Source organism: Ylistrum balloti, unplaced genomic scaffold (genome assembly GCF_031769215.1).
Source record: "Ylistrum balloti isolate Yb309-2 unplaced genomic scaffold, AGI_CSIRO_Ybal_v1 Utg370140, whole genome shotgun sequence".
In the NCBI taxonomy this organism is placed as follows: domain Eukaryota; kingdom Metazoa; phylum Mollusca; class Bivalvia; order Pectinida; family Pectinidae; genus Ylistrum; species Ylistrum balloti.
Genome location: NW_026782147.1, coordinates 522,253 through 666,431, shown reverse-complemented (window position 1 = coordinate 666,431; position 144,179 = coordinate 522,253). Strand labels below are relative to the sequence as shown.

Below are 144,179 nucleotides of genomic sequence, written 5' to 3'. Positions count from 1 at the left end.
AAAGAATGACTTTACCTATAATCTAGGTGATAATTGCCACTGTTTAGAGCTGAGTAATTGAAGCTGTTTGTTATGGAAATTGGTTAAAATTGATTGGATGTGCCCACTTTAAATGCCAATGGTGTACATTTCAGTATATTTATGATATTAACACTGATCTATATTTGGTGAATATTGAATACCAGGTGAGCGATACAGACCAATGGGGCCACTTGTTAAGCTTTAGAGTCATTTAGGTAAGACAAATAATTCTGTGAAATTTTTGTGTCGTAGGTGATTGTGTCAGCAGAAAGGAAGGTGGAAAACCAGCCTGATCGGCCAGAGGGAGTCCAACTGCAAGTGTCCAAACTCTGTGTCACTAATACCCACGTGGAGGAACAGACAGGGCGGGCAGACTTGGCAGAGGTGTTACGCCACTATACAGAAGGGCATCTGTTTACTTCCTCACAATACCCAAACAACAATAACCCTCTTACAAGCCTTCCCCCTCACTTCAGTACCTTTGCTAGTGGACGAGACAATGCTTATATGCAACGCTATGCCAAAGAGTTAGTAGCTGGTCAATTACCACAGGGCATGGAATCACAGGTAGGGCCAGAGGTTATTGCCAAACTCCTGAAAACCAACACACTGAAGCGTAATGCTAGCTTTGATGTGTGGAGTGTGTGTGCAGATCAGGCTTGGCTGGAGTTCGTGGGAGTGCCAGTCTCTAAGTCTCGTCCGATACCTTTCGTTGAATCTGTACCAGTGACTCTCTGGTTCTGTATGCCGTTAGTGATGGATGAAGCAGAAACAAAACTTAAGCAAAATAATCAACTTGATGTTTTGGGAATCAGTGGAAATAGCAGAAGAGGGAGTAGCAATGCCGACTCCAATTCCCTGACCTTTGACACGGACCAAGGTAGCCCCGCATCACCACACAGAGATAGACCCTCACGAAGGCTACTCAAAGAATATTATTCAACAGACAGTGAGTCCTATGACACCAGTCCCGAGGAATTACCTTCCTCATGTGATAAAACAATGAAATCTTCAAAAAGTGAAGATAAAGGCCAGAGTTTACAGCTGGCCACTTACAACCTTGTGGCAAAGGTTGGTGGTCCAGTGAAGGCCCAAATGAGTCATTCCCAGTTTCTTTTTCTTATGAGACTTTTAGAATCTTTTACAGACTTCCAAACTCAACTGACAGCAGATATAGAATATTTTCTGGGGACATCTACTGTACCCACCACGTTTTCTGTGCCACTTGTAGTTCCAGACATTGAGTTTGTTATGGTGTGCCCCTATGTGGCTGAGTTGCTTCCCTTTACACACAACATACCAACTAGTCCTTCAGGGGCTAGTCTACGGGATGGAGATCTGATCGAGGAGGAAGGTTTAAAAGAAGAAATTTCTCCACAAATTGACATTGACATTGGCCATGTAACAGAAGGTATGTAAAAGTGTTTGAGCTGTAATTAGAGGGCAATTAATCTTTCTTGTACACGAGACAGGGAAATCTCACATGTCACTCAGTGCTTGATTTTTCTTATTAATCTGATCTGTCTGGTACCCTTACCCAATAATTTTTTTTTTCTTTTTCCTTTTGGTTTTAAGTGATGTCATTATCGAAATGATGCCAAATTCAATTGAATCTCTTCCGAAGAATTGTAAAGGGAGGTAATCTAATCAAATTGACAAATTAGAAAACAAACTAAATGAGAGGGTTTTTGATGCAATTTAGACAAAATTTTGTATGAGGAATAGAATTTGTTATTTGTATATGTTTGAGTCCTATTTGTCTCAATTTTAAGACGACGTTAACATAATATCTCACTGTTCACTCGGCCTCGATTTTGTTATAGAACATCAGCCTTTGACAGAGATAAGTCAAGCTGTAAGACATACAAGAAAGGGTTCTATTAGTGTTGCTGATGAATATTAAGTATGGGGGAGATATCTATGATAGTATAAATATATTATAGGTATTGTATTAAAATCTGTAAGACATTGAAAATTCATGCATACATCTGTAGCATAAACAAAATTTACGGGGACAATCTATGAATCTTCTAGGAAATGGATCAACCAGAATGATCGTGCTGTTATATTTATGGATTTAGGTCTGCAGAGTATATATGGAATTGGTCTTTAGTTTTTATCATCAGCATGTAACTTTTTAAATTTTGGTCAACTAGTAAAATCATACATGTGTTACCCTAGTTAAATTATATATGTGTCACCTTGGTAAAATTATGTATTTGTTACCTTGGTAAAATTATATATGTGTCACCTTGGTAAGATTATGTATTTGTCACCTTGGTAAAATTATATATGTGTCACCTTGGTAAAATTATGTATTTGTCACCCTGGTAAAATTATCTATGTGTTACCCTGGTTAAATCATATATGTGTTGTCCAGATAAAGTAATTTATTTGCCACTCTGATAGAATTATGTGTCACCCTGGTTAGATTATGTATTGTCCTGGCAAAATTTTATACGTGTTACCCTGGTAAAATTATATTTGTGTCACTCTGGTAGAATTATATATGGGTTGTCCAGATTAAGTTATATATGTGTCACCCTAGTAAAATGATGCATGTGTTACCCTGGTAAAATTGTATTTGAGTTAACCTGATGAAATATTAGTTACAAAATATCTTTTGTAATAGTAGGTTTCCTTCTACATGGTCTGTTGAAAGTAAGCTGAGTAAACAAGAGATCACGGGTTTAAATCCTAGCTTAGGCGTTGAAATTAATAATGACCTATGTTACTTATGGTTCAATATACATTGTTTAGCATCTAATTGAGTGTAACATAATGTAAAGTGCAAAAGGGTAATTTCATTGATATATCATGTGTTATATAAATGTTGTGTATGATCATTATTTATTATTGATATTTAAGATGAGGATAGCAGAATCAACGATAATAATGTGGATTCCGGGTCACAGTGTTCCTCCCACACAGCCATCTCGAAGTCCCTCAGTGATTCCAGGATCCAGTGCCACGCGGGAGGGTCAGGAGAGGAAGATCTCTCAAACCCTGGAATGTTTGTATCCGCGCCCATATCTCACTCCAGTCAAGGGCTCGCCAACCCACACCACGATTCTTCATCTGGCTATGACTCCAGTCTTGGATCTCGTGGGTCAGGCTCGCAGCAAATGAAGAAATCCGCAAACAAGGCAGCCGATCAAGTAAAGAAGTCATTTTCGTCTGCACTGTCTGGTATTACAGGTCTCACTGACAAAATTAAGGCAAAAATGGACTCCAACGAAGAAATGGAGGATATTGATTCCATGAGTATTAAAACTGACTTGTCTGATGATGACTTGGACTTTGAAATGTTAAATTTAGAGGAAGCTGAGATGCCTGCGTTTCATCACCCCAATATAGGAGTATCAGAGACAGGCTCATCCACTGATACAGATCTACTGGACGATGTGTCCAGTCTTTATGCTGAGAGTTCAGCCGCAACCAAAGGCAGAGAATTGGTAAGTGAAGGAATGAATCATGATCATGATCATCATCATCATCATCATCATCATCATCATCATCATCATCATCATCATCATCATCATCATCATCATCAATTAATTCTCTTGAAGTTGATAGCCAGGAAGTCCCAAAAATAAACGTACAGCTACAAAATATCATTACATTCCATCAGAAATCATGTTTATTTATCATATTGATGAACTGAAAATTAACTGAAAGCAATTTTTCAGGTTTCAGTGATCGCATTTCGTATCCATGGTTCTGAGATACTGATGCAAAATGATGGCAGCGATACGGCCATTCGTATCCAGGCACGTCACCTCAGCACCAACCAACCTGGTAACATGTATTACGAGGACTTCTACAACAAATTTACCTCACCACAAGGTCAGTACAATTATTAATCTCCGTCTCACCTGAACATCAGGTCAGTACAACTGTTTATCTCCCTAACACCAGGTCAGTACAACTGTTTATCTCCCTAACACCAGGTCAGTACAACTGTTTATCTCCCTTACACCAGGCCAGTACAACTGTTTATCTCCCTAACACCAGGTCAGTACAACTGTTTATCTCCCTAACACCAGGTCAGTACAACTGTTTATCTCCCTTACACCAGGCCAGTACAACTGTTTATCTCCCTAACACCAGGCCAGTACAACTGTTTCTCTCCCTAACACCAGGTCAGTACAACTGTTTCTCTCCCTAACACCAGGCCAGTACAACTGTTTCTCTCCCTAACACCAGGTCAGTACAACTGTTTATCTCCCAAACACCAGGTCAGTACAACTGTTTCTCTCCCTAACACCATGCCAGTACAACTGTTTATCTCCCTAACACTCTCACCTCCATCGTGCTTGGTCCATCATCATTGTCAGCCGTGCACTGTCCACCATCCACCATTCACCCCTCACTTTGACATTTCAAACTTCTTCTCAAGTTCCAACAGCGGGATTGAGCTCAAACTTGCATGAAATAATCCTGAGAAGGTCCTGACCAAGTGTTGTTATTTTTCTGGTATGTCTGAAATACAAGATGGCCATCATGGCCGCCATCTTGAAAAACATATTTTAAGGTTCTTCTCCAGTTATACTGCTGCCAATGAGCTAAGAATTGGTGCAAATGTTATGGAAAGGTAGCAATAAAGTGTTGTTATATTTAGATCTTGTCAAAACTTTGATATGACAGCCAGGGAGGCCTTTTTGTAATGTGATTGCACAATCATGGTTTTCCTGTACAGCACCTATTTCAAACTTCTCAAGTTTCACCAGTTCGATTGAGTTCAAACTTTACTGCCAAAAAATAGGTAACAATTGTTACAGTTACCTTCTCCTCACCAAAACTACCATCTGCATCATGGAAAACAGCTTCTTAGTAAGATTTCATTCAAAGTAGAAAAAATAACCCTTCTTCCTGCTGAAAGTCTTTTTAGTCAGGGCCTCTTGTTTCTTTTAGATGACTATTTTTGTTTATCATGGTCATTAAAAAAATGTCAGTTTATAATGTTTTCTTGTCATTTACAGGTATCTTTGGCCACAATGATACTGCTCCAGAAGATCTGAAATCCTTTGCTATCAAACTGAAGATTGTGTCTGGACCTGGAGCTGATGCCGAGTTGCCAATTTCATCAAAGACAGATTCACCGGGTTACTTGAGTGTCATGGCGGAGAAGTGTGGACTTGCCTTCAACACCTCGAGTCTAGCCAATATTGCTAAGTTTGTTGAGGATGAGTCCACTGGGCAGGCCCTGCCAATGCATGTGACAGTCAGTGACTTCCATTTGTCATTGAAGGTCAGGACCTGAAACTGTTTTTATGCTCCACATGCTCCTGCAATGTTACAGGGAGGGGAGGGGCATATTTGTCATCTCTTGAAAACCATTCCACAGATTAAGTTACATATTTACCCCATAGCATTGTGAAAATTAAGTTTTACATGTTATTGTATCAAGGGATCAAAGTTCAAGGGTCAAAGGTCACATTATGCTTGGGAATGGGGACATTTTTACAGACATTTTGTAGTGGAGAGTACAATCTTCTGGATGTGATGATGAATTGTTCAACTCACCTTTAATCCTTGGTCAGTTAAAAATTTTGTATTTAGATTCCCTTTCTTTCTATTTGTGATTGGGGTTTTTTTTTTTTGTTTTTTTTTTTGAGAATATCTTTATATTTCAAAACAAAATGTCATGTGTCAGCCTTCTAGGATTGCTGTTGCTTTTTCAGAGAAAGTACTTTTGGGATCTTAATAAAATTTCTGACTCATGTCCACAAATTTTTATACTGTACTGAAAATCTTGATGACTGACAGGTGTTTTAACCCATACCGATTGTTATTATTATTTCTTGAAAATGACCGAAGGGATTGCTGTCATGTTTTGTATAAAGGGTATTAAATTCTTTTAGTAGGGATACAAGTTTCATTTTTAAACCTGTAAAGCAGCATGGTTAATAGGCATTTGTCTTTGCTTTTCTGGGAAGTTATTTGTTGATGTTTTTAATTGTAACCTCCAGAGGTTCTTTCTGTTTAGTCCTGGAAATGAAGTTAGAACTTTGTGCATCATTGCTTAAGTGTTGTTTTATTTATTTATTTTTTCTAGGACGATGCTCCTAAGCCCAACGTACCACCAGCTCCCCCTGTAGAATGTATGGTCCATAAACTGGCCATATCTCGTGGCTACGATGGCATTTTCCATTTAACAGGTAAATTTTTTTGCTTTTTCTCTCTGTGTGATCTAAACATTGATGGGTCAAAAGTCAAGGTCAAAGTTTAATCTTTTTTAAGGTAAAGATTTTTTATGACATTATGAAGCAAAATTTGATAAAAATGAAAGTGCATGGTCAAAGGTCAAGGCTGACATCAATTTTCCTTCTATTTCTTAATTGGTAAATGATTTTACATGATAGGATGATTGAAATTTACATGAGTCTCACAACCATAGGTGAGGTTATGGGTCAAAGGTCAAGTCTTAAACCTTATCCTTTGTAGATATTTGTTGCTAATAACAAATATGTTCTTGGCTATCAGAGGAAAGACATATGTTTTAACTTAAAAAATCAAAGTTCTCCTATCAAATATGTACAAATGAATACCCAGTATAGTTTGTTAGGGAAACTTTGAAAAAAAAATTAGAAATAAAAAGGTTGTTTCAGTACATTCAATGATCACAGATTTTCATAAAACATATAAAAAAAGGGGGGAACCTCGTACACATTGATAGAACAGTTCATTTGACATAAACTGGTAGCAGTAGGTGGTGCCACTTGAGGGTCATTGACAACACCGTGACAACAAACTAGTTTCAAGAGGAAATTAGTGAATTTAATGTTATCATTTGGTATTTGCAAGAACATAGATATGATGTAACATATTATATCTGGATTTTCATTAAATTAATAAATACTTATAATGTTCTAGGTAAGCTCCATCTGCAGACTAATTCAACTGTAAATATTCTCATTTGTTTCACAAGATCTTGACATCCATAAATAAATGCAATACTACTTTGTACTGATTATATTCTGTACCTTAAATGTTTTTAAATAGAAGTAATAGAATTTTAATGTTTGTATAAAAGGTTTTGTTTGATAATAAATGCTTGGATTTGTAAATGTCATTGATGCAGTTTATGAGAGCAAATGATTCGGTGTTAAATAAATAATTCCTGTTTCAGCTGAGTCAGTCTTGTCAGATAGCTCCAAATTACCAGGACAAGAGAAGGTGGAGGAGAAGAAAGAAGAAATGTCGGAAGAGGAGAAACAAGAACCGCTTTCACATGAGGCCCTTCTCCTGGAGAATCAACAACTTAAGAAATCATTAGAGGAAATGTCAAGTCTTTTACAAAGTCAAAAACAATTAAATAGAAAAATCCAACACGATATGGAATGTATACAAAAAGAAAAAGAAAACTTACAAAGTAAACTTAACAAGACCATGTTACCAAACAACGGAACAAACGACAGCGAGATTCACGCCAACACAGTGATAACAGAGAACCTGAAACTCCAGCATAAGATGGTTTGTCAGGAGGATGAGATCCATACTCTAACCAAGGAGAAGAACTCTTTACTGGACACATTGAAACTTCTACAAGATGAACTGTTGGAGTCGGAATCACGACGACGACGAATTGATCATCATAGTTAGCATCAATATAGGTTAATGCTGATTGTGTTAGCTATGATCACAACCCAAGAATTAATTAGAGGAAGAATGTTGTTGACGGTTATATATGTGTGAGTGAGGTCATGGTAATTGTGATTAAATCAAGGGATAGTTGCCATGACAACCAATTATCAAATAAATGAGAGGAATTGTTTTAAATATGAAAGTAAGATGTAACAGTAATTACTGGTTTGGACAAATTATCTGGTTGTTAGTGATGTTTTTGTTATACAGAAATCTGTCTATTATATAGCCATGAATGCTTATTATTCATATTAATAAATCAGACCTTGTAAGATGAGTAATTTTTGCTTTTAAATCATATATAGGTAGCATTGTATTTACTCCAACTTAACTTGTTGTAACCATGGATACTCCAACTTAACTTGTTGTAACCATGGATACTCCAACTTAACTTGTTGTAACCATGGATACTCCAACTTAACTTGTTGTAACCATGGATACTCCAACTTAACTTGTTGTAACCATGGATACTCCAAGTTAACTTGTTGAAATCATAGATACTCCAACTTAATTTGTTGTTACCATGAATACTCCAACTTAACTTGTTGTAATCACGGATACTCCAATTTAACTTGTTGAAACCATGGACACTACTCCAACTTAATTTGTTGTAACCATGGATACATATCCAACTTTGTTGTAACCTTGGATATAAATCCGACTTTGTTGTTACTATGGATACAGCTACTTTGTTGTAACCATGGATACCTAGTGTAGCAAATGCTTTATGTATCAGTTCATTGTGCCACAAAAATTTGTTTAAACTATATTTATTGATAAGAAAGGCTTAATGTATGTGTGGACTAGAAATGCTTATATGGGCTAGAGTTTTATCTTGTTAATGCTTTGATTAGCAAGAATTTACTCAAACAACATGGATGCTAGTATGAAAGTAGTGTTGTGGTTGAAACTTAAATGCTTTAAAAGTTTTGTTGACAGTGTCATTAACAAAAACTGTTTTGACATTCTATGTTTTGATAATTGTATATTTATGATGTGTACTACATATATGTGAACATGACGCTGTGTTGTAGATCGTCATTTGTGATATCTGACATCATTTTTGTTATCCCAATTACAGACTAAGGTTGCATAATATTGAATGTGTCAGTCAGTGCTTATCATAGCTGATTAAAAAAGTTTTCTGTGTTAGATTTGTTTTCGAGTAATTTTATTAATGCTTGTCAATGTTAATTAAATGCTTTCTTTGTAAAATTTATTTTCTTGTAATAATAATTGTGCATGTCTTTGTCGATGTTGATTTAAAAACCCTCTCTGTGTTAAGTTTATTTTTCTGCCATGATAATTTTGCTTGTAGTTACCAATGAATTAATTAAGATTGACGTGGGCAAGGAATATGTGCCCAAAATAATTATAAAGTTAGTGCCATTCTTCGTGGTCTCTGTAGAATACAGTGGAGGCCTGAATTAAAATACATATTTTGTTGAACAGACCAAAACCCATGAAGAAAGACATTTTATCAAAAATTGTTTCTGTTTGAAAAACTTAACTAAAATGTAGATTATTTGCATCTGTGTATATATAGTGTTGCAAGCTAAATAATTAATTCTGAGCGTAAAAAGTAAATGTGAACATTTTTTTTGATTCCGTTTAGGAATATGGAATATAAAAGAGTATTTTAACTCTGACCTTGCATTAATTAGTATGTTTTATTGTTTTGTTTACCGTTATTAGAGTAAAACACTATATTATCTCATTGTTTTCTGTTTGTTTGTCTTTGAATAATCTATACTGTGATTATATAACCGGAAATTGTACACTGTATATGTATTTGATTTAGCACTTTGAGGGGGTTAGCTCAATCTTAATTCAAGCGAAGATAACGAAAATCCACTGTAAGTCTTGGCAGGATGTGTTACAGACCTATTCATAGACTGTCATGACTTTTTGCTTCTTAATTACAAGGACTGTTTACCAGTCTAATGTAGTTCCAAACTTAGTTTTATTTTCATAACAATGTGAAGATCAATCCAAATGATTTAAAAGCTTGTATGTGTTTGTATTCAGATGGCCTAGATTCAAACACTCCAGCGATCTACACCTGATCGTAACAGGGATGCATCACAAACATAAGCTCATAGGTATAAGGATTTACTTTGCCTAGCTGGGTTTGTTCTGTGATTAAATTTACAATGAAAGTTAATTAATAATTTTAGAAATTTTAGCGCTGCACTTGAATTAGCACAATGAACGCAAAAGGTGCTGATATTAGAATATTGCTAAAATAAGTACACATACAGTAGATTGTGGAGCATAAATGGATGAAAACCAGACATGATATCCAGACCGCAGTGGCTATGTGATAATATGTTTACAGGTACAGGAAATTCAACATTTTCACATCGACACAAAGGACAGTGAATATCTTGTCCAATATAATATACATGGAGACTTATTAACGTCCTCAAACAGGACAAATTCTGTGTATAACATTTATGATGAAAAAAGTCGATAAGAATTTATAATTATGTTAATTTCATGTAACAAGTTTTATTAATCATTTATGCATAATTTTACTTGTGATCAATAATTGTTGTAAGATGTCCAGGCTTTGATAATGTTTTGTTTATTTATTTTGTAATTTGTTGTTTATTTCATTATTAGCTTTGTTTTAAATATATATGTACGATACTACAACACACTGACTGCCAGATCTTTTGTCTTCTTTGGCTTCATCAGACAGACTGATGTTTTTAAGTCACCGCTAGTAAACAATAGGACTACAAGATTGATAATCTAACTTTCTGCTTTCTTGGGCTTTGTCAGACAGACCGTTGTTTATACATCGCCTCTAGTAAGCAACAGAAAACCAGGATCAATTGTCCGACCTTTCTGCCTTTTTTGGGCTTTGTCAGACAGACCGATGTTTGTAAATCACCCTTGGTAAACAACAGGAAAAAGGACTGACTGCCTTTCTTCATTCTTGATGCTAGTTTGTTACACCATAACTGATGTTGTCACAGGATTGTTGTATGTCACAACATCACAGTTGCTACTATGTAAAATATCTCAACATCAGAATAAAATTTATTGCTGTATTGTGTAAATGCATTATTTTAGAAACTTTTGCCATTTTGCCTAGATTTTTTCAACATATTTTTTCTGCATTAAACCCCTGCCTGATAATTCACAGCTATTGCGTGCCAAAACGTGTTGTTTCCCTATGTTGAAACAAGTCCATCTTTTTTTTTTTTGATTTTATGTTACCGTAAGTGTTACCCAAGGGACTATAAGTGCATATTATATGGAGTCGGGTTTAACAGGGAGACAATCTGAAGTGAAATCCCATATTTCTGGGTACTATGTATGATAATCCTTGTAGTAATTCCAGTAGTTATACTTACACGGAAATATTTCTATTCCCGATTTTTATTGTTTTATAATGTTTTATTTTTCCGTATTTACATAACTTTAATTTATAGCATTTTCCTTGAGCTATTTGTGCTTCAACAGCATGTTCAATTAAATGTCGGCTATTTTTGTTTGTCTTCAGCAATGCTTTGTAGCTTTATATCGGTCAGAGTCTGGCTTATCACTCATTTTAGTTCTGTAAAGTATTTCTGTTAGTCCCATTTTGTTTATCTAACTTAACAATGTCTGTAAACAAATATGCTATGTATTAAGTTGTAAAACGACTCTACAACTTATCTAGTGACACCTCACACCAATGTTTGACTTCCCTATTACTTTGTATCTGAATACCATATAGCTGGTAATTAAAGTTTACTTTTACAACAACCGAATAATATTTTAACGAATTACATTTCAAGATTTAGATGTTAAAGGATACCTAACACACTCTCGTTATTTTACTGAATAAATTCTCACAATAACATTAATGTACTGCAAAATAATAAAAAGTACTATCCCCAACGAAAATAACCAACTATATGGTATCAATGGAGTGAAGATGTACTGGTCACTTTTGCCCAGCTATCAATGGACAGTTCATGTACTGGTCACTTTTGCCTGGCTATCAATGGACAGTTCATGTACTGGTCACTTTGGCCAGACTATCAATGGACAGTTCATGTACTGGTCACTTTTGCCCAGCTATCAACGTACAGTTCATGTACTGGTCACTTTGGCCAGGCTATCAATGGACAGTTCATGTACTGGTCACTTTTGCCCAGCTATCAATGTACAGTTCATGTACTGGTCACTTTGGCCAGGCTATCAATGGACAGTTCATGTACTGGTCACTTTGGCCAGGCTATCAATGGACAGTTCATGTACTGGTCACTTTGGCCCAGCTATCAATGGACAGTTCATGTACTGGTCACTTTGGCCCAGCTATCAATGGACAGTTCATGTACTGGTCACTTTGGCCAGGCTGTCAATGGACTTCAGGTATAATGGTCACTCTGGTCAGGCTTTCTAGTGACTAGATGTAGCAGTCATTCCCCATCCATCCATCTCTTAGTCCATTCATCTGTTGGTTTATCGGTCTGTCCATCTGTTGGTTTATCGGTCTGTCCATCTGTCCATCTGTTGGTTTATCGGTCTGTCCATCTGTCCATCTTTTCACTTCATTTTAGTTTGATGATTTATTGTAATTTTTCATATTTGTAGATTTTGTCCTTTTTTTAATACTGTGTAGGTAGACCTTGTGACTTAATACTTTGTAGGTAGACCTTGTGACACAATACTGTGTAGATGACCTGTGTAGGTAGACCTTGTGACTTAATACTGTGTAGGTAGACCTTGTGGTTTAATACTTTGTAGGTAGACCTTGTGACTTAACACTGTGTAGGTAGACCTTGTGACTTAATACTTTGTAGGTAGACCTTGTGGTTTAATACTTTGTAGGTAGACCTTGTGACTTAATACTGTGTAGGTAGACCTTGTGGTTTAATGCTGTGTAGGTAGACCTTGTGACTTAATACTGTGTAGGTAGACCTTGTGGTTTAATGCATTGTAGGTAGACCTTGTGACTTAATACTGTGTAGGTAGACCTTGTGGTTTAATGCTGTGTAGGTAGACCTTGTGACTTAATACTGTGTAGGTAGACCTTGTGGTTTAATGCTTTGTAGGTAGACCTTGTGACTTAATACTGTGTAGGTAGACCTTGTGGTTTAATGCTGTGTAGGTAGACCTTGTGACTTAATACTGTGTAGGTAGACCTTGTGGTTTAATACTTTGTAGGTAGACCTTGTGACTTAATACTGTGTAGGTAGACCTTGTGGTTTAATACTTTGTAGGTAGACCTTGTGACTTAATACTGTGTAGGTAGACCTTGTGGTTTAATGCTGTGTAGGTAGACCTTGTGACTTAATACTGTGTAGGTAGACCTTGTGGTTTAATACTTTGTAGGTAGACCTTGTGACTTAATACTGTGTAGGTAGACCTTATGACTTAATACTGTGTAGGTAGACCTTGTGGTTTAATACTTTGTAGGTAGACCTTGTGGTTTAATGCTGTGTAGGTAGACCTTGTGGTTTAATACTGTGTAGGTAGACCTTGTGACACAATACTGTGTAGATGACCTGTGTAGGTAGACCTTGTGACTTAATACTGTGTAGGTTGACCTTGTGACTTAATACTGTGTAGGTAGACCTTGTGGTTTAATACTGTGTAGGTAGACCTTGTGACATAATACTGTGTAGGTAGACCTTGTGACTTAATACTGTGTAGGTAGACCTTGTGGTTTAATGCTGTGTAGGTAGACCTTGTGACTTAATACTGTGTAGGTAGACCTTGTGGTTTAATACTTTGTAGGTAGACCTTGTGACTTAATACTGTGTAGGTAGACCTTGTGGTTTAATGCTGTGTAGGTAGACCTTGTGACTTAATACTGTGTAGGTAGACCTTGTGGTTTAATACTTTGTAGGTAGACCTTGTGACTTAATACTGTGTAGGTAGACCTTATGACTTAATACTGTGTAGGTAGACCTTGTGGTTTAATACTTTGTAGGTAGACCTTGTGGTTTAATGCTGTGTAGGTAGACCTTGTGGTTTAATACTGTGTAGGTAGACCTTGTGACACAATACTGTGTAGATGACCTGTGTAGGTAGACCTTGTGACTTAATACTGTGTAGGTTGACCTTGTGACATAATACTGTGTAGGTAGACCTTGTGGTTTAATACTGTGTAGGTAGACCTTGTGACATAATACTGTGTAGATAGACCTTGTGACATAATACTGTGTAGGTGACCTGTGTAGGTAGACCTTGTGACTTAATACTGTGTAGGTAGACCTTGTGACATAATACTGTGTAGATAGACCTTGTGACTTAATACTGTGTAGGTAGACCTTGTGACATAATACTGTGTAGATAGACCTTGTGACTTAATACTGTGTAGGTAGACCTTGTGACTTAATACTGTGTAGATAGACCTTGTGACTTAATACTGTCACCTTTAATTTTACTTTTGATCTGATCAGATTGTTAATGTCATACCTGGGTGGTTGACCTCTGTGACACAAATGATACATAACCAGTCTCCTTAAGTAGATATGTCTATCACATAACTACACTCTTATCAGTGTAATAATACCCTTTACATGAATTTATGTTATGATGTATATCTTATATGACCTAGCAGGGCTTTGATTGGCTGAAGGATTACATTATGACATTATGTACATTGTCATATTACCAAAGAAGGAAATTTAAATTGAGAAATCACCTAATTTGTATCAGGTTAATTGATTATGATTGACAGAATCATGCGTTCATTTCCATGTCATATCAGGTTTGTGACATTGTACATTTTACTTAGTAAGCTGAGGAGCTGTTCATGAAAAATGTCTTGGACATTAATTTCATATGAAATGGAAACAAATTTAAGATTCTCTTTAATTATATCATATTTGGTGAGTTTTTATAGTAAGTCAACTAGAAACCTACAAACACAAAATGTCTTTCCTCTACATTCTCTTTTTCCTTAAAATCTCCATATTTTGTGTTTGTTTACCGGATTAATTTCTGTGTGTCATGTTTTGTTGTAGCTGATGTATTTGTCACTTGTATATAGAAATCTATCACTGCAGATGTTTTCTGCTGACAATTTGTTATCTGGAAATTTTGACAGTAAATTTATATGTGATGAGATCACTAAAAACCCGATCAGCCAAACTTAAACGTCAGTTTCCAGGTCTGTTTCATCCCAGACTCTACAACACTGGTCCAGAGTTGGCTTAGCTGTGACATATGTCTGTGACCTTTTTCTATGGCCAGGATAGTTTTGTCTGTGACCTTGATGTTTTTTCTTGGATCTCTGTGACATTTTTCTAATTCAAATATGGTACTTACATTAGTGATTGAAGGAGAGAAGGAGGAAGGGAAAGAGAGAGGATCATTTAACACAATTTAGCACCTTCTGCTTTTTTGCTTACAAGCTATGCAATTTTGTTTACTTTTATTTATTTCATTTATTTTTGAAAAGCAATACTTCTCTCCATTTAATCTCAACTGTCAGAATATATCAGTACTACTATAGTTTAATGACAATTAACTTTGATGTGACAACAGTTTAAACACCAGTTGTCTTTGTGTCAAAAGGCATTGTATCTCAAAAGTCGCTCTCTTTATATGGTAGTGGTCACTATTGATTCTTGTCCAGTGATGGTCATTTGCCTAGAAAACCTCACAACACTGGCTAAATAGAACCATTAACAGTGGCATCCAGAAGATCATGATGTGCACTGTACTTGTTGCTGAAACAAAAACATCACTTACAAATGTTTGTTTAGGAATTAAAGGGGTCACATTGCAAAGCATAGAGTAAGAGAGATGTATTTTGTTTTGAGAGGAACCAAATGTTTATGATTAAAGAGGTGACAGGAGAAGAGCCTAATAAGTCATGTGTATTTTTTGTGAGAATTTCTCACCCACTTTATTTAATGAGCTCACATGTTGATTTGTTTTTAGTTGTTGATATACCTGAACCAATCTGTACCAAAGGACTTTTTTTGTTTGTTTGTTTGTTTGTTTGTGTATTTGTGTGTTTGTTTGCTTGGTTTATTGCCATATAAACAGTCAGGGTCATTTGAGCTGGGGTCTCCTTGTGGTAACTGGTGACTACCACACTGAACAACATGCAGGAGGCCCATTATATGCCATTCAGAGTAATAGTGATTACATGTCTTGCCCAAGGATGAAATCACAACCAAAGGAAAATTTCTTCGAGAAGATATAGAGAAAAAAAAATAAAAATAAAGTCAGAGTTTGCACATACATTTTACAATGTACATATCGTATTTAAGTAAAATGATGTAAAAATAACTCAGATTTTTGAAAAAATTTTTTACAATCTCAATTCTGTCCTGTATAAGAATCATAGGTATTTAGTAAAATGTGGATTCTGGTGTTCATGCCATGCACATATAGTCACCATATTCTTTTATTTAATATATCACAAAATAGAAAAACAAAAAAATAAAACGGTATGACTGAAAAATTTTCCTGGATAATTAAATCTTATATTAGGAAATTGTAACTTTTGGGGAAAGAATTGCTTATTTTGATGATTTTGCACAAATTTGGTTGGAAGCAACCATGGGTTATTGGGCCAGCTCTCTGGGACAGGAGAGACAGTGCCAAAAAAGGGCAAATATATCTAAAGATTCTTCTTCTGTAGAAATATCAAGATTCTGTTCTGATTTGTTCTGAAGCATCCATGGCTATAAAGTGGAATCTCTTTTTGGTAAAAAGTTGTCCTCTGTTGCTTAGGGTAGGAGTGGCATGGACCGATATGGGTAATAGAGCAAATTTTTTTTTTTAAATGTTTTTCTTCAGTAGAAATGTGTGGATGTCTCATTTTGGTCTAAAACATACTTGATAACTGAAATCAGCTGTTTAAATAGCAGTTCTTAGCCTCTTGGGGTGAGAGGGGTGGGGCCCAATAGGGGAAAAAAGAGAAAATTTCTTCTTTTGTGGAAATGCCTTGTATCAACCAGGAGTCTGACATTAAAGATGTGGGACCCAACAAAGGAAATGTAAATTCTTAGAAATCCTTCCATTCAAAGGTATTGTCCAAGTTTGGTCTCGAGCTATTTTATGACTGGTGAATCTCGACAGCGACCCAATATGGAAATTATTTCAGAAGTTATTTGTCATATTTGAAATTCTTTTTCAAAAGTCTGAAAATTTACGATAATTAGCCAAGTGAGTTATACAGGCCCCTTGGACCTATTCTTAAGGTAAGGATTTTTTGATGGATTTAGAATACTGGTAATAGTGCATAAAATTGACCCTTAATATTTGACATTTTCACAGTTTCTATGGCAACCTTCAGAGTTTTCCCGAGGCATCAATTCGGGGCATTTTCATTGTCATATATGCAATAGTGTATACAGGAGTCAAAGAATTAGAATACTGAATATTGAGATCTGTGAGGTAAGTAATCTTTCATCAGGATTTAATTCAACACACAGTTTTCAGCTCTCTTAGTGAAAATGGTGAGTTTAGCTTACATGGACAGGAGCACGTACTGGATGAATACGGCCTAAAAAAGACAGATCATGTTCCCATGTATAATTTCATTTTTTACTTTGACAGGAAAATTAAGTTGCCATGTGGTGTTATCAGTATCATATCAAAGTGTGTACTACTTGTTATCCGACTTGCAACGCATTCAAAGCTTTTTTTAAAAATTTTGTTTTAATTTTAGATTTTTGTTACAATTTCTGGAAAGATTATAGTATTTTCAATTTTGAATACTGCATTTTGCTTGTGTTGATGTAGGATCATAGACTTTTATTGTCAGTAATCTTAGAAGGATGTTAGTGTAATATACCAATGATGTCATTGATAATTATGTGATGTCAATGTGACATCAGAGTGTTGTCATTGTGATATTTTTTTTCATTGTAAAAGCCTATATTTGACATCAAGGAAATTAACATTACAATCCTGTCAAACGATTTCATATTTATTTTTCTGTTTGTATCAAACTATGAAATTGAATACATTAGTTTTTTATTTTTTTATCTTTTTCAAATTTCATATGTAGGTTCCCGTTGATCCTTCATTTTGTTTGTTATCTTGGGACCGATTAGGAAAACAAAATCTCTAACAGGCCGCCATTTTGAATTTGGCAATTGAAAATTTTTGTCATTATTTTGTTAGAGGAATTTTACAATTCACATAATTAAGAGCAAAAACAGAAGGTGAGAAAAGTCGAAAAAGGGTCCATCTTTGTCAAGAACTTAATATAAATCAAATGACAGTTGGTGCCACGGTCCTTTGGGATCTCTCCTTATTTTTCAAGTCATAAATGAAATTTCGTAACTCTTAATCCAAGTGTAATGTTTACAGATTTGCTTCATTAGATCTTTGATTTCTGTGATTTTGACCTATTAAACTTTGTCCATTTATGATTAGGTGATTAATCTTGAATCTGGTTGAATTCATTCAAGATGTTTTAATTTTTAAAATTCAATGAATATTCTGTCATCATTCCATGCGGTGTTATGGTTTTGTCTCACTAGTCATTCTGCGCTTACATGTTTGTATTGTTTATAGGTATCAAACAATTCATTTCATTCGGGTCCACACTGATGTGGAATGTAAAGACAATATTGTACAATAATTAATTTTTGTAGGAGTCAATTTAAAAAAAAAAAAAATTTGTAAACATTTAATTTCAAGAATAAATATATAGCTCACTGATTGCCAACTAATTTTAACAGTTTGTGGAAATTTTAATTTGCATGTACATTAAGTGTACCTTTGAAATTAATGAAAATCCTATGAAAAATAATGATTTTATAGAAACGTGTTATAGACTGCAGATTAATGTGATCTATTTACTTCAACCAGCTATATCTAGTCGTGTGTGACCTTGTATTGTGTGACCTTTCAGAACTACGAAACAAGACTACAGCCAGCTTAACCTTGTTAGGTGTGACCTTATGATGTGTAACCATATAAATGGAACAAGGATTTGGCCAGCTATACCTGGCCATATGTGACCTTGTGAAAGTATGGAACAAGGCTATGGCTGGCTATACCTGGTCTTATGTGACCTTGTGAAAGTATGGAACAAAGCTATGGCTGGCTATACCTGGCCATATGTGACCTTGTGAAAGTATGGAACAAAGCTATGGCTGGCTATACCTGGCCATATGTGACTTTGTGAAAGTATGGAACAAAGCTATGGCTGGCTATACCTGGCCATATGTGACTTTGTGAAAGTATGGAACAAAGCTATGGCTGGCTATACCTGGCCATATGTGACTTTGTGAAAGTATGGCACAAAGCTAATGCTGGCTATACCTTGCCATATGTGACTTTGTGAAAGTATGGAACAAAGCTATGGCTGGCTATACCTGGTCTTATGTGACCTTGTGAAAGTATGAAACAAGGCTGTTGCTGGCTATACCTAACCCTGTGACTTTGTGAAAGTATGAAACAAGGCAATGGCTGGCTATACCTGGTCAATTTTCTGTATTGATAATTTGTCTAATGACATTTCAAATTATGATGTTGATGATAACATTTCCTTATGTTGTTAATGTCATGTATATAAGAGATAGAGGTATCACTGTGCATGGTCATGTATTTTTTTTTTTTTTGAAAAATCATGTGACATGCTCATTTCACATACGGTGTCACTAGTTATTTGTAAATATTGGGAGAAATTAATCTTATTTTTGTTGACATATCACATGATGATAGCTATATGTTTTACATGGTACATGATTTCATGTCATTATGAAGATCTGCCGAGAGTGATGTACCAATTTAAGGTAAACAGTCCCTGGAACAGTTGTGTCGAACTTGACGATGTACATTGTCTGCCAAGATGGCACGTTTTCAATAATTCTGATTTTTGCAGTTTTTCCAATCGCTAGAAACAAAATTAGGAATGATTTTTTGCACATGGTGAAACAGATATCGGTTTTCCCTGTAAGTTTCATTTTTTTGCAGTATCATCGTATCACGATTGTATTCAATATAAAATAAAAAAAAGCAAATAAAACAACCTCCAAAAGATGGCTACCTTCATCAAACAACTTGTGTTGTACTGTAAGTATCTGATGTCTCTGTAGTTACATAATAGCTATGATAGGAAATGTAATGACTGTATTTTCATGTAAAGAGAACAATTATTTGATAATGACAATTCTTATTGATGAATTTTTTAGGAAAAAAATGTTTTTTGATATATTCATGAAACGGAAGCTTGTCGTATGAGTATGTAATAGGAACAGCTAAATATTGTTGTTATGTAATGAATTTCTTGTGGGGATATATCAATATATGTGGGATTGGAAGAAATGTGTGTTTGTGGGAAGGGTCAGGGGAGAGGGGAGGGATATGCATATTTGGTGATGACAGCACCTACATACCATATAAAGTCACACACTCATTTTTAAAGTAGTACTTGTATATATGAGACTAGTAGTATATAATTGAGTGTTAATGTGCTTGATTTACTTCCAATAAATTTTTTTCCATAAGTTCTGAAATTCTTCTCAGTCATGGAAAGGAGAAATATTCCTTTATTCATGTAAGTAGATGGCTCCTCATACCATGTGGGGATTCCCCTCACTCCAATAAAGAAAACATTGGTTTCCACTGGGTGAGTACTATAGTCTTCCTTACCCTGGATTCTCTCCATCCTCCTACGCAAGCAGAATACTTGTGTATAGTATGATTATTCAGCCCTGAAGTATATGTTAACTTGAGATATTTCCTGTACTCATGTTTGATATGTAAGTCAATAAAGTGACTGTGATATGAAAATAAATTGTTTTTTTTCATTTTTGTTTTTTTTTTAGTAAAGGCCCACAGACATGAAAATTCTCTTAATGCTACAACTTTGTTAGGTAGAAAGAAAGGGGACGAAAAGCACTAGATTGAATTATTACTTCTGATTATTTTAGTCAATGCATCTTTAAAGGTTGATGATAATCATGGGGAAGTTTTAAGGTCATCATAATGACCATATTGGGAAATATTCTATATTCATGTACAACATGCATTCTTGGCCTCCATTGTCTAGCAAGCTTATCACTATACTGAACGTGAAACAAAGGGCAGTAACTCTTGGAAATCAGAATGGTAGTATTAAGGTGGATGTGTTTGGTGCTCAATAATTATATAAGATGCCGGAGGGTTCTGATGGTTCCGTTGTTGCTTGGGAACGTTACATCAAGCAGAAGAGCTTACATTTTAGGAACGCCTGGTCTTATTCTCCTTGTACTTACTCTCCGTTTCTCAGTGATTCACTCATAAATTTACCATGTAAGAAAGGCCAATAATAACATTTTTGCCCTGCAATTAATCTTCACGACACCAAATATTATCTTTTATAATTCAATTTACCAAGTTTAAAGCCTCTATTCCTTTGTTAGTTAAAATTTTACAGACACAGAAATAACAGTCAGTGCGCCAGCCTAAAAACTACTACCATGGAACAGCTTAATGTGTCGGTCTTTCTGATACCACAGCAACAGAAACAACTTTTTTTTTTCAATTTCAGATATATTCATTATTTTTATGCTAAATACAAAATTTCGATGTTCATTATTTTGAGATTCTCAAATCTCAAAAGTTTGGTCAAATCTTCATAAGAGCCATATTTCTAACAGACTTTATTTCGCGAAGGCATCCTAAAACGCGCGAAATTCAAGTGATATAGTATAACGTTTTGCTGGCGTCTCCATTCATAATTACTGCCATTATGTTCTTTTCAAACTCTTTACTAGGAGTTCGTCCGCCTCGCTACTAAAATGCACACAAGTTATTTCATTATAAGTACGTTTAATGGCGTCAAATTTTAAAGCTCCCGTCTCGGGCAAGATCCACTGAAAGTGTGTCTTTCATCTCACAAAATTATTTGTAGGCATGTCGTGTATTCAGAACATTAGATACCTAGATTTAATGGTTACTGGAAAAGACAATCAAAACAAAGGAATGTCCATTTGATTACATGGGTGTGTGGATGGGAAGTCTTGTCTGACCGAAGGCTGACTGGGCGAACACAGGCACTGTCTAATGTCTACCTATCTCACACACAGGCACTCGAGGCCAGGATATTATTTTTTAAACATAATAACAAAATATTTTTAATGACCGTGGACCTCGGATTTGTCAACCGGCACATAAACTTTAATTCTGCTGATATTTCGTTTAAATAACGTCAGTCATGAGTGCTAAAACAAAAATCAATGTTTAAAAAATAATATCCTGGCTTCGAGTGCCTGTGATCTCACATGCGTAAGTAAAGGCACGCTCGAAACATGCGGCGGACTTTTTCACTCTGCTACGTAACAACAAGGACGTATATAACAGTATTATATGTCCCTTGTAACAGTGAAATGTATATATATATATCGGTATGGCATGATAATAAACGTTGCAAAAGTTACAGAGTCAATAGTACCAGTAATTGTATACTTAACATGGCACCGATAGGAGAGTGACACCACAGTACAATGTCTGCGAGTTATTTCCGGGAGTCCGTCTGTTATGTTATGCAAATGGATTAAGCGCTTAATCATATCCCCTTTCCACGAATTTGCTAGGTATGGTCAAAAGTGACTTCATACAAAAACTATATCGTAACATTTCCGCGTGAACACCATCTACACCAAAAGCCTATCGTAGTTTCAAGTGTTGAATTAGTAGCATTTCCGAAGATGGTCGGAAATTACTCCGAGATGTTGTGGCGATGTATAGTATAACAATTATGTTGACATCTTGTGATAACATTTACTGAACATGTGTAGAGTCAAAACAAAAATCTGAAACAGTACACATTTCTATGTGTTTGAATGGATAAGAAAATATAAATGACCTGTTGTCGGAATAAATGTGACTGCTCTGTCCATTAGAGAATGGCTAGACTAGTGTAAGTTATTATATTAAAAAAAACTCACAAACATACGTATCTCGTGAAGATATAACAAAAATACATTACTGAGTTATAATGTGACAAGGTTACCGCCAATCCAGATTTTGATATTTCTTTCGAGACCTCAGCATCACTGACGAATTATATTTGGCTGTATTCTAATCTTATGTTAAAATTGTATTCAAAATTGCTATTCACTTGTGAGTCATAATTCTTAATTTTTGCTTTTCCTCAAATGAAATGTCCAAATAAAAATTTCCTTAAATGATACACACAGGAAGTACTTGACCAACTAAGGAGTGAAAATGTCCATTGAATAAAACTTGTTACACATGTTATATCCGGCATCGTTAAGTATTTCACACAGAATATACATCTTCTCCTTTCAATTATCCAATAGGATAATAATATTGACCATTAACTGTATTTTCACAGCGACAGAAGGTACCGCAGGATTTATTGCCACACCATTTAATATTTAACAGAAACATGTATAGTTCATAAGCACGCGCAACTTGCTTACATTTGAAAACAACTTCAATTATTAAATACTGGTTTGAATTGAATAGCAAACGAAATTATCAAAATTAATTTCAATTGATTAATATTATTAAAATTCTTCCAACAAAACTTAATAAGCTTACAGGAAAAAATCCTTACACCTACGAAAAACAAAAAAATGCGTGTGTACCGCGCTACCCGAGTCGCCTGAACGACGGACCCGGGTACCAGGACACATGTATGAGCACGACCCGCACGTGCTAATACCCAACACGCTACCTATTGGAAAAACATACCACATTCTCCAATCAAACGGATAAAATTATATTTACTGTTGTTTCTCACTTTTTTTTTAATTCCAAATCTAAATCCCGCCACCCCCCCCCCCCCCCCCCCACCCCCCACCCCACCCCCATTCCGATCACTATCTGACACTGAAGATTGAGTTGACCAATTAACTAAACTTCATGATTTCGAATTCTCCTTGTCATCTCGGCATATTTTGTGTTGAAAGATCCATAATATTCTATTCATTTCGTATGTTATTTAGTTGAAATTTACACCAAAAATTCACAAATTACATTTGCACAAAACTTAATTCCTTGCGTCCGTTATAAAACTGGATGATGGCCAAACGTTTATCAATACAAATCAAACTAAAACATTCAAGAAGGTGGTCGGGTGGCGCAGCGGTAACGCACCCGCCTTTCACCTGGTCACCTTTCACTGGGTTTGATTCCCGGAACGCACGTGCCCGGTATGATCAAACGATAAGTTAATTAATAACCTAATCATAAATAAGTGTTTTCAATATTGGCCTCAGGCCAATAAGGCAGACGGCGACCTAGTAACTAGGTTCATGTTCAAAAACGTTATGTCAAAAAGTAACTTTTTCGAGAACGCTTTATTCCGTTGATAAATATAGCCAAATAAATCTGCTGATATAAATCTAAAAGAAATTTAGATTCCAATGTAAAATGTACATGTTTGGAAACATTATGATATAAGTAGAGTGTGCAACCTTTGCTCCTCCATGATGTCCGCAGGCCTGTGACACTCGACCAGTGTGTACTTTCTTATTTCTTTCACATTTCACATTTCTTCTGGAACATTAATAAATTACACTAAACAATGTTTAATATGTATTTAGATTTCGTTAATGAAAAAAATGCTATTCTATGTATAAAACTTTCTATGATAACCGATACTAGTTTTGATACGTCACAAAGTCACTGGTGAAATGCAAAAATAAGGTTTCCTTTGAATATATATAGCCATATATAATTACAAATCCGATATTACTGCAAGTCATGTTTTTCGGTGACTCAAAACTTTCGCGGTTGCATGAAGTAACAAGGGCTATTGATTCAATTGTCATTAACCAGAGATTCTCTCTATTGATTTTCTTTTCTATTTTTCGCAATGTCTTTCAATCCTCGATAAAAGAAAACTTGAAATCCCTTGAAAACAACACTCTTTACATCTATTCGGTAGCTGAATTCCCGAAATACTTGTTCATACACAAGTATCGATGGAATTGATATGCTGACTTTGGTGATCCTGGAGATACCATCCTTGTCGTCAACCACTAGAAACAAGTCTTTTATCGCCTTTCGGATCTGACTGTTCAGAACAGCGTACAAAAACGGGTTTACCAAACAATGTGCCCAAGCAACGTAAAGAAATGCGATGCGCATTCCGGGGTCAACCGCTGACGTTTTTATATCAATGATGGATAGCACAATAAAGGGTAAATACATTAGGCAAAATGTTGTTAGTAAAACCAGAACTAAAGACACAAGACGAACGTCACGTCTTCGTAGCTTGTCCGTGTGGTTTTTAGTGGTCACAGACTTGCTCCGGGTTATATTCACTTGTTGATTCGTTTTAAACACTTTTGGTAGAATACTCGTATATCCAAAGATCAGTAAAGGAACTGAAGTTATCACAGCGAATCCGGAGAGAAATATTCCGAAGCTGTCCTTAGCTTTGAATGGATTGCAAAAAAATCTGTTCCGGTCATACATAAAACTTCCCCAAACTTCGGTCGCCGGAAACAGCAGTATTATCGGGTACACTATCCAGGACAAGCATATCATGATCGCTATGTTTTTCTTGTCGTTGTAGATGTTTAAGTATGTGCTGTATCTGACTATAAGGAAATATCTGTTTATGGCTACGAGATCAAGTCCCAATAACTCGGAAGCTGTTATGGAATATGTGATATACCCCATAGCTTTACAAATGGTCAGGTTCACATCATCAGTGTAGTTAAAAGACATGGCGGCGATATATGGCAGTGAGATCGCACAAACAAGCGCGTTGTTTATCACCAAATTGAGAACAAACAAAATCACATTTTGTCGATATAGTTTCGCCTTCAAGATTGCGATCAGAATCATCATATTTGCAAGGAAACCCAAAGACCCTATCAATGTGGCGCCTACCTGGTGCAGTGTTCGTGTGGGTACGTCCTCGTGTGATGTTAGGTTGTCCTGGATGTCTAAAAGTGTCGTCTGCTCCATTTCGGCAACCTCATTCAAAATAAATCCCTCGTATTTGCGCTACATTGAAAGTTATGTACAAAACAACAGTAAATCACGTGATTCTGAGTAGTGACCGCTCAGTAAGGAAGACGGTATCATTTCCGTGTATCACCTGAATGATGTTCATACGTGTAACATGGTGAATTGTACATCATTTGTGTTTCCTTGTTGATATTCGTTCCCTTATGTTTTATCAATACAATGCTATATAGAAATTGTCTATGTCACATGACAGTCACGTGATACAAATGTACAATGTAGGTTAACACTACATGTATTTCAATGATATTAATTATTATTGTTATAATCAAATTATATTCTACGGATAGGTTCAGTATACGTAACAACGAGTACGTAATTTATATAAAAGAAATAAAACGAACTGTGTCGACCAATCAAATTTCAGCGATTAGTTCAACACTTCTCTTCCAACAGGTTACTATACTGTGGGTACTACAAACTCCCATACTTGCCAACTTTTTGAAATTCTCATGGGGGAGAAAAGTACGTGAACGACATTTTCAACTCGGTCGCTCAGTTTCGCGTTATCAGGAATAACCACATGATCATGAATTTGCATAATCCAGTACTGTTTTATCCTGCAATAAGCCCATGCCATATAATAAGCCCATCCATGTCTTTTTCAGAGATTTCAAAATTCACTGCCCTACATAAACTATCCCTGCATTCTGCAACAAGCTCACCCCCACATATTGTTCAATATCACTAAACACTGGCTTCCTGGGCTTATTGCAGGGTAAATACAGTAAACGTTCCAATCAAAGCATTTGAGATCACTCTAGTATAGACCTACAGAAATAACAACATTTGATGTTTTAGCTATTTGTTTCATTTAACAAATTTGATCAATTCTTCTACAACAGAATTGAGAAATTAATGTGATTTATTTGCATCAAATGTTGTTTCTTTCTGATGGAAAATTTAAAATAACCAGACAAGTGCAATTGGTTTTTAAGTTTTTAATAATCAAATCTTGCATTGATATTGGATGCTTTTTTATAGAAATAAATTATATCAAAATAGAGATCTCACTCTGACTCTGAACACAATTCCATAAAGAAAAAAACCCAATTACAACAACCACACAATATAATCTTGCATCCAAACCATTAGAAACATGTCACTAATTTAGATAATTTAATTTTATCGCATAGAAACTCGGTCTAATCTCTGAAGATAGAGGGGGAACATGACAGTTCCTTATTGTAGCTAACACATGCAGACTTCGCGGTCGCTAAAGTCGTTGTCGATGGCTTATAATTGTAGCAGTCCTCATCCCTGTTCAGCTTGCAGGTCAGTAAAGCTGACAAAGTTGACTGGTCTAAAAGTGATCTTTGGTCCGTTTGTACCTTCCGTAGCACTGAAAACACTCGTTCACAGTCAGCGTTGCTGTTCGGCAGGGTACACAATGATGTGGCCAGTTTGTACAAAATGGGGAATCGCATGGACCTGGTTACTGCAGTCTTACAGCTGGCAATCCCTCCCCAGAAACTGTCTACAGGTGTTTTCCCATCCTCCCACTTTGGCAAGTCAGCATCCGGGCATAACAGAAATTCTCTATATTCCTCCTCAAGTGTGCCAAGTTGACCATCCTGAATGACAGAAGGAAATCTCTTCCCTATCTCCACAACATTTGCTGGATTTACATGATCCTGTGAGGAAGGCACAAGAAACTGAAGTTTGTTGATGACTGGGTCATGAAATGGGAATTTCTTCACCATCTTGTCCACAGCTGCTATGTAAAATCTCCTCACACTGCTGAAGAACCTTGCTGTGACTCCTTGAGTGTCTTCATCATGCTCACTTAGGTAAGCCCGAGTGCAAAGTCCAACAGCTAGGTATGGATCTTTCAGATGAACAGTGGTGTCTCTGTAAGGTACGGCTGTCACATCCTCTGCTTCCCTTATCGTCTTCGCCAAGACAAACTTTCCAAGCAGCTTCCTCAAGAGTTGTTGCATCTCCTTCCCCAGGTATGGAAGACGAGTGTCATCTGCCTGGAACATGGTGTTGAATTTCACAAGGAAGGGGAGAAGAAATTGCAGGAAATGGAAGTAGAGCAACATCTCAGGGTTAGACAACAGGTCAGCACATCTCTTGACACGTCCAGGCTTCTCTACATCTTCGTGAGATAAGAAGTACGACTTCAGGGCTGGCCAATGATGGAGAGTTCGCTCAACTGCTCTGGCACGGTGATAATTTAGTGGTCACTGGTTGGCTACACCACATCATCCCTAACCTTATTAGCATACATACACATCAACATGCAGGACTACTCACTATGACCGACAGGAAGAACAAACTTGTACTATATAAACTATAATTTAATATAAATATCAAATTACCATTTTATATACAACAACAATCCGCAAGAACAGTTGATCTGTTTATTACGTTACTACAACGTATGATATATGGTTTGGCGTTCCAGGGGCTACTCACTCTATTTAACAAGATATAATTTACTAGCATAATTCTATATATACCAAAGAAATGGACTCCGAAGTTACTCAGAGTAGCCAGATTAGCAGCATTGAAGAGAGACAGAGAAGCAGCTAGACCCTGAACGATTTCAGAGAAGCTACTGGACTCTGCAACGCAGACAAAATAGAATATTCAACGAAATAGCTAGACCCTCAAAGATATGAGAGAAGCTGAATATGTAAGCTAAACCCTCAATTACATGAGAGAAGCTGAATATGTAAGCTAGACCCTCATCGACATGAAAGAAGCTGAATATGTAAGCTAGACGCTCAACAACATGAAAGAAGCTGAAACATATGATCGTATAAGAATATTCTATTATTATGAGATTGGGGGTAAAGTTCCCCTGAGAATTAAACGACAAAAAAAAAAGAACGTAAATGTTGTAAACATAGAGTGAGAGCCCCCAAATGATATGGTAATATAACAAAATGATATAATATAGAACCAGAGAGAACAGCATATATATGTACTTTTTAAAAGAAACACAAGGTAAAATATAGAAGACTTAACTTCTAACTTCATCACATGTCTGTCAAACAAATAATAGTTGCATTTCCATATCGGAGGGAAAGTTTTTACAAGCACCCTCATGATCAATAGGATATATCAGTTTGCGCACGGCGCAGAGTACCTGGATCTATGTAAATCTAGCGAATAAAACCATCTGATGTCCATCTACCAAGTGTCTGAATCATATGATCTTCCACCCCTGCTGGAGCAGCAGAAGTTCTGGCACCAATTCGAAAGGAATGACCGTTGTAGGACTGATTGTCTACACCTATCCTTGTTAGGATCTCTTTCAAGTAAAAGTATGGCGCATTAAAGGTCGAGATAAATGAGCATGATCTACAAATAGAGGAGCTGAAGGAGAAGCACCTGATGCTACTCTACGATTGACATACTTATTCGTAGTGGAGACTGGTGACAAAAACTCGTTCTTAAAACATTTATAGCTACACCTTTGCCGAAAGGACCTCGCTTGGAATGACGCAAAGTAAGCGTAAAACATGACAAATCTGGTAAAACACTGATGTCACCGATACATATAAAATTGCTGTCGCTAAAAGTTTTACAGTTGAACTCGCCGCATCTCAAAAAAACATAAAAAGCGGTTTTCAAAATACATAACATTAAATCGACAAAAGGGTTATAGAAACCACACTTCGCAATAGCTGCACACATGCTTTTCAATTAAGAACAAATAATAGGCAAACGTCTTACAGAAATATTCAATTGAGTTCTCTTAGTAGCTCTTAGGATATACGACAACCTAAGTGTATTGGCAGTAGGATCACCGAGCTTATTCTTGATATAATGGAATCTGACGCCAGATACGTAAAGTTTGATAGTGTCAAATTTTAACTGTAAAGCCTTTTGGCAATATGTTACAAATCTAATCAGCAAGTCCTCGTCGACCAGTTCATCATCACTGAAGCCATAGGTAGACATGGTACACATGTTAAGATCTGAACGACACTCTTCAGTGATTTTAACATAGAAATGAAGTTCGCGCACAGTTGTTGAAAGCGAAATAAGGCGCGATACAAAAGATCTCCCAGGTCTAATACATCTACTGGCAAAGTTCACATGACCTAATAAACTCAGAAGCTCTCTCTTAGTGCACGATTTCCTGTGAGCAAAGGACTCGAGAACTGAGATAATGCGATATGTTGTTTAAAGGTAAACTCTATTCCATACGACTGGAATCTAAAAACACACCAAGTACTCCAACATGGTGGCAGGTCCAACAGTTTTATGTGCACCGATTGGGATGTCAAGATCTCTAAACACATTCTGGAAATTGATCATAGTCTCAGACGCGTTAGCATGAACAGGTTCTATGACAAGAAAATCATCCAACAGATGCAGGATGTGTTTGCTGTTATATTTATTCTCTGCAATCCAGCACACGAGATAGATGGTCAAATATTTTAGGGCTAGAACGACTGCCGAAAACTAGTCTAGTGGAAAAAAAATAATAATGTCCATCCCATTTGATCCCATGATACGGCCACAATTCTGGCTTAATAGGCAGTAGCTTAAACGCATCTGTAATGTCCGTTTTCATTAACCATGCATTTTTCCTAACCCCTTGATAAGCGCAATAGCATCGGCTATAGTAGTGTACTCCAGTGAACACGTAATTTTATCAATGAGGCTATTCAAGCTAGGGTTGTTCAGGTCTTGATGAGGTGCTGACATATCCACTATGAGGTACTTTTTCTTGGAGCACTTATGCTTCGCGAGACCGACGAAAGGTCGCAAACCACAACAGATTATTCCCACTTCTAGACGAAAGGTCGCAAACCACAACAGATTGTTCCCACTTCCAGACGAAAGGTCGCAAACCACCAGACGGAAGGTCGCAAACCATAACAGATTGTTCCCACTTCCAGACGAAAGGTCGCAAACCACAACAGATTGTTCCCACTTCTTCTTGTATCCACAAAATTTGAGAAGTTGAGTACAAGAACGGGTTTACAGTAAAAAGGTATGACGGAGAAAAGGAAAAATAAATTGACCACAGCAACACTTCTCTTCCAACAGGGCACTATACTGTACTGTATGGTGTATATAAACTATAATTTAATATAAATATCAAATTACCATTATAATCATATTATATTCTACGGATAGGTTCAGCATATGTAACAACGAGTACGTAATTTATATAAAAGATTTAAAGTTTATTCACGTAATAAAACGAACTGCGTCGACCAATCGAATTTCAGCGATCAGTTCAAAATTATTTCTTTTTGGTCGATCTGGAAGTTTGATATCCGACAGCAGACGGTTAGTACCTGTTTTCAAACGTCTGAGTTAGCAATTTGATTTCTAAGTTATATATCTGTTTGTGATTTACTATAACTATACTATAAGTATAACTGGAATATGGAAAGTACGTGTTAACACACCTTAATGTATTTGTGATCGTTGCTGTTGGTTTATAGTTTACCTGTATCTACATATATGTAATTACATCGTAAGTGTCAATTAGTGTATTCGCTTCATTACTATTTGATAGCGATAGTGTAATGGATAAGGTCGTGGTGCTGTAATTTGAGATGACTTTTAATTCTCGTAGTCGAGGTTTGAATCTCTTAATTTACTGAATTTTTATTATTGTATTTTTCATATAGCGTAAATTTCTTTTGAAAAAGATTGTTGTCTATTCAGGTGTTCATCTCAGCGAGATGTATTGTGAAGCGAAGAAGGATTATCATATCTCGTCTACCTTTGTTAGGGTGAGTTTTGTTAACACTGTTCTCATTACTGTTGACATAGGTCATGTTAATACACCCTGTATCTCGGTGTAACTTATGACAAAGGTGTATGTAATAATATGTGAGACGTGACCATCAATGTAATTGTATGATGATGGTCAAAATGTCAATAAGTCTCATTCTTTTATTTCAATTTGTTAAAGGTGCGTTATTATCTGTGTTTTTATTGAATGCTATGTTTTTAATATATTGCAAACGAATGCCTTTCGTCTGTAGTTACATTAAATAAGAATCGAACTGAAGCAGAGACTCTGGTTGCATTTATGGCGTCGTGGACAGGATTCTTCAACAGACAGGCAATTGAGATGGGATATCATGACTTCCGCTACCAAGATACGTCCTGAACCCTTGATACTGCTAATCTGAGATGGTATACCATGACCTCCGGTTGCAGGTACTTCCGGTGCAATGGACATTGCTGATTGTGCTAGTGAATATTGTCATGTAGTTGGTGTTTATATTTTTTCATTATTTGTTCTTACTTTCGTATTGCAATTTTTTCCCTGTATTTCTATATTTTGTTATTTTTCCTGTAGTGTGATATTAATTAGGGAAATTTTTAATCAGGCCTAAAGTGGATCTGACACAGCGTAGTTTTGCTATTGTTTTGAGCCACAGTATGGCGTCATATATAAAGGATCACTAAGAAGACCGAAACATCCAAATATTGTGGTGGTTTAAACGCAGAGCCAAAACCTCAAGTCAATTTCAGTACTTCATACAACAATTACCATTTTTTTAATACGTACAACCAAGTTACACATTGAAAAAAAGAAAAATGTCACAGTTTACTTGTTCGCATATACATAGACTGTTTCTGATAACATTTTTACGTATACGTATGATACCAGAGGTGTTGTATCAGATGTTATGTGGGATGTTTCTCGCTACTTCCGGTGCATTACTTCTGAACCTCGTATAATACGTTAACATTACCTAGACGAAAGATTCGAGTATTGCGAAATAACTGAAACAATATAGCAGAAATGAAGGAATTAAAGCCAGAATAGGATAACTTAAGACGAGACGTTCAACGAATAGACAGCGAGACTGTGCGTGCAGACAGATTAGAGAAGGAACTGTTAAGAACCAAACATTAGCTGGAATCGTATGCAGTTTCTCCGAAAACTGTTTATATTGACAAAAACAGGAAATTGGAGACATTCTCAAGAAGACCTGTGAAAGACACAGACCCTACAGCTGAGGAGTGGATAGAGGATGCAATAATCACTTGAAAACTATCAACAAAAGTGATGCTCAACTGGAGTTTTTTATATGCTCACTTAAAATGACAAGCGAAAGACAAAATTCGCGTAAGGCCAGAAATACAAAAATCTAAAATTTTCGATATAATCGGGACAACATTTCAGGAAGCTGAAACTGTTGGACAGTTACAACAAAGGTTTAACCAACGAAATCAAAATAAATCGGAGACTTTACAGGAATATTCTTTGGGTTTATTGAAATAAATGGATAGAATTGTGAAGAAAGACAGACTGATAGTTGGTGATAAAGATCTGATGTTGAAAGAGAGGTTCACTGATGGAGTAATTGACACAGCTGCGACGCGAAATGAGAAGATACATGTTTGAGCATAGGGATGTATCACTTACGGACTTCAGACACCTAGTACGTCGTTGGACGGAGGACGAAACAATACAAAGTCGCGTCAAAAACGTGTCAGTGCTGGAACAGGAGGTTTGTGTCACAAATGATGAACTCAAAACAAAGGACGCCTTTATTCTGTCGTCAGTAAGTACTTGAATAACAAAGGAGTGAAAATGTCCATTGAATAGAAATTGTTACACATGTCATATCCGGCATCGTTAAGTATTTCACTCAGAATATACATCTTACTGTTGCTTCTCACTTTTCTTTTAATTCCAGATCTGAAACCCCCACCCCCTGTACCCACTGCGTAATTCTGATCACTATCTGACACTGAAGACTGAGTTGACCAATTAACTAAACTTTATGATTTCGAATTCTCCTTGTCATCTCGGCATATTTTGTGTTGAAAGATCCATAATATTCTATTCATTTCGTATGTTATCAATCTGAAATTTACGCCAAAAACCACCAATCACATCTAATTCTTCAACTTAATTCCTTGCGTCCGTTATAAAACTGGATGATGACCAAACGTTTATCAATACAAATCAAACTAAAACATTCAAGAAGGTGGTCGGGTGGCGCAGCGGTAACGCACCCGCCTTTCACCTGGTCACCTTTCACGGGGTTTACTTCCCGGAACACACGTGTCCGGTATGATAAAACGATAAGTTAATTAATGACATAATCATAAATGAGTGTTTTCAATATTGGCCTCAGGCCAATAAGGCAGACGACCACACAACACACACGCACAAAAATCACATGACTTTCAATTCAAGCAATGAGCAATGTGCGCATATGAGCAAATGGACTTGTGATATATATGGAGCATCTTGTCCAATTGTTTCTCGATCTCATAGTTATTATACAAAATGTAACGATACCACACTTAACATTCGCTTTGATATAGTATTTATTATAAATGATTAACATTGTTATGCATCATTACCATGGCGAACTTGTTAGACTTGTTCATTCAACAGAAAACAACCAACTCTATATATGAATTGAAAATGGCCGTATACATTACGATGTACATACACAACAAAATTCAATAAATGTGCATATACAAAACTTTCGTGTAAATATCTTTTTGAGAAACAGTCACAGATGGGGTATGAAAAACTCCATACAACAATAACGTTACATACAAAACATTGTTGTAAATATTGTTGAAACACAATAAATATGACCTAATGGCGGTTCAAATTATCCACTAATTAAGCTTATACCTTGTAAAAGGTGGGCTGTAGGCGAGGTCGTGGAAAAAGAAATTTAGATTCCAATGTAAAATGTACATTATGATATAAGTAGAGTGTGCAACCTTTGTTCCTCCATGATGTCCGCAGGCCTGTGACACTCGACCAGTGTGTACTTTCTTATTTCTTTCACATTTCACATTTCTTCTGGAACATTAATAAATTACATTAAACAAAGTTTAATATGTATTTACATTTCTGTAGTGAAATAAAGGATTTACTGTGAAAATATCAGATTACAAGTTTTGATATTTTCACGTATTTTGACCAATCAGATTACAGCGTTTGCAGTGAAAATGCCGATTTCCACAGAATGCATTGCGGACTTTGGACTTCCGGAACGACAATTCAGGTAGAAATAGGAACAGACGGGATTTTTTCTCCTTTAGAGTGCGCTCATTGTATTTTTCGAATCTGCGTAATCTGGCGGAGATTGCAAAAACTACGACAAGCAATCCAGTCGAACCCAAGAAAAGCTTGGAAACTCTCGCTTTAAAATTCTCGCGATTTTAATCTTGGTCAATCTGAATTTGAATAACGTCACACTAACAACAGAAGGCAAGATACATGAATGTGTTTTTGCTGATCTTTGCAACCGAAATTCTTTAATGAAAAAATAATGTTCTATGTATAAAACTTTCTATGATAACCGATACTAGTTTTGATACGTCACAAAGTCACTGGTGAAATGCAAAAATAAGGTTTCCTTTGAATATATATAGCCATATATAATTACAAATCCGATATTACTGCAAGTCATGTTTTTCGGTGACTCAAAACTTTCGCGGTTGCATAAAGTAACAAGGGCTATTGATTCAATTGTCATTAACCAGAGATTCTCTCTATTGATTTTCTTTTCTATTTTTCGCAATGTCTTTCAATCCTCGATAAAAGAACACCTTAAATCCCTTGAAAACAACACTCTTTACATCTATTCGGTAGCTGAATTCCCGAAATACTTGTTCATACACAAGTATCGATGGAATTCAGTCCAGTCCTTGATATGCTGACTGTGGTGATCCCGGAGATACCATCCTTGTCGTCAACCACTATAAACAAGTCCTTTATCGCCTTTCGGATCTGACTGTTCAGAACAGCGTACAAAACCGGGTTTACCAAACAATGTGCCCAAGCAACGTAAAGAAATGCGATGTGCATCCTGGGGTTAACCGCTGACGTTGTCGGGTCAATGATGGACAGCACAGCAAAGGGTAAATACATTAGGCAAAATGTTGTTAGTAAAACCAGAACTAAAGACACAAGACGAACGTCACGTCTTCGTAGCTTGTCCGTGTGGTTTTTAGTGGTCACAGACTTGCTCCGGGTTAAATTCACTTGTTGATTCGTTTTAAACACTTTTGGTAGAATACTCGTATATCCAAAGATCAGTAAAGGAACTGAAGTTATCACAGCGAATCCGGAGAAAAATTTTCCGAAGCTGTCCTTAGCTTTGAATGGATTGCAAAAAAATCTGTTCCGGTCATACGTAAAACTTCCCCAAACTTCGGTCGCCGGAAACAGCAGCATTATCGGGTACACTATCCAGGACAAGCATATCATGATCGCTATGTTTTTCTTGTCGTTGTAGATGTTTAAGTATGTGCTGTATTTGACTATAAGGAAATATCGGTTGATTGCTACGAGATCAAGTCCCAATAACTCGGAAGCTGTTATGGAATATGTGATATACCCCATAGCTTTACAAATGGTCAGGTTCACGTCATCAGTGTAGTTAAAAGACATGGCGGCGATATATGGCAGTGAGATCGCACAAACAAGCGCGTTGTTTATCACCAAATTGAGAACAAACAAAATCACATTTTGTCGATATAGTTTCGCCTTCAAGATTGCGATCAGAATCATCATATTTGCAAGGAAACCCAAAGACCCAATCAATGTGGCGCCTACCTGGTGCAGTGTTCGTGTGGGTACGTCCTCGTGTGATGTTAGGTTGTCCTGGATGCCTAAAATTGTCGTCTGCTCCATTTCGGCAACCTCATTCAAAATAAATCACTCGTATTTGCGCTACATTGAAAGTTATGTACAAAACAATAGTAAATCACGTGATTCTGAGTAGTGACCGCTCAATAAGAAAGACGGTATCATTTCCGTGTATGTATCGCCTGAATGATGTTTTAATGATTTTTGTAAGTATCAGATCCTTTACAAATAAATATTATACGGATACCGCTACTTAAAAACATGTATGGCCTTGTGTATAACATTAAGTTATTTTAGTTTTCTAGCTCCACTCTGACAGTAGGTTATAATATAGAGTTTAAGGCATAAAGTTAATGTTTTTTTTTTTTTTTTTACATGTATAAGATTTTCTAGATATCGGGCATAAGGTATAGGGTTTTACAGGTAAAGAGCAAAAGGAATAAGGTTTAATAGGTATAGGACTAATGATATGAGGTTTTATGAGTATAGGAAATAAGGTATATGGTTTTAATGGTGGAGGAAATAAGGTATAGGGTTTTATAGGTATAGAAAATAAGGTATATGGTTTTAAAGGTGTCGGAAATAAGGTATAGGGTTTTATAGGTATAGGAAATAAGGTATATGGTTTTAAAGGTGTAGGAAATAAGGTATATGGTTTTAAAGGTGCCGGAAATAAGGTATATGGTTTTAAAGGTGTAGGAAATAAGGTATAGGGTTTTAAAGATGTAGGAAATTAGGTATATGGTTTAAAAGGTGCCGGAAATAATGTATAATGTTTTAAAAGTGTAGGAAATAATGTATAGGTTTTAAAGGTATAGGAAATAAGGTATGGGGTTTTAAAGGTATAGGAAATAAGGTATGGGGTTTTAAAGGTATGGTATATACAGGCATAGGGAATATAGGTATAGGTATAAGGTATGGAGTATTACAGGTGTGGGGTATAACGTATAGAGGCTACCGACTTTATTATACGTTTTTAACTTTTCAGTGCTATTGCCTAAAGCTATATAGTACTAACGAGCATGTATGAATGAAGAAAAAAATGCCTTAAGAAGAAATAAGGTTAAATATTAAAACGGTTTACCAATCTAACTTTATACATCCAATTATTATTAGTAGTTTTCTTAAAATAATGTAAACCTTAATTATAGAAATGTCAAAAATAGCTTTGCTGTGTTGTTCTATATTTCGATGTTCATAGGATGTCTTAATCTTTTTTTTTTTTTCACACACGTATTTCTTAACTCCAACAATATATTAAAAGCTGTACAAATCGAGTTTTAAACTACATGCGTAATATATGTTACATCGATCTAACATCTAGTGCTGAATACAAAAATTTCACAACAAGAATACCCACCCTATTTTTATCATATTAGGAGTTGTAACATCCATACTCATCAGGGTCCGATAAAAGTACCGCGTCACTAAATTACTAAACAAACCCACTCCGTATACGTCCTAATGAACTTATCGTGAAAGAAAACATATGGAAAGATGAACGTTCTGTCAACCCCTGTGATTTTTAGTGTCAGGATATTACAATTCTATTACTATCATACTTGGAACATTGTTGCCTTTTTAACTAGTACAAAAAATGGTGGTTTACAAATTTCATGGGAGATAAGTATTTTACTGGTGACGAATGACTATATTATGATTGGTATTTCGTGGCGAGAATTGTGTAGTTTGATTAGTTTTTTTTTTTTTATTTTACAGAATAATTTATTTTTTAAATAATCATATACTTTTACTTAATTTTCTTGTAAACCAGACACGGATCTTTGGTGCGGGTTCGGATCCGGAAGTGGCGTGCGCACAAGTCTTCACTTGAAAGGAGAAAGTTGAAGATGTCGCGGGGCCAGCTATTTGTAGGAAGATTGAATAAAAGAACAACTGTTCGTGACCTAGAAGATGTTTTTGAAGCGTATGGTCGTTTGGCGAGATGTGAAGTGAAATATGGTAGGTAATTTAGACTCAAATTATGTGAAAACGATGGTCTGCAGAGCACGACAATGCAAACAGACAAAGGCCACTGTAAGCGTAATTCCGTCATTATTATACAATCGAAATTCGTAATTTAAGTAATGTGTCGTTGTTATTCGTCAGAACACAATCGTGTATTTGTGCGTTGCATTTATACGTTGTGATCACTAATTTAGGCCAAGCAACAATTATCATTAATTGTGTAATATGTGATACGCAAATTGTTACATAAGGGAAATAACCTCGGACTTCCTGTGGTAATACGTATACACAACGATAGAGATCAGAAACTGTATAGTGTCAATGTCGCATTTTAAAGCTACAACAAATAAATTCAAGCAACTGGTCTTGCTGCGTGTATAAACCAATTTTCTCCGAAAGTACATAATATTTTTAATGAACATTAGTAGAAAACTGAGTTATTTTCAAATTGAACATGCTTACTTAAATGACATAAAATTTCTAACGTTTGCTTTATATATTAATGTGTTTAAGTAATCTATATTTTTGTTTTATAAAAACTGATCATGCCATCTTCAGAATTTCAAAGTCGCAGGTCTTTACTCTAGGAATGTCTGCTGGTTGAAAGTTCAGACAGTGTATTTAAATGCTCCCGACTGTCAGCTGTTTCAGGTTATATATCTCTTGAATGTTGCTGGTTTAGACTGTGCATCCTCGTGTGTCAGTCTTCTTATTGTCACTGGTTCAGTCTGTGGTACTGAGCTTTCTGGTACAGCTGGTTCAGAGTGCTTGTCTCATTTATCTTGATGATTAGCATTTTCAGGTCTAAAGTGCCCTGCTTGTTATTTCTGGCTATGTACTCAGAGTTTTCTGACTGTCACCTGATTCAGACTGTGGGTTCCAGCTGAATGAGTTAACATATATCATTAGTCCTACCTACAGGTCATCTGTTTAAAACTATATCTGGTATAAAAAAACATATTACTGACTGTAGGATTATTAATGACATTTTGTTTTTTAAATTCTAATTCAAGCATTTTGTTTTCTGTTTTACAGGTGCTGAAATGGGTAAGACAGCTTATATGTAATCTGTATAAGGAACAGTGATATACCAGTTTATGCCATAATTACTTAACCTACTAAACCTAAAAACCTAAATCGTTCATTTTATTTATTATCAGTCTTGATCTTCTCATAAAACAACAATTATTTCCTTGTAAATCTTTGATACAATAAACATGTAAAATTTTCCAAATTTTGCCCATTGGATTTTCACAAAATACCAAGGAATAACGCTGGATGTGCATGTTACATTTTATCATTGATGATTATTTGTTTAACCTCTTTTTCAGCTTATGCCTTTGTTGATTTCGAGGATAGAAGGGATGCAGAGGTACGTTAAATTAGCTCAGATAGATAAATACAGAAAACATATCTTTGTAATATTTTAACTTTTTCTACACCTGGTGAAATGGTTGTTTTTAAAATTAAATTGATTTCAATCTTCCTTGATAATTTATTTGGTACTTGTAATTAACTTGTATATGAATGAATATGTTTTCAGTTGAATTACATCTTCATATTCAGAGTTGGTGATTGCATAAGAATTAAAAATTACATTAGTAAATAAATAGAGAAAAACCTATTTAAACATCAAATGCAAAGACTTTAAATATGAAGATGAAAGAAAAAATATTGACTTAATGTAATTAATATAAATTGTTTTATGTTTAACTACAGGCAAAAGACCTTAATATACAATTTTACATTATAAAAATTAAATTAATGCATAATTTAGGGTAAAATGCTAGCAAGAGAGCGAGTCCTGCCATGCCTAGCCTGACCACCAGTACAGAGTGTCACATCCAAGTGCCAACACACATAATCAGAAAAACCTTAGTCCAAAAACCATGTTCCATACCAGTGTCCTCCTGTCGGAGCCGGTCAGCCTATCAGGCAGTCAATTCAGTCGCAAATCCTCGTTTCACCGACTGACCAGTGTGTCCAGTTATATCTTGTGTCCAATCAGTCTGTCTGCCCCGGCTCCTCCTCCGTTATTCCATCCCAAGGTGTAACAAGAGTATGTCACTGCCAGCATTTTTGTGTTCTAGTCTCTTGTGGTTTGGCAATGGTAATGTAGATATTAATGTATTGTTGACAAGTTGTTGTCTGGTCTCTTGTAAACAAATATGAACAGGAACTGAAGATTTGCTATTCATCATGATGATTGTCATAAACCTTTTATCTTGGAATATGCAAATTTTAATGGTATGTAGTAACTGGTTTGATTTTTGAAATGTAACTTGGAATATATGTTGCATTAATTAAGAAAAATACCATAGGATGCTTTCAAAATAAGTGTTTAAGTTATGTTGATATTTAGATTTTCCTCTGTCTCTGTTATTTCAGGATGCGATTAAGTATGAAAATGGTCGGGAGATCTTGGGCTCCAGTATTATTGTTGAACAGGCAAAGGGAAGTTCCAGAAGACCAATGATGAACAGGGTGAGTGCTGTAGACTGTTGATGTTAATACCTGGGTAAAAGAAATCTTTAACTTAAACAGAAAACTTAACAAACAAATGAAATATGAAACAAAATACAACAAGGATTTTGACCAGAGTGTCTCGCAGTATGTCTGCTTGAAGGCTTAATCAAAGGGTTGACTTCAGTAATTTACACAAAGGGTTAGTCGTTTGATCTTTAATTTTGTCCAGGTCATCCTGCCAATCCCTGAGACAAGTAACTTTTGTGTCATGGCTTTTGGTTTCTGAATTAAAACTCACATATTCAATATATCTTCAAAACATGAAATATTTCATGTCAATGATTTTTGTGTTGTAGGGTTATGATGAATGTTATCGCTGTCATCGTTCGGGACATTGGGCCAGGGACTGCCCAGATGACCGGTATAATGGTGGTTTCCGGCGAGGAGGGAGGGGAGGGTCTGGAAGGTACAGATCACCTTCTCCAAGGAGAAGACGAAGGTAAATAATATGAAATAACAGAAATCTCTATTGTTGACGTGCTCGACTACTTTGGTCACGCATTTAGCTCTTGGGTTCATCAACAGCATTGAAATATGTAGATTGGGTTCGTAAACAACATTGAAATCTGTAGAATATTGTGGAAGGATTTATCACATAGCCACTTTATCAACATAATTCAACTTGTCTGAGATCATGAAAAAAATATTGCAGAAGACCACAATCTTAAGTAAAGACTGCTGGAGAAAGCATAACCTTCCTGTTGACTGAATATGTATTTTTATGTGATAATTGATAGAAATATGAAATCCATGAAGAAAATATTGTGAACTGGTGAACTGTCAAGTACAGTAAAAGGTCCAATCCATGTGTCTCTAAAAAGTGAAGTCAACTTGAATAAATATCTGGATACATATTATGATGGACTGGGGGGCGGGGTTGATTCCTTAAGAAGTAGACATACTTCATGTATAACACGGACAGCTGTCAACTTATCAGGCATTAAGTACTAAGTATCAGTAGCAGAGAAAAATATGTAAGCAACAGGTACAGCTATGCTGAGGACAACTTTTGTTTAAAAATTGAATGCAACATTGCTCTAGTGAATATAGATATAAACTCTTTATAAGCTGCAAAACAGGTGTCATACTTTCCCCTTTAGCCCCTTGTTACCAAATTTGATGCAAAATGTTCTTACAGCTGAATTTTGAAAGTAGCAAATCAGATGTTATCTAAATAAATGATTTGTCTCCCACATTGTTCAACATCAGATCCAAAAGTGGTTTTTCTTTTTACTGTTACATTCTACAAAAAAGTTCTGTCACAGTTGGTATCAGTGGAGCAATACAGGCCCATTTGGCCTCATGACAGGGTTAAGATATAAACATCATTTGCTTCAGGTCCAGGAGCAATTCCCGGGACAGACGGAGGAGGAGATCTAGGTCAAGGTCACGGTCCATGAGCAGAAGTCACAGCAGGGACAGGAGGAGAAGGTCAAGGTCACACAGTGATGACAGAAAGCGAAGCAACAGACGAAGGAGCCATTCCAACAGCAGATCCAAGTCTAGAAGTCCTTCAAAGAGCAGGTCTTTGAATTCCAAGTCAAAGAGCAGGAGCCCTGCTGCAGCAAATGGTGAAAGCAGGAGACAATCTAAATCTTACTCACGATCAAGGTCGAGGTCAAGGTCAAAAAGTGCCTCGGACTGAGCCTTGCAAGTAAAAGTAAATTAACTTTACCTTAAAATAAGTAGATGAACTTGACCTCGAAACATACCATACTTTGATTACTGAAAATAGGTTGGTGTGTTATGATGTTAATTCATTAACATAACTATGCTATGGAAAGCAACAGTTTAAACCTCCAAAGTTAAAACTTGTTCTAACACCAAGAGTTTTTATCATCAGTTTTACAGTTTAGTGAATTCTTACAAGTCTTTACATTCTTAATGGATGCATTGTCATTTCATTTTCATTTTGTCATTGTAAATTATGTCATTTATGTATTATTAAATGAATGATGTCTATGGTATTTTGTTTTTTTGAGTTTTTTTTATGGTCCACAAAAATTGTCAGGGAAGTACAATCGTCACTTGTCTGTCCGTCTGTCCATCCTTTTGCAAAGCATAAATTTGCCCACTGTTAAGCAAGGATCATGAAACTAGTTGTAAACATTGATCTTACAAAGATGATGTGCAGTGTTCCAAATTCAGGACCCGTAACCATTTAAATACAGAGTTGTTGCCATTTGTTAAAATTTTGTGTCTAGAGCAAAAATTCAATTGATTTGCATTACTAGAACAATGAAACATGGAGGATACATTGATCAGGTATCATGATCTGTGCGCTGTGTACAAAGTCCAGGGCCCTTGACCCCTCAGTTATTGCTCTTCGTTAAGAATTTCTTGTGAGGAGCATAACTTTGCCAACAGTTAAGCAAGGATCATGAAAGTTGAGAAGTGAAGCATACATCAGTCATACCAAACAAAGGAAAAGTGTAGCAAATTCAGGGCTCATGACTCCTCAATACAGTGTTGCTGTCCTTTGTTGAAATATCTGTCATGAACATAGCTTTGCTTGCATTAAAACTAGGAGCATAAAACTCATATTAAGAGAATGTTGCTTTATACCAAACTCGGAGCCTACAACACCTTAATTACAGAATTATTTCCCTTTGATAAAATTTCTGTCACCATTAAAGTCATTTTTCGATGAGCAGTGATCAGTTTCACTGATACTCTTGACCTGTTTTTGTATTTTTACCATGCTCCTCTAACTATTGACTAAACTTTACAAATGCTAACTTAATGCTCCATTTTGATCAAAGTAATGTTTGGTGTCATACCAAAAATTAGACAAGGAGCTGGAGTTACTTTAAAGAATATGAAATTTTATAAATAGGGAACAAATACATAAGGTTTTTCATGCACCAATTTACCAGTGACGTGCTTCACACAAGGAATGTCACAGACAGCAGAATAAAACCTGTAAGTTATCATCATGGCACACGTATGATTTTACAAGTCAAACATTTGGTTGTGTGATGAATTGAAGATCTAAAAGCCCCAGGGTAAAAAAAAATCTTAAGTTAAGCACGTGGCTTTGCCTTATTAAGTTGTGAAACATATGCCACATATCACTTTAATCCAAGCTTAACTATTGTTGAATATCCATGAATGAAATTTGACACAAAAGGTCAAAGCTGATTTCCGAAGACTTTGCAAGTGCTAACATGATGTCCACCTGAATACAAAACTTATTTTCAAAACATGATAAAAGTACATGACTACTGTCCCACGTAGGCCTCCAACCCACACCCTAATTTCCCTTAGTTACTACCCTTCGTTTCTCTCTTTATCGCTAGAGCAATTACACTTGATTACGGGGCTGAGAAAGCAAGAACCTGCATCCAAGACGTGGAGGGCTGGTGATGAAGATAGCTAGATACCTTACCCACTCGGCAAACGCAGCCCCTTGACTGAAAATTTGCCACTAAAATTACATAATTCAATGGGATAATTCACATTTATTATGTTAAAATTTATATTGTTTGTTTATTAAATATATATTACATTTTTATTGACTATGCTCCTTTAAGAGACAACGAAGATGGCCATGAAAGTGGTAGAAACACATTCACCTAGGATGCGGTGAGTTAAAACACGATGTACACAGAAACAGCCCGTGTCCATATGGGTCTTTCAAAATGTTTGTGGAGGGGTAGAGGGTTGTGGAGTATACCATAATTATGCTCTTATGGTAGTGTCAGGTTCTCTAATGAGGCTGACGGGTTTAATAATTAATATTTAACACCTCTAACTTCATATTCCTTTAGTCTGAAAGGAATGTGATATTAGCGTTCCTTGAGTTTGAATAGGAAGGCGAGAAATCTGTTCTTACAGAAGAGACGTCTTTTACGGGCAAATGATCAAGATTGGTCAAAATCCACATCTCAATCATTCCATTTCTGGAGTAAGCAATACCACCGTAAGACTTAAACTTTAATTTGAATGGTAGTAGAAATCTAACTTGGGAGGGGAGAGGGGGGATGGGGGGGGACCTGACCAAACAGCAGTAAAGTGTTGTTCGTGTGGACTCTGAAGTAAGCTTAGGTCTTTAATGAACTAGAAGTGTCCTCATATGTATATGTAGCTAGACACTGTATCGCTCTCGCCTCAATCTGTCTGGAAAACATAGTTAGAATTAAATCTTATCTTTTCTGAACCTTACAGAGACCAAAGATGGAGAAGCCACGTCTGTAATATTCTACACTATATATACTAGGATCAAAAGTAACAGAGTATTGTGAATGTTTGTCCTTAAAACTTGTAAAATATGAATGTTTCCAGGAAATATTTAAGAAATTGAAATGTAATGGGACAAGATATACACGTATATACTTTCAGAAAGTAAATAAAAATGTTATCTGTAAGTAGTTCTCGGAACTTATTTCATTGGCGTTGGCGTTGTCAATGACGCCCAAGTGGTGTAACCTACTGCTTCCGGTTTAATACATGACCGTTGACGTGTATAACAAATAGATAAGCCACAGTCGAGTGTTTAAGATATAAAAATACTTGTCCCACTTAAGTGTTTCATAGGTAATGATTTTGCCTTCCTTTTGTAAAAAAAAAAATTTATTGAGAATTATTACAAAAGCATTAACAAATTTTGTTTAAAAATATTTTTATTTTTCACTAAATAATCATTTTCTTTTTCCTCGCTTCGAATCTGCAATAAAAAGGAAACCAAATATTAAGGCTTAAGACAAAGTTTGCTGTGTTAAATATTCTTCAGGCATGGATTTGGTACAAACTACCGACCAATGGTCTATATATCGTTATATAGTCACTCTTCATCTACATTTGATATACTCTTCAGATATTAAATAATGTAAACGTTATAACAAAGTTAATATTCCAAGCCAACATTTACAGAGGCTCACTACATCATGAATATTATCTTACTGAAAATATTTTCTCAATTTAAACCAATCGAGTGTTTTGTTATGATCGCTAGTTATTTGTCGCTTAACTTCTCTCTTATGAGTGTGACAAGGCCCATGTGACTGGACAAAGGTTCCAGTTATTCCCCGTGTGCCTTGATATCTCTAGATCCATGACGTCATATGCATTGTGAGGTTGATAATTAGATAAAGAAGTACATGTATATAGTTGGAATTTCGCCAGATTAGATTGTCAATATTATCAGTCGTTGCAAATGTTTACAAAAGCAGATGTAATAATAGTGTGTTACATGTCCTTCCTTTTCATAGGATTTTTTTGAAAATCGTAACGAGTTGACCATTTTATCTCGTCAGGAGCTCACGAGAGATTCAGAGACTCGTATCATCAACCTCATATGAGAGGAAACTGATGTTAAATCGTATCTACATAAATCGGAAAAGTGACCTGTTGGAATCCTATTTCAAATTTTACACTACTAAAAGTTTGAAGTTACCACGCATGCTTTCGACAGTTGTCGAACAGACTCACAAAAGTAATGGATTTTTTATTACCTGTGCGTATAATAACTCACGTGGGCACATAATTAAATAATATACAACTTGTATAGCTACTTTTAATACGTGCGCACGACATAGAATACTATACACTAACTAAAGTTATTACATGTACGTGCGCATGTGTTAGGGAAACATTTCACATTTTTCATTACGTGCTAGCGTAATAGAAAATATAGAATATGTCCCCTCTGTGCTTCCGTGTAACAAGGCTCCGTCAGACCTCCACGTAACAAAGAACCGAAAACAAAGTGAAACAAGGGTTCTGGACTTGATGAGATCGATTCATAGGTAAATGATATCCAGTAATTCCTACATTTATTTGTCAACGTTTGTTCCTAACCGAATACCCAATGACGATACATGAAAACAACTACAAATGCTATAAAACTGGATCTGATACACCAAATCAACTGTATACTGGACCTGATACACCAAATCTTCTGTATACAGGACCTGATACACCAAATCAACTGTATACAGGACCCGATAACCAAATAAACTGTATACAGGACTACTGTATACAGGACCCGATACACGGCATCGACTGTATACAGGACCCGATACACCAAATCAACTGTATACAGGACCTGATACACCAAATCAACTGTATACAGGACCCGACACACCAAATCAACTGTATGCAGGACCCGATTCACCAAATCAACTGTATACAGGACCCGATACACCAAATCAACTGTATACAGGACTCGATACACCAAATCAACTGCATACAGGACCCGATACACCAAATCAACTGTATACAGGACCCGATACACCAAATCAACTGTATACAGGACTCGATACACCAAATCAACTGCATACAGGACCCGATACACCAAATCAACTGTATACAGGACCCGATACACGGAATAAACTGTATAAAGGACCCGATACTCGGAATCAACTGTATACAGGACCCGATACACCAAATCAACTGTATACAGGACCCGATACACCAAATTTTCTATATACAGGACCCGATACACCAAATCTACTGTATACAGGACCCGATACACCAAATCAACTGTATACAGGACCCGACACACCAAATATACTGTATACAGGACCCGATACACCAAATCTTCTGTATACAGGACCCGATACACGGAATAAACTGTATACAGGACCCGATACACCAAATCAACTGTATACAGGACCCGATACACCAAATATACAGTATACAGGACCCGATACACGGAATAAACTGTATACAGGACCCGATACACGGAATCGACTGTATACAGGACCCGATACACCAAATCAACTGTATACAGGACCCGATACACCAAATCAACCGTATACAGGACCCGATACATCAAATCTTCTGTATACAGGACCTGATATACTAAATCTACTGTATACAGGACCCGACACACCAAATATACTGTATACAGGACCCGATACACTAAATATACTGTATACAGGACCCGATACACCAAATATATTGTATACAGGACCCGATATACCAAATCAACTGTATACAGGACCCGATACACCAAATCTTCTGTATACAGGACCCGATACACCAAATCAACTGTATACAGGATCTGATACACCAAATCAACTGTATACAGGACCCAATACACCAAATCAACTGTACACAGGACCCGATACACCAAATCAACTGTATACAGGACCCGATACACCAAATCAACTGTATACAGGATCCGATACACCAAATCAACTGTATACAGGATCCGATACACCAAATCAACAGTATACAGGACCCAATACACCAAATATACTGTATACAGGACCCGATACACCAAATCAACTGTATACAGGATCCGATACACCAAATCAACTGTATACAGGACCCAATACACCAAATATACTGTATACAGGACCCGATACACCAAATCAACTGTATACAGGATCCGATACACCAAATCAACTGTATACAGGACCCAATACACCAAATATACTGTATACAGGACCCGATACACCAAATCAACTGTATACTGGACCCGATACACCAAATCAACTGTATACAGGACCCGATACACCAAATCAACTGTATACAGGACCCGATACACCAAATCAACTGTATACAGGATCTGATACACCAAATCAACTGTATACAGGACCCGATACACCAAATCAACTGTATACAGGACCCGGTACACCAAATCAACTGTATACAGGACCCTATACACCAAATCAACTGTATACAGGACCCGATACACCAAATCAACTGTATACAGGACCCGATACACCAAATCAACTGTATACAGGACCCGATACACCAAATCAACTGTATACAGGACCCCGACATGATTTTGTTTACAAAGACACGTATGAGATAGGTAAAACTACTTACTTTCGCTTTACTCATCATTGTTATCCTTGATGACTCTGATCCTTGTCTTATGTGAACCACAAATTGACTTGATCTCCGTAGGGATGGGCCTCTTATCGACAGGGGGACAACTAGGGACCAGATTCAGTGGTGCTCGAACAGGTAACATTCCAGGTACTTTGATCTTTTCCTCCTCACTTCCCTTACCCCGCCCAATGGTATCCTCCGAGACCTTTTTCTTGTGAGCTGGTCTGCTGCTCATGCAGGGTTTGTTGTCTTTCGCTTGCGCTCGAATCGGTTGCACGTCTCTCTGTGGTTTCATGCAATCTTGAGAATGAACTTTGGGTATATTATAGTTCGACTTCTCGTCTGTGCGTGTCTTTTTCTTTTTAAGAGATGACGGTAAAATATGTTGTAGTTGAGACACCGGAGACAACGTAGGAACCAGTTGTTTTGGTGTAACGTTTTGTGAATGATTCATCGTCTTTTCCAGTGACGCCTTTGTCTGAGACATATGCTGCCCGCACTTGCTCAGTGGTGTCGTCTGTGAAGAACGACATTGTGGAATCAAAGGTCGCTTATTTATAGGAGGGGTTAAAACTACTTTACTAGTTTGTTTTCTTCCTCGATCTGATGAATGGTATCCAGTAATTTTCTTTGAAGCGTTAGTATGATCTGGTTGTTTGGATTTTTGTTTCGTATTTTCAGTTTTTAAATGTTTTTTGCTCGAAGAACGTCTCTCCTTTTGAAGGCACTGCTCTTGCGGCCTCTTCGCTAGCTGGCCATCTTTTAATGACGCCGGTATCATTGCATTTCCAACTTCGGTAAAACAATCTATCTGTGTTGGGATGATATGGGAGCTACTGGATGCCTTATTGATCCTCGGCAGAACTGCATTTGGGTTTATATTTTGTTTACTTATACTTTCTGTCCCTGAATTCTGTGTTTCGACGGAATCACTTTTTTCAATATTATCGACAGCACCTATTGGAGTATTACCATTCTCTATATCCATTTGAGAAAGGCTGTTAGCGATATTTTGCAAAATGTTGTGAACAAAACCAGCAATCTTATCCGATGAGATGGAGGAAACACTTGGACTTTTTTCAGCTCTGTCTTTTGAAGCGTTTTCCCTTGCATGTATTCCGAGCATGTGATCTGTGACAGTAATGATACTCTTAGAATCCAACCCATTCTGCTCAATTTCGCGCCTCTTTTCTTCTAGCATCACAACAATGAAATCTTCAATGGACGCGTCAACTGAGGCAGAGTTGAGAACTTGCTCAGCACCACCATCTAGCATGCTCTGTGAAAGAGCTGTGGCCAGTGTTACAATCTCGTCATCGCTGAGTGTGCCTTCTTTAACTCTATCGATTGTCATATCAATGGAGTGATGGATCGCGCTCGCAATGTTAACCAAAGTAGAGCTCCTCTGAAGCTTCGGTATAGTGCACGAAGACACACCCAGAGAGTTATGACTTCTATGTGTTTCCTCTTCGTGAAATTTAAGCATCCTGTTTGTCATAGAAATCATCTTTTGGAGACTCATAGACGGTCGATCAAGAACTCTGCCTCTCTCTTCACTTGGACTAAGAGACGCTGCACTGACTGTAGACTGAAAGTCTATTTTGATAGGGTCACTCGCAATTTCTGTGAAGGAGTCTACTTGGTATAAATCTGATACCTTTATGTTGTCCACTTCAATGTTGTTGATAATTAGATTGATCGTATTTTCAACGAAGTCGTTTTCAAGTTCGTTTGATCCCGGTTTCACAGAAGATTCCATGATACGCAACACCGCCTCTCTCACAAATGCATCTTGACCCTCTACAACATCTCGTTTTATCTGCACCAATGCATCCAATGTTTTCCGTTTAGAAATCTCTTGTTGAATTTTTGCTGAACATGCACGTTTTGCATCGTTGAAGTCGTCAATGATATCTTGCAGGGTTGCGACGACAATGTTTTCTACCTCCAAGGTCAGAGTGGATGTTTGCTCCTCGACAGTTCCGTCCATAGTTTGTTGATGTGCAACAGCTGTTACTTCGGACGACATGTCATGCACGACTTCTTGCAATACCTGGGCTACAAAGTCGGTGGCTTGCTTGTTATCCATATCAAGAAAAGATGCAACTTTTGATTTGGAATCCTGCGTCTCTAGGTCAATCAATCCACTAGGCTGCCATTGGTGGCCCAGAGCCATCTGATCTTGCATATTCTCAACAATGATTTGAAGTTTTTCCAAAACAAAATCGTGCAAAATTTCAGACGATACGTTGTCAGCTGATAGAGACATTGACCTTTCGAGACGTAGATTAGAAACAATATTGTTAAGTGTGTCCAGTATAAGACCGCCGACCTCATTTGAGGAGTAAGATACGCACTTGTCAGGTTCTTTGTCATAAAGGCTTTGTATGTAGTCATAATCATTGGAGTCTAACCGAACTGGAAGAAGCTCTTCATCCGACGATAACTTTCCTTGCACAACAAGTGTGTGATCAATTCTCGCCATCAAGTTTCTTACGACATTGTGAGCTATGAGAGAAGTGACAGACTGTAAGTGCACATCTGATCTAACATAAAACGAGGTCTCGTGTTGTAGCTGACCGGTCCTAGTTGCACTGCCAATGTCTGACAAAACTCTTTGCAGAGTGACACGAATGAAGTTGGTTAAAATGTTAGAATCAACAACCTGCAGTAGACGTTGAAGTACAGCCACTGGACCAGTACTTGAATCTCTCTTGCTGTTGACAATACATTTTATTACGTCTTTTATAAATATGCTTCTTCCGCCGTGTTTAGCAATGTCGCTAACAGCTTCTTGGCATTGATTCTTTGCCATTTCCATCGTAAGCTCTTCAAGGTTTACCTGTTTTTGCGATTTGAAAAGAGAAAGGAAATTCGACAGGGATTCAATCGACATTGATTCCGATTCTATACTGTGTAGTATTTCTTTAATAATGGCAGATATCAAGTTGACTACATCCTCTGCAACTGCAGGACCTTCCTCTTCGCATGTACTTCCCATCAGAGACAGCAGTTCTGTTTCAGTATAAGCTCCACTTCGTATATCCCGTTCAATTTTCTTTAAAGTTGCACGAATTACAGATTCCGCTAATTGAGATGCCGATGAAAGGGCTGATACATCGTGACTCTCCGGCATTGTACTCCAGTTGGATTTGTAGTGTTCAAGTATCGTAACGAACATTCGCTTTGCTTCTTCTCTGTCTATGGTATCTTCACGAAGACAGTCCAATATTTTGTTCATTGCATGGTCCAATCTTTCCTCATCCCCAGCTTTAGCAAACCCTATAGCTAATGACGCTACTTTGTCGGGATAAAGTTTGCCTTCATTCAAGTCCTTGACGATATTGTCGATTGTTGCAAAGACGACATCTTCTGCCAATCTGGACTCACAAGGGGAAGGGTGAGTATGGCTAGAATTGACTGCCTGTACTAAGCATTCGTCACTCCCCAGCTTCTCTTTGGACACCCTTGTTTTCAGTATGCATACAGCAAACTCTTTTAGTGACTCCGTATTCACCACGCCCTTTTCAATGTCAGGCTGAATAGAAGATAATACATGCGAAACGACATTCTCTGCCACAGCAGTGCTGGTGAAAGATGCTATACGACTCGTTGTTTCCACTGACGCACTAGGGGACGGGCCTAATAGTCGTTCTCCGCATGATCTCAAATGATTGCCAAGTTCATGCATCTCCTCCTCAGTTAATCGACCGTTTTCCACGTCATTCAGTATCGAAGCTAAAGTGTTGATAAGAATGACCTTTTTGTCCGGTACCGGTGTAGGGGCTAACGAATTACCCCGACTTACGTGTTGGAGAAGCTCTGTCATTTCCTCTATATCAGACTCGGAGAAGTTTCCTCGATCAATACTTTTTGATACAAGCTTCAGGATGTCCACTACGAATTGGGTCACGTCGTCAAGGAAGATTTGTTTTGTTTCTCCTTCAGGGTGTTCTTCAGTCTGAAGTGTGTCGACAATGTTCTTGCATGACTCTAATATGACACGTGCCACTTTAGTTAGATTATCAACACCAGCTTCGCTGAGACGACTTTTCGACATTTGTATAATGTGATCAACATCCATGTTCTGCACGTCTGTCTGAATTTGAAGAATATTAGCGATCCTTGTTGTCATCTCGTACACTTGTTGTGAAGATGTTGTTGTTGGCCAAATTTTGGTCGCAATACCGCATAACGCTCCAAAATTCACATCTGAATCATGGACTTCCCCGTTGCCGAGATATATAGAGATACACCGACATGTTTCTGCCACCAGCTCCGAGAAAGCCTGTGTAGACGATTCTCTGAAGGTATGGTATGAGGTAATGATGATGTTAACGACTTTGTAGAGCGTGTCGCTGCTTTCAGATATGACGTCATCGATAACGCGTGCCAGCAGACGCCTGAACATCTCAGGCTGGTTGTCGACACCACCAATGGGGATATCCTCCACAATGTCCGACATTTGTTCAAGAATTTGTGATATCACGCCCATTGGCAAATTGCCAGACTGGAGATCATTGCTCATCTCGTTCAGAGTATTTACAATGAAATCGTCCAGCATGAAGTCGTGCACCGAGGACACCCTGTCGAAACTTTTATCTGAGATGATTTGCTGTATTGTGTCTTCTATGAGTGAGTCCACGACCCCGTCCTCCGTGAAAGACGGAGAATCCATTTCCCAAGCAGACAGTGCCAGTCCTGTCATTTCTTCACTGCTCACTTGACCTGACTTCACTTCGTCTACAATCTTGCTGAGAGTGAAACGCACCAGATCGTTGGCAACAGCAGTCTCGTACACCTCTCCTGTCTCAAGCTCCGATAGGTCGTTATCATTCGATGAGGAATTATCTGTTGAGCTGAGTAATTGCAGCGAGTATGATGTCAGTTTTACCAAGTCTTCTTTTGAAAACTTTTTATCATTAAGATCAACAAGAAGACGATTTAATATTTTTTCTACGATTGCATGTTCGGAGCTTTCCTCGCCTCCGACAGAAGGTGTCATATTCACAGAAGGTACGGGCGTCAGGACGTGTTCCTGGACTGGGCGGAGGTTATCCACATCGATGGACGGGCGTGCATAGGTAGTAATGATTCGCTTTCCAAACTTGACCGCTTTTCCTTGTGATTCTGGACCTGTCATGTATACAGCAGCCATTAAATGCGAAATAAATAATTTTTATAACAAAATAACACGGTGGTGAAACAAGTGTATGATGATATAACACCCCGACGAAATGGATGTTACAACAACATATCAGGCTGGTTAAATGGATGTTATGATAACATAACACGTCGACGAAACAGATGATATTGAAATTCTTGAATATTCTTCAAATGAATTGGGTGTCATGATAACATAACACGGTAGGGAATTGTATGTTATGATAACATAACACGGTAGGGAATTGGGTGTTAAGTTAACATAACACGAAGGGGAATGGGGTGTTATGATAACATTACACGGTAGGAAAGTGGGTGCCATGATAACATAACACGATAGGGAATTGGGTGTTATAATAACATTACACGGTAGTGAATTAGGTGCCATGATACAATAACACGGTAGGGAATTGGGTGTTATGATAACATTACACGGTAGTGAATTGTGTGTTATGATAACATAACACGAAGGAGAATTGTGTGTTATGATAACATAACACGAAGGAGAATTGTGTGTTATGATAACATAACACGAAGGAGAATTGTGTGTTATGATAACATAACACGTTGGGGATTGTGTGTTATGATAACATAACACGTTGGGGATTGTGTGTTATGATAACATAACACGAAGGGGATTGTGTGTTATGATATCATAACATTATTGGGATTGTATGTGTTAACTTCATTGAACACTCAGCCATATATCACAATAACAAAAAATGTACGTTATGAACTGATATCATGTTAGAATAAAACAAAAAAAAAGAAACAAAGATACCAAATACAGAAAGAAGAAAACATGCACGTGACTCACTGGACATTAGGAAATTACACTTAAATAATATACAAAACTAGGATAAATTACCGTCTTGGTTGGCCTGTTCCAGTGACCGTAAGTATTCAGGATAAAGTTCCTAAAACAAGAAATATCGTTTAAAAAGTTATATGCACAGTGTACAAAAATGTGTTGTCTGTACTTTAGAAATCACTGATAGAATAAATCTTTAAAAACAGTATAAGTTCGTCCTTAAGTAAATGTACTCCTACACATCAGGATAATAAGTTACTGTGAAGCGTTTTATTATTGAAAGTTCTAATTTTCAGGGTTTCACCAAAAGCTTGCGGTATAACATATGTTTACAAAGGAAGTAATGTTATATACTGTTATCAGAAGATCTTTATACTTGATTGTAAACCATTAGAACCATAACACCATCCGAAACTGCGACAGGAATAGCTTGTACACTAAATAAGTCGCGTTCTCACTCTTTCGCTGTAGTTATTTCATTCCCTCATCGTCGCGTTCTCTCTCTCGCGCTGTTGTAATCTCACTTTCTCATCATCGCGTTCTCACTCTCTCGCTGTTGTGATCACACTCCCTCGCCGTCGTGTTCTCACTCTCTCGCTGTTGTGATCACACTCCCTCGCCGTCGTGTTCTCACTCTCTCGCTGTTGTGATCACACTCCCTCTCCGTCGTGTTCTCACTCTCTCGCTGTTGTGATCACACTCCCTCGCCGTCGTGTTCTCACTCTCTCGCTGTTGTGATCACACTCCCTCGCCGTCGTGTTCTCACTCTCTCGCTGTTGTGATCACACTCCCTCGCCGTCGTGTTCTCACTCTCTCGCTGTTGTGATCACACTCCCTCGCCGTCGTGTTCTCACTCTCTCGCTGTTGTGATCACACTCCCTTGCTGTCGTGTTCTCACTCTCTCGCTGTTGTAATCTCACTCCCTCGCCGTCGTGTTCTCACTCTCTTGCTGTTGTGTTCTCACTCTCTCGCTGTTGTAATCTCACTCCCTCGCCGTCGTGTTCTCACTCTCTTGCTGTTGTGTTCTCACTCTCGCGCTGTTGTGATCTCACTCTCTCATCCTCGAGCTGTTGTGATCTCACTTCCTCGCCGTCGTGTTCTCACTCTCGCGCTGTTGTAATCTCACTCCCTCATCCTCGCGCTGTTGTGTTCACATTCCCTCGTCGTCGCGTTCTCGCTCCTTCGTTGTTGTAATCTCACTCCCTCGCCGTCACTTTCTCACTCTCGCGCTGTTGTGATCACACTCCTTCATCATCGCGTTCTCACTCTCTCGCTGTTGTTATCTCACTCTCTCATCATTGCGTTCTCACTCTCCTGCTGTTGTAATATCACTCCCTCGCCGCCGCGTGCTCAATCGCTCGCTGTTGTGATCTCACTCCCTCATCCTCTCTCTCTCTCTCTCTCTCTCTCTCTCTCTCTCTCCTCCCTCCCTCCCTCCCTCCCTCCCTCCCTCCCTCCCTCCCTCTCTCTCTCTCTCCCTCTCTCTCTCTCTCTCCCTCCCTCTCTCTCTCTCTCTCTCTCTCTCTCTCTCTCTCTCTCTCTCCCTCCCTCCCTCCCTCCCTCCCTCCCTCCCTCTCCTCCCTCCCTCCCTCTCTCTCTCTCTCTCTCTCTCTCTCTCTCTCTCTCTCTCTCTCTCTCTCTCTCTCTCTCTCTCTCTCTCTCTCTCTCTCTCTCTCTCTCTCTCTCTCTCTCTCCCCCTGTGATCTCACTCCCTCTCTCTCTCTCTCTCTCTCTCTCTCTCTCTCTCTCCCCCCCCTGTTGTGATCTCACTCCCTCTCTCTCTCTCTCTCTCTCTCTCTCTCTCTCTCTCTCTCTCTCTCTCTCTCTCTCTCTCTCTCTCTCTCTCTCTCTCCTCTGTTGTCTCTCTCTCTCTCTCTCTCTCTCTCTCTCTCTCTCTCTCCCCCTCCCCCCCTCGGCGTCGCGTTCTTTCTATCGCGCTGTTGTGATCTCTCTCCCTCGCCGTCGCGCTCATGATCCCTCGTTCCGTCGGTGTCTTAACGATTACGAGGTGACGCGAGTTGGCCAGCATACAGATGGCAGTCATCTCGTACTGATTTACTGCATCAAGATCCTCGTCAGAATAAACCCCTTACCGTCCGGACTTTAGTAATCACCGAGTCCACTATTTGTCTCGCCTGTTCCCTGATGAGGACATCATCATCCTGTCTGGCTTGTTTGCTGTCTCCTCCAAACAGCTTTCAATTAGAAACCAATCAAAACTTAAATTTACGTAATGGTAATAATATGAAGACAATGCACACAACATTTTGTAGTAGGAACACTTTCATAAAAATATTCTTAAATGTTTGAATATACAAAAACAGAGGAGAATAGTATCTTTCTTTTTTGTACGCAAAATTCAAATTTCTGATTCGCATAAGTTCTTCTTTTAATTTCTCTATGAAAAAAAAACATCTAGGAGGGGTGGGGGTTTTATTTTGTAATGACTGAAAATGGCGCGAGTTAGTTGTCAACGATGTCACGTCATGTCACGCCAGCTGTTATGCGTAGGGATTTGTTATAAAATAATCCTTGATGAAATTCTCAAATTTAGACATTGTGTGCCATTCTTGTTTTTGAAACCTTTCTAAGAAATTAATTATAACCTTTGATAGGATTTATTAAAAACTTTAATGCTGGTATGAAAGTGTGACTGATAATATGACTTCTCACCTCTTCCGGCGTTTCGTGTAAATCGTCTACAGCTTCATTAAGCATTTGCAGGAAGCCAGATGCAGATTTTCTCCCTGAAAACATCATCGTAAGTTCTGTACGCGTTATTACATCCGGCAGGTCACATTTATTATATAGAAATAATGTGTTACTCTCACAAAAACAAAAAAGAAAGTACCAACATGTCAACAGAATCTTTTTAACTCGAATTCGATGAAACTATGTCAAAATATGAACAACTGAAAGATTTAAATGGATACTCCTGGAAAAAAGGTACAAACAGAACATGCGTTGTCTTTCATTACATGTTTCAGCTAGAGTTACCACCCTCCGATAAGGGCCGGGAATGCTGCTTCGGTAATATCGCCCAGTATTACTTTCTCGGTGATAAACAATATGGTGTCGTTTGATACAGCGGAGAGTGTGGCATTACCTCGAAGAACATTACTGCCGTCCATTCTGAAAATGAGTCTGTTCATAGTATCCCCCAGATTCCACATACTTCTGAACCGAGCTCTTCTTGCTCGTCTCCTCTTGCCTACAACAAAAATTATACTCAAACCTGGAAAGAGGGCTGAAACTTGCTTTGGTTTGGAATGGAATTTGTAAGGAACGTGGTGTTGAAAAGACATTGTAAAGAATCTACAGGACCGACTAGTCCGATTTATTCTGACGTTTTATCGACTTTTATGTATCGGCTTGGAGTTTTACCGACTCAAAGTCGATAAAAACGCCAAAATATTTCGGATTAAGGACCGACATATCAACTTTATTTTATTTCAAAAGTTTCTTTCCAACGCTGCTAGTGGTAGTCTTTCGTCTAATCACCAGTTTTAGAAATAATGGCAATATGTTTGCTTTTCGAGATGTGTAAATAGAGCAGACATCACACACTGTATATGAAAATCGAGATGTAGAAGTCAAAACATTAGTAATTAAATGTAAACACGTGTATATATAAAATCACGTTACTGTCATTCTACAGAAATGCTACAGGGGACATTTAAGATTTTGACGAAATATTTAACCAAATTTCACTTGTAGATTTTCATTGATGCTGTCTTATCCATGTTTAGATTTGAGACCGATTAAAAAAAATAACTATTTCAAATTCGAACTTTTGAAAAAAAAAGTATAGGATCGTGTTTCATATGAATGATACAATACCCTCCCTCCAGGTACATTCCTTCGAAATTGAAAAAAATGAGAAGTTAAGAGCGTATTTGAGTAGCAAAATTAACGACATCTGTCCGTGAATTTACAATGTAGCCAATTTACAGAGTCTGATTCGGGCCAAGCCCCGCTTTCATGAATTACATATATTGTCCCAAGTCCGTCTGTTATTAAAGTGCTATACTTCAGTTCAGTATTATAGCAAAAATGGCCGGGCCCCCTCTGGATCCGCCAGTGGACACGGTTCGTTCCCTATATCAGTAAATCTTACTTTTTTTTTTTTATCTCTGAAGACCATTGTTACTTTACAAATATCAACTTATGTTGTACTAACCCTGATGCCGCGCCCAAGCTCTCAACTCTGCCAGAGCAAGTTTTTTTTCCAAACGACGGGCACACTTTTCCTCGCTTTCCGCCTTCTGCTTCCTCATAGTCTCCTTCATGGCGTTTAACTGTGCTGAAAATATTAAATCGCCTGTTTTCGAATTATGCTGCAACATCAATGAACAGTTTTTACAATTTTGTACCTGCAGTAACTATCCTGTTTCAAATGTAATGACACCCAATACGTACATAACATGCACCAAGCGGAGTCACGATTGGCTGGAGGTACCAATTGTTTAAAATGTAAATTATTACGTCACCAAAGAAAGACCGAAGGAGACTTTTTCTGCATGTGGAAATTATCTTTGAAAGCCAGAGCCTTATATTGTAAATCTTTGACTGTTAAGGTCAACAAACTTTCCTTCCGATTCGTTGAAAAATGTAGATTTGTAAAATATCAAAACCTTCTTGACGGCATTCAAAATTCTGCGGAAATATCATGCACCTGGTATTTCAAAAGACATATACTTGCAAAACAAAACCTACATCAAAAATAGCTGCAAAATGCACAGATGATTGTTCATTCCTTTTGCAAAATTGTTGTATACAATACCGGAGGTCAGGTCGTGGCAAACAATCGGAGGGTATCAAGCACCTACAGGGCATATGTTTATAAGGAAACAAGCTAAACCTTAATCTGTCGTATTTTCATAGCCCCCTTCCCTGTTACACACAGTGCGTTACTGGCTACCATCCTAGATAAGTTAAGGCTGTACACGTGCTGAAGAAATACAAATCGAACGGACTGTCGAGATAAAGTGTTTTTACGTACAGTTTATATGTCACGTTAGATATGAAGATGCGTTACATTTATATTTCTCACGGTCCAGTAAGTATATTTATTGCGACGCCATCTTTTTTATGTGCTGGAGAGTTAGAGAATTACAGAGACTGGACAGAGTTACCTCCTCTCCCAAATGAATTGACTTTAGTTTTTGATGGTCCGAAAACCGGAAGCGTTACTCCAATGGAGGAAAATCTCCTTAAACCAGGCCCTTGAAAGTGAAAAGCGACGGGGTGAACCAGACAAGTGGGGGAAACGCGATGAAATATAGTTTATATAATATTTCGTCAAGGTAACACATACTGGACGGGAGATGGCGTGTCTACGGCCATACAGAGCTTTGCTCGAATGCTGCAGCATAATATAACATATTATGGTGGACATCACCTGATGAACGTAGTTTTCTGATACCTTGTTATATGACACAATGAATTCTGCTTCATGCACTCGGTCATCACCTGTAATACGATTCCGTTGTTCCGCCAGCAAGCGTTCTCTCACGGATATATTTCTGTCCCGGCGTTCATTTTCACGTCGCAGGATTTCAGCTTCACGCTTAATGCGTTCCCTCTGTATCTGTTTACGAGTTTCCCACATCTCAAAGCTCTGAAAACGTGAAGTACAATCTTTACTGGTTATTCTCCACAATACACTGACCCAAATCGCTGCTGTAGTCAATTAGTGTGTCTTGTTCCTAAGATGTAGATGCATTATTGAAGTTGTTATATTTCTACGGTAATTTGTTTCCAAACACTTTCACGAAAAAGTATACATACTTAAATGTAAGAGGATATCCCTGTCATCATCTACATGATTGACTGCTCTGTTATTTTTTTTTTACTTTCTTGATATTGCTATTTATCGATACTGAGTGTTGATGCGGTCGTATCTCTGCGACCAGGAAGCAGCGACGCGACAACACCTACAGCTGCAGGAAGATTGTGGCGAATATGCTACTCACTAAAAACTAATTATCATTCAATAATTTTCATCCAAAATAACTGGAAGTTATGATGTGTCTCAACGCGGTTCTCAATTTTATTATTTTTATTTATTTATTTTTTTTCCGCTTGCTACTAGTCATATATATATTTTTCAAAATCACGTTTTCCTGAACAAACACTCGCCATTTTTTGTTCTGACCTTTTGTTTTGGTTTTTTTTTCTAATTACCTTCTTTTTCTGATCAAACATTCGTTGTTTTTTCTTCTCATCCATGCGTTTGATATGTTGTCGTTCACGAATCTTCCAACGCTGAATTAATCTTCGATTGCGTTTTTTCTCCTTTAATGAGATTCGCAGCAATTTTAATCTTGGGAATTTATGCGAGAGAAAAAAATGCTTATCAATCAACAGTATATAAGAATTATATTGTCAAGGTTACAGAAAACATTTACAATCATTCTTTTATTCTTTTACGGCAAATCAAATTAGAATTTACTCGATGATATAAGACGGTGAAATATCTTGTAAACATTCTAACAATTTGTTAATAGATATTTGGTTTCCTGACAATAAGATTGTTACAGATGGACTTCTTACAACGAAAAAATAATGAAAATAACAGATTGATGTTGCTCTCACTTATAATAAATCTGACAGGTATGACGTCATACCTGTAATTGATGTTGGGCGATGGCAGCATGACGCTTGCTTTCGTCCTGTTGACGTAACAGGTCGCGTCTTGTGTTCGCTTCCTGCATCTCTCCCAGACGGCGCTGCAATCGATCCGCCTTCTCCTTCAATAACTGCTCAATCCTGCAGGCAAGAAAAGCCATGAGTAAGAACAGTCAGAACACCCCATCATTATTAGGATACATGTGAGGAGTTAGCAGGAGTATTCAAATTTGAAAGTACATGAAGTTAAGTCAAGTCAAGTAAAATTTGAGAATTTGCTATTATTACTGAAAAAATCTCTCCAATGACGCATCTAGGTTTGAATAAGGAGAGAATTGTTTAATACACATACCAAGCTCCCAGTTATCAAATATCCGCTGAACTCGGGAGTTATCGGTTTCACAGCAACATCTATAGATGTCTTTATAACCTGTTACCAATCCAATACACCAATACTTATACCTCAATTTCTCCCAATGGTTTTGATTTCCAAACATCAGAATATCCTACCTCTGCCGTGTCCTCGTTCTTTGCTTATCTAGATTCTCTTGGACCTGGCGTATACGGAGGTCTGTTGGTTTCTCCTCTGTGCTGTCGGTAGTTTCCTTTTGGGCGTTTAGATATTCCTCTTTCTATGAATACAAAAATAAAAACGTAAAATCATCCAATTGGTCGGACAGTGAAGAAGAAGAAGAAGAAGAAGAAGAAGAAGAAGAAGAAGAAGAAGAAGAAGAAGAAGAAGAAGAAGAAGAAGAAGAAGAAGAAGAAGAAGAAGAACAACAACAACAACAACAACAACAACAACAACAACAACTAGAACACTCAGCACTTATGTGCACGATAATAGTGATGTCACTGAGGTAACTTAATTATAAATGCAGCTAGATATACCTCGATTCTCTGCTCCCTTGCCAACTCCATGAGACAGACCCTCCGGAGGTACTGGCGGTACCTGTTGAATTCCTTAAGAGTACAAACTACTTTGTTGTCGTCAGTAAGGAAATCATTCTTCAGCAGATGACGCCTCATCTGGGGCTGATTGAAGTGGTTCCGGAGGTGGCGGTCATGAAGTGGATGATAGTCGTTAGAGAACACGTGACAATACGGGTCACTGAGGTCAAAGTCATAGTGGCGAGAGGATTTGTGTTTCTGGAATATCAGAAGAAACAGAAGACAATAAAAGATAGATAAAATTTACATATCAAGACTTACTATTTTTAACAGATATAAGAGATGGTACATTTATTAGTTCAAAGAAGTATGAAGAAGTTGAAGAAAATGGGATAGATAGCTAAAAGGCATAAGTACAGACACTTCTTAAATTCTTATAATCAGAAAAAAAAAACATGTTTTCGATGAAAGTAAAAAGCTATGATGAAAGTTGGAAAGAGTTTCTAAACAGCAGGTATAGACAATATTTCTTTTTTTAATAGGAGACCACCTGGAAATAATTGTAAACTTAATAGAAATGTGCTATTTATCTATGTTTTTGGACAATCTTCGAGATTGCAGGCGGTAAACGCTGCTTATGGTAATTTTAAGTTCCCGATGTTTGCTATATCATGAATGCCACGTTTTGATTCATGCTAATCATGGCACGGTTCAGAATATACAGACATAGTTTGCATTCTTAAGAAAATATTAAAAATTTCGAAATGTAATCATTTTGCGTTAGTGCGCCTCCCACCTATCCGGTGTTTGACATTTAAATCAACAAGTATGTATGTTTCTCAGTCGCCCCCTGTCAAATAAGGCTTGGTGACAGGGGATATTGGGTTGAGAATCTGGTTAGTGTATTACAGTGTTTTATAGCAATGTACCCCCCCCCCATGTACAGGCTGAGGACAGAGGACATGAAGGCAAGGTTCGGTCAGGGTTAGAGGTTTACATTTTGGGACCTCGTCAGGTACAGGTGGTGATAGCAAGAGGTTCGAAGATGCAGTTTCCTATTTCATTCACAGGCTAGAAACAGAAGTTTTATTGTAGGTTAAAGTATTTGGGAGATGACTAAAGAAACAGATATTATAAATGCTAAATTTACGAAAATTTGAACTAACAATCCGAAATGCTTTACTCACAACACTAAATGACAGAAATTAATTGGTTGTTTCAATGGAAGAGATTCATGCCGCATAATACTGGATAACTTCCGATTTCTTACCGTTTGACAGAGATTAGTAGAACAAAACACCATAGATCCTTTTGGATTAGGGACCATTGGAAATTTGGCATCCAGTGGTAGGGTTGTCCAGGACGGCAAGCCGTCTCCTGCCGGTAAACATGTCTCCTTTTCCACTATTTTTGGACGTCTTGACAGTGACAATCGGTCCATGATGAAATCTGACTAGTTATGTAAGATCCATTATTATTGCGGTTGAAAAGATTCCACAGCGATTCCTTTGCCTCGCTTGAGATACCGTTGAATTATGACGTCACCATAACAATGACGTCACGATTAAGTTTTTCGGTGAGGGAAGGGTGGGGTTGGAAGAATAGCTTGGAAATTAGTCATCATCAATGTTAGCATAAAGATTTCGGTGTACCTAAAACGTTGATAGAAGTCAAATTTTATTATAAAGACTGTTGATAAAATGAAAATCCAGCCCAGAAGTTATTAACAAGATTTGGCCCAACTTACAGGTGATTAATGTGTCATAGACATCATGATATCAACCAGGCGTATATGAGTAATTATATTGATATATATATATATATATCTCACTCTGTCTCTCTGAATAAAAGTAATATTTGTGACAGTAAGACGGCGGTTTTATATCAGATTGTTGAAAGGAAGCCAGAACACATAGCCGGACAGAGAACTAAAACTATAGTTTTTGCTCTGTGTGAAGCCACTGTAATAACAGAAATGTAATATAGAACAATTTATCAGAATTGCAATTTCAGCAACAACTATCAATTTGTTTAAAAGTCGGTTAGATTAAAATTATATGTCTGGATAAGCATTTTTAAGCAACTTGTATTCTAGTCTTGGGCTAGTCATTTCGTTACACAGTAGTTTCGTTACATACAAACTAATTTTACACAATTAGAGTGTCATTTTGAGTGGACAGTTTTTCAGGAACGGAATTAGCAATATTTATTAACAACAAAACACCGTAAACCCCCAATTTAAATACATAAATAAAAACATGATTGAAAGTGTCGAAACTACTCCTTTTGGAAGTACCGAAACAACCTGGTACCGAAACGACTTTGCCCCAGAAGATCTCCGAATTTTTTTCTTTATCACATAGTTTCTGAGTTCCGTGCAGAGCACCAGAGACATGATACTGAATTCAAAAATCATATTCTCCATTAAAGCTTAGAAGATGTGAAATTAATTTTCTGAGAACTGTATTTTACTGAGAATGAGTGTGTAGTTAATTCATATAGCAAACATCTTGAACATAAACTGTGATTTCAAGAAACTTGCTATGAACACCGGTAAATGTAAGGGTTATTTCCCTTCGTCCAATTATTCCGGAAATGTGAATAACGTGCGGCAGCTGTGCTGACAGTTATTGAAAAACAAAGATGGCGACTGTGTAATGGAATCGGGAAACCTCGAAGCGATTTCCCGGTACTTTGTGCGATGTCTCGCTTGGCCGACTACTTTGTCGTGGTAGGATATGACCACGAGAAAGAAAGTAGGTTTATTATTCATAAATTGCATTTAATGATACTCTTGCCAATATGCATGCATGTTTTTAGTGAGGAAGGAAAGGGGGGGATGACGAACTCGTATAACATTTACCTTGATTACGGATGAAGTAGTGATTATAATATTGTGAATATCTACACATAAAACTACTTCTCTGATGAAGAACTTATTTACTCCTACTGAAGGGGCCTTTGATTGTTATTTCCAACATTCGATATTGTTACCAGACGAACTAGATCACTAAACCTATGTAAACAAACTTCGCCAGACACGAGGCAACATAGTCGGTCAGGTTTCAGACTATTTAGGGTAATTTTAACAATAAATGTGCATGGTATGTCTTTAATGACATACTGAAATAGTTATACCTGATATAAAGATTGACAACAGTCATAGCAATCATGATGTATCATTGATTTAAATGAAAAATTGATTATTTTGTCAATGACACTGACTGGTGGGCCAGTCTGTTCGGTATCAGTTCAAGCTTCCGTCATTCTATACCCTTCCGTCTCACATAAGTACTTTGGGTTTAATGTTATACCAGTGTCAACATAACCTCTATTCATCCTGAAACTGTCTCTGTCGGAATGCAATTGTCACAAATATGTTTATCTGTATTCCACAGTGATTCGAATAATGTTTTTAAAGATATTATATTTATTCCAATAAATGCCCTGGGCTGAGAAATTCTTCAAAGAGAGGGCACTTAATAGAACATAACATTTTGGAGTCAGTAGATTGTCAGATGCATGAATGGACCTGGTAATGATAAATGAAACAGGCTATAGTTAGCCTAGTTGTGTGTATATGTGTGACACATTGTAAACAAATCAACAAGCATTTTAATTTGGCCCTTGTGTATGAAATTGCAATTAAACATTTTGGCCCTTGTGTATGAAATTGCAATTAAACATTGTCATTTGTGCTTACATACGTATAATATACTCTTGACATGAGGTTGAGAGTGTATCAGGTTACAAAACAGTCAGGCCAACACCCATTACCAGTGACCCATCTGCCTCTCTACATACTTGTATTTCATAACAATTCAAAATATCATCAAAATTTAATCAGGCAATTTCAAAATATCAAGATTACCAAAAAATCATGTCAGAAGTAAAACAAAATAATAGTGAAAGTGATAACATATCCAGAAGTGAAAGGTAAACATGATTCTGCTGGTAACCAGTGAAGGATTGGTGTCAAAAAGAAGAAAAAAATTCTAAAGTACTGAGAGGCCTGCATGGTACTCAAAATATTTTCTGGAAGCTTAGCACTTGCTGTAGAAATGTAATGACAAGGGAAAGTGAAACCAAAAGTGGGAGCATTGATATTGATTACTGCTTATACAACAATCCCATCATTACTTTTTCAACTGAAGACAAAAGCGTTTGTAAATGCTGTGTTCATTGTGATTAAATCAAACATGTTCCATGTTGCCATGTACATATTGTGAAAATTGTGGGCTTTTGTACATGCACAGAGATTGTTTAACATCTTGTCAAATTTATTACTTGAGTGAGAAAAAATTATTCTTTTAAAGGAAGAAGCATTTATTAGGTACAGGGTGATTAATAGAGTAAATATGGTATGATTAACTTTTAATTAAATGTTAATTATTAGAAGAGATTTTCTTTTCAGTGTTAAATGAGATAATTTTGAAAAAGATACAAAACTGCCATTCATTGCATCAGTTGAAATTTGGAACTGTATTTCTATATGAACAGCTGCCATGGAGTAATTATTGGTCTGTGTATCATGTGGCCCATTTCAGCATCCTAAGTTCTCAGTCAATGTATATGTTAACCATAGTTTCTACACAAACTGTTTAAGTTTTGATTCATGAATTTTTCAATAAATGTTGCTGGATGAATTTACAAGAGCTTAGCCAGGGTCTTCACAAGTTGGTTTTGAAAAAAGATATGAAAATATAATTAAGTTGGGGGGAAAATATCTCACCATGATCATTGTGAATTGCTTTACTGGTACATTATATTACTAATGCTCCCCCTTTCAGGTGATAGGATGTAAAGCAATAATAACCTGTCAAAAATCTATAGGTGATAGAAACTTTGGACATGTTTTTAATGGTATGGGAGAATTTCAAATGTATGCTGTAAAAATCAGCCACCCTAAAATCAAATCATTGAAGGTTTAGGAAATTGTTTTTCAAAATTTCATATTTTCCCCATTTTTGCCCTATGACACTGCCTCTACCAACAACTACTTGACTCGGTCACCTCTGATGGTTTCTGGGTGGTAACTATAGCAAGTCTGATTGACTTGTGACATCACATACAAGTGACCTCTTTCTAGTAGTCACACTGACAGTATCAGCTAGGACTTGTACCCTGCCACGGACCGATCACACTGCCTATGAAATGCTATATTTTCAGATGTTTTGGTATACATATTTGAAGAATAAGGAGGCTGTTGTCAGTGGCATCTTTCTTCAGGTTTAAGTCTTTCAAACAAAAAGATCATATCATGAACACTACTTTCAAGAAAGTGTTTAACAGCATTTATGTGAAATGTTATCAATATGCTGTTCAAATCACATATGTAGACCAAAAGGGATACTTTAGACTGACTTTGTTTGAAATTTTTGGGAAGGTCTTCCCTTAAAAAAGTGTTTGAGCAGGTTGTTTCATGTAGTTAACCAACCTCAAGAAGCTTTTGACTATTTTGAAGTTGTAGTATTGATATATGAAGTACTAAATCTGTTGGGCCCTGATGGGGTGGTCAGGATTTATTGTGGAGTAGTTGACTGTGTAGCTTTTATACAAATTTTAGTATCTTCAGTTAATTTTTTCAGTGCAATTTAAACTGCAGGAGCTGTGTTTGATTGACTATTTACATAAAATTGGTTTTCAACTAAACTGCTTATTTATTTGCTACTCGCATTGGTCATTCATGATCAACCATGCTTTCTCTTTTTTTTTCCTGCATGAATCAAGGGAGGTAAACAGTATATTGCTATTATTTTTAGGTATCAGGATACTAATGACCAACAAATTGGTGACTTGTCTGAGATATTTTTGTGTTTTATAATAAACTTTTTCTGAATTCTTATATCAGTCTGGCGTTGGTTAAGCTGCTGATGCATAAGTCAGCATTCAAACAATAATTGTAGAAACAAATTGCTATTTTCACATGCATGGTGCACACAGATTTGTGTATTATGTAGACCAGCAGGGTTGCCCTAGGTATGTACACTTTCAATATATGTTTCATTATTTCATCCTGTATTTTGCCTCTCAAAAAATTTTTATGGACTATTATAGTATTGCATTGTCCTTTGTTCATCTCTGAAAAATTTTGATTAACCGCAGACCTCTTCCCACAGTTTTCAATCAATCTCTTTCCATCTTGGTAGGCTTTATAACCATGGCGTGAGGTTGTGTTGTCCTGAGTACGTTTTGATTGGATTGTTGGCTTGACAAGTTTTGGAAGAGTCATTCCCCTTGACTCATTTTGGCATTTTTATACTGTCTGGGACCGATTTGTGTAAGGCTGTGATATACTGACATAAAGTTGTATTTTTCCACTGGCATTAGACTGGTATTGTTTCAGTTCTTTATTTGTACTCATTTTGATGCAAAATATATTTCTCTTTTGCATGCGACAGATATGTTTTTTTTTCAGTCCCGCAGTACTCTTCTTCTAGACATTTTGTACCATGTGTTATAGACCCATTCCCAATTGAAAATAGTGTTTTGTTTCCCCACTTTAACCTGAATTTTCCCAATCTGCTAATTCTTTGTGTGAAAAATTTTAAAGACTTCTAATTTTCTGTCAGTTAGTCCCGTGGCAATTGAATGAAAAAAGAACAGGTACTACGAGTGCACTTAAGTCATAGATCTACATTTACTATGTAATGAGTGCAGGAGTATTCTGACTAGCCTAGATCTTACAATAATAATATCAGTCCCAATTTCATTGATCACTTTCAGAAGAAAAAAAATAAGAGATGATCTATAGGAGTAGAGATATCTCCGATGTGTATAGTGGTGGATAGATTAGTCTTGGTGAATGAGAAAAGATCCTATAAAACATAACTTTAAAATTGCTTGTATTTATGGAGTTTGACATTTTGCCAATTGAATAAAACAGAAATGCCACTGATGCTTTTTTTCAAATTTGTTGTAAACTTTCGACAGGTTTCTCCATTTTCAGTGCAGGGTTCCATTCCAAAAATAACTGGCAAAATCTCTGTTTGGTTCATGGCCCATTATGGTGTAATGAAAGCTAGCCAATACAGCAACGGAAAATTGCTTACACATCCATAATTTATCATCGGTTTACCATTTGAATCCGATAGGCTTCCCGAGGTAGTTAATTGATTACATAATGGGCTGACTGTATGTTCAATATTGATAGAACTGAAAGTGAATGCATTACCCACTGCAGTAATACTTAATTTTATGTAACTTTAATCTTTGATATCTCACTTTGGGATCTCTCGGAGCAAGATACATAGATTTTACCTGTGTTTTGCTGAAAATCTCATTGAAATTCTCCAGTAAGATTAGTTGCTCAGAAGTTGGATTATCTCTGCTGACTGGAAGTTGAGTAAGAATAAAATGTGTCTGCAAATGCATTCTTTATTATAGGTTATGAAAACAGAATCATATGAAACAAGAAAACACAGCCAATGCCAGTTCAAAGGTTGGCCATGGGTTGTTCAGTAGGTACCTAAGCTACAATACCTGAGTTTGGTCCTGAAGAAACCTCTACCAGAGAGACGAAACTAATTGACAATTAAGTCCAGTATCAAATTTACAGGTGATGTTTGAATATGTTACAATTGCTTCTACCAGTTTATATAGGAAACTATCAGGGTAGAGATGATTGACTTTGAAAAATTACTTAAATCGTTGTCTCAGTTGAAGTCATTACATTGATACATGGTTTTCCTTAGAACCGACTCCCAATTAAACTGACTGTCTAAAGTGATAATTTGGTCCCTTAAAAATTTTTCAGGGTTTTTCAACATTCACAAAAGTGATTAGTTTACCAATTACTGTATGTTCTTTCATCACACCACCTCTAACTACCGACTTTAAAAGTAAAGCGAAGTTCTTTGTTAACATAAAGCTGTAATTTCTTTGTTAACATAAAGCTGTACCGAGAGTTTTAAATAATGCTACCTTTTTGTTTGTCCTAACAATTTCACTGTTAACATAAAGCTGTACACTAGAGACTTTAAAAGTAAAGCGAAGTTCTTTGTTAACATAAAGCTGTACACTAGAGACTTTAAAAGTAAAGCGAAGTTCTTTGTTAACATAAAGCTGTACACTAGAGAGTTTAAAAGTAAAGCGAAGTTCTTAATTTAATTAATAAGTATGATTTCGAAAGTCATTTGAATCAACAGATAAAAAGGACAAGTTTTATTGTTAAACTTACAAAAGAAACCCAGCTCTAAACATTTTTAGATCATGGTATTAATTATTAAAAGTTTTGGGAGTTATGATTGTTTCCAAAATTGATGGTTGATCATTACAATGATCACTTAAAAAACGCTATGTTTAATAAGATATCTATGTCTCATGGAAATCTTCCTAATTGTTGAAATTTTTCAAATGAAAGTGATATTTTCGTTTAGTTCTACAGCAGAAAACAGGCTGTTTTCTACTTGACTGTTTTCTCAAAAATGAAGAAAAAGTTCAGATTACCTCTCAATTGTAAATTCAGGTAGAAAAAAAAACCAATCAGAGTCAATTTGAGATTGATTGTAGAATTTACGACTGATTGTCCTAGTCAGAGGTGTGACGACCACACTTCAACTTTACGTCTAGATTAAAGTGAACAAATCCATTTTCTGTGTACTTTAATTAAAAGAAAAAACCCATCAGATAAGAAATTAAGGTTGATGTCAGCATCCTAAGGTGTGTATACATATAAAGTGAGTTGATTTCAAAGGAAATCCGTTAGATATCAGTAAATGGCAGTCCAGCCAAAAAATGTTAATCTATACATGGGATATATTTATAGCTTTGGACTTCCTGACATGTCGCAATTAAGAGTTAACCTGAGATAAAAATAACTAGAGTGCTGTGGCTGGCGTCAGTACTGGTAAAGGAGGGCTGTATTATGTAGAGAAGGCATTGATTTGGAGTAATTGTGCTCCTTGTCTGTTCATCCTTTCAGACCAGGGGGTGCTTTACACTGTATAGCTGATGCTGTACATGTCTGTAAGTCTGCAAACTGAAGTGGGATCTGTATTGTGGGCAGCTGTATGTGGTATGGAATGCTTAACTTCATGTTTCTATTCATTGGTTCCTGTATAAGTGCTACCAGTGAACAATATAGGTTCATTCTGAAGTAATTAAGAATTACAACTAAAAACAAAAACAAAAATAAATGCAAAAAAAAAACCAGTCATATATCTTCTGATAACAACCTGATCACTTTCTCTTAACTTTAGCTAAGATTTTTGTAAACTTCAGAAATTCTGTAGAATTCAAATCTATGTGTTATTGAATTTAAGGGTAACTTTAAGTTAGAAGAATTTTTCCAGAATTTTGTAGTGACATTCAGTTTAACTTTTGAACCTGGGGCCTGGCCAGTCTAGAAATAAGCATTTATACTATATTTAGAAAATAAATACTCTTATGTCATTGTTGGATATGGAAATTAATTTATCCAAGTTTTTGTCAGGCGATTGGTACATGAAGAGATTTTATGTTCAACATATGCCAGTTGTATCGATACACCTGCAATTATATGTAAATTTAATGGAATGTAATTAGATGTGTATCATTGGGTAGCAGTTAGATATGGAAATAGATAGACAGTAATATTTTGCCTCCCTCAGGATAGATCAGAGTGCATGTTTTCCCCAGTAGGTCTCCTGGTTACCACTTCGCCAGGTGTGAGACATGTGTGTAGAATACACAAACTCCACTCAATCCTTAATCTGTATATTTCGTTAGAAGTAGCTCCTCCCAAAAAGAAAAAAAAATGAATGTACAGGATCACAATATAAAGTTATCTTGTGTTGGATCACAGCAGAAAATGTTGAGCATCATCAATTAGCTGTTATTAACAGCTAATTATTTCATGTTTTTTATTCTAAGGAAAGAGATGATAATCACCACGCTTTGGTCAATCTAGGTCGGAAGCATTATAGGTCTGGGGATAAGGCAGCCTCCAGAATGTCAAGAATGTAGAAAATGTGTAATCAGATTACCAGAACTCTTACCACTGTGTGGGACACCATGCTGCTGCAAAGTTGTACTATATGAAGATATTATGTTATAGAGAGAACTACCACTGTATAGGACACCATACTGGTGCCGAGTTATATCTAAATATAGGTGTAAAACTCTTACTGTGTGGGACCTCGTACAGGTGTAGAGTTAGATGATATAAATATGTCTATGATATGAAGAGAATTACCACTGCATGGATTACCATACTGGTGCTGAGTAAGGTTAGAAAGATCGGTTTAGAACTATTACTGCTTTTGATACCATACAGATATAGAGATGTTCTGGCTTCCCAAAATTTTGTAGAGTTCCACAAGTACGAGTCCCAAAATTATTGCAATATAGAGAATACTACCACTATGTGGGCTACGTTACTGGTGTAGGGTTAGACGAAATAGAACGGTATCAAACTACCATCATAGGACACGGTATTTGCATAAAGTTAGACTATGCCTAATTTACTTTGGGACAATCTGAAAATCAATGGTCATTTTTGGACTCTGAGGAAAATAATTTTTTTTTTTTTTTTCAAATTTCATTGGTCCTTACATTTTATTTATGGTCATTTGGTTGGTCCTCTACAGGTAAAACACAGACAGGTAAGATATTCCAATCACTGTGCTCCTGATGTTTTACTCCTTGATATTTCTATAGTCAGAAACCTTAGAGTTTGGAACAGTCCATTGCCAGCTATATGTCATCACTTGTTTAAAGTTTGGAACAGTCCAATGTCGGCTTAATGTCAGCACCTGTCTAAAGTTTGGAACAGTCCATTGTCAGGTCTATGTCAGCAACTGTCTAAAGTTAGGAATTGTCAGGTCTTTGTCAGCACCTAACTAAAGTTTGGAAGTCTATTGAATTCACCTTAAATATTAGTACATGTTCAATTCAACTGTACAATTTGTAATTCTGGATTACAACAAAATTTGTACACAATAGATATGTAGCCGTTATATAAAGGACTAAAGGTAACAGGATCTCGTTGTTAGAAATAGGTCAGTCATTCTGGAACTAAAGATTCCATACTTAAAAACATGCCTTTTCAGCAAATTTCTCAAGGGCTGTTGTAGCGTCTGTCATCCTGGCAGTGCCATTTCGTGCTGAAATGTGACTAGCTCATGGTATGTGTCAGTATTGTTTCAGGACCGAGAGTTGGAGGTGTCACGTGAACCTAAATGTCAGTTGCCTAATGAAGCACTTGATCTGTTGATAGGACAAGAGGATATTCCTCGTATCAAATGAAAAACCTCTTACAACTGTTCTCTTATTATAACATGTGTACTTGACTTTGTCAATGACGTATTTATAATTACTTAACATTGTCCATACCATGTTTTTTCTTATGCTGCATTGGTACAATGTACAATACATTTAACATATATGTCGGCAACAGTAAACAAGAATCATCTTTACGATTACCTTTATTGGAAGTATGTACAATAATAACTTATCTAATTGTAAATATAACATCTTCAGGCTAAAAATGAGCCCAGGCCCCTTACCAAAAAACAGGTACAAAACTTTATACTTTTTTTTTTACTGCAAACATTTTATCGACCAAGACAAGATGTACGTAACATTACATACATGTACTCACACAGGAGGTCTCTCATACTTGCTCACATCATTCACTCTTGTCATATTCCAGAATATGAAATACATGTACACACATATACACATACACTTTCAGTTTTACAGTCATGTTCATATTTCCAACCAAAGAGTGAATTTTAATTATTTTCTTGACTAAGACGCAATTACAGTTATCTACTAGCATAGTAAACAGTGTTTTTCAAGACACACACAAACACACAAAAAAGAAAGTAAAACAAAGTAAACAAACCAAAAATCTAAACACAACATAACTCTCACTCCTGTAGAATTTTACCTTACCGTAATATTAATTACTATAAAAGTTAATTAACCCTATTCAAACTGTATTACCTTTATTATTTCACAAACAGTTTTATAACTTGCATACAAGATAAACTTCTACTTTTTACACACAGATACACAAAGATATATAGGGTCTAACCCTAACCTTTGTGCGAAAGGGTACCCAGGGTGGGGTGGGGGGAGCTTGGTCAGATGGCGTGACCAAACTATCATCTTTGCAAATATTTATTACATTTTCACATACTTGGTGATTAAAAAACAATATAATTGAAGGTGGTGGGAAGGAGAGCAGAACAAGATTTTTATGTGTTCAATTCATCTTCAAATCATCCCCATTTTGTCTGAAAATCTGTTACCAGGGTATATTATTATTTTTTATGGCTAGCCTTTCTTGATTTCCATTGTCTTTCATGCTGCAATAGTGAAAGTGATGTTTTAACAATAAAATCAATTATTTAAAAAGGCCCAAACTTTGAATTTCCAAACAAAATGTCAAAAAATCTTGAAAGGATATAAAATTGAATTGATTTTTGTAAAGTGCATATCAAGCAATAAATTCACAAAATGTACCAAGCTGGCTTGATGTTATCCTCATTTATACTAAAGTAGAGTTTGTGGGAAGAATTCTACGACAGATTTTATGTTGAAATGCTTGAAGTTTGGTTTCTCTATTACATATAAAAGAATTATTGTATCTATCATCAAATTTCATGCTTTCATAGAAATTTATTTTTGTCTTCCATTTTTCCTGACACTTTAATGGCCCAATAACTATTTCTTCAATGAACATTTTATAAACACACTTCATGTCTTTTTTAATTATAATTAAGGAAAAGGTGTCCTTTTGTTTAATAGGTGTAATAGTGTTACCATTTTCTGCTGCTTGTCTCAATTCTATCCTCCACTTCTGTTCCAACTTATTAATTAAAGTCAAATGCTCAATAAAATCAAATGAAAGTATATTAGAAAATTCAATATAGTTTTTCCATTCATATTGAATTCTCCAATATGCCTTCATTTCATTTTATTGAGCATTTGACATATAGTTATTTATTTTGGTACAAAAAATTAATAACTTTTAATACTAGATTGGAACCATTTTTTGACCAGGATTCCAATCTAGTACTAAAAAGTTATGAAAAGGTACAAAATGTATTAACTTTTCTTAGGTATAAAAAGTACAAAAGCTTCTAGTCAATCCCATTCTTCAGTTCAGTAAGCCTTTTATTAACAGACAAATAGGTACGTTTAGGTATAACCTTTTTCCAATTGAAATTATTTTGTATCCATTTCAAATTTCCAATTTGCTATTAATTCACTCCTGATATTTTCTTTCCTAGTGAAATCCTGGTAAAATACTAGCTGCAATTAACTAGGTTTTGGAGAGATCTCCTCGTTACCTTAATCAGCTGAGCAAAAGATTAGTAAATCAGAGGACTGGGTTTGAAAGCTAGCAGAGGCATCAAAATAATAAGGACCTCTGAAACACCAATTTAACCATTTTCTTCCCAAAACGAGGCTTAAATACCCCATCTTTAACCAGTGGAAAAAACCCCTGATATATCCATGAATTAGCCGAAAACAATTGTCTTTCTTGAACTATTGAGGCGCCATATAAAAGGCACAATATCAAAAATGTCAACATAACAATTTGGTTGATTTGAATATTTTGGCTGTTTTGTGTAGTGTATTAAAAAGAGGATGCATGGAAACAATTGTTCTTCAATGAAAAGCTGTTAAGCATAATTGCAATCAGTAACATTGAAAAGCCGAGTGAAAGGAGGTCTCCAGATCAAGGATTTATTGAATTTCAGCAAAAATCAAATTGTGAGGTTAGAAAGTCACATAATATTGAAGTTGAAATGGAATGAAAAGATATAGGAGTCTTGACATCCCAAATCAGCACACAGATATTACTGAATGTGAATTTGATTATTTAGCATGTATGCCCATTCTACATAATGATTACATATACAAACTATAAACTTGACTAAGGGACTGTAATGATTCTCAAAATCCGCAGTGTGTGGTTTGATCCCCTCCACTTTGTGTTTTTCAGGAAGCTTGAAATCAGTGATATGCTGCACTGTAATGAATGTGTCCTTTGGCAAAACACTTTACTCTAATTGTTCAATATGATGGGACTCCTGCATGTTGTTCAGTGAGGTTGCCACAACTCTGAAGACCCTGCACTGGCAGTTCCTTGACTGATAATTCTAATTAACAGACTTAACTTGACAGTCGTTTGTACAAGACTTTGTTTCATTATGTTTTTCATTTATCGTTATTTCAGGAGGCGGCACCAGCAGCGGAAAGATAATCCAGAGATTTCCAGACACCGACTGGGAAAACTGCCCTTTTACACAAGGGATAGAACTGGTGAGTTCCCCTTAATTAATGGACTTAGAAAACTGCCCTTTTACACAAGGGATAGAACTGGTGAGTTCCCCTTATTTAATGGACTGGGAAAACTGCCCTTTTACACAAGGGATAGAACTGGTGAGTTCCCCTTAATTAACCGACTGGGAAAACTGCCCTTTTACACAAGGGATAGAACTGGTGAGTTCCCCTTAATTAACCGACTGGGAAAACTGCCCTTTTACACAAGGGATAGAACTGGTGAGTTCCCCTTAATTAACGGACTGGGAAAACTGCCCTTTTACACAAGGGATAGAACTGGTGAGTTCCCCTTAATTAACAGACTGGGAAAACTGCCCTTTTACACAAGGGATAGAACTGGTGAGTTCCCCTTAATTAACCGACTGGGAAAACTGCCCTTTTACACAAGGGATAGAACTGGTGAGTTCCCCTTAATTAACCGACTGGGAAAACTGCCCTTTTACACAAGGGATAGAACTGGTGAGTTCCCCTTAATTAATGGACTGGGAAAACTGCCCTTTTACACAAGGGATAGAACTGGTGAGTTCCCCTTTATTAATGGAAAGGGAATAATACATACATAGTTGCTGACTGGGGTACACCAGTTATTTCACTTCATGAATTGTAAATTCATATCATCTGCTACAGTTCTGTGTTTTTGATCTGCAGTTTTATACAAATGACCTCCGGGTGTCTCCAAATCAGGATTCAGGATTCTCATAATTTTGGAAATAGACGTCAGGAGTGGGTACTCAGTATCCTTTTGGATCCACGGCTGTTCCCGGAAGGACCTTCCTGATTTTAATGTTTGCGGGACGTTGTGTCTCCTTCCCGCTACCCCCACCCCCCAGTGTTAATTTTGGAAATAGAGTAACTTCACTCCGGGTACTGCAATTAGTCAAAATAAAATTTGAAAAATGTCGAACCAGCCACTTCTTTATCCATTCATTTTTTATTATTTTTGGTTGGTTGATTGACAGGTTTTCCGTCTCCTTGACTCCTCTTGTGTTTGGGTATTGTGTCACGCACAAACGTCAGTGTTCTGGCAACTTTGGTTGCTTAGTTGGTTGGTTGACAGGTTTTCCGTCTTCGTGACTACTATTGTGTCCAGGAATCATCTCACTGTTGAATGTCCTTGTTCTGGCAGCATGTTTATTATTGTGTAATTATTGGGTATTTATGTCTACACAAAAGAAGGCATCTGTGTCTGACTTTTCAAACTTGCTAAGATGACAAATTAAGATATCACACACAAGTTTAATCTTACACATAGTCCACCAGTAAATACATGTACAATTTAGTTGAAAATCTAATTTGCGCCAATTTGGAGATATATTTACACTTCCTATTAGTCCTACAACTTTATTTAGTGGTACCTTGGAGGGAACAGGAACATGGATACCATACTGCTCTTTCTGGTTATAGTGGAACCTGGAAGGAAGACACTGTAGATACTATCTACTTACTTTCTTTCTTGTGTTGTTTACTTCATGAATTACGCAATCACAAAAAAATTATCGTAGCAAATTACACGAGAGATAATGACTTTCAGTTAACATTATGTGCTATTGACTTGACTTGCATTTTTTCGTGAAATTGGACACATGCTGTTGATTTTAGCATTGGAGACATTTTATTTCCTTAAATGTTTTAGTCTGCGGAGTCCATGTTTGGTACATGAAACTTAAAAACATGTTTGAATCCAATCAGTGCCTTTGTCACCTGTATGTGAAGCCATGCTTTTAAATAACTGGGATTGACCTTCATGTTGCTATGGAAACAATGCTCTTTGTCGGGGTATTGTACCACATTCGATGAATTAAAAGTTGTTTTGGTCTGTGAATATGTCATTACTGATCCATGTTTCTCAGAGGCTCTCTGGCAAGCTAGCTCACCTGTCGTCGACTAATTAATTGAATGTGCAGCCCACGCTGGGTTCGTAATGAAGATCTTGCACTTCAAGTTTTTTAACAGTGGTTCAGAATTCATGGAAGTAATTAGCCAATTACTTTGTGTATTGCCTATTAGTTTACAGCAACAGACAGTTTTTTTTGCCATTGTCATTTTTTTCGCTATTTTACCCATAAGATTACATGCATGATAACAGATTTTGGACTTTGATACAAAAGTATACCACATATATTACTAAATGAGAGTAACAGTGGGCTGGCTGATTGGAGAGGAGTGTTGACACAAAACATTGCTTATATATGTCAAAATTCATCACCTTCATTTTTCCAGTTTTGTCAACCAGTAGGATGGTCGCTGTCAAGTCGCCGGGAGCCACCACAATTTTTCGTGGCAGTGTTGACAGACATCGATGCAGACCGGCACTTCTGCACATGTCTGACATTCAGCGAGACAATCGCTATCACGAGTACCAAGGGAGATGACCCAGATGGGGATGAGCCTTCGGGGATTCACAGCTCTCTCATGTTCGCCCCGAAGTCCCTCGTCCTTGTTTCAAGACTTGACTACTTTGATGTGTTCAGGGTAGGTGCAATAAAAATGATCATTGAAAATAGTGTGTAGATACATGTATAATTAATAGATGTATAGTACAATTTTGTTTCTGTAACACAGGCCTCCATATAACTAATTTTATATATTGCTAAACCCAGGATCACAGATTTTACAGCATTCATATGGGGGTTTTTTTCGTCTGAAAAAATGAAATATTGTACATGAGAAAAAAATGTCATCATTAGTCAGTTCACTTTCTATGTATGGATAACTCATCAGATTTTACATTGGTTCCAGAACTGCCTCGGAATTATTTACTCCACCTATGTTGATAAGCTGGACTATCAGTTGGAGTCTCTGGTGGGCAACATACTAGGCTGTATTCAAGTACCGCCTATAGGTAAGTGTTCCTTGTACAGGTGGGTGTTACCTGTATATATCTCTTACAGGTGGGTTTTACCTATAGAGACCAGTATCTAGATACCTCCTACAGGTGAGTGTTACATGTATATACCTCCTACAGGTGGCTGTTACCTGTATATACTTCCTACATGTGGGTGTTACCTGAATATACTTCCTACATGTAAGTGTTACCTATAAATACAAGTATATAGATACCTCCTACAGGTGAGTGTTACTTATAGAGACCAGTATCTAGATACCTCCTACAGGTGGGTGTTACCTATAGAGACCAGTATATAGATACCTCCTACAGGTGGGTGTTACCTATAGAGACCAGTATATAGATACCTCCTACAGGTGAGTGTTACCTATAGATACCAGTATCTAGATACCTCCTACAGGTGAGTGTTACCTGTATATACCTCCTATATGTGGGTGTTACCTATAGATACCAGTATCTAGATACCTCCTACAGGTGAGTGTTACCTATAGAGACCAGTATATAGATACCTCCTACAGGTGAGTGTTACTTATAGAGACCAGTATATAAATACCTCCTACAGGTGGGTGTTACCTGTATATACCTCCTATATGTGGGTGTTACCTATAGATACCAGTATCTAGATACCTCCTACAGGTGAGTGTTACCTGTATATACCTCCTATATGTGGGTGTTACCTATAGATACCAGTATCTAGATACCTCCTACAGGTGAGTGTTACCTATAGAGACCAGTATATAGATACCTCCTACAGGTGGGTGTTACCTATAGATACCAGTATCTAGATACCTCCTACAGGTGAGTGTTACCTAGATACCAGTATCTAGACCAGTATGTTACTAGATACCTCCTACAGGTGGGTGTTACCTATAGAGACCAGTATATAGATACCTCCTACAGGTGAGTGTTACCTATAGATACCAGTATCTAGATACCTCCTACAGGTGAGTGTTACTTATAGAGACCAGTATATAGATACCTCCTACAGGTGAGTGTTACTTATAGAGACCAGTATCTAGATACCTCCTACAGGTGGGTGTTACCTATAGAGACCAGTATATAGATACCTCCTACAGGTGAGTGTTACTTATAGAGACCAGTATATAGATACCTCCTACAGGTGAGTGTTACTTATAGAGACCAGTATATAGATACCTCCTACAGGTGAGTGTTACCTATAGATACCAGTATCTAGATACCTCCTACAGGTGAGTGTTACCTATAGATACCAGTATCTAGATACCAGTATCTAGATACCTCCTAGAGGTGAGTGTTACCTATAGAGACCAGTATCTAGATACCTCCTACAGGTGAGTGTTACCTATAGATACCAGTATCTAGATACCTCCTACAGGTGAGTGTTACCTGTATATACCTCCTATATGTGGGTGTTACCTACAGATACCAGTATCTAGATACCTCCTAGAGGTGAGTGTTACCTATAGAGACCAGTATCTAGATACCTCCTACAGGTGAGTGTTACCTATAGATACCAGTATCTAGATACCTCCTACAGGTGAGTGTTACCTGTATATACCTCCTATATGTGGGTGTTACCTATAGATACCAGTATCTAGATACCTCCTACAGGTGAGTGTTACCTATACACAAGATACTAGTATCTGAATATTTTCTAAAGAGGAGATTTAATTCCTCATATAAAGCAACAAAACAATGAATTTATCTTATATGTGCAGGTCAGGTCTGTTGAGTCATAATTATAGATCTGTGCATTGAGACAGCATGCCCCATCTTTGTTATACTATTGTTAAATTTTGATGTGCAGAGGACTTCCAGTAAAGTGCTATATTACTAAAGTAATATGTAAATTTTTTGTAGGTGGACCCCAGGTACGGTTCACCATCGGGGCTGGTGACCGCCAGGCTTTACAGCCTCCACTTAGTTCAAGCATCCCTGTATCTGGCAATACAGTGGCCCTCCTCTTCAAACAGCTGGGTAAATACAGACACAACTACATACCTACAATACTTTCAATCACGGCTATTGACATCATTGCTACTAATTAAACTGCTAAGCATTACTTTTGTACTTTACAATGTCTGTTTTGTTTCTGCGAAAGTATGTGGCATCTGTTGCCTGTATAAAGTGACTGCCTGTGAGAGAGTAGAATATCTTAAGATGGGTCGAGAACAAAGGTTGTTTTTTTTACTTGTCTGGGTCGAGAACAAAGGTTGTTTTGTTTACTTGTCTAATTCTGTTTGGACTTCTTTTTTCAGGTATTCAGAATACCTTGGTGCTTTTCTGTGCAGCATTGACGGACCACAAGATTTTGTTCCACTCTCAGAGTAACTCTCGTCTGACAGATGCCTGTCGAGCCCTCACTGTTCTTTTTTATCCCTTCAAGTACAGGTAAAATGATAAATGATTTCCTTAGTCCTTCTAAATAATTGAAACACAAGATTTTTTTTATCATTAGATTTCTGATAAGAAATTGCTTTACTCAAATGATATCTGATAATATGGTAAAGCAGGCTTCTTGCTTTACAATAAGGCATTTACTTTTCTCTGACCATGTAACTTTCACTTTCACTGTCAAGGTTTTTTTCACCGGTTTGAGTTTGGACATTTTTGTCTCCTTTTGGGAAGAAAAATAGTGAATTAGGAGTAAATTGCAGATTTTGGGAAATTGGCTTTAATATGAAATAATTTCAGTTGGGAATGGGGCCCATTATTACCCCCAAAAAGCCCTCAAAACAGGCCTGACTGGAGAGTACATTTAAGCTTGGTTTTCCATTTAAATAAATCATGGATGTTGACATTGCATCAAATTTCTTAAGATTGAATCAGTTTAGAAAAAAAAACATTTCACAGATAAAGTAGTTGAGTTTTATATGTAGGATTTTGGGTAAACTTCCCTAGATCATGAGTACTGCATCTGCTTCTGTTTAAAAATTGAAAACTTGTCGAAAAAAAGTGAAAGTATTGCCATGACAAATATTGTAGTGTCTTGATTGATGTTTGTAGATTGACTGAAAGATTCTTTCATTACAGCTATGTATATATTCCTATCCTACCGGCACCCCTGATAGAAGTGCTCAACACTCCAACCCCATTCCTGGCCGGTATTCATTCATCTCTCATGGATGAGGCCTCTGATCTCGTGAGTATCTCCTTGCCTTTAGGCTCAGGATTAAAAACATGACAGCCTAATGTATCTCTAATACTGAAAATTAAAAAAATTAAATCAAGTGAAGAAACCCTGTCATAAAAAGAATTGGAGTTTTGCATGGATATTTGTTCTGAAAGGCACGTTTTAATCTGAAATCCAACTGATTTTTCTACAGATCTTGTATGTGTGTACAAGGTTATTTTTTCCCCAAATTTTTATTTTTATCTATAAAAGATATTGATGAATTTTTAGCATACATAGTTAGAATGGCCAAATGAGATTATGTAATTACATATGGATTTAGAATATCCCAGAAAGCAACCAAAATATATCCCCCACAAATATGAATGATTTTACAGTATATTGGGTACAAGATCCCTTGCAGATCTCTAGTAAATAAAGACTTAATAAAGATCATTTAATGATGGATACTAAGATCGCTTTGGGATCTCCTATTTGTAAGATGGTCATTGTGAACTTATTGTCCAGACTTACTTTATGATAGTATTATCTATCCCTGCTTTACTTTTGTTTTCAGTTAGATGTAATCATTGTAGACTTAGACGGAGGAAGTGTATTTATTCCTGAATGTATTAATCTGCCCATGATTCCTGAACCAGTACTCACACGGACAAAGACATCCCTCAAGATGGTAAACATTTAGTAGCTTACATAGAAAATTATTCAGATAACTTAGAAAATTTTATTACAGTAGTTTCTCAGACCAGCTCTTCACAGCTGAACTCATATTAATTTACACTGTTAATATCCACAATAGCTCATTTGATAGAGTGTTGGGCTGACAAAATTTCAGCTGAAAATCTTACATGTTGCTCAGTACTCCCAAACCATGACCATTTTCTCCTCTCAGGAAATTGAAAAATAGACTGGTCTGTACTGTCATGACACTTAGCAAGACACTTTAACCCAGTTGCTCTGGATGACATGTGATGGGCCTCCCATATACTGTTCATAGAGGCAGCCACCAAGTACTACAAGAAGAATGCAGTTAATGATAAATCCAGCAATCAAACAACCCTATGGAAGTCCTCTTCCCAGTGTTCTATGTAGTTAGATAAATGTTATCACTGATTGTTCATATTGGTGATCTTTGGTTAGTAACATGTTCTGAACTTGTAAACAACAAGTGTTTTCTGTAAACAAGTGTTAACTCTGAATGACAAGTGTTGTCTGTAAACAAGTGTTAACTCTGAATGACAAGTGTTGTCTGTAAACAAGTGTTAACTCTGAATGACAAGTGTTGTCTGTAAACAAGTGTTAACTCTGAATGACAAGTGTTGTCTGTAAACAAGTGTTAACTCTGAATGACAAGTGTTGTCTGTAAACAAGTGTTAACTCTGAATGACAAGTGTTGTCTGTAAACAAGTGTTAACTCTGAATGACAAGTGTTGTCTGTAAACAAGTGTTAACTCTGAATGACAAGTGTTGTCTGTAAACAAGTGTTAACTCTGAATGACAAGTGTTGTCTGTAAACAAGTGTTAACTCTGAATGACAAGTGTTGTCTGTAAACAAGTGTTAACTCTGAATGACAAGTGTTGTCTGTAAACAAGTGTTAACTCTGAATGACAAGTGTTGTCTGTAAACAAGTGTTAACTCTGAATGACAAGTGTTGTCTGTAAACAAGTGTTAACTCTGAATGACAAGTGTTGTCTGTAAACAAGTGTTAACTCTGAATGACAAGTGTTGTCTGTAAACAAGTGATAACTCTGAATGACAAGTGTTGTCTGTAAACAAGTGTTAACTCTGAATGACAAGTGTTGTCTGTAAACAAGTGTTAACTCTGAATGACAAGTGTTGTCTGTAAACAAGTGTTAACTCTGAATGACAAGTGTTGTCTGTAAACAAGTGTTGACTCTGAATGACAAGTGTTGTCTGTAAACAAGTGTTGACTCTGAATGACAAGTGTTGTCTGTAAACAAGTGTTAACTCTGAACGACAAGTGTTGTCTGTAAACAAGTGTTAACTCTGAATGACAAGTGTTGTCTGTAAACAAATGTTGACTCTGAACGACAAGTGTTAATTGTAAATAACAAGTGTTGATTAATGATGTTTTTGTGCTTATAAACAACAGGTTTTGAACCCAGACCTACTCATGGCTGACCATGCATTTCCTGCCCCATCTCCGAAGAAGCCTGCCTCATTAGAACAAAAGGTGAGTTAACTCATTCTGTCCCTCTGCTAATTACAAAATTTTTGTTACTGTTAGGATTGTCACATGTAGCGTAGGTAGTGTCAAGCTAAACAAGTTGATTATACTTTCACACATTAACACTAACAAACATTGGAAATATAAACTCAAAAGTTGAAATTATCTTACAACAACTATATAGTGACATTAAACTTATCCCACAAACTGACAGATTGCAGTGAACATAACTGATTGAATGTCTACCCCGAGAGATGCTCGACTCTCAGAAGAGGAGGAGAAAATCATGTATTGTATTTTGTCGATCTGATACTTTTCAGGACAAAGAAATCCGTGCAATATTCATTCGTATGTTTGCTGAAGTTTTTGCTGGATACAGAACTTGCCTCACACTGATTCGCATTCATCCTGAAGCATTTATAACCTTTCATAAGGTATAGTATATCTCATCTCTGTTTATTAAAAGGCTTCTATTTTTACTGTCTTTTAGGACACAAAAAACAAACAAAAGATAGATTCCTTGAAGCATGAAGCCATTGCCCATTTCATGACTTTGGTGATGAAAATTTATCAGTTTTTGATAAAAATGCAAAAATTACAATAAAATCGTAAAACCTTAACAACATTCATTTATCTATTTGATTCCTTAGACATTTCCTTGCATTAATAAAGTCGTATGGAAATCATCCCCTGAAATTTCTTGGGTTTAGGCAAACTTCCTAGGTCACAAAGGGATGGTGGAAGATGATTTCCTAATTCGTGTTCTGGATGCCATGGCGTTTGGAGGCTTTGTAGCAGAGCGTGGACCGCCATACCGAGTCTGTGACATATTTGATGAGGTCAGTCAAAATCTGTCATTCTTACTAGTATAATTTTTTTTTCTTCATTTTTCATTTGAAATTAGGAATATTCCAGTATTACAAAACTTAACATACACAATTCTAGAAACAATGCTGTTGAATAGAATTAATTTGATGTTTTTTTTTACTTTCTTTCTTTCTTTGAAATGTTTGCTATCCTTGGAAGAATATAGGTAATACTTGAAATATTTTGTTTGAAAGGAAAGAAAGAAAAGATGAAACTGCGACTGAAAATGAAAACAAATCTTTTTAGTTCTACTGCCCCATATGTTTTACTGGCATGTGTACAAGGCAGCCATATTGACACTTGCTTGTTGTTTGGTAGGTGTATGCCGTTCTACAGGAACAGCTGAAGGAAGAAGTGAATGACCCAGAAAAAACAATGAGTAACATCAAGGAAATCGCCAAACAGCTTCATACCAATGTAAGATAAACATGCGGTTAAATGGGAGAGAGTTGGATAAATACGTAACAAATACTGTGGACCTTAATTTCGCACGCAATTAAATTTGTGTATTATTTTGTGGGGGTGGTTGGGATTAAAATTCACAAAATAGTTTCCATCACAGGTACAGTAGGCCTTTTACATGTAAATTTGGGTTTATGTTTCTAGTCGACTGACGGATGACTGATGTATAATACATGTAGTAAAATAATAATGATTTAATATATTAATGATAATTTACGCTTCGTAACATCCAGATTTATGACTGTATGTTGTGAAATTAAATGGTTGTGAAAATAAGTTGGTTTACAGTACTCGATTAACAGTAGGTAGCATCTGTTGATTTTAGTGGAGTTATTAGCAAATTTATAGTAAGGTTGACATATTTCAACAAAGAGTGCCATCATCAGTTTATATTTGAAAAGAACCTGAAGTACAAACAGCAGTCTATACTTTGTAACAAGATGGTGGTTTGACATCACTACATAAAATACTCCAACCGACACCAAAAGTTCATAAGGTTTGGGATGGGGATGGGGTTGAGGGTAGAGGGGGTCCTGGGTTAAGTAAACTGTACCTTAGTTTATAAAGGAAAATAACACTCTCAGATACATTTTATCAAGTTTCAATTGGTAATGATTCAAGCAGATTTAGAAATATTTACATCATTAGTTTGGTGGCTAGCAGGGTCTTTCTTTCTATTTGCCTTTGATATGAGCTTTAGTATTGATAGTCTTCACTCATCTACAAAATAATCATATTACATCATATAAGACATTGCTGTCATAATTGTTATTTTTATGGGTTTTATTTCTGCTGTATTAAAGGATTGAATAAGATTAAAAAATAAACACTATATCCATGTTCCATAAATGCTCAAGTGAAAAATACATCCATTTGGCTTCAAACTTTTGTGACAATTGTAGAAATTTGACCATTGAATATAAAAACCTTGAGTGTATCAGGACTTGTGTGACTGTTAAGGCCTTTTGACAGTGTATCAGGACTTGTGTGACTGTTAAGGCCTTTTGACAGTGTATCAGGACTTGTGTGACTGTTAAGGCCTTTTGACAGTGTATCAGGACTTGTGTGACTGTTAAGGCCTTTTGACAGTGTATCAGGACTTGTGTGACTGTTAAGGCCTTTTGACAGTGTATCAGGACTTGTGTGACTGTTAAGGCCTTTTGGCAGCTTCTTCTTATTTCAGTCAATATCCTATGTCCAAATGTCTTCGTTGAAACATGATGATGTGGATTTTTGTAACATGCGTCTGTAAAAACTATTTTAATTGGACTTTGCACTTTGTTTTGCAGGAGTGTCCTAACCCACAACCATACGTACAGAAGGTACCCAAGCCCACTGAGGGAGCATATTCACGTATACATCAGCCTCCATTTCCTTATCTGGACTGGGCACATGTACAGAAGATCATTGATGAAGGTGTACACAAACAACCTGTCAAGACCAAGTATGTATCTACTTTTGGTAGAAATTAGTATCAGACAGACATTTGTTCGAATAGATCATATTGAAATGTACTGATATCTATTTTTTGTCGAAAGTTTTGATGATTTGTTTTTGAAAAAATTAATTCTTAGACTGCTAATTTTCAGTTAATTTATGATTCCAAGACCGTGGTTAGCTGCATTTTTAGTTCAATTGGTCGACAAATAATATACCAACCCAACCAAGCACATTTGTCGCAAAAACAATATACCATCCAAACAAACAACTTCTATCCTGACAAATAATATATCATTCTCACCAACCACACCCATCCTGACAACTAATATATCTTTCCTACCAACCACACCCATCGTGACAATATAGCATACCATCCAACCACACCCATCCTGACAAACAATATACCATACCATCCAACCACACCCATCCTGACAAACAATATACCATACCATCCAACCACACCCATCCTGACAAACAATATACCATACCATCCAACCACACCCATCCTGACAATATACCACACCATCCAACCACACCCATCCTAACAAACAATACACCATACCATCCAACCGTACCCAATTCTGTTTAAGCTATAAATTTCCAACCAATGACACGCCATCCTTGTACATTATACCATTCCAACCAATACACACCATTTTGACTAACTTCACACCGTCTGACCCATCCCTGTGATAGTTGATGTTCTTCTTTCACACAGGTTCAATAACTTACGGCCACCACAGCTGAGAATAGTACCGATAGGTCCAACCATTACCCTCATCACTGACAGACTCAGAATTGTGGACAACAATGCCCGACGTCTCGAGGTCCTACGCAATTGTGTCACCTTCATCTTTGAGAATAAAATCACAGATGCAAGAATTGTAAGTGATATCCTATCTATGATGTTTACAACAAGATATTTGTACTTACCTCACAACAATCTTCGCCTATTTCATAAATTATCAGATCTATTAAAATCTCCTGGTCATTGGCAGTGTGTATGGATTTTGATTAATGTAGATAAATTTCAATACTTTTTGAGAAAAACAAAATTAAAGTGAACATACATATATATTATCTTTAGCTTGCTGAGTTTATTAGCTCAAGATCTTATGAAAGATACACAAGCGAATTGCACCTTTCAATAAGTATTTAGAATCGGATTCAGTAGAGCCAAATTAAGGACTGAACTGCAACATACAGCAGTTTCATCCCTCTAGGACTCCTCAGAAATGCTAAGGGCCTAAAATTTGAAATTTAAGCAATTTGGGCAAAATTAAAATTGATCAAAAGAAATGTCAAAAATTATATGGGGAGGTGCACTAGCTGCATAATTAAAATAATTTCGCAAGTTTAATACATCTGATAATTCAGACAAAAGTCTAGAACATATTTATACTTTCTAAGCTCTGTTAATTTTTTATGCTCCCCGAAAATTTTTGAGTAAAACATATACTTGCTGCTTTGTGTGTCTGTCCATCCACCCTTCTGTCGGAGAGCATTCATCAGTTTTACTGATACCCTTGTTACAGATATTCCCAGCAGTGCTGCGTGCCCTGAAGAGCCGAGTGGCTCGTCTAAGTCTAACACAGGAACTGAGCTACCACATACGCAGCAACAGAGCCATGCTGGAGCACCAACAGTTTGATCTAGTCGTAAAACTCCTCAACTGTGCTCTACAGGTCAGTATGCTCCCTCAACACTGTACTACAGATCTCAACATAGTTGGGTATTTGGTCTTTGAACTTTGACTTGTAGTTTGGTATTTGGTCTTTGAACTTTGACTTGTAGATTGGTATTTGGTCTTTGAACTTTGACTTGTAGATTGGTATTTGGTCTTTGAACTTTGACTTGTAGTTTGATATTTGGTCTTTGAACTTTGACTTGTAGTTTGGTATTTGGTCTTTGAACTTTGACTTGTAGTTTGGTATTTGGTCTTTGAACTTTGACTTGTAGTTTGGTCTTTGAACTTTGACTTGTAGTTTGGTATTTGGTCTTTGAACTTTGACTTGTAGTTTGGTATTTGGTCTTTGAACTTTGACTTGTAGTTTGGTATTTGGTCTTTGAACTTTGACTTGTAGTTTGGTATTTGGTCTTTGAACTTTGACTTGTAGTTTGGTATTTGGTCTTTGAACTTTGACTTGTAGTTTGGTATTTGGTCTTTGAACTTTGACGTGTTGGTATGAATTACATATATACTGTAAAATCATCTATTTCTTGAGGCTCAATTTTGTGGTTTTCAAAAAAATACTGTAATTTGTGGACAAAGATATATCTCAATAAATCTGCTTATACAAATTTTAAGAGTTTGTGGACTTATGAATTTGTTGATATAGAGTACACATGAAATGACAAAAATAAAAACCCCACAAAAATTGATGATCTCTCAGTATAACCAGAAGCAGTTGATCATGTGTTATTTTTACATAGCATTACATTTATGTGTTTTTGTTTCTTTTGGACACCAGAATGACTCTAGCATGGATGAAAATGGAATTGCAGCAGCCATCCTTCCTCTAGCTACCTCCTTTTGTCGGGTAAGTATAAAGTCTGATTAGCTGTCTCCTACTGTTGGAGGCATAACATCCTCTAAATACGATTGTACAATCCTTACTTTAGCTACCTCTCCTCTTTTAACTTTTAAAAAACACCTACAGTTCAGCTTGGTTTAAACTACATGTTATGGTCCTGAAATGTGACATATCAAGCTCCTAAATGTTCTGACATCCTGTCTAATTCAGTATAAAGATGTCCAATGAAAACTGCCAAATATGTCTTCAAAGACTTCTTGTCCAGTCGTAGTAGTTCAGCCCCAGTGCTGAATGTCGGTGGTTCATGATTTATTTTAATAGCTTGTGAACGTTTCCTTGATCACATTTGTAGTCTCAAACTTTGAAGTATAGTTGTTAATCATTGTGGAGGACCGGTCAAAGATAAGTAGGTTGTTCTCATTCAGTATAATTTATTATATAATCTGTGAACAACAAATGTTCACCTTGATTAAAACAGACAGAAATGGTCTCAATATTACCAATGATAGATGTGGTGTTTCACGTTAATGTCCAGCGGTGCTGTGTTTTACACTCAATTAAAACAGACAGAAATGGTCTCAATATTACCAATGATAGATGTGGTGTTTCACGTTAATGTCTAACGATGCTGTGTTTTACAGAAACTTTGTACAGGGGTGATCCAGTTTGCCTACACACTGGTACAGGAGCATCCAGTCTGGTCGAATCAGCAATTCTGGGAGGCTGCCTTCTACCAGGACGTCCAGAAACAGATTAAACAGCTGTATCTACCCCAGTACGAAGAACACATGATAATGGAAAAGAAACGTGACAGTTCTTACAGCCCGCCCCAGTACAGAAATGTATGTACTGTATACCTCTGCTGTATAGAGGGTCAAAGGGACACTTTATTTTTCGGGAAATAAATAGATGGAATTTGGGGGTAGGGGTAACATCTATGTAAGCCCCGGCATACCTTGTTTTGTTTAATTGGTGACCAATTTAAATCCAGATAAGCAATTGTAATCTAATGCTCTTCAGTGCCTCTGGCCCTTTGATATGAAAATAGTAAGTTGGCCATACACTCATGTCACAGCATCAATGGCGATGATAGGTCATTACACCTACGTAAGGCTCTACATCTGGGTTTTCCTCATTTCTTTCAGGATGATGAATTGAATGTACCATCTTATCGTGGCTCATCTACAACACCAGATGCACAGAGACGACTCTCAGGCTTCAAACCCAGACAGATTGGGGCACTGGAGATTGCTGCTGAACAGGTGAATGTTCCATTTATCTATTGTGCTTTAGTGTTTTCAGTCCATAGCTCCCTAAAGCAAGATCAAAACTTGTGGTTCATGACCACATGATTTCACAATTGTAATTTTTATTTTAATTTAATCATGTGATTGTGAACTGAAAGATCTTACAATTGGCCTTACCATTATATCAGCACTGTGGAATGACACTTGAGATTTTTTCATGTAACCTGGTTAGAACGGTTCAGTGGGTCTTAAATTATGCTACATTTTTATATTACAGAACTGATTTCTCAAACATCTTTATATTGCAGCTAAGAATATGGCCGACCCTGAGCCCCGAGCAGCAGCTTGAGATGACAAATAACGAAGAGTCAACAGTGTATAGTCAAGCTATCCACTACAGCAATAGGATGGTGTACATGAGAGTTCCCTTAGAGACAACCAAACCCATCAAAACCCTCTCACCACACGACTGGGAGAGCAACAGTAATAGCAACATCACTGCCAGGTTAGTACTGTCAACAGTAATACATGTATCACTGTCAGGTTAGTACTGTCAACAGTAATACATGTATCACTGTCAGGTTAGTACTGTCAACAGTAATACATGTATCACTGCCAGGTTAGTACTGTCAACAGAGATACATGTATTACCAACAGGTTAGTACTGTCAACAGTAATACATGTATCACTGCCAGGCTAGTACTGTCAACAGTAATACATGTATCACTGCCAGGCTAGTACTGTCAACAGAGATACATGTATTACCACCAGGTTTGTACTGTCAACAGAGATACATGTATCACTGTCAGGTTAGTACTGTCAACAGCAATACATGTATCACTTTAAGGTTAGTACTGTCAACAGTAATGCATGTATCACTGCCAGGTTTGTACTGTCAGCAGAGATACTTGTGTCACTGTCATGTTTGTACTGTCAACAGTAATACATGTTTCACTGTCAGGTTTGTACTGTCAACAATAATACATGTATCACTGCCAGGTTAGTTCTGTCAACAGTAATACATGTATCACTGCCAGGTTAGTACTGTCAACAGTAATACATGTATCACTGCCAGGTTAGTACTGTCAACAGTAATACATGTATCACTGTCAGGTTAGTACTGTCAACAGAGATGCATGTATCACTGTCAGGTTTGTACTGTCAACAGAGATACATGTATCACTGCCAGGTTTGTACTGTCAACAGAGATACATGTATCACTGTCAGGTTTGTACTGTCAACAGAGATACATGTATCACTGTCAGCTTAGTACTGTCAACAGAGATACATGTGTCACTGTCAGATAAGTGGTTTGCTGATAAAAAATAGGCAGCCATTTTGATGATTGGACTAACATGATTTTTTACGACAAAAATCCTTTTTCAAACTCCACTTATGGAATCCAACTCAAACTTGCTTAAAAGGATCCTGAAATGGTCTTGAGTGAAAGCTTGGATGTCAAAACATACAATTTCACAGAATATTCAGAAAAATCCCTAAGGACACCATTATGTAGGTAATGGTTTATTAAATAAGAACCATGCATTATACAATAGTAAAAAGCTATTACATGTTATGCTACTTACTAAATTCTCTTGAGTGTCAAAAAAACATTCAAACTTACACTTACTTCACAGCAGCAATGGAGATGACACTTACTTCACAGCAGCAATGGAGATGATAGGTCATTACATGTTACACTGAACATCTGTGTTTTCTACATTTTTTTTCCTGGAAGATGAATTGTACCATACATGTATTCCGTGTTATGCTACTTTTCTCTTTGCTGTAAAAAAATGTCCAAGCTGTATAATGAGGTAAATATTTACCAGAAGAAATTGAATTTTCAGTCTGGCGGAGAGTGACAGTATTGATGCCGAGAGTGGATTTGACGAGACAGAGATTTCTGATGTTGGAGCGACTGTGGTGCGATTTGTGACAAGATTTGTCGACAAAGTGTGCAATGATAGTGGCGTGACTCAAGACCACATTAAGGCTCTGCACCAGATGGTTCCAGGTAGACACATCATATTATATTGGTTTGGGGCTATGGGTTTTAAGGATGACACAAATTAGCCAAAGGAAGACAATGAATACTTGGGGTTAGGAATTTAGGGAAGGACAGTTTTTGAGAAATAGATTATCGTATACTTGCTTGATAAAATCTTATTATGGTTACCAAGTAGTTGGACAGCTGTTACTTCAGAAATATCTGATATAAAGTCTGTATGATTACTTGTCCTCATATTTTTATTTATCTTACCACTTTTTTCAATAGAGATGTTCAATGTGAAAACAAATCTGAAACAGCAAATATCACAGAAGACAAATAACATCAGAACAATCTAAGTAGAAACGTCTTAAACAAAACCCATTGTTTTCCTACAGGTGTGGTGGCCATGCATATTGAAACACTGGAGGCAGTCCACAGGGAGAGCAAGCGTCTACCTCCCATACAGAAGGTAAGAAGGCAGAGACAGGGCACTGTGTATGTTGTCTTTTTTAGAGGGTTCTGGTTTTCTTGTAATTGTAGAGAATGGAATAAATTATGACAAATAGAACTCAAAAAAATAGAATTAACTGACAAAAGTAAAGTCTTTTTCTTGACTTTTGAGAAAGATATGGGTTTTTTTGAGTGTTTTTGAAAATTTGAACCATTGAAAATAAAGACTGTACAGGACATTAACTCCAAGCTGTATCACTTTTTGTATCTTGTAGATATGAGTTCATAGTTATGTATATGAAAAGTTTCACAATACCTCTCTTTCCCTGCCGTCATTAGATGAAAACATCAGACATGAATTTAAAATTTGCTTTTGTGTCATACTTGATAAGCATATGTACTAAAAACAAAAAATGTCTAAGAAGAGGTGTATGATGCTTTCAGCCAAAGATCCTGAAGCCGACCCTGCTATCAGGAGAAGAGGTGGTAATGGATGGTTTGAGAGTGTACCTTCTCCCTGATGGTCGAGAGGAGGGTATGGGAAGTAACATGGGAGGACCTAGTCTACTGCCAGCCGAGGGAGCCATTTTCCTCACTAACTACAGAATCATATTTAAGGGCATTCCCTGTGATCCTCTGGGTACGATGCTTTGTAGAATGAATTTTATGCTATTTTGTTGGGTTCGTGAGCATTTAATGTTATCAACCCCATTCTAAATAATTGTTACATTTTAAGAGCCTCTCCTCATTGGATTTGATTCACATTCATCCCATAGTGTTGTAACATCAACTTCTACACCTGATTAGATTTTGGTTTGTACTGAAGGGGGTCATTCATGACTTGTGGGAATTTTCTTAATAAAATTGATAAAGTTCTTGCTTATAACAAAGTGGAATTGTTTTACTATAATTTTTATTAAAATAAGAGATGAATTTGTAAAATATTTTTAATAAACCTTGTTTGAGATGCTTCACATTGAATATCTTGATCGTTTTTATTGTTATGGATTTTGCTTTGATGTAGAAATTGAGTTATCTCCCTTGTTATAGCTTGTGAGCAAGTGGTAGTGCGATACTTCCCAGTGTCCACCCTCACCAAGGAGAAACAGATCAAGTTGCAATACACTCCCCATATTGACCAGCTCCCAAAGGATGGCATCCAGCTGAGATCGAATATATTTCAGGTATAGTGACTTACACTGACAACAATACCACTAGTAAGACAGGGAACTGTTCCTCTGTTTCAAGATTAATTACAAATTAAACATTTGTTTAACATTCTTCAATTAATGTTTCATTTCCACATTTATATTCATTTCAATTTGATAAGGTATTTCTCTTTGGCATGGGCTGGGTGTAGATTGTTCTGCCCCAAAGAAATCTTGTTTGTTTTTAGCTTGCCAGCACCTTGCTAAAATTAAACATTCTTCAGCTGATTTCATGCATTTCATATATTTATTCTGTTGTTATGTTAACATGCTGATCACCAGATGTCAATATTATTATTTGAATTGAGATAAAACCTTTTTAACATGTTAATGTGTGACTGTAGCTGATGAAGATCGCCTTTGATGAAGAAGTGAATCCAGAGGACGTTGATGCCTTCAGAAAACTCTCTAACAAATACCGCAACCCTAACAATGTGTTCAACACCTTCGCCTTCTCTGGCCAGACAATCCTACAACCAACGCCTTTACACAAACACAAGGAAAAAAATGCCTCTCTCAAGTAAGAGATGCTTTCAGCCAAAGATCCTATAGTTGGGGTCATAGGTTAGATTACATCTAGAGTGGCTAAATCTTAGTAATATGTTAGCATTATGTCAAGCATACACCATAAAAACAAACATCTAATTTATATTACACTTGGAGGTCAAGTCTGTCAATGGAACAAAACTTTGACAGATACAGATACTTAAACATTTATTTGAAGACATGAGAAGTTAAATGTTTCTTATAGTACACCATATATAAATGCTGTCAAAAGCTCTTGACATCAGGGTTGATCAGAACTGGACAAAATTTAGGAAATTAAAAGTTTTTAATCACCTATTTCAGAATAATTCTTTACTGTTCTATCCGGCGTTTTTTCTTACTTAATGTACAAAATCGTTTTCCTTCAGACATTTTGCAAAGAAAACTTTGATAAAGACAGCACGGAAGGCAGGCATAAAAACAAAACAGTCTGGAAGAAAACCCAACAAGTATGTGCTTCCAACGCCTCCTCAGCAGCGACGGAGTCTGGCCTCACGATCCTCTACAGCAGGGTCAGACAGTGAATCTGACCGACCCACCAGTGAGCTCTATGATGACCTTTCAAGTATGTATCACATCTACTCCTGATAGGGAAACTCGGATAATCCAAATTTCAACACTTATAGGGATACTGGGATAGTCCTCAAATTTCAACATCATTGGGATAGTCCTCAAATTTCAACATCATTTAGCAATACTGGGATAGTCCTCAAATTTCAACATCATTGGGATAGTCCTCAAATTTCAACATCATTTAGCAATACTGGGATAGTCCTCAAATTTCAACATCATTGGGATAGTCCTCAAATTTCAACATCATTTAGCAATACTGGGATAGTCCTCAAATTTCTACACCTTTTACTGACTAATACTGGAAAAGTCTTCAGATTTCTACATCTGATGGGTACTGGGAAACCCATCATAATTCTACACTTTTTCACAATTCTGGGATATTCCTCAAATTCTTATAATATAAATTCTTTTTCAGTCATTGATGAGGCAGATTTCCCCCAGAATTTGGCCGCTGACCCCAAATTTCTTGAGAAGCTAATGACAAGACCTGGCTATAATGATTATAAACGTCTAGGCTTTGGAGATCTGATGAGTGGTACACAAACACTCAGGACAAGGACAGATCTTTTCAGGATCAGTACTGTTAATGCCAACTACTCTGTCTGTCGCAGGTAAGACAAAATCAGAACGATCAGAATGTATGGATACCTATTAATACTATGAGATATACTCAAGGTGTTCTTTGGTACTGTTTCATTTCCTTTCCTGACTAGGGGCTGTGATAGCTCTGTCAGTAGAGCCTTCGGTGAAGATCGAAGGTGTATGAGTTAACACTCCCTACCTGACTGCTTGTGTTTCTCAGAAAGCTGAGAAATGGGACCTGTTCCTTCTAACATGTTTGTGTCTTTTTGACAAGGCACTTCATCAGAATTGCCCATATTGGATGGCTTGTGACTTGTCTTCCATCTGTTGTTAAGTGAAGCCACCAGCCAAGTACACCCTGCCTGAAGATGACCCTGATTCCTTACAGGGTGATAAACACATCAAACAAACCCTATATACAGTAATAGTTACCTCTACTTTCTCTCTGTATTGATAATCTCCCTTCTCCTTTCAGATTGTATAGATTATCTCGTTTCCTAATGGAGTAGTAGTTATCTCCCCTGTCTTAACAGACAGAGACTCTGTATTGATAATATTCCTTCTCCTTTCAGATTGTGTAGATTATCTCGTTTCCGAATGGAGTAGTAGTTATCTCCCCTGTCTTAACAGACAGAGACTCTGTATTGATAATATTCCTTCTCCTTTCAGACAGTATGATTCATGTCAACTTTCCTTTTATGACAGCATTGATAATCTCTCCTTTCCAGGTAAACTCTATTTTGATAATCCTGTTATGATCATGCTTCCAGTAGTTAAAGCTGACATCATTTATCTCTGTATTACAGCTATCCTGCCCTCCTTGTTGTTCCGGCATCAGTGGCAGATAACAGTATACGCAAGTTTGCTCGCACCCATCGGCAATCCAGGTATATAACATCCTTTTCATAGATATTAGATATTATTAGCCGATGGGTTATAAGTCCACTTTCTGTTCCGTTGTCACATAAGGGAAAATATCAGCTAACCAATCTTAAATGACTTGTTCCCTTTGGTCCATCATTGTGCATTGTCTGTTGAATAACCAATTTAATTGAAACTTTAAGGCAACTTTCTGCGGCCAAAGATGAACCATAATTATGTATGAATTGGTTCTCATCTCCCAGGGGTCTAGCAGCAGGCTTAAAGGTTTTAAATTGCTTATCAAAATTGTGAATGTCATGGTCTTTTATTTCCCACTAGGGAAGTGGGAGGTGGGGGGGGGTAAAGTTTAATTGATTTAGAAGAGTTATATTTTCAGCAGAGCTTATTAAATTTGTCTCAAGGATGGAAAGATCCTTAAGTTATTTACCAGAAATGTAGATTTCATTATTCCAAGAATCACATTTCTCCCTGTGGACAGGGGAAAGTTTGCTAAAGTTTTATAGAAACACTTTGTTTAATTTCCATTTGAAATAACTTTAACCTGGTCAGGATTACTACTGTAGGGTGACAGTTTGATTACATGTACATACTGACATTTGTTTAATTTCCATTTGAAATAACTTTAACCTGGTCAGAATTACTACTGTAGGGTGACAGTTTGATTACATGTACATATTGACAATGAATGACCCCATCATACCAGTCTATTATAGGTTTAGATAATAGGTTTTTAAATATGATAATAACCAATATTTCCAATTTGTCTATATTGAAGATGATATAGGGAATATTCAGTACATTGAAAAGATGATATATGATATTATGAGAGGTGAGATCCACTTTACATTCTGCCTTTGTTTCTCAGTGTAAGTTTTGTTTTTTGTTTTTTTTTCTCAGATTTCCTGTGATAACATGGCGCCACCAGAGAACCAAAGCCCTCTTGTTACGGGCAAGTGGCTTTCACAGTCGTGGTCTGATGGGCATGCTCAAGCCAGAAAGTGGCTCAGGTTCGTAGTATGTCAAAAATAGACATTCTCATTTCCAAATCAAAAGTCTTTGGAAATCCAAAGTTATGTGCTGATGTTTTTCTCTGGGTATTATAAACAGGGGAAAGTGATAGAAATAAGCCAAAATGATGAAAAGAGAGATTTTGGCCTATAATCAGTGATATATTGTTTTCAGTCATTTTTCCCTTTTTCATATCCAGAATTTTGAAAAATTTGAATACCTGTAAAATTAGATACCTTCATTTTTTGACATTTCTGAAAAAGAAAAATGATATAATACCATTTTATTACTAAGTCAATAATTCATAAAACCTGTGGAATGTGTTCTGTGTTTTTATACTGAGGATCTTTAAACAACAACTCTGTGATAAGATCAGAAATGTATTGATACATTACAGGTACATCTGGAGGAGAACCATCATCTAGCCTTCAGCAGGAGCGTTACTTCTCCTCCGTCGTAGCTGCCACACCTAACAGTGGACGTGTATGCCACCCTTCATGTAGCGACTCTCTCACTAGTCTTGATTCACTGATGATGGTAGAACAACCGATCACTCTGCCAGACACGCCTGATATGCTTAGGCGTGCCTACAAAACCGGCAGTGTCCGGAGTATGGTCAAACCAAAGACTACGTGTAAGTATAACACTTGATGAAAAAATCCCATAAGCGATTATTTTATCACAGGAACCAGTGTATTATACTGGAGGGGTTATGTATGCTGAACTTCTCATATGCAAAACTTTTCTATGCTCATGCCATTTTATCGGAGAAGATGAGGTTACCCATGTCATCTTGTTTCAAATCTGTCATATCATGAGAACTTCTCTTCACCTAGGTAATATATTTATAGGTGTTGGAGATTTCATGTCTTGTAGACACTTTTTTATATTCCTCCTTAATTTCTGGTATTCTACAAATGTAGATCTGTTTCCTGATATTTAATCAGTGAGCCCATCACTGAATGGAAGTTTAGTGGACTTTTTGTATATTAGTATATATTGTGTGAAAAGAGCTTCCTTTGTATCACATAAATATGTCACTTAAAATACTGAGTTATTAATCTGATCTGAATCACAAGTAGCGTGCATTTACATGTAAAAAAGATTTAAGTGTGAGTGACCATGAAATATACATGATAATCTGTTGACAGTGAATAAGAAAGTCTTTTTGACTGTCATAAGTACAGGTTGTGACAGTGTTACTGTGAAACCATTAATTTTTTTTTTTTTTTTTTTTTGGGGAGGGGGGGGGACTTTTAATGTAAGAATATAGCTGAGATGTTTATCTACAAAATCAAGTGTCATTTAAATGGTATTTTTCCCTTTTTTTTAAAACCACGAAAAGAGAGCCCCCTGAAAATACATGATTTTACAGTATTCAGGAACATTCTGTGTTTCTATTGAACAAATGTATTTACAGCCAAGAATTTTTGTTTCAGTTTTGAAGGACATAGGTAAAGAGCTCATCCTTGATGCTTTCTCCATTCTGTTCTCAAGCTTTATTGAAATTACTTTGATCTTTTTTTTTTATTAATTTTTGTATTTTGTTTATATTTGCTGCAAAACTTTTCCATTCTACCCTGATTATTCACTGGTATTTGTTTTGCTGAAGCCATTTTGTCCAAGACCTGCCTCGTCCAAAATGACCTTTGTTTGATAATAATTTAATGACAAATAAATTGTATCATTGTTTATATGCAAGTTTCCTTCATTCAGTGCAGGTGATGGTATTGACTGTGCCGTCACTTGATAATGGTACATCCAAATTGCCCTTCCATGCGTCGTCCATCCATTCATAAACAAATACTTCAGTTATCGCTGTTTCTAGACAAATATCAGACGAATTTTTCTGAAATTTTATATAGAGGTTTCCTTTAATCTTCATTGTAAAGTGTAGTTTTCTGACTTGGGGGAAAAAAATACAAAATGGCCGACCCAGGGCTGTTTTCGATTTTACAGTTGATGTTTATATAGCCCGCCATCTGCAGAGGATGGACTATTCAAAACAACCTCTGTCTGTCCGTAAATATATTCAAATCACCATCTCTGTGTAAAGTAATCAATACTTCTACAGAAGGGTTGAAAGAGAAGAGTTGAATGGATCTTTCGCTTTCTTATTAAGTTGGTTTGTCTTTGTCCCTATTTGTGTTCTTTTGATTTTGGGACTTATCAGAGAAACAAAATGGCTGTCAGGTGGCCATCTTGGTATTTTTACTGTGGAAATTTGTTATTGCTATTTCTTCAGAAGTACCCAATAGAACTTTCTCAAATTTGACATGCAGATTCTGCTTTGTCCATCATCATGCATGTTTAATTTTAAGACTGATCAGAAGAGCAAAATGGTCACTATAATTGTATATAAATTTTCAAATTTCATGTAATTAAGAACAAACATGGAAGAAAAAAGAGAAAAAGGGAAAATCCAACTTTATAAATAACAAACATAAAGATCATAACAATTGTGGGTGCCAAGGTCCTTCTGGGTTTCTTTTTTTTTTTTTTTTTTTTTTTGTCTCTCCTTTTCTTTTTTTTTTTTTTTTTGCTACTTCTTGAGAAGTTCAATTATAATTAACAGAATGATTTATCCCCCTTTGTTTTACCTGTCACTGTAACTTAGGGATTTAAGACTGAGGAGACGGACAGATCATACAATCCCAAGATCCTAAGGGATCCGTTTTAGTTCTTTTCATGGAGAAAACACTAAACACAACACACAAATTAAAACTACCACATTGTCACGATGATATATCAATTATAAAGTCTTGTGCCACAACTTGGGACAGTTGCTTTAAATATTTGGTGTCATTTTTTATGCTTTATTTGGTAGAAAATTTGCTTTTCTATATTTGGTGATATTATTTGTGCTTTATTTGATGGAAAAGTGTGTGTCGCTTTTGCTGATCAAAAAATTGTGTGTCATGTCGGGGATATGTTTGCATGGTTTTTCTCTTTGAGCATATTACTTTTGCATTTTTTGCCCACCATCATCTTAGCCCATCATCATCAGATGATGGCCAATTCCAATCGTTCTACGTCCATCCTCTGTCCTTCAACATTCCTTGCTATTGCTTTTTCTGTTGAAGCAGTAGATTGATCATTCTAGATTTCATATGTAGGTTTTCTTGGTTCCATTTTGGGACTGATCGGAAAAACAAAATGGCTGATAGGCAATCATTAATATTTTTTTTTCTCTCTAATTCTTGAGAAAATTTTCAATTTTATAGAAATAGAAATTTTAGAAATTTTATAGAAAAAATAATGATTAGATAATGTGTTGTGGGCACCAGCACCATGATCCGTCTGGAATCTCTTGTTTTGCCTTGTACCATCTGTCCAATACCTTCAGCCGATATTTTTTGTCAAGTGACATCATGATTATAATATTCAATGGTTTGTCTGATGTTTAAGGTATCTTTGAAGTGTGTCATGTTGTAACTTTATGTTGGCATGCATTTTAAAGTCTGATTTGTTTTTATTTCATGTGTGTTGTTGATGTCCACTCATTGAAGCTAAGGAACTAGCCTTTTTTATATTTCTACAAATGGAAGAATTCACTGTTGATTGCACAGGTTTTTAATGATAATTGTGAGAAGTGGGTGGACACCTCTTTGTGTGTGATTCTAGCTGTTTATAATGCATGTTGTCATGGATGTTTCAAGATTCCCTACAGACAATAAGTGTTGTAATTCTTTTTCTTTGTGTCTATATAGCTAGTCGAGAGTCCCTAACTTCTATCCTCTCAGACACAGCCAGACGCAGTAGGTTTTCGAGGGCTGTCAACACTCTCCGTTCCAGCACTTCCCGAAGTCGTGGTACCTGTAGGTTTATCTTTGTTTTTACACCAGTATAATTTGGATATGCGGGACAGCTTGCTCCCCTCCACATCATCCTTCAGCATGACCCAAGTTTCAGGGAAACAAAAAGCAATAGAGATTAAACTCAAATATGGGGATTGTATATCACATTATCAGGGTAATGTGAATTTGAAGTAATCGATACAAAAATTATACATGCCATATTTGGGTGCAGTCTGAAACTTTGGGCCAGCAAGGTAACTTATTGAAACATGAAATTATATTTGTATTTAGCAGAATATTGCCATCAAATAGATGTTTGTGGTAAAGATAATGGAACCATTTTCTAAACGGAGAAGAGTTTTTTTGTCAACATTTCTCTATTGGAATCTCATTGATCTGGACAGTAATTTAAAATGGGGAAAAAAAGAAATACATTTGAAAGTAAAGATAAAACAAAGCTAGTGTTTCAATGAATTACCTGAATTTGTCTGAACTTGGAGAATTTACTCCATGGAATTTCACCAGAAGATACTACTGGGCACTGGGCACTGTTATCTAAAACAGGAAGCATGACATTGTAGTGATGATGAGTAGCAGTCCAGTTCACTTTGTAGAACCATCACAACAGCTGTGGTTTTCTTGTGGTGTCGTTGTCCATTCTTTCCTCGTATGAAAGTTGCCCCGGTGATAGAATCAGCTTACAAGATCATTCCTTAGGAAAGAGATCGGCTACCATTATGTACTAGTTGTTTTCAGGAGTCAACATAAAGGGGAATATTTGATTTCAGTTGAGATGCAGTTGTGTTACACTTTATCTGTGAGACAATGGCTGAATGCCTTTAAATTGAAAAGAAACATATAATTTTATTACTGTAAATGTACGTGTTTTCAGCACATGAGCACTCTTCATAATGATAATTTGCACATCCACAAAAATTGCTATATATGAATCATATGGGAACTGGAAAGAATACAATCATGCACAATAACATCAGTGAGAAGCACTTAAATAAGATTACTTCTAAAATATATACATATAAATTAACTAATTATCAAATAAGCACATCTCTATAATTAAAAAAAAAATGCTTATTTTTGCAATGTATATTCTTGAAGCCCTTATAAATAGATTCCCAATATCAGGGTTTACCCTGGAAATGATACAAAACCAAGACCTGCTTGTGAGTCTGCACTGCTACCACATATGTGTACATATTGGAATGGCATGTTGAGAAATTTACTGACACTGTCAGTGGATCTTGGATTGTAGGTTTAATAATTTTAACAGAGCTGACAAGCCTGACTATTGTGAAGATTCCATAGTGATGTAAAATTTCCTCTGTACATATCCTAGTTACAGCTAGCTTTCTAGACCTGCCGTGTTCTAGGTAATAGTTTTGGTAACAGAAATCGTTATTTTGGACTTGTTAATACTATTGTATAATTTACTCGTGTACAAATTAGCATGTTGTATATAGCTATTATGAAGGAAAATAGTTGCAGGTTATGTCCAGATTTAGACTTTTCTTCAGTGAGTTTGATTTTAATCTATTTACATGTTAAATGTTAATTTTTTAATAAATAGTTACATTTTATTATATCAACAGCTGAAAGAATTTAATTGTCATTTCTTTCTTTTATTAATATTCACAATAGCTATAATTTCATTGGTTGATTTAAAGTTAGCAGTAATTTCATTAGTTGATTGAAATAGAGCTGTGATTTCATTGGTTGATTGAAATATGGATATAATTTCATTGGTCTATCCCTACAATGCATGATTATTTTACTATTATACACTAAGCAAACATTTTCTACACACCAATTATTAAAAAGTCTTGAATGTTAGATTTTAGAAAACAAGATACCGAAATGCACAAAACAAAGTAAATGAAGCCTTCCCCTTTCTTTTTTTTTTAGTATTCTTAATTTTGTTTACAATCATGAGAGAATCTTGCATGTAGATTTTATAAATTTTCAGCTTTTTTGGTCCAAAGGACTCTTTAGATTAAGCCATGGCATGACATCCATCATCCATCCTTCGTCCATTTCAAATTTGTTTGAAAATCTTAATTGATATGGACCAAATATGGTTTAGATCATACGTAGGTGAAGGGGACTCAATTTTGTATAAACAGTGATTATGGCCCCCTTTGGCATCGTTTGATGTGTTTTAAGGGAACTGATTTTTGTACAGTTGAAACTTGTTATCTCGAAATTCAAGGGACCATGGAAAATATTTTGTATTATCCGAATTTTGACTCAAACGAAATGTTTACGTAAGGTTGACGATATCAGTTTCCTGACATTGAGTTACGGTTGAACGAGGTAGGGCTACGATAGCACACAAACAGCATAGTTTAATCTGTTATTTGAAATGGCAGTAAATAAACAAATAAATGTATTTCTATTTCTTCTTTTATTGTTTAATCATCCAAACAACAAAACGTGTAATAACAACTCCAATCAAATACATTGTACTCGCGTCGTTCCATCCTGCACACTGGTACTATACCCGTACTGACCAAGCACATGACAAAAAAATGAAATTCAAATTTGCTTTTGATACCCAACAAGAAACAATGTATGAAGCGACATAACATATCATATCAATATGAATAAATGAATAAATAAACATATGCAAAATGCAGCTCTAGAAAGTTTTTACCTGTTACAGCAAACATTGTACAAGCACTAGACTTAACAAACCACCACAGATATAGACTCTATCAATAAAAATACTTTCAGCACTTCATTGTCCAAACATTAAATCTGACAAAGTGCTCGATAACAGTACATTAGTAAACAAGTTCAAGATTAGTTTCTATCGGAAATGTTGGAATCAGATTTCGTCAAAAAGTTTGTACTGGTTTGTTAGTTTCGTTTTTATCCTTCCTGAAGATGCACACAACTCAAATGAAATTTCAACTTGAGCGATTTCGAGACAGCGAGTTTCAACTGTATATCTAGATGTTTTAGTCATCCTAGGGGCAGAGGTCCCAGGCCAAATAGAAATAGAGGGTTAATTTTAAAATAAGTATTCATATGTAGGGATTTAAGTATTTTATCAGTGATTTGGTCTGAAGCATCCTTTGGTGAAGGGGACTACATTTTGTATAAGCAGTGAGTCACATAGGATAAATACGTAGAAGCCTGCAGGAAAAGATGGCTGCCAACTACTGGAATTGAGATATCACAGGAAAGATACATATTGGCATGGTATAAAATTAAGACACGAGAATACTTTCACAGAACGTTTTTACAGGAAGTATACTGTACCACATATGTATAAAGAGTGGTTCACTGGAGCGTATAATTATATACTGGTGCTGCACACTAAATACCTACGTATATATGTTTCAGTCCTTACCCTGCCTCGGCGGTCACGGTCACGAGCTGGTTACTGGCAAAGTATACTGTTTACATCAGCCACTGTGGGAATGTAGCATGCCTGACTTCTGAGGCCCTACACACACAAGTCCCCTTACACAGATCCCTGGTCACTTATTTGGAAATATTGAGAAAAATCCTCATCGAAAGTGAAATATTTCATTAATAGCAGAAAAATTCCCTGTTGAGTATTAATGGCTGTGTGAATTTGTGTGGGGTGACTTGATGTGACATTAGTCCTGTACTGCCGTACTAACCATGTATACATATACCTACATCTTGTGGACTGAATTAAGCTCAATTATCCCCAGCTAGATAATAACTTAAAAAATATATATCTTTTTTTCAGTAAGTCAGTTATTATCTTAACTTGCTGGAATTGTTCAGACTCTAGCGTCTGACAGTCAATACTATGAGGAATGATATATAAAACAACAATAACCTGTAGGCTTTTGTTTTTTGCTTACCTGCCCAAAGGGAAATACCGACCATGTATATATATATTCCTTCTTAGCAAGTCATCGAGATTCTTTCAATGTGATGTAACGTTTGACCTCATACGACGCTAACTGTCACAGTATCATTACAACAGCTTGTATGTCTGCATGTCTGCTGAACATGTAATTCAGAGTAAATGTCTAGTGTGACAGAGAAAATAGTTGGTGTGACAGACAAGGCATGGAAGCATGTCGTTTGTAGAGTGATGGTTGACTGGTGTGTAGATGTGGTTAAAATGCCAGGTTAGACAATATATCTCTTACTCAGTTTAGTTATACCACAGATTTTGTGGTACTCAGTTTATTCATAGCATAGGTCTTATGGTACTCAGTTTATTTATACCACAGATCTTGTGGTACTCAGTTCATTCATAGCATAGGTCTTGTGGTACCCAGTTTATTTATACCACAGATCTTGTGTACTCAGTTTATTTATACCACAGATCTTGTGGTACTCGGTTTATTTATACCACAGATCTTGTGGTGTTCAGTTTATTTATACCACAGATTTTGTGGTACTCAGTTCATTCATAGCATAGGTCTTGTGGTACTCAGTTTATTTATACCACAGATCTTGTGGTACTCAGTTTATTTATACCACAGATCTTGTGGTGTTCAGTTTAGTTATACCACAGATTTTGTGGTACTCAGTTTATTTCTACCACAGATCTTGTGGTACTCAGTTTATTTATACCACAGATCTTGTGGTGTTCAGTTTAGTTATACCACAGATTTTGTGGTACTCAGTTTATTTATACCACAGATCTTGTGGTACTCAGTTTATTTATACCACAGATCTTGTGGTGTTCAGTTTAGTTATACCACAGATTTTGTGGTACTCAGTTTATTTATACCACAGATCTTGTGGTACTCAGTTTATTTATACCACAGATCTTGTGGTACTCAGTTTATTTATACCACAGGTCTTGTGGTACTCAGTTTATTTATACCACAGATCTTGTGGTGTTCAGTTTAGTTATACCACAGATTTTGTGGTACTCAGTTCATTCATAGCATAGGTCTTATGGTACTCAGTTTATTTATACCACAGATCTTGTGGTACTCAGTTTATTTATACCACAGATCTTGTGGTGTTCAGTTTATTTATACCAAAGATCTTGTGGTGTTCAGTTTATTTATACCACAGATTTTGTGGTACTCAGTTTATTTATACCACAGATCTTGTGGTACTCAGTTTATTTATACCACAGATCTTGTGGTACTCATGTTATTTATACCACAGATCTTGTGGTACTCAGTTCATTTATACCACAGATTTTGTGGTACTCAGTTTATTTATACCACAGATCTTGTGGTGTTCAGTTTATTTATACCAAAGATCTTGTGGTGTTCAGTTTATTTCTACCACAGATTTTGTGGTGTTCAGTTTATTTATACCACAGATCTTGTGGTACTCAGTTCATTTATACCACAGATTTTGTGGTACTCAGTTCATTCATAGCATAGGTCTTGTGGTATTCAGTTTATTTATACCACAGATCTTGTGGTATTCAGTTCATTTATACCACAGATCTTGTGGTATTCAGTTCATTTATACCACAGATCTTGTGGTACTCAGTTTATTTATACCACAGATTTTGTGGTGTTCAGTTTATTTATACCACAGATCTTGTGGTACTCAGTTTATTTATACCACAGATTTTGTGGTGTTCAGTTTATTTATACCACAGATCTTGTGGTACTCTGTTTATTTATACCACAGATTTTGTGGTACTCAGTTTATTTATACCACAGATTTTGTGGTACTCAGTTTATCAATATTTTGATACTCGTCTGTGTGATGTATCTACATAATCTTGAGTACCCTCCAGTGGTTTCATACATATAAAAACCTACATACATTTCCCATTAGTGTTCCGTATAGCTTATTCAGCACGTTGACTGTACCTTTGGCACATTATGTGTCGAATCGTCGCATGGATAGGGTTTGGTGCAGTATATTTTTACAAAAGAGTGCAGTTGTGAAATAACAAACTTAACTGCTGGTGGACTATTAGTCCCTGAGGTTTGTCGTAACCTGCATGCCACAATTTAATTCATCCAAATAGTGGCACAGTTCAGAATATACACATGTACTTGACATTCTTCTGAATTTATCAGAAATATGAATTTTAATAAATTTATTGAATTTTTTGGCTATTACACCTTATCAAGATATCAACATTTCTTTTGATCTCTAAGGATTCCTCATTTGCCTTGTTGGTTTCAAAATTTAGGCCCTGAACATTTCATACAGTTTCAGAATGAGAAAACAGCTATATTGAGACTCTAATTTACTATATTGCACTACTGTATCTAATTCATTTGTATCTAAATCTGCTATACACTCACGTGTCTTTTGTGCAATCTTAATTAACATGTCATGTGAGCTATCCTTTTATTTCCTTGTCTGAATTGTGAACATGCTTGTTATGTACTTCATAAGAGTTTCATGTCAAGGCTCAACTTGTCACTTGCTCTAATATATCAATGGATCATATTATCTTGATTTCATTTAGGACTTTTGAGAATTAGAAAAACTTCTGTTGGTGAGATAACTGACTTAATGGTGATTTAACTTGTTTTTAATTGATGTAAAGTAGTTAAAACCTGTATAAGTAAATTTTCTACCATAATTTGTACTCTACAGTAAAAACTTTTCTATCTTTGCACTGTAACAACTGCAAAATGTATCAGACTACTAGATTAATTATTCCTGCAACGGGAAACATTAAAATAAAAATAATTCATCAAATTAACGACGTAATTCACACTCTCTTTGCACTGTGATGGCCGCAAACTACTCTTGTATTACACTACTAGATTAATTATTCCTTCCGTAAGAAACTGAAACAAAAGAAACTTTGTCGGATTGATTTCAAATTAGAAGATTTGAGATTTGTAAGTGTTAGATATAACTGTAGTACTGGTGAACTGCTAACACATCATTACTGACCTAAGACTTTTGTATCTTATACTTTTAAGTTATCGAGCATGATTGCAGTTGTCTGCCCTTACAAGTCAGCAGCGTCGTCTCCTATATATCTGCTTCATTTATCGTACTGATAAAACACTAATTTCTGAAGGACCTGCACTGACAGATGGTAGTCCCCTTACTTGCATGGACATACCGTGTTTTGTTGTCTACATAGTTGTCATTTCATGAAAGGCCATGTTACCATGACTATGATCATTTAAAGCCTCGTTACCATGACGATCATAGAAGTCTTAACTGATAACTGGATGCTAAGTATAATGTTTACTACCAAGTTTGGACATTTTAAAGCGTGATGTAACAGCGAAATTGATTTTGTTGTGATTCTTATTCAATAATTGGATTTATATCCCTAAAAACTTCAACTCCATACTGAAATTGTTCTTGTGTATGTATGTATGATGTCTAAGACTGGATGTTCAAAGTGCAACTCTAAAACACCATAATGTCTTGGTTTTTATTCAACCTCAGTATATTACTATCTTTCAGCTTTCGGAAGGATTGGCAGCATTAAGGAAAAGTCACGGATGAGTGGCACTGCCAGTCTTGACTCATCTGCAGCTCGTCTGAATGGGGCACTGAGTGATGGTAGCTATGGTGATCGTAGTCATGGTGATCTCATCAACAGCTCTGTACAAGGCCTGAAGCGTGTGGCTCTCTATGTTCTTGGCGAGAAGGCACAAATGAAGGTATGTGTGCTTTATAGTAAACTCAATGAGTAAGGTATTTGTATGTACAATAGCCTTGTGTATTGTTTGATGTCAAAGGTTTCATAAAAAATGTGTTTAAGGTATTGTTTGACCATGAAAGTCAAATGAGAAATGAAAATCAAATAAGGTTTATCGTATCCAGGAGTATTTAATTAGATAAAGAAAATCAGTCAACAAATAGATTTGATGATGTTGGAATCATTGGCTATGAAGACAATTTAAAACTGGATAATTACTCTTGATTTGGAAATTCTTCGATCATGTTTAGGTCACTGTTCATCAGGACCTGAGAGGTTTTTTTTTCCAGGTACTACATATGTATAACCAGAAATATCAGTCATTTCAATATTTTACCAAAAATTATCTTGACCTAATCTTTGTGAAAGGATTTTACTTGATCACTGTAGTGAGACTTCAGGAGTTTGACTTTGTGATAACATTTAACTTTTTGCATGTTCTAGGGTATAAAAATGGAATCTTTTCCCAAATGTGACTTTATACCAGTGGACTTTTATGAGGTGCGTCATGTCAAGGCCAGCTTTAAAAAGTTGATGAGGGCATGTGTTCCAAGTGCCCCACCCACGCAGGAAAACACTTTCTATAAAGCAGTTGAGGAGTGCGAGTGGCTGCTACAGGTATATATACAGATAAAGGACTTCCTGATCTTTTGTTAGTAATCAATCAAGGCTAAAGGGTCAAAGGTCACATTTAACTAGTTTTACAGCAAATGTTAACTTCGTATTTACATTATATGTAAACATTAAGTTTTACCCCTGATTTGATCTTGATGGCCATCGGTCAATTTTGCCGAAAACTTCTGATTAGTTTAAATTCCCTGGTAGTTGGAACATGAGATTTTTTTTTCAGTACAAGAAATCATTTTCTGTGTAGTGATAATTCTTTCCCTCTCACTGCAATTGGATCAAGAAATTTTTTGTAGTCCTAACTATCACTAGGGATCACTTTAACGCTGTCAGTGTAAGTTAGTTGTCTGACCTGAGGTACATGTAAATTGTTGCACATATATCTGTATGGTTTTTGTAAACATGTTTTATGGCTGACTTACAGATACAGAACATCCTGCAGCTGGCTGGAGCAACAGTTGACCTGTTGGATGTACAGGGTTCTTCGGTAATGATGTGTCTAGAGGATGGATGGGATTTTACCACACAGGTAGTGTCCGTGGCCCAAATTCTCCTTGATCCCTACTACCGCACAATTGATGGCTTTCGTGCCCTCGTTGAGAAGGAGTGGCTGTCTTTCGGTCACAGGTTCACGCATCGAAGTAACCAGACAGCTGCCAATCAAGCAAGCGGTTTCGCTCCACTCTTCCTGCAGTTCCTTGATGTAGTACATCAGGTATAAAACATTAATTTTTGTTGTCACAGAATGTATAGGGACCCTTAGTAGTGACTTTGGTGTTGATATCTTATTGCTATAATTTGCGTCCTTGGATTCTGACATTTGCCATGGATAAAAATGTCTGACATGTCATTTATTAGACTGATCAGAACAACAAAATAGCTGACAAGCAGCCATGTCTGGTTTTGACTATCCAATTTTCTTTCTGATCAATCCCTAACCGAAAGGACACAACTAGGGACAAAGGGAAACTTACAGCTTAAATTTGAAAAAGATCTATGTGGTACTTCTCAAGGAATAGTGATAAACTTTAATTATTAAACATATTTCTTGATAAGTACTGAATTTCACTAGAAGATCTCCCTTGGTTCTTCATTGCGAATGTTTGATTTTAGGACTAATTGCAAGACAAATGTCTGACAGGTCACCATCTTGAATTTTGATAGTCAAAGTTTGTAATTGCTATTTTTTGTGACATGTTTTATGGCTGTCCTGAGTCAATATTACAATAGTACAAGTTTCCATTGTCTTTGGATAATAACATATTCACATGTTGATACATGTCATTAAGAGCAATGTTGAAAGAGAAAGAGAAAATAAAAAAATCCCAAGTTCTTAACAACCAATAAAGATCAAACGATAGTGAGTCCCAAGCTCCCTCTGTGTTGATTATAAGTGCAGCTAATTTCAGCAAAATCTACAGAGATGGAATTTTAATTGATTTATATATCATTCAATATTTCTATTTGGGTGTTAATATTTGCAAAAGGTCGAATACTGCTACACAAAGGTGAAGCAGAGGTTTATACAATCACTGTTAATGCTGTAGTATCTTTACTCCTTGTGTCATATTGCATTGAACCACTACTCAAGGATGTTTGTATTTCAGGTGATGAACCAGTTCCCGCTGTCGTTTGAGTACAATGATTTTTACCTGCGTTTCTTGGCCTACCACTATGTTGCCAGTCGCTTCAGGAGCTTTATGTTGGATAACGAGTATGAACGTATGGAGGCAGGCTGGTTGTGTGAGGAAAGGAAGATCCCAAAGATTGATGATACAGATATAGAAGGTAAGTGTGTGTGAAATTTATAGATGATACAGATATAGAAGGTAAGTGTGTGAAATTTATAGAAGATACAGATATAGAAGGTAAGTGTGTGAAGTTCTCACTCTAGATGTTCTGAGGCACAGTGGTAATGAGGGCAGGCCTGGCTTTGTGATACGCTTGTTTTCTGTTGTGAAGGAAGGCCTGGATTTGTGGTGCCCTTGTTTTTCTGTTGTGAGGTGATGCCTGGTTTTGTGATGCCCTTATTTATTTAGGTATTTTGGTATTTTACAGGAGGGTTTGCCTACCGCCATCAGCACCAGCCCAGCCTGGGAATGTCTGTCTGGGACTACATCGACAAACATAATCGCAAATCAGCCATTTTTTGGAACTTCTATTACAGTCCACATGACCAGGAGGTGGTGAGTTTTGTTCCTCCAAGAGAACTATAAAAAACATAATGGTATAACTGTGAGATAATGAGGCACTTTTTAGCAAATTTCATAAAATTATGTATTTGATTAAGGAACTTTGAATCCACATTTAACATGAATTAATGTGTTATGAATGTTTACATTTGACAGTATTTTGTCATATTTTGGCTTTGCTTTTGAATCTAAAATAATTCTGTCTCATTTCTCAATAGTTGTAAATCATTTTTCGCATTTGTCAATCTAAGAAAATTAACATTCAGTCCTCCTTCACAACAGTTTCCGTGCTTTATTTTGATTCTTCTTACCAGGTGCTGCGACCGTATTCTAACATGTCAAACCTGCGTGTTTGGGAATACTATCTGACAGAGGACCTGGCCCATGGCCCGCCATACGAGGTCGAAGTAACGCAGCGTGAAATACAGCTGAATGAGGAGGAGGCTGCAGAGAGCTCTGGTCAGAAGTCTCGTAAGGTTGTTAACGGTTGCTATGACAACATACGTATCCAGCAGCCTGATGCTTTTACATGGCAGCTACAAGTAAGCTTTAATAGGATTTGATATGATAATTTATGAACACAGGCATACAATGCCTCTATGTCCATATCTTTAGCTACAATAATTTATGAATGCAGACTTACAATGTCTCTATGTCAATATCATTTGTCTCTATGTCCATATCATTTCCAGTGCAATTTTATCCCCTTGTGTAGTTATGTCTCAGTTCTAGATTTAGCCAGTGGTTTTCCAAGGCAATTTCAAATTCAGTTATTTTATTTACCCAGTAAAACTATTCCAAATATGGATGGCTTTCAGCCCAAATGAATATTTTCGTATATCTAGTTTACCATATTTCTTCCTTAAAATCTATCTGTGCTCTCTGATTGTCATCTTGATTCATCTTGCTAAAAAATGCCTCATGATACCTTACAATCCTAGAAATTGTTTCGTATTTTATACACATTAATTATGTGTCCCCTTTTAACCTACAATAAGAGTTTTTAGTTGTGGCTTCATGTAAACAACAAATCAGATATTGATTTTATTAAGAAACAAGAATAGCATGTAAAGTTTACTTAGTATTTCTGGCTGGAGAAATTGTTATGCAGCCATTAGAGGTAATTTGGCCCATTTCCATGGAAACTTAGTGCAGCCTTCTGACCCTTTTTTACACAAAAGCTAATTCAGATTGCTGCCATTGAACAAACAACTCTCAAAATATATCCGTCTGTCTTGTCTTAACAAACAACAGCTGTGAAATGCTAAAGAATGTTTATCCTATTTTGTTTACATCATGTTTGAATTTTTTTTACTAAACACTTGGTATATCTAACCAGCATTTGAACAACTGTGACCAGATCAGTTGGATAGGGGTACAAAATATGTAGGTCATTTCCTAATTTTACAAAATTGCAACCTTATAGATTGATAGAATTTGAAATTTTGTTTGATTTCCAAAAGTGAATAATGACAGTAGAAATATATCTTCAGTGTCTCTTATCATCATTTATGGATTCTGGAGTAGTTTTGGGACAGATTTAACCACCCTATGGCAATTACGATGTCAATTACATAAACTTATCTGTAAAAGGTTTATAAAGTTGAATGAAAAATGTATTCAACCAGTTATTCACTGCTGTAGGAGATGTACAAGATAGAGAGTGATCTGGGACTCCTACCACAGAAGTGGAAGACAGTGTGGGACAAAATAGAACGTCCAACCCGGGATACTATCCACAGGAATGCTTCCTTTAACACTCAGATGGTGCGCTCCCACGGCCGCTCCATCCATAAGCGTTCTACCCTGGAGATTCTTGTCAAGGGCAAGATGCTCGGTGAAGCTGCTAAAATGTTCAGTCAGCCGCACAGATTTGAGAAGTACACCTACACAACACCTGTGTATTGTGATTACTGTTCACAGGTCCTGTGGGGACTTCTGAAGACAGGTCAGTATCTAGTTGGTAAATGTAGAGACTAATAAAGGTAGGTTTGTATCTAGTTGGTAAATAAGGAGACTGATAAAGACAGGTCAGTATCTAGTTGGTAAATGTGGGGACTAATAAAGGCAGGTTTGTATCTAGTTGGTAAATGTGGGGACTTTGAAAGACAGGTCAATATTTAGCTGATAAATGTGGGTACTTTGAAAGACAGGTCAATATTTAGCTGGTAAATTTGGGGACTTTGAAAGACAAGTCAGTATTTAGCTGTTAAATGTGGGGACTTTGAAAGACAGGTCAATATTTAGCTGGTAAATGTGAGGACTTTGAAAAACTAGTCAGTATTTAGCTGTTAAATGTGGGGACTTTGAAAGACAGGTCAATATTTAGCTGGTAAATGTGAGGACTTCTAAAGACAGGGCTGTATCTACTTGGTAAACGTAGATTTCTGTGTAAAGACTTTAATTACTGGTGATGCTTTGACACTTTGGTAGTAATAGAATCAGATGTATAGACACTGTACACAGAAATTCTATTTATAGGTATGCATTGTGCAGACTGTGGCTATAACTGTCATGAAAAGTGTGTCAACAACGTGCCAAAGAACTGTACAAAGCTCAAGATTGTCGCCGATAGCAACAGTAGCTCAAATGTGTCGCGGGCTGGAGGCTCTGAGTCAGGGTCTGTTACAGGGGGTGAGTCATTCTTCTCAAAGATTGGAAGCAAAATCAGATATGTTACTGTAAGATGGAGTGTTTTTGGCCATAAAATTGCACTATGAATATTTAGCTGGCAAATTGAGAAAGTTATAAGATCATTTCAGGGCCTGCTCTCTAATGGTGAAAAAGTATGTGACTAAAATTGTATATTTGATTTTGACACTTAATGGTGAAATATTTCTGTTCTGGTATAATGAGTGCTAGTGTTTTTCTATCAGAACATGCATTTAAATTGAACTTCACATGACACATAATTATAGCTGTTCAAAATTCTGTTTATTTAAGATTAAAATTACATCCCAGGTAACAAAATGTGTACTATTACATCACCATGTCTTCTCTTCACTGAATGATGAAATGAAGGAAGTAGTTGTATGCTGTTCTGTACAGAACAGAAAATAAGTCATGTGATGAAATTGTTATAATTACTGTACAGTTGTTTAATTTCCTGTATGATACAGATATACAGCTCATTAGTTTGTTGGAGGTTTTTGTTACGTTTATCACTCTGACAACAGCCAGGGTCATTTTGCGGCAGAGTCCCCTCATAGTAGCTGTTGGCTACCTTACTGAACAACATACTGTTAATACTTCATACAGGGAAATTTTTCTAAAGTTTAACCTTTGTTCCGTTTGCTCCTTCACAAATAGATAAAGTGTTTATATTTCAGAGAAAACATAACACTTTGCAAATTTTAAAAATTGATACAAAGAAGAAAATATGAATGTTTCCAGTATATAATAGCACCACTAAAGGACTTGATGACTGGAGTGCTTACTTTTATTACTTACTATGAGTATGTTTTGCCTTCAGTGACAACAGTAACTAGCAGTGCTGCAGGTTTTGAACAGATGTCTTCAGGTAGTGGAGAACAGCCAACATTTGAGGGATACCTATACAAGCGTGGTGCTCTGCTCAAGGGATGGAAACAGCGCTGGTTTGTCCTTGATTCAACCAAACATCAGGTTAGTCTCCCTAAAATTTCGGAGCTTTTGAAATATCATAACCAAATCATGTATTGTAAAACCATTGCTTTTCGTGAGGGATTCATTTTCATTGATTTTGTGTGGACTCAACAATTCAGACGTCCAGAAGTTGTATTAGTACAAGTAGATTTATTGACCTTTTCTATTCACAAAATAAAATGTTCACCAAATAGTAATTTTCAAAAAAAAAAGAAAAAAAAACATGAAAATTGAACCCCACAAAAATATCAGATTTCTCAGTATACTATTATCATCGCTGTTTTATATTAATTATGTACATTGTATATATCAGTGTTTGATGTGTTATACCATTGTTTTAACAGCTGAGGTATTATGACGCTATGGAAGATTCTAGTTGTAAGGGGTTCATCGACTTACTAGACATTGTGTCAATACAGCCTATCAAAAATGTACAGGGTGCACCAAAGAGATCTGATGAAAACGCTTTCTTTGAGGTACGCAACATAATTTTCTTGTTTTGAACCATCAGAGATGAAAAATTCTTTTATGGCAAGCCAAAGTGAAAATGCCTTCTTTTTTTTTTTTTTTTACAGATTTCCATCAATCGATTTGTTGGTTTCTGTAATCCATTTATTGATTATTGATATCCATTATCTCTCCATTAATTGATATCAATAATTGATAATCTTATTCAATCAATTATTAGCTCCCTTGGTCCAAGAATCAGTGAGCTTATGCCGTCCATCCATCAACTTTTCACAAAAATCACTTAAAAGACAGCAGATCTTGACCAACTTTGGTCTGAAGCAATCTTTTGTATACAATGGGCCTGGCCGCCCAAGGCAAAGGAGGCTGAATATGGAAAAAGTATTAAGTCTGAAAACTCTGTCTTGTGTTGGAATAGATATCTTGTCCTAATTTGACTTAAAGTATCCTTGGGTGTAAGGGACTCAGTATTGCTTAAACTATTATTACAAACGTAAACATTACTATCAATAGCTCAAATGGATTAATTATGAATCTCAGTCAATCAATTTAGGGATATCCAATATAAGGACTGTTCCACATTAGCATGTCCTATTTTTTTGCATTATGCAACCTTTTCATATGGTCTCAAAAATCAATGTTTCAGTTTTTTAACCCCATTTGGAGTAATTGTGCCCATGTCTGACCCCAGGGACATGTTGAATACTTACAGATAGGTTTGGTGGCAGAATAAGCCAAATATTGTACTGTAACAATGATTTATTGTCTCCCTTTCGTAAGGTATGAATGTAAATATTGTATTATTTTGTGTTTCAGCTGAAGACAGTTCGTCGAGTGTACAACTTCCTGGCATTTGATGCTAAAACAGCCCAGGAATGGATTGACCGAATACATAGCTTTATATGAAACCTCATTTAGACATTTCCTAGCCTCACAGAATTCTCAACTGGTTTCTTTGGAAAAGATTTCTGTAATTTAGTGTTGATGAATATGTCATAATAGAACTTCTTGAGGTATAACACGGTTTAGAGAAGAATCATCGACCGTTAATTGAGTGATCAACGATAGCATGTCTCTGTGTGTTGTGACGGCCACACTATGTAACACATCAGTCGAAGAACAGGGTATTTCACATAGTGATGGTCTCGTTATAAACCATAGCAGATAAACGGAGTGGAACATAGTGTTGTGAGGGACCGAGGGCATATATGGTCACAAAATTTGGTTGTGAGAGACCACAAAAGCAGGAATGACCTTGGTAGAGGTCAAAATGACCACTGATTGGCTTGACACTTCGACTTCAACTTACCTCACAGCTGATACACATTACAAGCAATTTGATGACTTGTCAATGAAATTGAATTAAATTACTCCTGCATGCATTTCGCAATTTCTTTTTCTTAGATTGGTGTTAAAAAATTTTTCATTAAATTGAACATTTTTTCATAATTATGAATTTGTAAATTCAAGTATATTTTAATTAAATTAGAATTTTATCAAGACTAACATAAAGAGAAATTGTCCATTCAATGCAGTGCTCTGTTCACACTGGAGGAAAATGGCTTTAACTGGTATAGTGTGTGTGTTTTGGGCTAGGGTCTATAGACAGAGTGTAACAATGTATGGTGAGTGAAAGGTCAAAAGGGCTATTTGTAATCTGTTTTACATGGGGATCAAATGTTTATAACTTTGCACAACATCATACTATTTATTATTTTACTACATACCTTATAAAAGATGTGACCATTTTTGTGTCAGTTTTATGTGACTGTCATAATAACAAGTAATACACTTTTTTTTTTGTTTTTTCCATTTAGTTAAGTAATTGATGTTTGTACAAATATGCTTAAGTTTCATAAAGCTGTGTGATTGTTTTCAACCATTTGTAAAAAGAAACGAGTTTTATTGTAGATACTGTTGTTTATGTATATATATCAGCCTGCGGTTTACTCTGTTTTGTAAATAACCCAATATTTGTATATGTTTTTCTTTGCTCAGTTTCAAGTGTACATATGTACATGAGTTACAACACCAGTCATTATACACATCTACACAATGTCATTACTACACTGTAATCGACATTGGAAATGACAGTTGACTCCTCAATCTGTCGATAATGAGAAATTAGAGTGAAATAGTTCTCATTTGCAGCAAAATATTTAGACAAGAAGTTTGAAATAACTCTCAGATTTAGTACGATATCAAGACAAGAAGTCAATTTGAAATAATTCTCAGATTTTGCAAGAAATTGAGAAGTTTGTTTGAAATCATTCTCAGTTTAATTTAACACAGTTTAAAATGATTCTCTGTTTTAACAAAATAACAGCACGTTTGTATATTTGTTATATTTGTTTTTATTTTTCACAGGTACGTTTTCTCAATAATACATTAAAATCCAGTTTGATTTAACATGTCATTGAATTAGATGTTTCAATCGTGGATTTTGTTGTGATGCTTTCATCCCTGTTCTTAACTGGTAATATCACATTAACACTAACACCAGGTATACTTATTTTAACAAATAATCTTTTCATCATGTCTTTTTAAATAATGTTTTTGTTTCTTTAATATATTTTACTGACTTCAACCACTAAAATGATTTTAAATATTTTATGGGTATCTAAGGAACATAACATTTGTCACTTTACTGTTGTATTATGTAAGATTACAATACATTGTCTGGAGTGGTCTGGACATGACATCTCTAGTCAGGGTAAGGTTGTCATCTTTATTGTACTAAAGGATTCAATATTTACCCTTCAAAATGTAAATATTTGTTCAAGGAATTCTCATGCACCATGACATGATTTTGGCAGTATTACAATATAACTTATTGGATGTTCTTTTCAGAGAATACTTTGATATTTTAAGTACAATCTTTGAGTTTTTTAACATGATCTTAAGTTAACATGATTGAAAAGTTTTCTGTACAAGGGTTTGGATGCTATATCATGTGTGTTTATCAACACATTTAGCCAGCAATATAATACAATGAACAGATCTTCACAGAAAAACATTGACCAAGGCAAGAATAGAAAGCATTTCAACAGACATGTAACAAATATGCATCTTTATATATTTGTTGACGTTCCCTGGAAATCCATGACCTTATTTCCACCAAAGAAATCTCTTCTGTTGACATGCTGAGATTTCATTAGGCTTTATTTAGGAATCATATAACTGCTTCCTAATGCTTTGAATCTTAGTATGTGCTTATTTTAGTTGGTATGGGATTGGGCTCTCTGCTGTAGAGAATCTCTCCCAATGGCACACAATTCTCTGCCACTGGAAGGACCATTGGTGCCAGGAGGATGGCAATCTCTGCCACTGTGGTCAGGAAGTCTGCCACTGGGGTGGGGATCAGTGTCACTGGTTTGGGGATCCGTGCCACTGGGGTGGGGATCTGTGCCACTGGGAAGGGGATCTGTGCCACTGGGTTGCAGATTTGTGCCTCTGGGAAGGGGATCTGTGCCACTGGGTTGCAGATTTGTGCCACTGGGAGGGGGATCTGTGCCACTGGGTTGCAGATTTGTGCCACTGGGAGGGGGATCTGTGCCACTGGGTTGCAGATTTGTGCCACTGGGAGGGGGATCTGTGCCACTGGGTTGCAGATTTGTGCCACTGGGAGGGGGATCTGTGCCATGTCTTGGGCTCCTTATTAACACATCATTGAACAGGAGTTTACCTGTAAATATATCATTTCATATTTATGTGACATGTATATAATCTGTACGTAGGAACTCTGTACAGTCGCTATATATAAAACATGACACTGTACATACCTGTATAACACCATGACCATGTTTTTGTATTTATATATTAAGTGGCTCAAACCTAGCTACTTATTGGACAGCTATTTTCTACTTGTCTGTAATGCTTTTTGGAAGTTTTAGTGTAAAAGCTATGCATCAGTGTATTACTTTTGTTGATATACCCATTTTTCTATGTGGGCTGTCAGTCATGTGTACGCAGTGTTGACAACTTATCAGATTATCTGGCATGACCTGTTAAACAAGGGTCAAAGGTCAGGGGGCATTTGTATAGAAACATATTTTCATTTCATTATTGTGACTTTTTTTGATACTGGGAATAAAATGCAAAGATCATTTAATGAACAGAAATGGACAGAACCTATACTGTAAAATGCCTCTCCTACGGAGTTATTATAATTCAGATGATACATAGGTCCGTGGAAGATCATGGAATGTTTGAATTTACAAACAGAAGAGAATATGTCACAAATGAGGTCCTGCTGTGCTCCACAAATTCACAATTTCTATCATTTGTAATATCATACTGGTGCTTCAATGAATTGGGAAGTGAGTTGGCAACACTGTGTGCGATTACATTGAATCATGGCTCTGTATAGGGCCCTGATCAACTGGGGTCCCTCCAAGCTCTGCTAGTACAATGTAAACTTGACATAGCCAGTTTGTTGAGACTTGATTTCTAGACATAATGCATTTCCTAGGATCTAGTTAAAAATCAGATCTCGTGTTTCCTTTTTGTATTTCATATCTCGTCACATTTAAGGAGGTCGAAAATTAAATCGGAATTCTCATTTTGATTAGATTGACATGTTCTGGTGAAAGAAATTCAGAAATACTGTTAAATAAAGTGTATGTCCTTGTGTGGTTTTCTAAACATGCTTCATCAAATGATTCAGTGATTCTAGAATCACCTGTTTTATATCAGTCATACTGATTTCTTGTTTTACCTGTGAGGTTACCTGTCTTGGCCAGTAACATCACTTTGTGTGAGAAACATATTCATCTTCTCTCTGTAATATTGCCATTCAAATACTGTCTCTATTTGACAGATGTTTGAAAATTTACAAGTAGACTTTAACTCTAATTAGCTGTGTTAACTATGACTGAGTAATCCAGTAACACTAGTGTGGTACGTTGAGTGAAAGATTAATTAATGTTTGTAAATGTTATCAACACCGCTGTCAACTGACCAGATTACTTCATATAGTGTATTTCAGGTTATGATCAGTTGGATATAGAAATACTATATACTTCTACCACTCAATAGCTGCTGTCATCTCTTAACTTTAGTGTAGCTCAAATTTCGTAGTTCTTCCATAGTTCTTCCAGTTATCTCTTCTGTGGTTACTTGTACTGTATTTCTGGGAAAAGTTGATCACAAAAATTGTTTGGGCAAAATAGGGAAAAAAATCAGTTTTTCCTGTTTCGGCCTAAAAAAAATTTGGGGGGGGGTGGGGTTAGCAGGCATTTTTTCCCCCAAATAATATCTACTTTTGACACTGACTACTCCAGTACTACATATTGATAAGGGAATGGTTTATACCCATGTGTCTGGTATGTTTAAGTGTTGTATATGTGTGTTAATAGATTCCTTTCGGTACTTTTGATGTAGCTTCCCCCAAGTTATTTGTGGGCTATGAAATAATTTTTTTTTATTTAAAAAAGAAAGAAAAGAAAAATAAACAAATAGAAATTTTGTCAGTATCTGTCAAAGCAATGTTAGTTTAGATCATTCAGAAGAAATGCCTGATATACATGCTTGTCTGGATCACCTTATCTCATGTTTGGTTTTTAGAAAGTTCATGTCTTTAGGTGTGTGTGCACAATAAATTTTATCGCCAAAACAGATAATGGCATGGATATTTCCCCCAAATAAGTTTTAAGACATGCTTGACACTAGTCCTTATAAAACGTAAATACAGGTCAGGTGTCTAAGCTGCTTGGGATTGCCAGCAAACAAAAAATCAAAAATAATTTTTTGCCAAAATTTAAAAAAAAAAAAAAAAAAAAAAATTGGGTAATCAGCAAAAAAAAATTACAATCAGGAAACAGGAAACACAGATTTTTTTTCATCTTTTTCTTTTTTTTTCTTTTTTTTCTTTATGCTGAAAACTGAAATTTTTAAGAATTAAGAATTAAGTTAAGAATTTGAGGACATAAGCCTTCTCATGGATCATGTAAATCCTTGAAAATAACAAAAACAGCAAACCCACAAAAATTACTTACAAGGTATTTTACAGTGTTCCAAAGTGACTAGTCTGGACCAGATCACAAATCTAGTATTGTAGATAATCCCATGCAAATTTTTTATTACCACTTTCATGGAAATATGATATTTGCTCACTAATACTGACTGATCTTAAGGATTTCACACTGTGTGGCATGTTGATAATGGGTTTCATGAATTACATAAATTACTACCAAATTTTGCAGGGTCCTTATAACTATAGATACAAGACTTTTAGGGGTTAACTGGTATGGATGTCAGTGAATTTAGTGTTGAAAATGATAAGCATTATTGCTTGAAATTCTAATCCTAAATGACTGATTATAAAAAGAAAATTGCAGACATTTCAGGTACCACACAATTTTGGCCTATCTAAAGTTACATGTAACTGAAAATTAATAAGTAGAATTCTTCACCTCCATCTGACTGAAATGATGTGAGGACACCGAATCCTCTAATCTATAAGCCTGGAAAGTGAAAGGTAAAGTTTCCTCTATCAATATTTTCCTTTGTGTATTTCAAATGAATTAATATTACATGTGTATGTTGCATGGTTAGAGAAAGTTGAAGGTACTGCAGGAATAATACAGTATGGTTTATTGTTTTGTACTATAATGGACACACTTAGTGCTTAGTGAGGTCATCTTTAACGATATCAAAAATGGTCAAAATGTTCTGTTGATTTTTTTTTTTTTCTGAATTATTTCTGTTACTTATGTTCAGGTGTAAAACCAGATATCATTTTAAGTCCAGGTAATAAATGAATTTTCCAAAGTCATTCAATCAAGAATTGTTTCCAAATAAGGAATATATGTGTTTCTGTCTTGTTAACATAAATGTAGCGAGGGTGATAGGGGAAGGGGGGATGATAGGAGTTGTAGTGAGGATACGGATGGAGAGAGGACAAAGTTACGAGGGAGGGGGACATAGTGAGGGAGGTAGTGAGGTGATAATGGGGGATGTATTGAGGGTGACCTACAGGTTACTATCTATCAATTTTCTATGCATTTTTAAATAATACTGTCATCTGCTGCTTAATATGCTTCAGTGCATGAAGCCTTGTCTCAACTGTTGATAGAACGGAGTTGGTACAGTGTATCAGGAGTGATGTGGGGATTTGTACATATGTGCCTGTCATCAACATGTGTACATCTACAATATGTACACATTTATAACTTTTACTCATAGTAACCCTCCATTGTACATTAACTACAGAGATATATATAAGGTGTCTATGTTTTGTATATGTACATGTGTATTGTACAGCTACATGTGTACATGTGTATTGTACAGCTACATGCATACATGTGTATTGTACAGCTACATGCGTACATGTGTAGTGTACCTAAGCATTTGTATTTTACATGTACCTGTGTAGCATATCTCTACATATGTGCATGTGTAGTGTACCTCCACATTTGTACCTTTCTAGAGTACCTCTGCATGTGCACATGTATTTTATATGTGCATGTGTAGTGTACTTTTGCGCATGTACATGTGTATCAGTGACGTTTACCTGTACACAAGTACATGTGTTTTGTACATTCAGGTGTACATGTTTATTGTACATGTGTACCAGTGAAGTATACCTGTACACAAGTACATGTGTTTTGTACATTCAGGTGTACCTGTGTGTTATACATGTACCTGTGTACCAGTGACGTATACCTGTACACATGTACCTGTATGTTGTACATGTACCTGTGTACCAGTGACGTATACCTGTACACATGTACCTGTATGTTGTACATGTACCTGTGTACCAGTGAAGTATACCTCTACACAAGTACATGTGTATTGTACATTCATGTGTACATGTGTGTTGTACATGTACCTGTGTACCCTTGTATTTGATGTATATGTGGAATCATTATGTACATAGGTATCGTGTTACCTACCCTACATATAGCATGTGTTGTGAAATGTGTTTATATTTAAATTCATATATGTTTTAGGTATTTGTTACCTTCTGCAAATAATTTTTGTTGACTCTGTGCAATAAAAGACATGACTTTTTAGAAACACTCATTTTGTTTTGTTATCACTGCCTCCAAATTTTAAGCTTTTCTAGTCACTTATGTAGGAACAGGTATCCCCCCACCCATCATTGGCCTTCATCCATCTTCTCTTGTCCATCCATTCTTGATTATTGTTAATGCTGTGCCATGAAAATTACTGACTGGAGCTCTCACATTTCACATGTAGGTTCTCCTTGGTCCCTAGTTTTGGCTCATTGAATAATTCCTCTTGATTCCTAGTTGTGCCCCCTTATTCTCAGGAGCCATGTTGGATTTTGGTTACTTATTATCACTATCCCAGTTCTGGTTCAATATACTCAGATTTCATATTCAGATTTCAATTCGTCCCAAGTTGAGGGATGGCCATCTTGGATTTTGACAGTTATAGCCTTTCCTATCTCTATATCGTAGTTCTGGCTGGATCATTCTTAAATTCATATGTTCCCCCTTGGTCCTTAAAGGAGTCCTCTTGACTTTGAGACTGATCAGAAACTCAAACTGCCTGAAATGCAGGCAATCATCTTGAATTTTGAAAGCTTAAATTTTTTTAACACTTTTATTGAAAAATACTAGATGGATCTCACTCAAATTTCAATGAAATGGTCCGTTCATTGGTGCCCCTACAATTTTGAGATTGATCAGAAAAACAAAATGGTTGATAGAATAAATGGATCTTTCATGTGATGAAAATTATCAGAATTAAATCAAATGGTGGTTGTACATATTTTTTTCAGAATTCCTGCTACAAAATAAATGGAGTGCCTTTGGTTCAGGCACTAGAACCAATCAAAGTCATTTCTGGTCAGCAAACTGAGATTTTGTCTCCAGTATAATGGAGTGACAGCTTCAACATTTGTGTTTAACTCGAAATTTTTCAGAATTCAAACTGCTACTTTACAAGCAAGGCTGTGTCAGCACATGTTTTAATTACAATTTTAGTCAAAGCTTAATTATTTTGTTAATTATCAAACCAATGTTCAAGTTTTCTATTTGGCTTTGTGTCAGGTTTAATTCCTTTGTGCTCTAGCCTTGAATATACTTATGTCTATGCAACACACATTTCAGATTTTAATTTCATCTACAGTTTACCGTTAATTGGACTTTGTTAATTAATTGTACAATTAAAGATTTCCTCTAATGTACACAAAGTACAAATTCTTAAGTCAACCTTCCCGGGGTCAATCAGGTGCAACAATTACATAATCGTCAACCTTCAGGAAGAATTAGTGACTTTGTGAAAGTCTAACTTCCTGTGAATTTTATTGGGAGGGGGGACATACGATTTCGAAAAGTTGGAGAAATTTTTGTGGTTATTAGAACAATGAATATCATAAGTGGAACCTGATTGCTTAATCTTGGTGATACGGAGAAGCAAGGAACGTGCGAGGTATATAATTACTCTAGTAACAGGGATGACTTTGTGATATTATCGTTCCAAAAATAACATTATTCCAGAAAACAAATCTGAACACATCTGTTGTGTATAAACATACGGCCCGACAGGAATATCTTGTCGAATACCAACGTTAATTATTTTACAATTGACAGCTGATCCAGAAAATAATGTGATGCATTTTTGTGGTAACGTGTTCTTATCGTTCACGTAGAAAGAACATATTTTCTTTATTACAAACAATGTTTATGTAGTTCCATGCAGTGGCAAGCCTGGTCGTAAGACGCGTGCCTCACCCAGCCCAGTGTTTAAAATGTAGTCAGATTCATCGTCTTAAAGAAAAACAATAGCAAGATAAATTTATAACGAAGATGGTAGGGAGGGGTGGGTAAGATGTTACATACATAGTCTCTGGTAGGGCTCTGCTGGGGGTGGACTGGGTTAGATGGGATGCGCCTCAAAATACCAGGTTCGCCGTTGTGTGGAATTGCACAAACATCTTTTTACAACGAGGGCATGTGTTCTTACCTTTGAAACATTGATGTATACTTATAACACGTAACCACAAAAATGTGTCGCTTTATTTCTTGAACCAATAATAAACAGAATCTATACCAACACAAATGATTTGTAAGTGGCACAGTTCAGAGTATAACCATGTCCAAAGTAAAAATTTTACGAAATTTAATAAATTGTGGATTAAGGGCACCTCCCCGGTCGATATCTTACCATTTGCTTTGGTATTTAATTCATGGTCTAGGTTTTACACACTTCGGTTGTGAGCATAAATAACCGAGTTTTATAAAAAGACGAAACAGTTTTCTAGTGAAATTTTAATTAATTACTGGCTAGGTCACTAAATTTGTATTAAAATATGTGTCTTTTGTCAGGGATTTGGCTCTCGACTCGTGTGTAACTATATCTATTTTAAATTTTCTACATAAACATGGTATGCGACTTTTAAACGATAGAATTAAGCTTGTTATAAACACAATAGTACTGCCGTTATTTATGCTATATAAAGTGTTTGCATCCAGCTATTTGTGTAAATGTCAAGGGTTTGAATTCACTTGGATGTGCTCCAGTACGAATTGAGGGCATCACACCAAATTGGAATTAGACATGTTGTAAGTTCAATACTCGTTTCAGCTTTGCAGAAGAACGCCGACATTACAATTGCTTTGTCTAAGATTGGTAATTTCAGTATTCTTTACAGAACATTTGATCGCACGTGACTGACTTTTACCACGTTAAGACGACATAAATGTATATCGATCTTTTCCCACTTCGAAACCAAACTGGACGGCTTTCCACCAAGCTGTATGATAAACGTGATGATTTCACTTCCCCAATGTGAATTCCCCATTTTCAGTTAGCAACATTCCTGCGTTCCTGACATCTCGTGTTTACGTGTCGAAGTTGATTCGATATTCAAGGTCCTGTTTCAATAATCACGATTTTTTAGCAAGAAGTCATCAACTGACGGACATACTTGTAGATTAGGGTTTCGAAAGATGCAGGTTGGTGAAAATTATGGCAAAGTTTTACGGTCGTTATAGTGGTCTCATTGAAAAATACCCTATTTCTTTGTGCGATATGACGCTAGACGTGTTTGATGCTGGTTAGTTTGCCTGTTGGTATACTTTTATCTCATTTTAGACTCTTTCGGAACACCTGGCCTTGTTATTTTTTTCAGGAGCTTCCGTGTAAATTTTTCTGTTAGTCATATTTTGTCCCACTTTTAGTGAATTTCAGTTTTGGATTATGCTTATGTTGACATGTTGGTATTTTCTTGTTATAAATATATATATATATATTAGTCACTGCAGTTCATTTTGTCACGACAAAGATCATATGTCGAACTGACCTATATCATCGATCGTTCAAACAATGCCGTAAGTATGTACCAAACTCGACCAGAATCAGACGTAATTTCTACGATAGTGTATTATGTGTCTCGACAGTCCCGTTGTGATGGTATGGTGATTTTTAAGGGAAACGCAAAATACACTATCCTTTTTATCATTTTTTTTCGAACTTTAACGCAGTAAAAATGAAAAACCGGAAGAAAATAAGGAAAATACATTTTTAAAAATGTAATTGTGTAGTCATTTCTCGGTATCTGTGTTTTTCAGTCCCAAAAATATACACACGCACAAACAAAACTAGTATGATGTTATTCAAATTCATGTCTCTTATAGTGGGTTCATATGACTTTTCGTTTCAACAGCATGATCTATTTTTATGCCAGGTTTGGTTCAATTTGGACTTGCGGGAAAAATGGAGTGAGATGTTGACGACGACCTCGTCGATGTCGTCGCCAATGAAAAAGTATCATCGTCTCCCTTTCTTTTCATCGCTGGTCTGACAAAACTCATGAATATTTATAGAAATTAACGTCAAACACATTTTATTTGTTATACTAGACATTCAATGCCAAAATCTATATCACTAAAGGTCAATAGGTCAATCTGTTTATCGTATATGTATCAATTTATCGATGTGAAACAACTAACATAATGCTACTCAGCTACACCCAGGAGAACAGTTAGTTCAAAGGCCCTGTACAGTCTGGAAAGTCGTTTTCATAATTTATTTCACAGCACAGTCTACCTGTTGAAATACTGTACGTGTATGTATTACAGGTATGGCAGATAGGGATTCCCAAGTACCTGTCCTCACACAGTCTATTAAATCGATGACGATATCTCTAAAAATAGAACAAACACGTTTTAACTAAGGTATGTTTACCTTGAACACGGTAAAAAAGGTCAAAAACAAAAACAAAAACAAAAAAACAATAAAATGAAAGAAACGCAAAAAGAAAGAAAAAATACAACTTTTCTGTGACACTGGTTCTATCGAACAACCATGTGATAGACTTACCATCCCCTTTGTATGATCTTACATTTTGATCATGATAGATTGCAATTTTCGGCGCCATTTTTTATCCGTACCTCGTTTTCAAATGAAAGAAGTATGACTGAAGTAGCAGTTGAAGTGTACATCGGTCGAACTAACCGTTTCGATGAGCTGTAAAATTAATATATAGATATCACACAGTATTTCATTTTTTTCTCGATATGAACAAACCTCAGTACCTGACTTTTTCGACACACTGTCTAAGCCGATTACAATGACAAAAGGCCACGGTGTCAGATTGGAAAGGTTTTCCAATCCTTTTACACACAATGACAACCTAAGTTGATACAGAAATGTTGAAAACAAAATACAGTTTTAACTAATCAGATTAAAAGGGCTTTTAGTTATGAAAATTAATACTTAGTTAGATTTCAAAATTGGATGAAAACAAACATATATAACTAAATCCGTGGATGATGATAAAACCAGTATTCGTCATACCCAGGTTCTCTTCGGAATGTTTCTTCATTTGTCTATTTGTTAATAAGTGCATAGCTGAAGAGAGCTGAAACTAAGACACTTCTATATCAATACTTTAATAAGTTGCAGCAGGTTATACAAGAGATACACAAGTTAAAGCATCTTATAACACACTTGATTCAGAATTAAAAAGTGTACCATACATCTGTTTCGTCCTTTTAGGACTCATCTGTGGTGCTAAGACGATCTAAGATTTGAAACTTTAGAATCGATTGAGCAAAATCCAAAGTGATCGAAAAAAAAAATCATAATTTGGATTGGGAAGTGCATTGACTCGATAGGTAAATAAATTCTGCAGTTTTCATATATCTGGTTATTTTAGTCAATTGTCAAGTACATATGTAATTTGATATGCAGGTTACGACAAACTTCAGGGACTTTGTCCAACAGCAGTGTCTACTACCGCCTGCAATCCCGAAGATTGCATAGGTAATACAAACTGGGAATACTTCAATTATGAAGTTTTTCAATTCTAAAGTTTGTCCGCAATATTCTCTCGACCTTTAATGCATCAGGGTAAACCTCACATTTAATGACAAACCGAAGTGGTGACTAATTCGTGTCAACCGACATTTAAAGTCACTCAAAAGGAACAGTATTGGAAATACCCGGTCGCCGGGTCGAGACATTACACCACGAAATCGGTATTCGGAAATGGTCCAAAAATACACAATTAAGAAAGAATGTATATATATATATATAAGAGATATTTAAACAACTTCACAAAGTCTTCTTTATATGCGTGTTCTGGTAGATCGTTCATACCTTAAAATAGATAATGTGCATTGTTTTGCCCCGTCATTAACAGTAAAACTTTCCATTTGTGTTTTGTGTATTATTTCCTTATTTTTAGGATAGGGGTAAACATTTGTAACTATTCGTCACAATGTTTTGAATAGTATCAGTTTCAGGAACTTTGTGACAGATCAACAAGAGCAGGAATTTCTAAAGGTAGTTTTTTTCTAACGTATTTTTATTTTACGTCTCCATCAACTTAAATTTCAAAACATCAATTTCGTATGTTAATTTCACTCAGAACTTTCTAAATAAACAGTTGCCACGAGCTGTTCCAAAAGAAAGTGTAACATGATGTCTGTTTACACATGTGTAGGCACTGACTTCATGCCACTTTAAACATATGTGGACACTGACTTCATGTTACTTAACATATGTGTAGGCACTGACTTCATGTTACTTTACACATATGTGTAGGCACTGACTTCATGTTGTGTAGGCACTGACTTCATGTTACTTTACACATGTGTAGGCACTGACTTCATGTTACTTTACACATGTGTAGGCACTGACTTCATGTTACTTTACACATGTGTAGGCACTGACTTCATGTTACTTTACACGTGTGTAGGCACTGACTTCATGTTGCTTTACATATGTGTAGGCACTGACTTCATGTTACTTTACACATGTGTGGACATTGTCGTCATGTTACTTTACATATGTGTAGGCACTGACTTCATGTTGTGTAGGCACTGACTTCATGTTACTTTACACATGTGTGGACATTGCCTTCATGTTACTGTACACATGTGTGGACATTGACTTCATGTTACTTTACACATGTGTAGACACTGACTTCATGTTGTGTAGGCACTGACTTCATGTTACTTTACACATGTGTGGACATTGACTTCATGTTACTTTACACATGAGTAGGCATTGACTTCAAGTTACTTAACACATATGTTTAGGCACTGACTTCATGTTACTTTACACATATGTGTAGGCATTGTCATCATGTTACTTTACACATGTGTAGGCACTGAGTTCATGTTACTTTACATATGTGTAGACACTGACTTCATGTTGTGTAGGCACTGACTTCATGTTACTTTACACATGTGTAGGCACTGACTTCATGTTACTTTACACGTGTGTAGGCACTGACTTTATGTTGCTTTACACGTGTGTAGGCACTGACTTCATGTTGTGTAAGCACTGACTTCTTGTTACTTTACACATGTGTAGGCACTGACTTCATGTTACTTTACACGTGTTTAGGCACTGACTTTATGTTACTTTACACATGTGTGGACACTGACTTCATGTTGTGTAGGCACTGACTTCATGTTACTTTACACGTGTTTAGGCACTGACTTTATGTTACTTTACACATGTGTGGACATTGACTTCATGTTACTTTACACATGTGTAGGCATTGACTTCAAATTACTTAACACATATGCTTAGGCACTGACTTCATGTTCCTTTACACATATGTGTAGGCACTGACTTCATGTTACTTTACACATGTGTAGGCACTGACTTCATGTTACTTTACACATGTGTAGGCACTGACTTCATGTTACTTAACATATGTGTAGGCACTGACTTCATGTTACTTTACACATGTGTAGGCACTGACTTCATGTTACTATACACGTGTGTAGGCACTGACTTCATGTTACTTTACACATGTGTAGGCACTGACTTCATGTTACTTTACACGTGTGTAGGCACTGACTTCATGTTGCTTTACACATGTGTAGGCACTGACTTCATGTTACTTTACATATGTGTAGGCACTGACTTCATGTTACTTTACACATGCGTGGACATTGTCGTCATGTTACTTTACATATGTGTAGGCACTGACTTCATGTTGTGTAGGCACTGACTTCATGTTACTTTACACATGTGTGGACATTGCCTTCATGTTACTGTACACATATGTGGACACTGACTTCATGTTACTTTACACATGTGTAGGCACTGACTTCATGTTACTGTACACATATGTGGACACTGACTTCATGTTACTTTACACATGTGTAGGCACTGACTTCATGTTACTTTACATATGTGTAGGCACTGACTTCATGTTACTTTACACATGTGTGGACATTGTCGTCATGTTACTTTACACATGTGTAGGCACTGACTTCATGTTACTTTACACATGTGTAGGCACTGACTTCATGTTACTTTACACATGTGTAGGCACTGTCTTCATATTACTTTACACGTGTGTAGGCACTGACTTTATGTTGCTTTACACGTGTGTAGGCACTGACTTCATGTTACTTTACACATGTGTAGGCATTGACTTCAAGTTACTTAACACATATGTTTAGGCACTGACTTCATGTTACTTTACACATATGTGTAGGCATTGTCATCATGTTACTTTACCCATGTGTAGGCACTGAGTTCATGTTACTTTACATATGTGTAGACACTGACTTCATGTTGTGTAGGCACTGACTTCATGTTACTTTACACATGTGTAGGCACTGACTTCATGTTACTTTACACGTGTTTAGGCACTGACTTTATGTTACTTTACACATGTGTGGACACTGACTTCATGTAGTGTAGGCACTGACTTCATGTTACTTTACACATGTGTGGACATTGACTTCATGTTACTTTACACATGTGTAGGCATTGACTTCAAATTACTTAACACATATGCTTAGGCACTGACTTCATGTTACTTTACACATATGTGTAGGCACTGACTTCATGTTACTTTACACATGTGTAGGCACTGACTTCATCTTACTTTACACATGTGTAGGCACTGACTTCATCTTACTTTACATATGTGTAGGCACTGACTTCATGTTACTTTACACATATGTTAGCACTGACTTCATGTTACTTTACACATATGTGGGAATATTGTCGTCGTGTGAAAATTATGTATGTAAACAAACAAGTTTTTTGTTCAGAGGAACTGAAGTACGCTCATCGAAAATGTTTTAACGAGTGCACCAAAGTAGTGCATGGATATGACATAGGAGATATATATATACAGAAATGAGTACTTGCAGGGTCATATAGCAATATTGAGTTACACCATTTAACTTAACACAGGACTTATTTAGCTGACAATTTGTCTGTGAGCTCGCTTCTCGGAGTTAGACTGATGTTTTGTACATGCTTCAAATCTATGTCCCCAGATGAAAAGATCGGGAATATTGTTTTGTGCTGTCTGTTTGTCTGTTGTAAACTTGTACATAACTATTGCACCGTACGAGGTAGGGCATTCACATTTGGCATGTGTGCTCCTTGTGAAGAGACCTTTCTTGTGGCACCACAATGTTTGACCACGTGACCTTGATCATGACCTTCGACCTACATTTGCAATTAATTATATATATATATATTAGCACAATGAAGACATTTAATGTTTCACAAAGTGTTTATGCAATTGGCACATGCCCTACACATTTCAGTTTTAATGTCCCACTTCAGAATTTTGTTGCAACCAGGGAATAGTGTTTCATGAACACATCCTGATTCATAATACACTTTTCATGACATCGTCATTTTAATTTGTCAAATGCATGCCGGAAATACATTGTTACAATGTACCATAGCGATCTGTTGGGGTTCGTTTTCCTCCTGTGTAGTACCTCAGCCCGTGTGTAGATTAAGCAGCGTCTCTCGGGCAGGTCACCGAGTACATTTACATATATATATTGGTTGCGGTCACACAGAGTGGTGGGCAGTGGTCAAACCAAGCCATTTTATCAATAAGGTAAATATTGGAACACCACTGACTGACGTCAGAACCATTCTTTGTTTCCACAATCCGTTACATAATATAAGGTAATTTGAAGTTCTACCACCGATACCCATACTAGAGTATGTTTCTAAAAGGTGTGTCTCGAAACGGTGAGATTTATTAACCTAATCCTGGCCAGGTGGGATTAAAGCATATTGCGTAAAAACACTCTCAATTCTAAATCAAAATGTGTTGAATAACTATCATTTTCGTTTGTAGGATAATAAAAAAAATATAAACGAGGAAAAAATGCCTGTGTCATATTGTGTTCTTTTCCCTGTTTTGTCTACCCCGTCAATGTTTTGTGAAAATGTCCAGTTACACAAAACACCAAAATCATAATTTTTATTCATGTATCTGTTTTCCAGTTTATCCGCTTCCATATCCTATATTTGTAATAAAAACTGTTATGTTGATGTTGAAAATATGAATATTTTTATTTAGCTTAAGTATGGAAATTGGCTTACACAAAGTAGATTTTTAATTACACAAGACAAGACCTTATATTGTTTTTCGCTAACGTTTTTTTCAGTATGAATAACATCATTTAGTCCGTTTCATCCATTAAAACAAAATAAAGCTTTTAAACGCGTATTAGGGTCTGAATGCTTGCATGAATTTAGGCTGTGGAAATATTTTATTGCGAAATCCAGAGTTTTAAGAACATCTTGGAATTCTCGGCGATCTCGCGAGAGTTTACTTTGGATATGTCCATGGAGACAAATCTCGCCATATCTTGTAATGGCGCCGATATTCAGATGCGCTTGGTAGAGAAGATTTATAAAAAATAAATCATATTTTTTTATTCACGGGTATCACGTAATTGTGAATTATATAAAACATTACCTTACTGCCGATCCATGCACGATTTGCTAAAAAATCATCTTATCAACTGACTATCTACCGCAACATGTATATAGATAAGAAAGTAAGCAGAATGCGGACAGAATGTCAGAACCTGCTTCCGTCTTCTGTGTACAGCTGGTCACTAAACACCATTCATGACTCAACGACACTAACCACTACGCCATGACGGCAATATCAATGTACATAAGATGTTTCAAAGTTGCAGTGATGAACTGAATACATACAGTTGACGAAATCATAATAATAAATCGTATTGTAGATTGTGTGAATAGATTATTCTTGTGTCGCAATTCATGTAAATACTTGATATTCAAATCCTTGGATCTTAACATATGTCAGTGTATATCAGCTATCGTGTTTATAACTTCGTATTTTGGGATAGAACAAATTACTGAGGAAGTCAAAAGCTGTCTTCCTTAATATGTTTATTATATATGAACGTTACCTTCAAAAAGCGTTTGAATTTAATCTGTTGACCACAAATTTGAACTTTCAAATAGTGTAAATATTCAATCTAGAGATTGCTTTCTACACCTCTACCCACAAGTTCTCTTTGAAGATATTGACTCGAGAAAAAAGATGTTTTTCTTTTTTATTTATGACCTGACCACTTCCCACTTAGAAACCGCAGATTGAGTTTGTTTAGGAAATTTATCAACTTTATTACGGTTTTAAAAGCGATTTGTACTCTGTAAACGATCAGATCTTCATTCAGACTTTTCTTCCATAGCAACACCTAATATAAAGAGGTCACACCTTCCTGAAAATGACAGCATGTGTTCCAAAGACGATCTTATCGTCGATGAAGTTGTCAACTCTTTAAATACCACATTCTACGTCATACAAACCACCAAGCTGTTGGGTTTACGAAGTGGGTCAAGAACACGGGGTCATACAGATATATTTCACATTGTATAAAGATATCTGGTTTGTAAACTCGTCTTTTGTTCGCTTTAGTCAACTGTAAGAAATGCGGTTACGAATTTAGAGTTATATATCACCAGGAAGTTTTCAGAATTCTGTTAACGCCCATTGAAAATGTTTAGTGTATTGTAATTGACAAGAGTCGTAACTTACATTTCAAAAAAGGAAATGACGTCATGCATGCTCTTTAACTGCTTAGTCGTGCTTACAATCAATTAACGCTTATTAAATCTATCGAGGCAGTAGACCGCAGCCTTCCAGTCTCACTGAGCGCCATATTGTCCCGTCTTCAATTAAAATTTTATATTGAAATGTAACTTGTTCTTTGTTGTTACAAGACGGTGTAATATACAGCGGCCGACTGAATTTCACGTGCGGACGACAACAGGTTAGCTTAAATATTATTTGTCAAATGATTTCAGAATGTCTTATTTTTTTAATACACTTTTATATAAAATGGCAAATTTTCAGTCGCAGTTCTTGTTACTTTCAATGTTTTTAATTTCACAGACCAGAGTAAGTGATATCGCTGAGGTTGTCAAACTCTCATAACATAGATATCGTAGATGTGTTTTTAATTCTCGGTATTACCTTTTCATTTTAGTTTACGATGATAATGTCAACAATTTGCCTTTGGCAGCTATTACGTTTGATCGAGTCTTGACCACAGTTGAGAATAAAGTGGGGTGACCACATGCTTTGTGTATTCTGTATCTGTTATACAGTCTAATATCACTTCAACTTTCTACATTACAAAACAAATGTTGAAGGACGCAATAGCTACATAATGCTGAATTCTTTATGTTTTTGTTCTGTATTTGATATTCAATTTGAAGTGAAATGTGTTTTTCACGTGTGTGATGTTTGTTCAATCCAAGTAGTGGGTCAAAATAATGAATTTTATTCTGTACAGATTGATAAGGTGAACCCCGGCAGTCGTAGCATGAGGTGAATTTTATTGACTTTGTCTATTTTATGGTGTCAAATTATCTCCAGTCAGGTGCGAACTGGTCAAATCTACCTGTACCCAATGCACTCAACGGTCAGAACACAGGTGCCCGTACATACATGAGTCAGTTGGAATTACCCGCATCTCGTGACGTCTTCTATATCACGGGACCCATCAGTAGCCTATTGGGATAGCTAATTTGCATATGGTAATAGCATGTGGGTATATAAACGAATGTCGGACACCAAAACATTTAAAAGTCGTGGAAATAAAGGGACGTGTAGACTTAAACACTAAACACAACGGTTTTAAATTCAGTTTTCGGTAAGTACTGTCACTGAGTTGTATGTACAGGTATTTAAGTAAACGCTGGCGGTACCCTTTCGCATAAAAAGCAAAATTAGTTTAAATTACCTTTTAAAATTTACTATCAATGTTCTGCATATGCTGTTACTAATAATCTAATTCCTTTAGTGAACAAGACAAACAGATTTTGTAAATAACATTTAATATTCAGTTAATTCCAGTTTTTTTCTATTAAGACAATGTGGTCTAGTGCAGTACGATATAGAATTAACATCATAACTCACTATAAAAAAACTATTTTTTAAGAATATCTTTCACATCTCAATCAACATTAAAACTTAATTTTCGTACCCAAAGGATATGACATCTTTCTTGTTTTTTTTCCTTTTTCGTTTTGTTTTGTTTTTGGTTTGTTTTTTCTGTTTATTATTTTTCTCTTTCTTTTCTTTTTTGTTTTTGTTTTTATAAACTTAAGATATATCAAGACTTTTTTTAATTCAATCGTATGAAAAATAATGAATCATGAATGTTGGACAGGTGTATGAGTATCCTTAGGAAGTGTCAAAGGTTGAAAATTCACTTTCCAAACTGTTTGCTTAAATATTGTATGTGTATGTACACACAGAATATTTGATCCACAAGTCTATGATGAAAAAGAGAAGTTTTCGTTGCATTACAATACAAATAGCTGTAATAGTGTGGGATGTGGAGATTTTTACTTGTTTGTTTGTATGAAAATAAACTTAATTCCCCTCTTTTTTATATTCACAGACAATGGCGTTTTTCCTTAATGCCCTACGATCAAGATGGCGACATCGTTACAGCGTAGAGGACCTCTCCCCACAGGAACCTGTCCACACCGTATCTTGTATCTCATTGACGGATCTATCGGACAAGAAAGTCCGTCCAGTGTCCGTGTTTTCAGAACCAGGGTCTTTCGTCTTAGATAAGAAACCTAGGGGATCAAAACGTCCCCTGTCGTCTGCCTCACAACTCTCCTGGAACGTCGAGTCCGAGCTGAAGGCGGGAGGCAGCTCGCTGAGCATTTCAGATGGCGGTTATTCATCCATGAACGAGAGTTTGGAGTCTCTATCACGTACTGATAGCATACAGAACAGGTCTTTACGTATCTGGAGAAAGAGGCGGCCATGGTTGGTGAAGAAACATCAGTTGACAGGACAAGAAAGTGACAGTTCAATGTCGATGGACAAAGGCTCGTCAGAGAACATTCTAGAACGTGTCGAGGAGACATCAAATGAAAACGTTGTTGAGGAGAACAACTTGCCCAAAACCCGACCGCGATCTGTTCATTTCGATACATCACTGTCTGACTTGGATGACGATGACAAAGAAAATACAGAAACAAACAATGGATATATCGGGAGTGTATCACGACAGAGCAGTATCCGCCTTAAGTCATGGCAGATACGGCGCCAGAGACGTGCCTTGAAAAAGAAGAGCGAGCGATCTAATCGACGTTCTGGTCTGAAGCTCAACGAACTCTCACACGAACTCTCACACGAACTCTCACATGAACACCAGAACAATAACGAAACAAATCCATGTTCGAGTCCAGGGCTCAACGAACTCGCAAGTGAACGACAGTCGTGATAAAACCTCATCCAGCTTCATACCGATCCATGATAAGTTATCAAATTACTTTCTATTATATTTGTTTATATTGATGTTCATAAATATCACAAAATTAATATTATTTACCAAGTAATCTAGTGATTAGTTTCAGATCTACATTGTTAACAAATTTTCTGTGATAGTGAATGGAATAATGATAAGTGGGTGTGGTGTGAGCGTGGGGCGTGGTATGTTTGTGTGGCATGTAAGTGTATGCTTGTGTGATGACAGTTATGTTTTCTTTTAAATACTTTTGTAGAAAATAAAATTCTGTGGTTCTGAACGTGTCGACTTGTGTTTATTTTGTGAACTATACACGGTACACTTACACTTTACACAGCGCGGGAAACTGTCACATCAACCAGATTGATAGCGTCCACATAACTTCGGACGAACGGAGCCATATTGTTTTAGTATTGTTTTTCTTGTCATTATATTTGAAACAAAGCTGCGCCATCAACAAGCAATGTACAGTACATCAAAATTAAGCCACTATGACCTTCCTCCCAAGTAAAATGTCACAATTACAGTAGCGTTTTTATTCGGACATAATTTTTGAAAGCCAATGATGTCATAATTAAACTTCAGTAAAACATAACTGCATCATCCATAGACGTTGTCCATTGGATATAGGTCACTGCGACTCTCACTTTAAGGTCAGAGGTCAAATAAGTGAAGTTTGTTTTGAAATTATTCAATTCTGAAATTCTTAATGTTAGATCTACAACTCCAAAGTATATGGTTTATGGGGAGCTAGGACGATATCCGTTAGATATAAAAGTTAAATTAAGAATGCTGGATTTCTGGAATCAATTGCTTATAAATGAAAATAAATTAAGCAATATTTTATACAGATTAATGTCAAAATTACACTGTAATGGACAAATGACATTTAAATGGCTTGATCACATCAAACAGATCTTTAATGATATTGGATACACGCGTGTGTTTGATAATGAATTCCAAATGAGTTCGAATTTTTATAAGACTGAAATTAAACAAAGTCTTCAGGATTTATTTTATGGAGTCGTCTTCAAAAGGTCAATACTGTTTGAACATTAAAACAAAATTTTATTTTGAAAGTTACTTAACAAAGTTATCTGATCAAAACAGAGTTTTGATAACTAAATTACGCACATCTAATATTAAATTCCTGATAGAAACTGGACGGTGGAGCAATATAACAAGGGACGAAAGGCCGTGTAGTTTATGTAAACAATATATCGGGGATGAATTTCATTATATATCTATGTGTAGAAACGAAGAAATTAGTAATATCAGATCAAATTACTTGGCCAATTACTTTATCCAAAATCCGAGTGTGTATAAATATGAGTGACTTTTGATTATAGGAAATGTTGAAATTTTGACAAATTTAGCATTACTTTTGAAGAAAATGTTACCTTTAGTTTGATAGTATTTCTTACACTTGTTCTATATAAAATATCTTTGGTACGTAGAGTTGTATGTGTACTATCCATCTTGTCATGTATTTGATTGTTAATACCTGTATGTCCTCATGTTACACATCTTCATGTGTCAGAGTGTATTAATAAAATCTGAAATCTGTTTAAGATGCCTTGGTAAAAGTGAAAACTTGGTCACTAATATGAATTTACATTGACTGATATTAGGATATTGTGACCTTCGTATAAATAGACATTCAATTTACATTACAATGCATATCACCATCAGGCATGATTCCGTGATTGCATTGAAATTAAGCCACCCTTACATCGGCTGAACGTTGTGGTTTCTAACGATGAAAGGTTACCAAATCATTCTTCTGATAAATATGAAGTTATGACATTATGAAGAAAAATCCAATCAAGTCATCCAATCACCCGTCAGTGTCATCGGGTCAAAGTTCAAGACCAAAGTATTTTTTTCTGAACCTTTCAAACAAAGTTAACGAAAATTCAATAGCAAGACATTATATTAAATATATTAATATTTCTATACGTCAAGATTATAGATCCACTACGGTTGTTTTTAAAAATCTCATTACCATACATGAAATATGTTCTTGACAGATAAGGAGAGACGATATGTTCTTCCTAATATAAAAGGTCTAACTTAATTACTAAAAATTGTCCTTCTGTCCTGTAAACATTTTATTTAATGATTTCAAGTTTCGTTTAAGCCACAAAAGCAAATTTTGGAGTTTAAACCAGAATTTTTGGCGCACTTTGGTAATCATTTTACAACAGCAGTGTGAATGCGCGACACTGGTAAGCGATTTAGTCTCGTTTACAATGCTGGCATCTTATCTTTTTATTGAAAATAAGTTGAATTAAAGTTAATAATATTAGGGAGAATCTGGTTGCAGACAGATTCATACACATACTCAGATAAAAGTCACCGAATTTATAACTCAATTCCATTAAAGAGTAAATAGAAAGTTGAAAAATATATTTCATATTTTTGTGAGAAAAGCATTTTTCCTTACTCCCCCCCCCCCCCGTTTTGTACACGAATCTTGACAAGTGGATACAAATATAAAAAAAAAATAATAAATGGTAAAAATAAGTGTAGAGGGGTTTCATGTGAATTCAGAAGTCAACGAAGCGAATGGAGAAAGTAAACCATGGCACAGAATGCGACGGACATTAACAATAGTGGTTTCTAAAGTGAACAGTGTAAGCTTATACTATCTGCATCGGCATTGATTAATCAATTGATAATCTATAAATATCCATGATTATTTATGTTCACATTAGGTTAATGGGCGGGATCATTTCTGCTTTCTATTATAACAAGACTCATAGTCCTAAGGGGTAATGATAGTCTCCAGTCCGAAGCCGAAGCAGACCGAGACCAGGAATGGTTATAAAAGGGAAATGCAGCTCACAATGCACACAGAAAGATTGTATCGGATACTAAGTTTCTTCGTCAGGTGCCTTACTACTTGAACTTCAGGTAGGTTTTCACTTCAAAACATTATGTGGTGTATTTGTGTTTCAAAATAGCAAAAACTCAGTAGTGATTGTAGCATTAAGACCACTGATTGTGCATATGTAATATTAACTTTGACGTGTAGTTTAGTTGACATGATTATGTGGTAACAATGGGTCGAGATGACCAAGAATCCGTATTTTCTGCTTTGTCCTTTATCATGTGCCGTCTATAGATTAAACCTGAAGGCCTAGGATTCTATGTTGCATTTGGCAAGCTAGATTAAGTTCTGCCAGGTTTCTTTTTTCAAATAATTGACCTTGACCCAATTTCAAGGTCACACAAGTCGAATGAATTCTCTGAAAACAGACATTTAGGGTTCTGATATTTAACTGTAGCATGTTGTTATGAAGCTTAGCCAAGTTTGTTCAAATGGTGGACGTTGGCCCTCTATCAATGTCACAGTAGCAGATATTTGTGCTGCTTTATGAGAAAAGTTGTCAAATGACCATGTGGAGCAATAAGTCACTTGCTCTAAAATCAGAGTGCAGATCTACAATTTATGAAGCACACTCTTCAAATGAGATTTGCAATCATATATTTTTGTGTTGCCTGCAAAAGTCGACATATAGGTATGGTGATGTCGGCGTCTGCACTAAGGTTTTTTCATGATAACTTGAGTTCCCTTTGGCCGATCAACTTCAAACTCTTTACAGTGATTCCTCACCAAAAGTGCCTGCTTGGGATTGCTTTTCAGGTTCAAGGGTCAAGGTCAATGCTAGTATAAAAAGATTTAGACACTTTTCTATGAAATTCTTGTTTATGTACATCTATTGTACGAATTTTTTACCAGAAGTCATGATTTCTAATTTGCACACATTTTTTTTCACTCCTCAGGAGTACTTCAGAGCTTGGAAAATTTTCATCATCTTGTTTTGATGTATTGTGCCAAGCGATACTCGTATGTGCCACCTGTCTATCATGCAAGGATCCTTATGGCTGCTCTGGACTATAATAAAAATGTGGACAGAGACATAAAAAGAAATAAAGACGGCACAAAAAAGAAGTAAAGACGGCACAATAAGGTATCTTCTGATTTGATTTGCAGCTGTAGAACCTTGTGCCATATGAAATTGAGCAAAATTTTACAATATTTAGAACAATGAGCCGTGTAATGCTATACATGCTATAAGATCTGGCAATCGGCAAGGACTCGGATCAGTATTGCACCAGCACTTCTGGAAAATAAATTGATGTAGAATATAAAATACACGTTAATAAATTACATTGTGACATATGATTTTCTTGAACAAGTACAGATTACATAGCATGGTAATACACATCAAAGTATTTAACTCAGTGTAGAGAAATGTACATGTTCACTGGGTTATGTCATAGTAGCTGCATTTTAGACTGACGTACTAGAACAATAGAAAAATACAGTTCATCTCTGAACTTCTTGATTTAACATTACCAACTAACGGTATCACAATCTGTTTGCATATACCAGGGAAATTTCAACAAAAAGTCTGGCAGGTGGGCTGTACATGCCGTCAAGGAAGAGAAGTCGTACACTCATGTTGAAGGACTTTTAGAATCTGTAGTGGAGAACCGTTTGGCAGATCGAGTTGGGATGAAGGGAAGACCAACTATGGCACCAAAGGACCCCAGACAGGTTGCGAAGACCATTGCTCCAGTACCACCTCCCCCAACGTCTGAGCTCGTAAAGCAACAAAACAGTAGACTGAAGTAAATCTTATCTTGGCCTGTTTCATAACCCGGATTTGTGATATGATATAGTGGGATGTTCAGAAGACGTTTTTGATAAAAAAATGAACATTGAATTTTTTGAAAAACAGAATTATTAATAGTGTTCATGAACAGTTTTAAAATATGTTGATTTGTTGTTTAATTTGGCACAGTTCTGACCTCAGTATTCTAGTTATATTGATTTTGTGACTTAGTTTGGCTGATTCCTGAAGGACAAATGAATCTATACTGTGCTGTGGCATCCATCTGTCTGTGTCAGTTTTGAGATCTTTATTCATCTTCAATAACACAAAGATACTTGATTCAAGTCTTTTTGCACATAACATGCTGTAATAGAGTCATTTCATGTTTGTTACCAAAAAGAAATGACCTTCAATTGCTTTTTATATGATTTAGGTCAAATTGTCTAAATTTCCAAGTAACATTTTGACCCATGATGATTGTTTCTGTGGCATAGTGGGATGCTATCAAATTTGAGCCAATATATATATATACTTTTTTTTTACACAAATATTTTATTAGTCTATCGATAATTGAGACTGCCAGGGTTGGGGCCCTGGGATCAGTCCCTTACAAATAATGCCCTCTCCACAGAAGGTTCTCGCATACACCATTCATACGCACAAATATAAATATTTACATAGTCTAGTTTACCAGTTTTTTTTGTTTTGTCTTTTTTCAAATATCTCTTTTCACAACTTCTTCACACCACTTTCAAACTGTTCATTGTATAGTTTTGTTTTACACAAATTAATCAAAACTTTCACACACCTTTCACACATAAAACACACTAAATATCTTGCAATAAGAAACAAGGACCTTTGGACTGATGGAGGCCATTAGAGGGAAGGTTGGGGTTTCTATTTCTTTTGATTAAAGGAGACTTTTAAGAGACATAAATCCATTTTATTGCCTAAATGATGACACTTCAAACAAAAAACTGAAGAATTTTGATAGATTTAAATAAAAATAAATTATCTCAAGGAAGACCTGGAAAAATTCCTCATTTTCGCTCAAAATCCCCCATAGTGTTGTTCTTTG

General features: G+C 36.3%; 7 protein-coding genes and 1 pseudogene across 7 annotated transcripts in view; 5 read left to right on the top strand and 3 right to left on the bottom strand.

The window, feature by feature from the left end:
- Positions 1-7,626, top strand: part of LOC132550715 (bridge-like lipid transfer protein family member 3B) — an 11,603-nt gene extending 3,977 nt beyond the window's left edge. The window contains exons 4-9 of the mRNA XM_060214806.1: positions 274-1,432; positions 2,890-3,476; positions 3,711-3,867; positions 5,004-5,272; positions 6,080-6,182; positions 7,154-7,626. Of these exons, the coding sequence (XP_060070789.1) occupies positions 274-1,432; positions 2,890-3,476; positions 3,711-3,867; positions 5,004-5,272; positions 6,080-6,182; positions 7,154-7,626 (2,748 nt within the window). The remainder of the gene's footprint in view (positions 1-273; positions 1,433-2,889; positions 3,477-3,710; positions 3,868-5,003; positions 5,273-6,079; positions 6,183-7,153) is intronic.
- Positions 7,627-24,393: 16,767 nt separating this feature from the next.
- LOC132550714 (melanopsin-B-like) lies at positions 24,394-25,524 on the bottom strand. Its single transcript, XM_060214805.1, has one exon. It carries the CDS (start codon positions 25,522-25,524, stop codon positions 24,394-24,396), a length of 1,131 nt encoding a protein of 376 aa, XP_060070788.1.
- Positions 25,525-35,170: 9,646 nt separating this feature from the next.
- LOC132550681 (melanopsin-B-like) lies at positions 35,171-36,193 on the bottom strand. Its single transcript, XM_060214773.1, has one exon. It carries the CDS (start codon positions 36,191-36,193, stop codon positions 35,171-35,173), a length of 1,023 nt encoding a protein of 340 aa, XP_060070756.1.
- Positions 36,194-37,977: 1,784 nt separating this feature from the next.
- LOC132550686 (serine/arginine-rich splicing factor 4-like) lies at positions 37,978-42,609 on the top strand. The gene is made up of 6 exons (XM_060214777.1): positions 37,978-38,110; positions 39,152-39,163; positions 39,448-39,488; positions 40,505-40,600; positions 40,939-41,081; positions 41,981-42,609. Exons 1-6 carry the CDS (start codon positions 37,999-38,001, stop codon positions 42,285-42,287), a joined length of 711 nt encoding a protein of 236 aa, XP_060070760.1. The 5' UTR covers positions 37,978-37,998; the 3' UTR covers positions 42,288-42,609.
- A 1,577-nt stretch (positions 42,610-44,186) lies between these two features.
- Positions 44,187-48,162, top strand: LOC132550713 (adhesive plaque matrix protein-like; annotated as a pseudogene).
- A 266-nt stretch (positions 48,163-48,428) lies between these two features.
- Positions 48,429-63,363, bottom strand: LOC132550712 (uncharacterized). The gene is made up of 12 exons (XM_060214804.1): positions 63,193-63,363; positions 61,923-62,180; positions 61,542-61,663; positions 61,031-61,172; positions 60,588-60,698; positions 59,874-60,021; positions 58,582-58,704; positions 57,508-57,612; positions 57,075-57,148; positions 56,495-56,596; positions 54,459-54,507; positions 48,429-53,563 (listed from the first exon to the last, which is right to left on the bottom strand). Exons 1-12 carry the CDS (start codon positions 63,361-63,363, stop codon positions 48,429-48,431), a joined length of 6,540 nt encoding a protein of 2,179 aa, XP_060070787.1.
- A 1,260-nt stretch (positions 63,364-64,623) lies between these two features.
- LOC132550685 (myotubularin-related protein 13-like) lies at positions 64,624-121,671 on the top strand. The gene is made up of 41 exons (XM_060214776.1): positions 64,624-64,678; positions 76,096-76,181; positions 78,423-78,674; positions 78,942-79,044; positions 80,887-81,003; positions 81,285-81,417; positions 82,060-82,168; positions 82,716-82,829; positions 84,271-84,351; positions 84,666-84,779; positions 85,056-85,184; positions 85,531-85,629; positions 86,964-87,118; positions 87,833-87,998; positions 88,650-88,799; positions 89,586-89,654; positions 90,290-90,490; positions 90,794-90,910; positions 91,204-91,400; positions 92,746-92,912; positions 93,284-93,357; positions 93,783-93,978; positions 94,389-94,522; positions 94,891-95,066; positions 95,461-95,657; positions 96,081-96,276; positions 97,054-97,134; positions 98,027-98,136; positions 98,535-98,771; positions 105,298-105,345; positions 109,306-109,505; positions 109,988-110,161; positions 110,595-110,885; positions 111,778-111,958; positions 112,229-112,356; positions 112,677-112,904; positions 114,007-114,310; positions 114,844-114,996; positions 115,835-115,986; positions 116,331-116,462; positions 117,271-121,671. The coding sequence occupies exons 1-41, from the start codon at positions 64,624-64,626 to the stop codon at positions 117,358-117,360; spliced, it is 6,096 nt and encodes a 2,031-aa protein (XP_060070759.1). The 3' UTR covers positions 117,361-121,671.
- Positions 121,672-137,615: 15,944 nt separating this feature from the next.
- On the top strand, positions 137,616-138,452 carry LOC132550711 (uncharacterized). The gene has a single exon (XM_060214803.1). The coding sequence runs from the start codon at positions 137,616-137,618 to the stop codon at positions 138,450-138,452; it is 837 nt and encodes a 278-aa protein (XP_060070786.1).
- Positions 138,453-144,179: the final 5,727 nt, after the last annotated feature.

What these genes read in the sequence shown, in the direction of transcription:
- LOC132550714 (XM_060214805.1), bottom strand. Translation starts at nt 25,524, where the DNA reads ATGGAGCAGACGACACTTTTAGACATCCAGGACAACCTAACATCACAC.
- LOC132550681 (XM_060214773.1), bottom strand. Translation starts at nt 36,193, where the DNA reads ATGGAGCAGACGACAATTTTAGGCATCCAGGACAACCTAACATCACAC.
- LOC132550686 (XM_060214777.1), top strand. Translation starts at nt 37,999, where the DNA reads ATGTCGCGGGGCCAGCTATTTGTAGGAAGATTGAATAAAAGAACAACT. An exon ending in AGGATAGAAGGGATGCAGAG is followed by an intron (nt 39,489 to 40,504) that starts GTACGTTAAATT and finishes CTGTTATTTCAG; the next exon opens with GATGCGATTAAGTATGAAAA. An exon ending in GAAGACCAATGATGAACAGG is followed by an intron (nt 40,601 to 40,938) that starts GTGAGTGCTGTA and finishes TTTGTGTTGTAG; the next exon opens with GGTTATGATGAATGTTATCG.
- LOC132550712 (XM_060214804.1), bottom strand. Translation starts at nt 63,363, where the DNA reads ATGGACCGATTGTCACTGTCAAGACGTCCAAAAATAGTGGAAAAGGAG. An exon ending in CTACTAATCTCTGTCAAACG is followed by an intron (nt 62,181 to 63,192) that starts GTAAGAAATCGG and finishes CTGATATTCCAG; the next exon opens with AAACACAAATCCTCTCGCCA. An exon ending in TCGCCCAACATCAATTACAG is followed by an intron (nt 60,699 to 61,030) that starts GTATGACGTCAT and finishes ATCTCATTAAAG; the next exon opens with GAGAAAAAACGCAATCGAAG.
- LOC132550685 (XM_060214776.1), top strand. Translation starts at nt 64,624, where the DNA reads ATGTCTCGCTTGGCCGACTACTTTGTCGTGGTAGGATATGACCACGAG. An exon ending in TCTGCACCAGATGGTTCCAG is followed by an intron (nt 92,913 to 93,283) that starts GTAGACACATCA and finishes GTTTTCCTACAG; the next exon opens with GTGTGGTGGCCATGCATATT. An exon ending in GCGAGAAGGCACAAATGAAG is followed by an intron (nt 109,506 to 109,987) that starts GTATGTGTGCTT and finishes TGCATGTTCTAG; the next exon opens with GGTATAAAAATGGAATCTTT.
- LOC132550711 (XM_060214803.1), top strand. Translation starts at nt 137,616, where the DNA reads ATGGCGTTTTTCCTTAATGCCCTACGATCAAGATGGCGACATCGTTAC.